Raw genomic sequence first — 144,179 nt, forward strand, 5'->3', positions numbered from 1 at the left:
GAAAGTAAACGAGTTCACAACCAGGGTTTGAAAATTAGCGCGGTCCTAAGTAAGGTGTTAAAAAAATTGTGCTATATTAACACCCTCAAATGCACTACATATAGCCAAAGTCCTTTTAAGAATGGTAAAATGGTAAGATTCTATAGTCTTTGTCTGATATAGCCTAGCGTCAGAAGATTTTTTTATGAAAGTACAATGTTGCCAGATATTGCTACGAAAAACAAGCAATTACAAAAAGAGAGAAAAAGATATCCGAAATAAGTTCAAAGCTTGTGTTTTTTAAACAAGATTAATATATCAGTAACACTATAACGTTCAACTTCCCACTTTATAAACGTCCCAAAGTGTCACACTAAATTGGAAAAATACACGTATAATACGTGGATCTGGCAACAAACGGAGGCTGCACACGCGCTCTCACTCAACGCGCTCTCAAGCCCCGTTCACTGCGCTAGCTTCTCGCATCAACATGAATTGCAAACACTCGTGTGATATGAGGTGGTTTAAACGGCTTAATAATCATTCAGAGAGCTTGGCATTTTATTTTTGAATATACAAAAATGACCAATGGCCGGACCTCGGTGACCTCAGCTGGCTACGGCCGTGCCTGGAAACGCGTTACAAATGAGCAAATCATTTTTTTAAAACAATTTTCTTGTTTGATAATACTATAGCGAAATAAGCCCCTTCAAGACCATCCGCTTCACATTCTGACCACACGGCTTAATCTGCGATAAAAACCTGTTGATTTAATTATTCCTTACCTAATATACATAGCCTATTATAGGCTATTTTCACTCAAACAAAAGAGAACTTAAAACAATAGACAATTTTAACTACAAGTTTTAATTAGGCTACAATAACTTAAACCTAAACATACCTTTGCACATGAAACAGTCAGGTGCTTGGTAACCTTAAGCTCGTCGCATCAGAAAGGGCTCTGCTTATGACGTCTGCTTCGCGGGCATTTCACGGTGTATGTATGCGTCACCGTCGCATTTGCGCACACAATTTGAATTCATGTTTTTGGTCTGCCAAATTGATATAATAAAGAGAACGATAAAAATACCGTTATTAACCGGTTAATTTGGAATTTCTGTTTCTGTTTCTGTTCAGAACGATTAAAATTGATTTTGTTTTCGTTTTTGTTCCTGTTCCTGTTTAATGTCATTTGTTTTCGTTTTTCGTTTTCGTTCCTTAAACCGGTTCAGAGCCCTGGTCAGCACTGCTTATTTTCTCATGGCTTGCCTGTGCTGGTAGATTATATGCCAAGAAATCTTACTAACACATTTTCCTTCCACGTATGCCAGTCTCTACTGAAACAAGTTTAAATGAAGATCATATTTAGCTGTTTCGTGTTAGATGAGATCTGCATCAACACATTGGCACTGTGTTTTGTTGTTGTGGGAGTATTCTAAAGAATTGTCATCTTGTTTATATGTACACACACACATTTACACAAGCACTGAGATGAAAATAAGGGACTGCTGCAGGAAAGGGAGGCTCATTTTCCATTTATAGTCTCCGAACTATAAAGTTTTAGCTGAAGACAGCAAATATATTACTGTCACCAGTCTCCACCCACAATCATTTAAAGTTGTTAAACTAGTTAAACCAATCTTCGCTCTAAAACTGATTTATTGTCTTAAGAATTGTTTAGATTCCTTCAAGAGTAAAGTGTGCATCTGCACTTCGCATTTATAAAATATTATTTAACAGCAAACTAGACTGTACTTAGTAGGCTGGTATTGGCAAAACTTGCAGAACATTCTTAAAATCAGTCCAAGAGTGAAGGAGTTATTTCCTGGCAGTGTGGAAACTATGTGCTTCTCAAAAGCTCATTCAACAAAGCTCTAGACTGACCGTGTTCCTGCATTTTTCATGTTAATATTTCATAAATATATAGTCTGCAGGAATATCTACTCAATAAATCCTCTAATTTAAGGAGCTCTTTCTTTGCAATTATATTCAAGCAGTTCTCATGCCAATAAGGAATCACCACATTATTTACTAACTTGAAAGCAATTTAGTCGCAATGTTTAGTCATCATTTGTGTGATTTGTGTGCTTTTATGTGTAACAAGCTGATTAAAAGCATAATAATTACCTCTGCTTCCCTATTAGTGTTTGTTTTTTAGGTGATTTTGCTTTCTTTTTACCCTGAATATGTCACTAAATTGGCATTTGTGTGTCTAAATTTTTAACTAAAGACTGCATGTTTGTGCATGTGTGCTAGAAAAGCTAGTTTGCATTCTTGTTTGTTATATATATATATACAGCATCCAATGTAAACTGCTTTGCAAATTTTGCATTGTGTACAAATTAGACTGTTTAAAATGAATGTTGGTGATCTTTTCACTTGGAATGGCTTTATCATACACTCAAGTAGTGTGTCAAGAAGGGTCAGAGAATGGTTGGGACTCTTATTAGAAATGTTTGTAGATTTGCATGAGAAAAGACCTGAAAATATCAATATTGGCTGAAATATCCACTTGTATTAAGCAATATTGTACAGGTCTTGTGTGGTATTGCTTACATGACTAAATATATAGTTTTATAAAAAAAAATATGTATTACAAAAGTAAAAGTATGCATTACACAGTAAAAATGCATATTATTTAAAGTTGTAAATAAAAACGTAGATTATTGGACTATGTTTTACATGTAATTATCTTTTGATTGTAAATACACCTGCAATAGTGGATGTGAGTCTGTAAAAACAGTGCCTAAAGGTTTTTTTTTTTTTTTCTCTCTCTCCTTTGGTTAACATTTGCAAGTGTGGCCAATATGAAGTGGAAAAGCCATTTTACAGGAAGGGCAAATTATTATGTTTTGATTAATCATTAAGAATGAAATGCACAGATGAATAGTTTACAGTAAGACCAGGAATGTGCTTTTTTTTAACTAAATGGGTCCATTTTGATTTCATGTTTACTAAAATTAAGTTATGTTTGAGACCAAATTTGGCCAATTGTATATTTCTTCTGCAGCAACTTAATTCTGCGAAGGGATGAGGCAGAATGTCTGCAGTTTCCTCTATATAATTATAGAATCAATTCTGAATTAAAAGAAAACATATACACTACAGATTTTTTTTCAGGCAAAATCACACACATTCACTTCTCAACATGCCCACATATTTTAGAATGCCGTGAGCACAGACAAGCAGAGCGACATAAACAGGGAAAAGTTTTACTCTTGGAACGCTGCGGGGCAATCAGATTAAAGGCCTAACTGTTACACAGTAATAGCAACTTTGAATTTTAAACCTTGTGTAAAGAGCTTAATTGTATTTAATATGTACTTGTAGTGTACATTAATTCTTAAAAGATCTTTTTTATTTTTTTTTTTACTGTGGTAGAACTTTATTTTACAGTCACATTCTACATGTGTATACTATTATACTGATCACAATAACAGGGTAAATATTAGGTAATATCCCTGAACCTACCACAACATTTTACCCATGTAGTTACGTTATATTACCATTACTTTCATACTTCAAGTGCATTGTAAGTACACATAGGTACAATGATACTTGTAGATATTAATATTAATGAAATAAAATGATACTTAAAGGGATAGCTCACCCAAAAATGAAATTTGATGTTTATCTGCTTAACCCCCAGGGCATCCAAGATGTAGGTGACTTTGTTTCTTCAGTAGAACACAAACGCAGATTTTTAACTCAAACTGTTGCAGTCTGTTAGTCATATAATGGCATTGGATGGGCACCAAACCTTTAAAAGTAAAAAAAAAAAAACATGCACAGACAAATCCAAATTACACCCTGCGGCTTGTGACGATACATTGATGTCCTAAGACACAAACCGATTGAACAGTATTTATATAATTTTTAACCTCTGATATGTCCAACTGTCCTGAGTGTGTGCTCAGCATCCGTTACCTGTGTATGAGCACTGGCGTAGTAAACACAAATTTGTCTGTGCATGTTTTTTTTTTACTTTCAAATGTTTAGTGCCCATCCACTGCCATTATACAGACTACAACGGTTTGAGTTAAAAATCTTTGTTTGTGTTCTACTGAAGAAACAAAGTCACCTACATCTTGGATGCCCTAGGGGTAAGCAGATAAACATCACATTTTTATTTTTGGGTGAACTATTCCTTTAAGTTTACTTAAGAAAGTAGACTTTCTTGAGACACTTACGTAGACTTTTATTATGTTAAACTTAAAGTTTTTCTTTAAAGTACATTCTAAATCATTAAGTCTTAATATTTTTGTGCTCTAAAGAAATCCATTTATTTTGATGTTATTCAATTTCACATTTAAAAGTTAAGATACATTAAATGTACTAAATTGCAACTTTATCATTACAAATTATTTTTTAAAACATGACATACAGGTTTCAATAAAAATGGCATTAAGGTATATTTTAGTTTCCCATAAATCCTTGTCAGTCAGCAGTACACGTTTACCATATTTCAAAGACAAACAAATTTTCAAATATATAAACATGTACTGAAGTCCTATTTAAGTGAGTCAAACTACTTGCATTAAACATAAACTTACACTATAATACATTTTTATGCATTTTCATACCACAAATATAATAGAATTAAGTGTCCGAAAATATTACATTCAGGCCACACTTTTGTAAATTCTTTTAAAGTTTATTTACATTATAAGTACCCTTTTAAACAAGGGCTGATTTCAAGAGTTATTCATAGCAATTGTTATTCCAGAAATATTTACATAAGAGAAACTGCTCTGTTACACCTGAGTGCACGAGTGTGTACAGTTTATGTACCGAGGAAATTCAAGAACTTCAGGGCGGCTTTCTATCTAAGATGACAGTACAAACAGGAGATATCATATCCAGGAGGTCAGAACCATCCATCTTTGTTAAGAATATACTGACATCCTTAGTCTTGGTCAAAGTCAGTCATTGTAGCCTAAACTTAGCTCACTTCAGTGAGGGACAATACATTCTGTATTATAGTAATACATTTGACAATGGTGTACAATGAGAGTGATTCATGTCTAAAATCGTAATATGTTTACAAACACATAAACTCACAAAATCTACCAAATATCAAGAGACTGGTTTGTTAATCATGCACAGTATTGGTAGCACTTTATTTTACACTCCTGTTCCTCATTTACATACTTGTACTTATTATAGCAATTACAATAACTGAGTAATAACTTAAGTACTAACCCTGAACCTACCCCTTACATTACCAGAACTTTCTTAGCACTGTAAGTACAAGTACAACCACTAAGTGCAACCACATATCACTGACATATTTAGAGCAGTTTTGTCATGTGGAGGACTGATCTACAGAGAGAGAAAGTATTAAGTCACTGCGGCTGTGTTGTAGGAGGTTAAAGAACTAAACTTAAACACTGGGTTACCACCAACATGAATGTTCTTACTGTCATTATCATCAATAACAAAAGACATGAATAACATATATCAAGTGTCGTTGTTATTCATACTTTGTTTAAACAAAATAATAACACATTCAATCTCGCCCCAATGCCACAAGTCTCAAGGCCTCACGGGAATCTCCACCCTTCATGCCACAGGTCTCTTAGGAACTTCATGTGTGTGCTATCAGGCACGTAAATGCAACAAGATATATATTTATTTAAGAATTGGTCCTAAGTCTATAAAAAGAGCCATAAATTGACATAAATCTTTTATAATCTTCCAGATGCATTTAAACAATACATCAACAATACTAAATCAGTGATATGGAGAGACTTTGACCAGCAGGGGAGAGTGGGGGCGGTTGCAACACTTTTTGCATTTCCTTTAGTTTCTCAGAAACTGTTTGTATTAGAAAGCCGAAATTTTAATACAATAAAGCCACATCTGTCAGCTACTCACCCATATTGCTAAAACATGTGTACATATGATTTACATTTACATTTACATTTATTCATTTAGCAGACGCTTTTATCCAAAGCGACTTACAATTGGGAATACAACAAATGATTCATCCTAAGGAGGCAGATCGACATAGGAAGTGCTCAAAAATACCATCTGTCAGGCGTTGTTAGATGAGTACGGGCTAGAAAGGGAAGATCAGGAAAGAGAGGAGAAGAATTTTTTTTTTTTTTTTTTTTATTGAGTCAAATAGTGTCGAAAAAGATGGGTTTTCAGCAGTCGCTTGAAGACAGTAATGGAGTCAGCGTTTCGGATGGGGGTGGGAAGATCATTCCACCAGGCAGGGACATTGAAGGAGAATGTTTTGGAAAGTGATTTCGTGCCTCTCTGTGGTGGTACAATAAGGCGTCTTTCACTAGAGGATCTCAGACTTCTGGAGGGAGTGTAGATGCGTAGTAGTGAATGGAGGTAGGCCGGTGATGAGCCGGTGGCTGTCCTATAGGCCAGCATCAGTGTCTTGAATTTGATGCGTGCTGTAACCGGTAGCCAGTGCAGGGATATGAAGAGAGGCGTGACATGGGCCTTCTTGGGCTCATTGAAGACGAGCCGTGCTGCTGCATTCTGAATCATTTGTAGAGGCCTGATTGTACATGCTGGAAGACCAGCTAAAAGAGCATTGCAATAGTCCAGCCTGGAAATGACCAGGGCCTGGACGAGGAGTTGTGCAGCATGCTCTGTTAGGAAGGGCCTGAACTTTCTGATGTTGTGCAATGCAAACCTGCAGGATCGAGCAGTTTTAGCTATGTGTTCTTTAAAAGTCAATTGGTCATCAAAGATTACACCAAGATTTCTGGCTGAAGTCGATGGGGTAATTGTTGATGAACCTAACTGGATGGAGAAGTCATGTTGTAAAGTTGGAGTGGCGGGAAAGACAAGGAGCTCAGTTTTAGCTAGATTGAGCTGAAGATGGTGTTCCTTCATCCATGCAGAGATATCCGCCAGGCAGCCAGAGATCCTTGCAGCTACTGATGGATCATCTGGTTTGAAAGAAAGATAGAGCTGTGTGTCATCAGCATAGCAATGGTAGGAGAAGCCATGTGCCTGTATGATGGGGCCCAGAGATGTGGTATATATGGAGAAGAGGAGGGGTCCAAGAACTGATCCCTGAGGAACCCCAGTGACCAGTTGATGAGTTTTGGAAACCTCCCCTCCCCAGGCCACTCTGAAAGACCTGCCAGAGAGATAGGATTTGAACCAGCGAAGTGAAGTCCCTGTGATGCCCAACGATGAGAGGGTAGACAGAAGGATCTGGTGATTTACCGTGTCAAATGCTGCAGAAAGGTCCAGTAAGATGAGTACTGATGATTTGGAATCAGCTTTTGCAATCCGCAGGGCTTCAGTGACAGACAGTAGTGCCGTCTCAGTTGAATGGCCACTCTTGAACCCTGACTGGTGAGCATCCAATAGGTTGTTCTGTGAGAGAAATAAAGATAGCTGGTTGAAAACAGCTCGTTCCAATGTTTTTGCTATGAACGGAAGGAGAGAGACAGGTCTATAGTTGTCTATGAGTGAAGTGTTAAGTGTAGGTTTTTTGAGCAGTGGGGTTACCCGGGCCTGCTTAAATGTAGTGGGGAAAGTGCCTGTGAGAAGAGATGTGTTGATGATGTGTGTGAGCGCTGGTAGGATTGTAGGGGAGATTGCTTGGATAAGGTGTGAGGGGATGGGGTCTAAAGGACATGTCGTCGGATGGCTGGAGAGGAGAAGTTTGGTTACTTCTGCCTCAGAATGGGGATGGAAGGAGAAGAGGGGAGTTTTAGTTCCTGTATGTGTGGAGCTGAGAACTTATTACTGATAGATGTAGATTTGTCTGTAAAAAATGTGGCAAAATCATCAGCTGTTATAGAAGTGGTGGGAGGTGGTGGAGGGGGACAGAGCAGTGAATTAAAAGTTTTGAAAAGGTTGCGTGTGTCTGGAGCATTGTTGATCTTGTTGTGGAAGTATGAAGATTTGGCAGTATGGACTTGGGTAGAGAAAGATGACAGCAGAGACTGATACATACTCAAGTCAGATGGATCCTTAGATTTGTGCCATTTTCTCTCAGCTGCCCTAAGTTTGGACCGATGCTCACGAAGAACATCGGATAGCCAAGGGTTGGAAGGAGCAGCCCGTGCTGGCCTGGAGGAGAGAGGGCATATATCATCTAGGCAAGAAGTAAGAGTGGAACATAACGTGTCGGTTGCTGCATTAGTATCCAGAGATGTGAAGTGGGTAGGAGAGGGAACAGAGGAGGATATTGATGAAGAAAGATGGGAGGGTGAGAGAGAGCGTAGGTTTCGTCTAAAAGTAACAGGTAGGGGGGATGGGGGTGCACAAGTAGCAAGATGTAGGTTTAGTGTAATGAAGAAATGGTCAGAGATGTGAAGGGGTTTGACCACAATGTCGTCTGAAGTACAATTTCGTGTGTAGATGAGATCAAGTTGGTTGCCGGATTTATGAGTGTATGCAGTGGTAGTACGTTTTAGGTCAAATGAAGCAAGGAGTGAATGGAAGTCTGCAGCATAGGGTTTGTCCAGATGCATGTTAAAATCTCCAAAGACTAGAAGTGGGCTGCCATCTTCTGGAAAAGAGGATAGCAGCCCATCCAGCTCTTCTAAGAAGATGCCAAGTTGACTAGGAGGGCGGTAAATGACCACAACATGGAGTTTGATAGGAGATGTTATAGTGATTGTATGAGATTCAAATGAGTTATAATTGCATAGAGGAGAATGGGTTGAGTATTTCCAGTTGTTGGAAATCAGAAGTCCCGTACCCCCACCCCCACATATGATAATATACATACAATTTACACTTAAATAGACAAAGTGAAATGTTGCAACTGTCCCCACAATAGGGGACAGTTGCAACTTTCAATAAAATGTAATTAAATCATTCTTAAATGTAATTTTGCAATTTCTTTATTTTATTTGTGCACAGTCAGGGTCTTTAATAAGGTAAATTGGCTGTAAAAAAACAAAGAATAGTAAATGAAAAACATTGTTAAGTAACAAGTAGATTTTTTACCTATTTACTTAGTAAAAAAAAGTAGAGATACCTAACTATTAAAGGGGTTCATTAGTATTATCATTATAAAATTACAATTATGTAATTTTATGGCAAGCTTTTAAATCAATATTGTGGTAAGGGACAGCATTTTGGGACGGTTTCAACAGTGTGTTGCAACTGTCCCTGCAGTGATAGCCATGATAAAAATTGGTATATTAGCTTGACAACATATCATTGACACATGCTAGCTATGCCTATTAGAAGCTAAGAACGCACTGATTAAAATGTTATGTTTTTACAATGCGTCACACAAACAACTTAGACACTATGACCAAAAATCTAATCTTTAAAAAAATTACTTTTTTACCAAGAAAATGATTTTGGGTAGAAGGAATGATCACATGTGACTGATTTCTTCCAGGAAGTATGAGGGGCCAATAAAGCATGTGCAGTATGAATATTATCACTGTATCTTATTCCTGCTTGAAGAAATAAGTAATGTTGCAACTGCCACACGTTGCAACTGTCCCCACTCTCCCCCACTCCATGAGTGTCTTCAAACCGGTTTTGCTCGCAGAATGTAAGACGAACACCATAATGAATGTAAAAAGATATCCAACAGTTTTTCAGGATGTTTGGAAAACTGATCCCATAGAATCCTGCAGAAGAAGTTGGGTGATACTAAGTAAACTAATGCTATGGTATGCTAACTATAAGGTCATATTTTAATTATCTACTATTTCCTGTTGTGTTAAAGGTGTTTTTTATATATATATATGAATAGTTCCCTTTCGATACTTTCACTCGTACTGCGTCTGTAAAGACGCTTATGGGAAAAGCTCCTTTTCTCCTGAGACTGAAGCATTTCAATAACGCAGTGTAACTGCACGGCCATTGGTTCGTGCAGTGTTAAAGAAACGAACCAATGGCTCGGCAGCGGAGATGCACAAACCTATGGCGATGATTCGCGCCCGATCGCGCCAAAAGGGGCGGAGCATCTGGCTATATAAGCGAGCATTTCGCCATAGGGAACTCAGATCCTTCTTCTTCAGCGACGACTTCTGATCTTCGCAGAGACTGACTACGCAGACTTCGCTCAAGCAAGCCTCTTCTTCGCCGTTGACGAGCCTCGCAACGGATCTTCACTGCTCGGCGGATTGACGCTCCGGAGCTGATTCCCTGCTGCTATCCGGCGAACATCTAAAAGAGCAAATTAAGAGCAAATTTCTACGGCGTTGTTTCAAATGCCACGGCGTTTTTGTCGCTCGTGCAGAGCCCCTCTGCACGCCGCTGACACTCACGCTGAGTGCGTCTCGTGCCTGGGTCACGCCCACGCTGAGGCTGCGCTCAATGAGACGGAATGTTCCCACTGCGGGAATATGAGTCTCACTTCCCTCCGCTCGCGGCTAGCTTTCTTTTCAGAGAGCGACGCCGCTTCTCGCGCCCTCCCGCTTACTTCCTCGCAAGAGCCTGCTAGGAAGAAGCAGCGGGGCAAGAGATCTAAGAGCGTGGTGACAGGCGAGCTCACGCCGGCTCAGACCCCGTGTGCCTCGCCTTCACCACATGGAGAGGAATCGCCAGTTCTCTTCCTGCATCCTGACCAGCGTCCCTCTGCGGCTGCGAGCGATCTGGTCTCCTTCGGAGGAAGTGAATGCGAGGATGACAGCATGTCATTGGCCGCATCTGACGCAGAGGAGTTGTCGGGCTCTTCCCATGACCCCGCCCCCTTGCCGTCTGCGCAATCCAGCACCGCCAGCGCCGGTATGGACGCCGAACTGTTCCGCGTCCTATCTAAAGCTGTTGAGGAGCTGGATCTTCAATGGTCTCCTCCCGAGGAGCCCTCTAGGAGCCGGTTGGACGAATGGTTTCTGCCGGGGCGCCGCCAGGCCCCTCGTCAGCGAGCTTCACCATTCTTCCCCGAAGTCCACGACGAAATCTCTAAGTCCTGGCGTGCTCCATACTCCGCCCGCCTTCATACTTCCTCTTCTGCTGCCCTCACCACGGTCGATGGCGCTGAGGAAAAGGGCTACGAGAAGCTGCCCCCGCTGGACGAGTCAGTTGCTGCGCACCTTTGCCCGCCCACCGCTATCGGTTGGAAGGCGAGGGCGTCACACCCGTCTAAGCCTTGCAGAACGACCTCTAACCTCGCTGGACGAGCGTATTCGTCTGCTGGACAGGCAGCTTCAGCGCTTCACTCTATGGCGGTACTCCAGGTGTACCAAGCAAAGCTCCTCCGCGGTCTGGACGAGTTGAACCTGGACGATTCCCCGCTCAGAGAGATACGTAGCGCTACGGATTTGGCGTTACGCGCCACGAAGATGACGGCTCAGGCGATCGGGCGATCGATGGCCAGTTTAGTGGTGCTGGAGCGCCACTTGTGGCTTAACTTGACGGAGATCAAGGACGCGGATAAGGTCGCCTTCCTTGACTCCCCCATCTCGCCGACCGGCCTGTTCGGCCCAGCTGTCGAGGGTTTCGCGGAGCGCTTCACCGCGGCACAGAAATCGTCCCAAGCCATGCGACATTTCCTGCCCAAACGCTCGAGCTCTGCAACGGCTCCTAGTCGCCCCAAGCCGGCGCCGACTCAGCAGCCTGCGAAAGCCACGCCCCCAGCTGCGCAACCAGCGCCTCAGACGGAGCTCCGTCCTCGGTCACGCCCAGCCAAGCGCTTTCCCTTCCCTAAGCGTCAGGGACCTCGGCCAAGAGTGGTGCTGGACCAGGCGCCGCCAGCGTCTTCCTGATCTCAACAGCAGGAAGAGGGAGGGGCCAAGTCTCGCAGCAGCCGGACCAGCCCCCAAAGTGCCTCTTTTAAGCCCTTCTACACTCCGTTCTGTTCCGGGTGTAAGGGAACTTATGTTTGTAAAAAATGTAGCTGTAACTCACGGGCCCTTTATATCAGCGCCCTTACAGCAAACCGCTGTGATAGCGGGAAAAATAGAAAACAAACATTTTCAAGAAAAGAGCAAATTTCCTCTTCCAATGCTTTCAGACAGCATACAGCTGTGCGAACCATTGCAGCCCCTAGCGACACGATCCGCGGCATGGCAAGCCATCCCCGGAGTGTCAAAATGGGTTTTGGGTATAATAGAACGAGGCTATGTACTCCAGTTCGCTCGAAGACCTCCTCGCTTTCATGGTGTGATCACCACCTCAGTTCGCAGCAAAGACGCAGACGTCTTGCGATTAGAGGTAAAGAATCTGTTGGCCAAGGGCGCCGTGGAAACGGTCCCCCCAACACAGAGCGAGTCAGGTTTTTACAGCCGTTACTTCCTCGTTCCAAAGAAGGATGGCGGTCTACGCCCCATCCTCGACCTCAGACAGCTGAATCGCGCCCTCATGAGACGGCCGTTCAGAATGCTTACACTAAAACAGATCCTCTCGCAGATACGCAAAGGGGACTGGTTTTGTTCACTGGATCTGAAGGATGCATACTTCCACATTCAGATCGCCCCCCATCACAGGCAATTCTTGAGATTCGCCTTCGAGGGAGTGGCATATCAATATACAGTCCTTCCGTTCGGACTGTCGTTAGCCCCTCGCACGTTTACAAAGTGCATGGACGCAGCACTTTCCCCTCTGAGACAGATGGGAATCCGCGTCCTGAACTATCTGGACGACTGGCTCATCCTAGCCCAGTCAGAGAGCGAGCTAACACACCACAGAGCCTTAATCCTCAGCCACTTAGAGTGCCTAGGACTCAAGGTCAATTTTGCCAAGAGCGTGCTGTCTCCCAGCCAACGCATTGCGTTCCTGGGAGCAGTTTTCGACTCACGTCAAATGAAGGCAGCAGTTGCGCCGCAGAGAGCCCAAGCCATTCGCAGGCTCGCGGCTTCCTTCAAAATAGGAGCCCTTCACCCTTGGCGTTTGGGACGCCAGCGCATCAAGGTAGATCGGGCCTGTATAGCAGCCCTGGCTCCTTGGAGGTGCGCTCAATGGATGGAACAGGGCGTTCCCCTGGACTTGGTGGTCAGAAGGAAAGCGGTCTCGACAGACGCCTCCAACTTAGGTTGGGGGCGCTGTGCGACGGCCAGCCTGCTTTCGGCCTATGGTCGAAAGCAGAGAGTCGCCTTCACATCAACTGCTTGGAAATGCTAGCAGTATGTTTAGGCCTTCACACCCTTCTACCTGCGCTGAAGGGTCACCATGTCTTAGTCCGTTCGGACAGCATGACAGTGGTGTCCTTCATAAATCACCAAGGGGGCCTCTCGTCGAGACGTCTATTTACGATGGTAGAACGTCTCCTGAAATGGGCTCAGCTGCACTTCCGCTCTCTAAGAGCGACGCATGTGCCAGGCAAACTGAATCAGGGAGCAGACATGTTGTCTCGGAGCAACGTCTCCTCAGACGAATGGACGCTTCACCCTCACACGGTTCAGCAAATATGGGCTGTCTTTGGTAGGGCGCGAGTAGATCTTTTCGCCTCAAAAGACAATCATCACTGCCCAATTTATTTTTCGAAGGAACAGGACGCATTGACCCAAGAATGGCCCAATCTCCTGTTATACGCATTCCCTCCTATCGCTCTGCTGCCACAGGTCATCAGGCGAGTGAGGGAACAGAAACTCAAGGTCCTGTTAGTGGCTCCATTCTGGCAGAACCAGCATTGGTTTCCAGATCTTCCCAGGCTGCTCTCAAGAGCACCATGGGCCGTGCCACTGAGACGAGATCTCTTAACACAGGCGAACAGAACGATATGGCACCCCCAACCGGAATTGTGGGCGCTACACGTTTGGGCTCTAGACGGGAGCCTTTAAGTCTCCCTGAGTCGGTTTTGAGTACTATTTCACAGGCTAGAGCACCCTCTACGAGGCGGCTCTACGATCTCAAGTGGTCTGTCTTTTCCGCCTGGTGTTCCACCCGCGGTACGGACCCAATTTTATGTGACATATCTGTGATATTGTCCTTCTTGCAAGAGCTGTTGGATAAGGGGAGATCCCCTTCCACGCTCAAGGTCTATGTTGCAGCTATAGCGGTATTCCATGACCTTGTAAACGGTCAATCTGTGGGAAGGAACGACTTGGTCGTTCGTTTCTTAAAGGGGTCAAGGCGGATTAATCCCCCTCGCTCCATTACGGTTCCGTCTTGGGACTTACCCACAGTGTTGAGGGCCCTGAAGGGCCCTCCCTTCGAACCGCTTCAGTCCATAGGCCTTCGCCCCCTGACGTTGAAGACTGCCCTGCTATTGGCATTAGCATCAGTCAAACGCATGGGTGATTTACAGGCGCTCTCTGTGAGCCCCGTTTGCTTGGAATTCGGGCAAAATGACTCTAAGGTCATCCTGAAGCCAAAGCATGGGTATGTTCCCAAAAGTCTCTCTACACCCTTTAGAGACCAGATTATTTCCCTTTTGGCTCTTCCTCCTACGGAGCAGGACCAGGGATTTAACCCTCTCTGCCCTGTCAGGGCTCTGAGATGTTATATAGAGCGTTCTGCCCCTTTTAGGCAGTCAGAACAGCTGTTTGTATGTTTTGGTGGCCGCACCAAGGGGTGTTCGGTCACAAAACAGAGATTATCCAAATGGATTGTGGAAGCCATCACGCTGGCTTACTCCTCTTTGGGCCTACAATGTCCCATGGGAGTAAGGGCCCATTCGACGAGGGGCATCGCCTCGTCTTGGGCGTGGTCTAGTGGGGTTTCCATTGCAGAGATTTGTGCGGCGGCAGGCTGGGCCTCACCGTCCACATTTGCTAGATTCTATAACTTGGACGTTCCAGTCTTACAGACTCGGGTCCTTTCCGCATAGTGGTATGTTTTACCAGTATGTTATATATAGTGCGTCTTGGCCTCTGTGGAGCTCCAAGTGTACTTATTCCTTGGAACGGATGTTTATCAGGCTATCTGATCGAACAAATTGGCCCTTATTAGCCCTTTAGTGCTAGGGTCATGTCAGTCGTTCCTCTACCTTAGCAACGGCGGGATTGTACTGGTTCCCCATAAGCGTCTTTACAGACGCAGTACGAGTGAAAGTATCGAAAGGGAACGTACTCGGTTACTTTCGTAACCTCGGTTCCCTGAGATACGGGAACGAGTACTGCGTTGCTGGCCGTGCTAGGTAGCTGCACGACTCAGTCGTCGCTTCAGTCGAAGTACCTGAGTTCCCTATGGCGAAATGCTCGCTTATATAGCCAGATGCTCCGCCCCTTTTGGCGCGATCGGCGCGAATCATCGCCATAGGTTTGTGCATCTCCGCTGCCGAGCCATTGGTTCGTTTCTTTAACACTGCACGAACCAATGGCCGTGCAGTTACACTGCGTTATTGAAATGCTTCAGTCTCAGGAGAAAAGGAGCTTTTCCCATAAGCGTCTTTACAGACGCAGTACTCGTTCCCGTATCTCAGGGAACCGAGGTTACGAAAGTAACCGAGTACGTTTTCTGTTCCAGTTTAAAATGCACACACAGCTAAGTAAGCCAAATGTAGGTTAATTCCCATGAAAATTGTGACCATTCCCTGCTGAAAAAACCAGCATATGCTGGTTTTTTCAGCAGGGTTGTTAGACTATCTAAACTTTGTTGTTTTAGCATCCTGAATAGGCTAACAAAAGCAACACTGATGCTGTCACACCAGGCCAGCAGAGGGAGCCTTGCCCCTCTCTGACTGTTGCTGCTCCCTCTGCTGCTTCGCTGGTTACTTCCTGTCTGTCAGCCATAAAAGCAAGTTCAGCACACACACACACCGCAAAGTATTGAGTTTTGCTCCTAGCTGACCATACCAAGCGTTTCCCAGTTTCCTAGTCTAGTCCTGGTTTTGTTTTCTAGTTTCTGTCTTAGTCTTAGTTTAGCCTTGTTTTGTTTTGAGTGTTAGTTTAATCATAGTTTTGCCTTGTTTGTTTTGGTTTGTTTGTTTGTTACTTTGGACTGCCCCTCTGGATTTCGACCCACGCCTGTTTTACGGATTACTCTTTGGATTGTCTTCATTGTTGCTGTTTGCTGGTATTTTGACCCTGACTGTTCGACCACGATCTGTTTTAATAAAGCCTGCATTTGGATCCACACGTCAGTCTCCAGTCTCCCATCGTGACAGAATACTCCCATCGTAATCGCCATACCCTGGATCCAGTGGCTTTATTCGTCAGCAGAACGACCACCCAAGAATGGATCTATCAGGAAGTCTGTCCAATCCCGTAAGTCTACTCTGCTCCATTTTTCAAAATGGCCGTCCCATCGAGAATTATGTGGAGGAATTCATTGCTTATAGTTACCTGGCACCTTGCGATGAAACCATGCTTAAGGAATGTTTTTGGAGCGGATTAGACACTGATATCAGTTTGAACTTACCTGAGGAAGACCCCAGTTGGACCCTGACACAGTATATAGACTTTGTTTTGCTGTTTTGTGAATCTCCGTTTACTGTGGGTGAGGTTGAGCCACAGCACAAGATGTCTGCTAGCCCAGAGCCTCAGCGCAAGATGTCAGCGAACCCAGAGCCACTGAACAAGATGGCCACCCTTCCAGAGACTGTTCACAAGATGGCCGCCCTTCCAGAGACTGTTCACAAGATGGCCACCATTCCTGAGACTGTTCACAAGATGGCCGCCATTCCTGAGCCTGTTCACAAGATGGCCGCCTTTCCTGAGCCTGTTCACAAGATGGCCGCCCTTCCAGACCCCGTTCACAAGATGGCGGCCGCCACACCCGAGTCTGTCGCCAAGATGGTGGCTGCAGCATCACACCCTCACATCTTCTTGGCTTATCAGAGGCTAATATCAAGCTTGGAGGACCCACCACTGCTGTCAGCACAAACAGCCAAGCCTGTGATTGTTAAAGTTACATCAGTCAAGCCAGCATCAGCTAACACCACATCAGCCAAGCCAGCGACTGCTAATGCTATGCTAGCCAAGCCAGCATCCGCTAACACCATGTCAGCCAAGCCTGTGATTGTTAAAGTTACATCAGCCAAGCCAGCATCAGCTAACACCACATCAGCCGAGCCAGCGACTGCTAATGCTATGTCAGCTAAGCCAGCATGTGCTAACACCACATCAGCCAAGCCAGCGCCTGCTAATGCTATGTCAGCCAAGCCAGCATCAGCTAAAGCCACGTCAGCCAACCCAGCGACTGCTAATGCTAAATCAGCCAAGCCAGCGCCCGCTAAAGTCACGTCTGCCACGCCTGAGCCCGCTCACGTCTCGTCATTCAAACCACAGCCTGTGAACATCAGGTCTGCTTCTCCTGACCCTGCACCAGCTGTTGCCCCTGCTCTGTCAAGTCAAGTCACAGCCGCCGTTCATGCACAGTCAAGTCACGTCACAGCCACTGTACCTGCTAAGCCAAATCGCGTCACAGCTGCTGTCCCTGCCAAGTCAGATCACACCTCGGATGCTCTTCCTACAAGATCAAGTTATGTCACAGTTGGCGTTCCTGCAAAGTCAAGTCAGGTCGTGACCCCTAATCCCTCTGGGACAAGTAAAGACACTACAGCATCCCCAGAGACACATCAAGACACAGCAGTACCTCCTGAGTCACACCAAGCTACTACTGTTCCTGTTAAGTCAAACCAAGTTGTAACTGCTCCAGCAAAGTCAAGCCAAACCACAGCTGTTCCATTAAAGCCAAGCTCAGTCACAGCTGTTCCACGAAAGCCAAGTGCAATCACAGCTGTTCCATTAAAGCCAAGTCCAGTCACAGCTGTTCCATTAAAGCCAAGCCCAGTCACAGCTGTTCCACTAAAGCCAAGTCCAGCTGTTCCACTAACACCAAGCCCAGTTACGGCTATTCCACTAAAGCCTAGTCAAGTCACAACGGTCCCAGCCACACCAAGTCAAGCCACGACTGCTCCAGCCATGCCAAGTCCTGTCATAGTTGTGCTAGCCAAGACTCCTTGCTCTGCCTGCGCTGACAAGATTCCCTGCTCTGCCTGCTCCGCCTAGACTCCTTTCTCTGCCTGCTCCGCCAAGACTCCTTGTTCTGCCTGCTCCGCCCTGGAGGGCTCCTAAGCCACCTGCTCCACCCCGGAGGGCTGCTCCGCCTCCAGCTCCGCCCTGGTGGGCTCCTGCTCCGTCTGCTCCGCCCTGGTGGGCTCCTGTGCCGGCTGCCCCGCCCTGGTGGGCTCCTGCTCCACTCTGGAGGATTACGGTCTGGTTCTGGTGGTCGTCCGCTCCGCCGTGGGTACCCTCGCTCCCACATGTCCCGCTGTGGGGGTCCTCAGCTCCTCCTGATCTGCCGGCCCTGCCTCAGCTCCTAGATCCTCCACCGCCACATGGACCTGGCCCCCCTTTGTTCCCTTGCTCCCCCCCCCCCACCGCTCCCCTGGACTGTTTTTTCTGTTGTTTTTGTTGGAGCGTCTGGAAGCCGCTCCTTGGGGGGGGGGGGGCTATGTCACACCAGGCCAGCAGAGGGAGCATTGCCCCTCTCTGACTGTTGCTGCTCCCTCTGCTGCTTCGCTGGTTACTTCCTGTCTGTCAGCCATAAAAGCAAGTTCAGCACACACACACACCGCGAAGTATTGAGTTTTGCTCCTAGCTGACCATACCAAGCGTTTCCCAGTTTCCGTGTTTCATAGTTTCCTAGTCTAGTCCTGGTTTTGTTTTCTAGTTTCTGTCTTAGTCTTAGTTTAGACTTGTTTTGTTTTGAGTGTTAGTTTAATCATAGTTTTGCCTTGTTTGTTTGTTTGTTACTTTGGACTGCCCCTCTGGATTTCGACCCACGCCTGTTTTACGGATTACTCTTTGGATTGTCTTCATTGTTGCTGTTTGCTGGTATTTTGACCCTGACTGTTCGACCACGATCTGTTTTAATAAAGCCTGCATTTGGATCCACACGTCAGTCTCCAGTCTCCCATCGTGACAGATGCCCTGTCCAAATACCCACACTTGCGGTCTTTGCATATGACCACTTGTCTTCTTCCATGACGTATTTCCTGCATTTGGCCCAAGTGTTCAAGTGAGCATGAAGACCACAACTATGTGTAGAACTTTTCATCACCTAATGGGAACACACAGTGTTGTAAAAATGCAAGTGTTAACAGAGCTTTAATTCTATTTTCAATACTTTGCATTTTAAAATAAAATTATAAATGTATGTTCAGTAGTCCCTATAACAGATTACAATTTAATTTCTGGTGCTTCTAATTAAGTGATAAAAAGCAGTTGCAAATGCTGTACAAAATAAATATACTTTGCACTAATAAAAGGTGCAACACTTGCGTAATCAAATTACTTTTTTCAAGTAACTAGTAAAGTAACACATTACTTTTTAATTTACAAGAAAACTATATAAATAGTTACTTTTTCAAATAAGTAATGCTAGTTTTCCCATTTACGGTTCTCCTGTCACCATGTTGAGAAAAATCAGGAGTAAAGGCAGAGGGGTTGACATGATCGTTACTGTAGTTCTTGACTAAATGTGATTTTACTCAACGCATTTGCACAAAAACAGATTCAGTATTTCTCAAAATGAACAAAATCAGTTAAATGCAAACTCAAAATATGACGCAAAGCTGCAATAATTAAATACAGTATGTCACAAAAGTGAGTACACCCCTCACATTTCAGTAACCATTTTAGTATATCTTTTCAAGAGACAATACTATAGAAATGAAACTTGGATGTAGTCAATGTGCAGCTTATATAGCAGTATAGATTCATGTCCCCTGAAAATTACTCAACATACAGCCATTATTGTCAAAATAGCTGGCAACAAAAGTGAGTACACCATAAGTGAACTTGTTCAAAGTGTCAATATATTGTGTTAGCACCATCATCCTTGGCATGGAATTGACCAAAGCTGCAAAGGTTGTTGCTGGGATCCTCTTCCACTCCTCACGGAGCTGCTGGACGTTAGACACATGGTGCTTCTCCACCTTACTCTCGAGGATGCCTCACAGTTGCTTAATAGAGTTCAGGTCTGGAGACATACTTGGCCACCCCATCATCGTCAGCATACTCAGCAAGGCAGTTGTCATCTTAGTGGTGTGTTTAGGATCGTTGTCATGTTGGAAAACTGCCGTTTGGCCTAGTTTCTGGAGGGAAGGCATGATGTTCTGCTTCAGAATGTACAGTACATAATGGAATCCATGTTTCCCTCAATGAACTGCAGCTCCCCAGTACCAGCAGCACTCATGCAGCCACAGACCATGATGCTACAACCACAATGCTTAACTGTAGGCAAGACACAGTTTTCTTGGTACTCCTCACCAGGGCATCATCACACATGCTGGACACCATCTGAGCCAAACAAGTTAATCTTATAGTCTCATTAGACCACAGGACATAGTAACATAGTAATTCATGCTCTTGGAGAGGTTGTCTTCAGCAAACTGTTTGTGGGCTTTCTTGTGAGTCAGCTTTAGATGATACTTCCTTCTGGGACGACGCCTATGCAAACTGACATGTTACAGTGTGCGACCTATTGTCTGAGCACTGACAAGGTGACCACCTACTTCTGCAACCTTTAAAGCAATGCTGACGGCACTCATGCATCTGTTTTTTGAAGCAAGGTTCTGCACCTAACGCACAGAATGAGTACTCAACTTCGTTAATTTGACCCTTGCAAGGCCTGTTTCGAATAGAGCTCATCTTGGAAAACCTCTGTATGACCCTGACCACTGTAGTGTAACTTGGTTTCAGGGTGTTACGAAACCTCTAATAGCCTTGGCCGCCTTTGTGGAGAGCAACCATTCTAATTCTCAAATCCTCAGAGAATTCTTTGCCATGAGATGCCATGTTGAACATCTAGTGGTCAGTATGAGAGAATTGTACTTAAAGCACCTAACTTTGTATGATCCTGTCAAGCAGACAAAAACATAAACATAATGAATAGGACATGTGGCTTTGCATGGTTAAACAACATACTGCTGTTATCACTTAGGGTGTGCTCACTTTTGTTGCCAACTATTTTGACAATAATGGCCATATGTTGAGTTATTTTCAGAGGAAAATAAATCTATACTGCTATATAAGCTGCACATTGACTACTCTAAAATATATCCAAGTTTCATTTCTATAGCATTGTCCCTTAAGAAGATATACTAAAACGGTTGGTGAAATGTGAGGGATGTACGCACTTTTGTGAGATACTGTATACTTTACGTATTTAATTCCATTTCATTAACCAGTATCTTTGCTGCTGACCTACGACGATCCTATTTAACCACATGAATAAGCAAAAATGGCTTTAGTTAAACATCACATTTGTGTTTTATTGCTGAAGAAAGTTTGAAAGTACTGTACAGACATAAATTTACATTTCTGTCAGCCTGAGGCTTATTTATTTTACTTTTGGTGTGAAAGAACTTTTACATTTGCCAAAAATAGATTGTTTTATAATACAAACATACAAGCAAGCCCAGATTAGAAAAATGAATGGAAAAGTAACTGAATTATTTACTTCTTTAGGGAGTAGTGCAATATTGTAATGCATTATATTTAAAATAAATTTTCCCCAACAGTGTTCGAGTGTAGATTTAGTGTGCGTTAAGAGCACTGCTCTTTGGCGTTTTTAAGACCTGGGGCAGTCTTGCGCACTTACAGTACTTCCTGTCACGTACATGCACTCTTAAGTGGCCAGGACCGCAAGTGTGGGTATTTTGACAAATGGAGTGTTCAGGAAAAGTGCAATAGAAATTGCGCACTTCACTTCAAGATCAACTTAAATGAAAATATAACCAGACAGATTATCATTCTTTCTATTAGTCCTATTGTAAATGGAGCATAATAAAAATAAAAAAACTGGTGTTCATAGAATATAGAAAGAGAGAAAGGGCTTCATTTGCCATAGTTTTTGTTATTGACTCTATTCCTTCAAAGGAATCATGCTAAATCAGTTAAAGACAAACAGATCAGTGACCTTAAACAACATACAATTTATTTAATTTCTTCACTGATGCACAGTAAAGTCTTTACAACATTACATACAGTATGTTTTAAAGCAATACAATATCAAAGTAAACAAAAATGTGCGTAAAACCAAACACTGTAATTTAGTAGTATAACATGAACTCCAGTTGCAATATGCAAAATTAACATGACAGGCTGAATAGGAAAAGGACCATTCCCTTCCGGAGGGAACTCTACGCTGCGTCCTTATTCAGGACACTATGGGAACTGCCTTCAGCGTGACCGGTTCTGAAGCTCTAGTAAAACAACGACAATGAACTTGACATTGACCGCGGTTGGTCGCGCTATGTCTGCTTTGGTGGCCACAGAGAGACATCTGTGGGTGAACCTCACAGACATCGGGGAGAAAGACAAACGCTTTCTCCTCGATGCCCCGGTTTCGCCTTCCGAATTGTTCGGCACGTCTATAGAGACGGTGGTCAAAAAATTCAGGGAGGCGAAGGCGCGCTCAGCGGTGTTTAAGTCCTTTATCCCTCGCCGGTCCACGCCCGCACCCAAACGCCGTGGACAGCCTGGCACATCTCGGTCCGAGGGCCAGAGACAGGGCCAGGTGGCTAGTGTGGCCACTCGAGGCCCTCCTCCTCCAAGGAGTAGGTCTCAGAGGAGACGTGATGCGCGGCATAGGAAGCAGGATCTCAGGGAAACGATCCAGCGCAGGCGTAGAGGCAGGCTGGAATCGGCTACCTGAGGTCCCCTCTCCCTGTTCCCCTCACGATCATTCGGCCGCCTGCCTTCCCCGTCCTAGACTCCGGGGCCGGGCCTATGATGAAGTTACTAACGCAGTCTGACGGCCCGGTATACGAAACGACATATTGGGTGTTATATGTGTATGTATGTATTTGTCTACCAGCTCTGCTTGGGTGAGACTTAGTTAGGACTCCATAATCTGAGTCCTACTGCCCCTGAGTATTAAGTGTAGCCAGGTCTCCCCTCGTTCATGAGATAGTGTCTAGACCTCCACTTGCTGTTAACTCCTGTGGGGTTAAAAGCGTTGTTAGGCTTCCTCTCACGTATGAGAGTTCTTTCCTGAAGCCTCCGCTGTTTGAGCTCGACTTGGCAACCTGCATATGCATGTTCACCCACCCGCTGGGTGTGGCAGACTAACCCCGTCCCGTGGTAAGAGTTTCTTCAGAGACTCCGCTCCTCTGAGTGTGAAGACCGGGAGGTGTGGGTAGGTCCCCCACCCTTTTTTCTTAATAGAAGCAACCTAGGGTTGAGCGCTGGGCTGCCTCTCTCTTTGAGTCAGTGCATTGAAGGCCCCCGCTCTCCAGGGCCCTGTTAAAATATAAGGTTTCCTTAGGGAGAAAGGGAAGTTTAGTAAACCCCCATAGGATTTTCAGGCCTCCTCTCTCTGAGAGTTGCTACGACGGGCCCCTCTCTGGAGGTTCCTGTCTAGGCTGATTTCTCACAGTTCTATCAGATTTGGGCAGTTCTAGTAGCTGGTAGGCTCCCTGAGCCTCGCTTTTTCACTGGAGTGTATCGTGGTAGGTCTTCCCTTGGCGAAAGCCCTGGTTTGGACCTCCAGAGTTCACTTCTGAACCCTGTATAGGCGCTTAGAGCTATGTCCAGATAGTAATTTAGTGTGTAGGCTTTCTGAGCCTAGAATATTGGGGTTGAGTGTAGTGGGTCTCCCCTCATCGTTTCTGAGTTGTGTTGTTTAAGACCTCCACTCCTAGATTTTCCTGCCACGGTGAGCGTTGTCAGGGTGTTGTAGGCTTCCTCTCGATATGAGAGTCTTTCTGTAGAGGCCTCCGCTCTTGGCTGCTGATAATTAGACCTCCTTTTGCCTAAACAGCGTTATGATGTTGGTCGTACTTTGGTCTTCCCTATGGTTTAGACTTACAGCTGTTAGATGTGTTCTCTCTTCGTTAGAACCGTCCAGCGACAGCCTTCGCTCCCCTTAGTGCTCTGCTTATAGTACATCCTCACGGTACATAGCTGGTAGGCCTGTCTAGGCCTCGCTAACTACTCTGTTCCATGCTTTGAGCCCCGTGGCCAAAGCTGAGTGTCGTAAGGCTCTCTCCTGCAGAGACTTGAAGCCTCCACTCTAAAGAATCCTGTGTGTGGGTTCTAGGGTGAGTTTATGTACTCGTAGCATTGAGTGTAGCCAGGTCTCCCCTCAGTAGGATCTCTATTTGAGACCTCCACTCTCGAGCACCTCTCGCTAAGGACTATTAGACTACCGCTCACCGAGACTGAGTGTTGTCAGGCTTTTTCTCTCTTTAGAGATTCGTTTCAAAGCCTCTACTCTACAGAGCCCTGCTTTCAGCATTTGGGCCCTGCTGTGAGTCCTGGGGCCTCATTTATAAAGACTTGCGTAGAAACCATCCTTGATTTTATCTAAGAACTTTTCTGATTTGAACGTAAGAGCGATTCAGAGAAACGAACGTACACACGAAATCCATGCGTACGCCAGTCATTCGGTTATAAATCACAAATGATCGTGGAATTGTGTGCAGCTGAATGTTCCGCCGTCGAAACGCCCCTGCTTAATTAATTAACATATAAAATGAGCTCATTCCTAAAGCAAAAACTCTGTGACAATGGCAAGTAAAAAGGAGCGCAAGAAATCAAATTATAGTGAGGCTGAACTATCTGCAATACCAGGCATTACCACAAGGAAACGGTCGTACGCCAAGCTGGAATCTGACGTGGAGATAAGTACTTTTCCACGTCAAAGACGTTTTTTATAAATCTGTACTTTGACGTGGATTTGATCGTACGAACACTCTAAGATCAAATCAGTGCGTAAGAAAGTTTTATAAATGAGGCCCCTGGTATTCTCTAAAGCGTTGAGTGTAGCCAGGTCTCCCCTCACTGAGAGCATGTTGGGTGAGATCTCCACTCTTATGAGCTTCGGTTAGGTTCGAGCGCTGTTAGGGTTCCTCTCTTATATGAGTCTTGGTAAGCTTCCGTTCCCCAGAAGCTCCGCTTCCAGTGCTTTGGAGTGTGAGTGTAGCTAGGTCTCCCTTCATCGATATGTACGGGTGTGAAGACCTCCCTTCCTAGAGCTAGGGTTGTGAACATTATCAATCTGTTCCCCGGAAGCTCCGCTTCCAGCCCTTTTTCCAAGCGTGAGTGTAGCTAGGTCTCCCCTCACTGAAATATTTTGGGTGAGATCTCCACTCCTTAGAGCTAGGAAATTGAGCGTTGCTAGGCTTCCTCTCATTTTGAGGGTCTCTGTGAAGCCTCCGTTCCCCTGAAGCTCCGCTTCTAGTACTTCCAGACGTGAGTGTAGCTAGATCTCCCCTCACTGAATATTTTGGTGTGAAATCTCCACTCTTCAGAGCTGGGAGAGTAAGCGTTGTCAGGCTTTCCTCTCTTCTGGAGAGTCTCTGTGGAGGCCTCCGTTCCCCGGAAGCTCCGTTTTTAGTACTTCCAAGTGTGAGTGTAGTTAGGTCTCCCCTCACTAAGGTAATTTGGGTGAGCTAGGAGATTGAGCGTTGTTAGGCTTCCTCTCATTTAAGGGTCTCTGTGAAGCCTCCGTTCCCCTTAAGCTTCGCTTCTAGTACTTCCAGACGTGAGTGTAGCTAGATCTCCCCTCACTGAAATATATTGGTGTGAGATCTCCACTCGTTAGAGCTTGGAGGTAGAGCATTGTCAGGCTTTCCTCTCATTCCTGAGAGTCTCTGTGAAGGCCTCCGTTCCCTGGAAGCTCCGTCTTTAGTACCTCCAAGCGTGAGTGTAGCCAGGTCTCTCCTCACTTTAGAGCTGTTTGGAGACCTCCACTCGTAAAGAGCTGGCGGGTTGAGCATTGTTGGGCCTCCTCCTTGCTGAGGCCTCCGTTCTCCGAAGCTCCGCTTCCAGTACTCCCAAGCGTGAGTGTAGCCAGGTCTCCCCTCACCGAAAGCTTTTGTGTGAGACCTCCACTCCTAGGAGCTAGTGGATCGAACGTTGTAAGGTTTCCTCTCATTTCAGAGGGTCTTCTGTAATGCCTCCGTTCTCCAGAAGCTCCGCTTCCAGTACTTCCAGGCGTGAGTGTAGCCAGGTCTCCCCTCACCGAAAGGTTTTTGTGTGAGACCTCCACTCCTAAGAGCTAGTGGATTGAACGTTGTAAGGTTTCCTCTCATCTTAGAAGGTCTTCTGCAAAGCCTCCGTTCTCCAGAAGCTCCGCTTCCAGCACTTTCTAAGCGTGAGTGTAGCCAGGTCTCCCCTCACCGAAAGGTTTTGTGTGAGACCTCCACTCCTAAGAGCTAGTGGATTGGACGTTGTCAGGTTCCCTCTCATTTTAGAGAGTCTTCTGCGAAGCCTCCGTTCTCCAGAAGCTCCGCTTCTGCATTTGCACCGTGAGTGTAGTTAGGTCTCCCCTCACAATTAGAGGTTATGTCTAAGACCTCCACTCTTAGGAGCTGATGGACTAGGAAAAGCGTTGTCAGGTTTCCTCTCATTCGAGAGTCTTCTTGAAACCTCCGTTCTCCGAAAGAGCTCCATTTCCAGGCTTCGCTGCCGCCTGTTATGATCTACGGTGTTTCCCTCGCTATGCTCTGGGCACCTTCTCAAGTCCGCAATAGTGGCGAGTGCTCACAGGAAGCTCTGAGCACTCCCTAAAGTCCATGTAGGGTGGTAAGTGCACACACGAGTCTTTGGGCACTTCAGGAATCCACCTGGAATGGTAAAGATCCCCCTCTAAGAGTAGGGCTCTTTGCTAAAAGCCTGTGAGGTATGGGTTACGCAGTATTTCTCCTGGGGTTTTTCCAACTCCACTCCAGACAGCACTATTATAGCATCGAGTGTCGCTAGGCTTCCTCTCTTCGGAGAGTCTTCTTGTAGAAGCCTCCACTCTCCTGAGGATCTCCACTTAGGTGGTTCTATTGCTTAGGTTCTTGGGTGTAGTTGGGTCTCTGACCTCCACTCCCAGAGTTCCCCGCAAGCACAGAGTGTTGCTAGGCTTCCTCTCACCTAGAGGGTCTTTCTGAGCCTCCGCTCTTCAGAACCCCCGCTCAGTATGAAGGCTTAATGGCAAGCTTCACTACTTTCTGTAGCGGTAAGTGTAGTTAGGCCTACTCTCGCTTAGAAGTATCAGGCCTCCACTCCTAGGAGTTCCGTGCTTGGGTAGCCGAGCTAGCTGTGACGTCGGCCCAAGCGATTCTCGCTGGTAGTGGGGAGTGATGTTCCTTCTTGACTCCTTAATCAGTCAGTTGTTCACTTACTCCTCAGCATGGCAGAGTTGGTATATCGTTCCCATAGTGTCCTGAATAAGGACGCAGCATAGAGTTCCCTCCGGAAGGGAACGTCTAGGTTACGTATATGTAACCCCTGTTCCCTGAGGACAGGGAACGTGACGCTGCGTCTCGTAGCCATGCTTCGGGCCCCACTTACGTCTCCGTCAGACAAAAAGATGGTTGATGTATTCACAAGCGCGTCTTTTATACTGGTAGGCGCCTTGTTAATGACGTCATGGCCTGGTGAATGTCAAGTTCATTGTCGTTGTTTTACTAGAGCTTCACGCTGAAGGCAGTTCCCATAGTGTCCTGAATAAGGATGCAGCATCTCGTTCCCTGTCCTCAGGGAACAGGGGTTACATACGTAACCTAGACGTTTTTCTAAATGTCTCTTTGTAGTTTCACTGCTCTTGGCAGTCAACAGTTTACTGCACATAGCACTCATGTTTATACTCCCTAAACCTGTATTTAATGTAGTCTGGTCATATTTGCAAAGTTTTTATTCCTATGTTCCTTTTGACAGCAATGGGAAACATTTTCTCCTCTTTTAAAAAGTATATGCATTTGTATTGTTTGCATTTTGTGTTGTTTTCCTCTATCAGAACAAACTTGTGAAACAGTGAATCAAATGTAGGAAATATGATCAAATTAATAAGATATCAGTCTTTTGTTCTTTCTATATTCTTCTCCGTGTCTGCAGTGAAACAAAAACATCCTAAAATAAATCTGAATAAATTAGCTGTCTCTGTTAAACTCGCAAATGTTGTTTGTGTTAAACATGCTCCACAAGAAGTCATTCAGGTGTGACTCACACCTCTTTTCTAAACGCCACCCCTCCCCTAACACAGGTTTCCTCGCTCACTCCCACAAAGCTAATAGCCCTTCAGACACAATCCAAATAGATTTCTCACCCTTGTGATCACTCCTATTCTATGAGATGGAAGTTGAATCATTAGTGGTCCTTACCAGCAAACATATTCAATGCATTCACGTGGACAGTAGTTTGCACATGAAAGTCATCAATCATAATGCAATACCTGGCTGATTTTAACTTTATTGTCTGGCAACAATAACAATACACACTTGGTCGTTACAAACTATGTTTGCGCTCATAACAATGAACCCATATTTAACTTAGTCTGGGTTGTATTTTTTTTTTTACCTTGCAAAGTTTTGTTCATGGTTTTAGAAGATGTGGGTATGTTGCATAACATAACCATGTTGGCATTTGACTTCCTAATATAATATTATATTCAGATGGGACCCTAAGCCTATTGAATTGACTGTATGTCAATCCCAGTTTTTCTCTGGCAAATTAATTATAGTGTCCTCATTAAGGCTGGGATATATAGTTAAAGTCAAAAGTTTACGTTCACCTTGCAGAATCTTCAAAATGTTAATTATTTGACCAAAATAAGAGGGATCATACAAAATAGATGTTATTTTTTATTTAGTACTAACATGAATAGGATATTTCACTTAAAAGATGTTTACATAATTTATTTACAGAATAATTACAGAATTTATAGAATAATTTACTAAATTAATTACAGAAATTAATTTAATTTAATTAAATAGTTTTTGAATTTGAAGATCAGGGTAAATTTTACTTTTTTGTCTTCTGGGGATCTTCTGTAGCTTCTGAAGGGCAGTACTAAATTAAAAAAAATCTAATATTTAGGCAAAATAAGAAAATTGTACACATCCTCATTCCGTTCAAAAGTTTACACCCCTAGATCTTACTGCATCGTTTTTTCTCATAGAGCATCAGAGAGCATTTGAACCTTCTGTAATAGTTGCATATGAGTCCCTCAATTGTCCTCAGTGTGAAAATATGGCACTAAAAATCATACAGTCATTGTTGGAAAGGGTTCAAATACACAAAAATGCTGAAAAACCAAATAATCTGTGGGAATGAAGGACTTTTCTGAAGAACAGCGGGCGATTTAACGGTTCAGGACAAACAAGGGGCTCATGAACAACTATCACTAAACAAAAGAAACATAGCTGTGGATCATTCAGGTAACAGTATTACAGTATTAAGTATCACAGTATTTAGAATCAAGTATTTTTGTTATAAATATTATAAACTATTATTTTCTTTTGTGGACTATATGTAAATGTCTTTATGTTAAATATCTTATTCAGGTCAGTACTAAATAAAAAATAACATGCATTTTGTTTGATCCATCTTAATTTGGTAAAATTATTTACATTTTGCAGATTCTGAAAGGTGTATGTAAACTTTTGACTTCAACTGTACATGACTTTCTGTATTGTAACCAATTTTAAAACACCAGCCATCATACACTTCCTGACTTTATACATGCTTGCAGAGGAAAAACTGGGCATTATACACTTAACAATTGAGGATTGCACACTACTGTAGAATATATGTGTTCTGTTACTTTAAATTCTCAGTTCCTAAGTGCGCCTCTAGATGTTATTGTAAAAAGTCTCATGGGTGTAAACTAACTCTGGCACTTAAGTAAAGAGACACTTGTTAAAAAGGTTCCCTTGTCTCTCAGTTCGTCATCCAACAACTACCAAACCAATGTACCTTGTTGCTAGGAGAAGTATGACAAATAAAAACAATATTATAAAAAACTAACAATTCTGAAATTTGCTCAAAATATGAAATATTGAAAGAATCATAGTCTGAAGATAAGAAATCAGAGTCTGTGCTTATTATACATAACACTTTTTACTGTGAAATCTGTCAGCTCCAACTGATCAAAACCTGCAGACAGGCACAGACTTCCAGCAACAAGCATTGTATGCAGACTGCAAATCGGGGGAAAAATCTGCAAAAGTTGCATGTATTCCAGCCTTTAAGTTTGTTTCAACGACCTTTAGAGCTCAACACATCAGCAATGTCAATTTGCTTTACTGAGTCTGAGTACAGAATCTTCAACATAATGCCGTGGGTTGTACATACATAATTCAATATGATTGGACCAGGTATGTTGACCTAGAACACAAAATATCACATTACATTTGTTTATTCTTGTAAGTAGTCATTTAGCAGACGATTATATCCAGAGGAACGTATAGTATATCCATTGCAGGGATAATTCCCCTGGGGCCAATCTGGTGTCATGTGGCTTTATCAAGGTCACAATAGTGATAGTCCATGCCTCACTTGGGGCAAACAATCTTTTCAACAACCTAATGCACTGTGCACATGATTCTCATAAATCACGTTCTTTAATTTTTATGTAAAACTAATTTTTGGCACTATGTGTATTGTGAAAGCGGTGATTATTAGGAAAACTAAATCTGAGTGATTGTTACCTCATAACAACCAAATTCACCATATTTGACTTGTTATCATGACAGACTTTGAATCCCCCAAAATAAATACATTCCAACTTTCTTTGACAGGCTCACATGAGTTAAATTTATAGTAGTTAGGGGGATAGTAACTAGTCATGCACCCTCATGTTGTTGAAAACGTTCCATATACAATGTAAGTGAATGGTAACTAGGAGCAGTCAGGCTCCAAAAATAAACCATTAAAGATAATCATTAAAGTGCGCATACCCCTGCACTATTTTCCAAGTCTTCTGCAGTCCATACATACCCACAATACAATTGTCTGAAGAACAAATTTGATTTACTAAAAGTATTTCTCCTGCTGTCATCTGAATGTATACACAAATATGAAAGACATTTGAGAGCGGTTTCTCACACAAAGCTATCGCATGGATTCAGAAGACAAATGTAACTTGAGCCATATGGACTACTTTAACTGTGCATTTGAAAGCACCTGGTCACATTCACTTTCATTGTTTCTCAAGAACGCAACACGAACACCATGGACATTCTGTTAATCTTCTTCACAGAAGAATAAAGTCATTCAGGTTTAGAATGACATGAGGGTAAACAAATGATGGCTAAATTTACATTTTTGGGTGAGCTGCCTGTTTAATAAAAGAAAAGGAAAGGATGTGACGTGTGGCCAAGTATGGTGCCCCATACTTGGAATTTGCTCTCACTACTCACTGTGTTGTGCACACACACAGCAGTGGGTAGTGAACAAACACAAACACACACACTGTGAACATTAGGCAACAACTGCCCCCAAAAATAATAGAAAGTTACAGTCAAATCCTATAAAATATTTGCAGATTCCAGTCCCCCAGTTTTCAAAAACTCATTAGTCCACAGTTATTATTCTCTGACCATGGATTTCATTATTCAGAAAGATACAAAAACAATTGAATGATCAATTGTGCCAACCCCTACCCCCCAAGGCTCAAATGATGATAGGATTAAGAAGTGTTTTCTGGTCGTTGTTATCTTGTATCTGATGAACTGGGGAGTCATGGTGTCTCTCTTTCTGACAAATACTAAAATCACTTAAATGAAACAAACTTTTACACCACATCCTCTTTCTATATTAAGCAGACCACTTACAGTGCCTTCTGTCTTGAGAAGAAAACACCTGTTACATGTGTCATTTGAGGGGTTAGAATGTTTAAACATTTACTTAGATAATCAGGGGCCTATATTGATATTAAAAAATATATTTACACACCTGAAAATACCTCAAAAAAACCTTATCCCTATCTATCGTGATACAATATGTATAAGTTTATTATATATTGTTAACTTTTTATCCATAATCCAATAAATTACAGGTGGAATACATTTATAAGTAGTGGGACATCTGGGGTTGTTGCAACATTTTCTGTCTGTATATTGGAGTTTAAACAGAAAATGCATAGTTTCAAACACGAGGTGAGATGTATCATTATGCAATAAAGATTATGACAAAAAATGGATTTGGATAGCTTATTCAACACTGGATTTTCAACATATTTGCGGTACGTTATTATGGATACAAAAAGTCTTTACAAAGATGGCAATATCCAAAATCCTTGTTCTTATGGGGACATTTTTTAGATCCCCATGAGGAAACAAGCTTATAAGTCATACAGAATGTTTTTTTTTTTTTATCTAAAAATGCTTTCCTGTGAGGGCTAGTGTATAGGGTTGGTATAGAGCAATAGAAAATACGGTTTACATTTACATTTTACATTTATTCATTTAGCCGACGCTTTTATCCAAAGCGACTTACAATTGGGAATACAACAAGTGATTCATCCTAAGGAGGCAGATCAACATAGGAAGTGCTCAAAAATACCATATATCAGGCGTTGTTAAAAGAGTGCAGGCTAGAAGGAGAAGATCAAGAAAGAGAGGAAAAACAGGCTAGAAGGGAGGATCAAGAAGAGAGGAGAATTTTATTTTATTTTTATTTTTATTTTTATTTATTATTTTTTTTTTTTATTTTTTTTTTTTATTGAGTCACATAGTGTCGAAAAAGATGGGTTTTCAGCAGTCGTTTGAAAGCTGTTAAGGAGTCTGCATTCCGGATAGGGGTGGGAAGATCATTCCACCAGGCAGGGACCAGGCAGGGTTTGTACAGTATAAAAACCATTACGTATGGAATGTCCTTATTGAACATGGAAATTTAATGTGTGTGTGTGTGTGTGTGTGTGTGTGTTACATTAGCATCATAATAAAACTGAACAATGTGCATGTGTGTGTGTTTAAGCATTTTTGTTAATGTCAGTCATATAATTGACCATAAGAAATTTGAACTTGAACACTTGATTGTTGAGAGACACCCCTTGGTTTGTCTTTCTCTTCCAAGACCCAGGCATACTGAAATTCAGAGAAAACAAATAAATAAAACGAAAACTTTTCTTGGAATGTTAACCCTGAGACTTGCTGTTACAACTAACCCACATTCTTTTAGAAATGAACTAGCTCATCTTACAGCTAGCAGCCAAAACATTAGCAGGGCCGCTGCTGGCCAAATGGGTGCCCTAAGCAGAAATTTACTTTTGTGCCCCCTCCCCCAAATATTACGGAAGTTATTTTTGGTCAAAAAGGTAAATAAAGAGCGAAATAGCAAGATCAAGAGCAAGAGTTTTATCAACAAAAAAAGAGTTACCTCCAATGGCTATGATTTTATTAATACAGTTGTCTGATTGATTTAATAATCTCAGAATCATAAAAAAGGAAATTAAGTAGTTTTACTATGATAAAAACCATGGTTATCTGCCTTTTTATCTATCTTTCTATCATATCCATGCTTGTAAATTGTGTTTTATAGAATATATAATATTTGTATTTGTCTGTATTTTTTTAAATATATTTTTATTCTGTGTTTTCACCTGTACATGCACTGTACATGTGGCAGTTTTGACAATAAAGCAGACAAGGGTTATGATGTCTACATATTTTTGTTGAGGAAATGATAGGAAAGATTATGTGGACATTTTAATTAAATGTTTGGTCAATATTAAACAAGGAATTCGATCATCATGTAAGTGTAACAACTGCATTTACCAGGCCTTTGGTGCTCTTTTCAGGCATTTCTATTAAAATTGTAATGTAAACTGTTAATTTTGTATTAGATTATGTATTTTAACACTTTAATGGCACCATATGGTCATTATTAATCAATAATCATTATTGCCTCAGTGTTTTAATATAATGCATTTTAAGTCATTTTGTTTACTTAGATCTGCTTGTATTCATATTAAGAAAGATGCGTTAGTCGTGAAATTATTACCGACATTAAAACACTATTAACGTCGACAGAATAAAATAAAGTTTCACAGGATTATGAACGTACCTAAGTGATGCACGGGCTTCATCTTGGGCTTTTTTTCTTTCGTTTCTCGGTGCCGGACTGTTGATGTCTCTTTCCAGGACCAGGCATATTGTTCATCAATTATTATCATCATTTTTGGCCAAATAGGCAGCCGTAAACAGAGGTAAAGGCGCGTCGCTGCGCGTAATCACGTGTGCTTACTAGCCTACTCTGCATTCACAGAAAATGCAATATTTACGTTTATATTTTTGTTTATTTGTATATGTATATTATTAATATTAATTTATTATTATAATAGGCTATATAAAAACTAAAATAAATAATAATAAAAATAATAAAATAATAAAAATATTTTTTTGAGCAGCTGGGATGGTGCCCCCCTGGGAGTTGGTGCCCTACGCAGACTGCGTACTCTGCGTATAGGGAGCGGCGGTACTGAACATTAGCACTAACATCCTGCATGAAAAATATCTATTTAACTTTGTTTTATTATTCAACAAAGTTTATTACATTTAACTTTGATGAGTTTAACTTCAAAGCAGGGATTGTAATCACAAAAATAAATGAAGTAGGCCTCTAAAAAGGTACTTTCTTTCCTCAGAATTTGTTTTTCTCCTCTGTCACAGGGCTCTACTTCATCACATAAGGACTGAACTAAGAATGTGTTAAGTTGAATTAGGTGATTTGTAACTTGTTCCTTTTTTGAGAAATTGGAAGTGTTACAACTGACCCCTTTTACAACCATCCATTGGAAAGATACCTTTCAATGGTATTTCCAACATAAAGGCCTAAAACATCTGTAGAGCTGCTCCAAACAATGGGCAAACTAAAATGCTGCTCAACTGCATATAAAAGCCAAACCGGACCCATCATGTGCGCACAATTGCAAAGATATAATGCATTAGCTGACGACGAGAGACTGTCACATGAGAAACAGAAAGACAAAACGCCTATGAAAAGATGCATTCATTGTCATGAAACTGCCAGATAACACTACATATATTCAAAGCACTCGACATGTGATATTTGCTGGAGGCACTACAAAATGAGGTATTTCGGTTAGTTGTTGCGAAGTCCGACTGGTTTCTGCGAATCGGTTCTTTTGAAAAGTACGTTTCAAAGTATCATTTCATTTCGATTATTCTACATTATACATGACATATTACATGCTTTAGTCTGAAAAGTTACAGTTTCATTTACTTTTCATTTTATGTAGGATATTGAAGCGATTGATCACTCTTAAATAACGCCATTTAGAAACGAAATAGTATTTTTTTATTTGTAGCATTTGTATAAACATATTTGTTCCTAAAACCCTTTATTCAATCTATATATTTTTTATTTATTTAATCCGGTTTAGTCGATTCATTATAAAGAAAAAAAAAAAAGAAGAAGACACATTAAGCTGGAATGCAAGTTTTTAGGGAATTGTAGACACTTCAATTCGAACAAATAGTAGGCAATGTCCTAAAACTTCAAATTTTTAACCAGTCTACAATGCTGTCTAGGTAGTCGACTCACTAGAATTTGAGACACGACCGTGCTGAGGACTATGTCTGTAGACCTCCCACTTAAAACGGTGGGGAGAGAGCGAGAGGGTGATTCCCAAATAAACCAACACGCAGCTTCACTCTCGTTGCTTTGAGGAGGTTATAAAGTATCCTCGCAATTTTTTACCGAAAAGGGATGGACGATAACAGCGGAGGAACAGAAAAATGTGGTCGATAACATTGTAACCGGAGGGTTTTGAAGACTGGTGGAGACAGGTAATGTAAAAGTATACCGATAGAAGAAGGGGGGATTTATATGGACATTTATATGCGTTATACCGGACGTTTGTTTTACCACAGAGCTACTGTTCAATCTCTGCGCATCAAACTATCTCGGCGACGTGTAAAGCGTTGAATGTATCAATTTATGAATGCTTTTGAAAGAGTACCATATGCTGTGTGCTTGTGAATGAGTTTTAGCCCGTCTGGGCTGTATTTGTGTGTGGCTGGCTAGCTGAATGAGCGCAGATAGGCTGCTTTGCTTTAGGCCCCTAAGCGCATATAATCCATCGCGCTCCCTTCATATTTTCCACCATATGTATTTTAGTCATATTTTCTAACCCTGTTCTGCTTCGACAGTCGGATGTTTGTGGTCTAAATATATCGATTATGTTGTGTTTATCTTAAGAGCTGACCGTTGGTTTGTGTGTGAAGTAAAGGGGAGGGTAAACCGTTAGCCTGCCTGCGCTCTCAGTCTGAGAAATGCAAACATACAGTAACGGGACATCACAGTACCATTATCACACAACAGTCTGCATACTTTTAAGACAGATAAAACATCAATGTGCTCTTCTGTTGTTGTTGCTGCTGTAAGTCACGTGTGCTTTTGAACAGAATAGACAGATACAACAGATGTGTGACCACCGTATGGATCTGGAGTTTTTTAAAACGCCACGTTACATTAGTCTAATGGAGTGATTTTTTTTAGATACTCTGGCCACACACAAAGTATATGAACAGTTAATAAGCCATGTTTCTATGTCATTGCTTTGACAGATTGTCTAACCAAGTGGTATTAATACTTTTAATGCAGATCTTTTCACAAAATAATCTCGGTTTAAATTATTTAACAGTTGATATACTCAACAAAATAAAGATAAAATGTATAGTGAGACTTTTTAGTTAATGGAATTGGAACATGTTAATAGTTCACTTGTGGTTAGGCTACTCTGCTGGGACACCTGTGTCAACTTGAGAGGAAAGGTGTATATTTATTTGCATGCTTTCTCTGTTGTCTTGCATTAAGATCGTACAGAGGAACAATCTATGTAGCAGTTAATGCTGTTTTAAATGATGGTTATGCTCATGTGTGATCAAAATTCAGAGGATTTGATCTGTTTATCCTGACAGACTTTGATCTTTTTTGAGGTGCTGCATTTTTTTCCCACACACAATAAATTGTTCCCATTCCCTTTGATTGGCTGCCATGCGTTAGATTTATAGTGGTTATGCGAATAGTCATCATTCAAGCATCCTGTGTAGTTGAAAATCTGTATAATGCTCAATCATGTCATAAAGCAGGTGTTTAGCAGAACGTTAATGCTGCTCTTATATACAGTGTATATGGTGGTGATCAGAAGCAGTTAAGCTCCAAAAATTAATCATAAAAGATTGTCGTAAAAGTGGTTCATACTATTTATGCACTATTTTCCAAGTCATATGATAATTTTGTGTGGAAAAACTGGGACATATTTGCCCTGCTGTTATATTTGAATGTGTACACAGGCTGAATGATAACTTGAGTCATGACTACTTTTATGATGGATGTAAAAGCAGCAGGTTATCATTTACTTTCAGCGTCTAAAAAGACAGCATTGTAACCTTTGTGGTAAACTGCTAAAACCATCCAGGTTTAGGAAAAGGGGAATATATGATGACAGAATGACTGAACTGTTCTTTTACTAAGTCTACCGTCAAACCCTAGCAGACAAAATACTTGCAGGCCCTTACTTTTCACAAACTTATTAGTCCAGAGTTTTTACTCTCTGATGTCGACTTTGATTTTTTGAATCAAATGAACAGTTGTGCTTTTGCCTTGATGATTAATGGAATAATAACTGTTTTTTGGTAGCTGTTGGTCATCTCAGCATGTATATGATAATTTGATGAGTTGTCTTGTCTCTTTTCTTTTTCTTTCCTAACCAACACACCCTCAAGGGTCATTCCATGTCAACTCAACCAAAGGTCGGCTCAGATTTGTAATTTTGTTTGTTTGTTTTTTTTCTGGTGGAAGAAACACAAAAATTAAGAAGAAAGCCAAATATTAAATGTCATGTATTTATATTTACAAAGTTACAAATTGTAGCTCTTCACAGAAGTTTCCTTTAGTATGTGTCAATACAGATGTTTTATTTAAGGAAAAATCTCTTTCTTAAGTATTGCTGTAAATTATACAGGGAACCCTCTCATTTGGTTTATTACTATAATATAAGAGGTTATAATTAACAACATTAACCATTATATCCAACTGCTATTTCTTTTCAGATGTAATAATAATAACAATAACACTTAAAACTAAAATGTTTGTATACAACTCAATTGCACATAAGATAAAAAAACAACTTTAAGATTTATACAACTATGCATGTAAATAACAGTAAATAAGCTCCCTCTAGAATTGTTTTTATAGTTAACTGGGTAACGTTACTGAGGTAAATGAAACGTTAAGTGACATCGATCGCAAGCTGTTTTATTGGCATCTTTCCACGGTTGAGACACTGAGTGATTTTATGAGACATGATACATTTCAGTAAGTTAATTATTGTTAACCGTATTGTTAAACATACCTTTTGATTAGGGTTTGGTGATATGGCCAACAAATTCTCACAATGAAATGTCATATCAGTCGGTAGCAATAATTATTACAATAAATGTCAAAAATGTATTTCCTTCAATTTTCAAGGCAGATTTCTTCTCTTTAGTGAAAGTTGTAGAAACCAGTTAAATGGTAAATATTTTTTTCTACATCAAAATATGCACAAGTACAATCCTGCACATCCTTTTTCGTTAACAAAATATCTTAATATAAAAATCAATTTCTTAGATTCTGATCACATGTTCTAACATGTGATATTGTTTGAAATCATGAAACAGGTTTGTGTCCTCTGACGTTGATGGGACGGTGCAGATGAAAATTTATGTTCATTAACAAAAACAGTAACTGATGTAAAAATTGTAACAACCTCATATTTGGGGTGTACAAGACCCCGAGTAACCGCATCTCATGCTGCGATGCTGTTTGTGCCGCACTGATAATTGGTCTGCATGGTGCTGTAAACACTGTTTTGTTATGTGGCACATAAACATATTGAGTGTTTATCAAACATCGTTAAAAAAATTACAGTTATTGTTTTATCACCCAGACCTTCCTTTTGATGTTCAAAGTTTGCATGCCTGTACCTGTAGAAGTTATTAGGGATGCTCATTTCGGTTAATTTTCCTGACCGACAACCGCTGCTCGTTATCCGATCATTAACCGTTAACTGATAAAATTAGAATAATAAATTCGTTTAAAATAAAAATAGAATGCACGAGTATCTGTGATGATACATAAAAATACAAGCAAATGTTTTATTTTAACGTGCAAACAGCAGCATACAGAGCAACTACAAAAACTGCATTCATATACTCAAATTATCACGCATGAGCAGCGCTTCTGAGAACAGAGAAAATCAGAATGAAAAAAAAAGCAATAATATAAATAGGCCTACACTAAATATGTATAAATTAAATAACTACCTAATTAAGATGACAAAACTAAAACACACTGAATCCTTCTATGCGCTTTGAAGAACTGTACCGGTCTTGTTCTTCTCGTCGGACATAAAAACATATAGCAGGCCAGCCTATACCTCAGTTTTTAACATGTGGACATGCTGTACGGATAGACTGGGACGCTGTCTGTTAACGCTTAGATCCATGATAAAAACACTTAACAAAAATCCTTTCAATTTGCGGTTCGGGTCTTTTCATCCACTAGTTATATCTGGAGAAACGTGTTTTCACAGCGTTCAATAGCCAATCAGAGACATTTCTGTTGATTACATTATCGCAATGGCCAATCAGAGGCGGCTATGTTACGATCCTCTCACCACTCAAAGTGCCGGTTTCAGTTCTGCTGAATTCTATACCTCCACGAACTCTCTCATTAAAACAAAGAAAGTGTAGACATGATGTAAATAAGAGATTCATTGTACAGAGTAAAGGTTATTTTATTACTTTTTATTAACTTTGTGAGATTGCGATTAACTACAGTAATGTATGAGTGACAGCTTTCCAGTGATTGTAAGGGGAGCGCGCACTTTTCAGACTATAATTCATTCAGAATTTGAATACATTTATTCATGGATTCACTCTCTGATAACCCAATATCGCCATTGCCATCATGTTGCATAGGCTACTTACATGAGTTACACAAACTAAGAGAAGGTAAAGCAGGTGCTTACTCAACGAAATATGTCTGGACAGCCGCACTTTTACACGCGCCCGCGAGTAAACATAATTTTTTCTTTCACCATGCAGCAAACTATATCAATATATATAACTTTTTTTTATTATTATTATTATTATTTTTTTAACCGTTTAACTGATAGTAATAATCGGTTAAAATTCTTACTGACGGTTAACGGTTAAACGGTCAATATGAGCATCCCTATTAAAGATATCTTAATGTCCCTCCAGATTCTGCTTTTTAATAAGCTTCTCTTCTGTAATCTTCATTTTTACGACCCTGTATGGTTCAATCCCAGAGATTTGGGGATCCCAGTGTGACTTGATGGTTTCAAATGGTTGAAAATCAAATGTGGTCAAATGTGAAAACCATTTATTTCAACTAAAAAGACAAATAAATAAACAACAAGCAGTAGCACAAATAAATACAATAACAAGATAGAAATTAAATAAACAGTACTTAGATTTTTTTTCAGGTAGGTCTAAGATTAATATTAAGGTACAGAAGTACAACAGAAGTGTAATGATCTGTTCTACTTTAAAGTATCACTGGATTGTCTGCACTGTATAAATGAATATTAATAGGGATGGGACGATACACCTACCTCCTGATTCAATACTATCACAATACTTGGGTGCCGATTTGTATTGCAAATTATTATTATTATATTATTTTTTGTTTTTTTAGGATATTGATTCTAGCTATTAGAGCTGAGGCGATACGCTAGTCTGCCGATTCAAATGTTTAACAAAATGAGTAGAAAATATACTTTCTGAAATAAAATAAAGTGCTATGTTACTTTACAAACAATTTTAGTCATGTTTAGTCATGTTTTCCCGGCAAATTTTACTTTGTTTATTGCAAAGTATATTTCGGTCATCCCATTAAAAATAACATTCAAATTGGATCATTTTAGAGCTCTAAAGTGCTGGAAATAGTTATGTTAAATGCTGGAAAGTCATTAAAAAGGTGCTTGAATTTCTCTCTCAAAGGTTGTACAAACCCTGAAATTAATTTATTATTATTTCTACCACAACACCATGGTTATAGTTCGCATTAAAGGAGTAGTTCACTTTCAGAACAAAAATGTACAGATAATGTACTCACCCCCTTGTCATCCAAGATGTTCATGTCTTTCTTTCTTCAGTTGTAAAGAAATCATGTTTTTTGAGTAAAACATTTCAGGATTTCTCTCTATTTAATGGACTTCTATGGTGCCCCCGAGTTTGAACTTCCAAAATGCAGCTTCAAAGGGCTCTAAACGATCACAGGGTCTTATCTAGCAAAATGATGGTTTATTTTATAAACAAAAATTACTATTTATATACATTTTAAAATCAAATGCTTGTCTTGTCTAGCTCTGCAAGATGAGTGTTTGAGATTAAAAAGTATATAAGTTGTAAATGTCTTTAGAAAATAACTGATCGTTTCGCTAGATAAGACCCTTCTTCGTCGGCTGGAATAATTTAGAGCCCTTTGTAGCTGCATTTAAACTGCATTTTGGAAGTTTAAACTCTGAGCACCATACAAGTCCATTAAATGGAGTAAAATTCTAGAAAATTTTTTTGCCTCCAAAAACACCATTTATTTACGGCTGAAGAAAGAAAGACATGAACATCTTGGATGACAAGGGGGTGAGTACATTATCTGAAAATTCTTGTTCTAAAAGTGAACTACTCCTTTAATACTTCTGGTTTTCTGATGTAAGTCAGCGCTATTTATAACAGAGAATTCTGGGAAGCAACTGTTTTCATTGTTTGGCGAATTTAAGCACTTCTTACTGGATCTCACAGCACTGTGCAGTAACAGTGTCGCAAAATCAACTTAGCTCCCGAGTTAAACTGTTTTGAGCTTGGCCAAGTTTGTTTGCTTTGCGGTTCGAGCTGATAAACGGTCCGTGCAGCGCAGCTAAAACGTAGCATGATTTAGTTTCGCTTTTGTTTCATTTATCATTGTCGATGTTTCCCATATGCAACAGAAATGGCAGTGCTTATGAGTTGAACTCACAAAAATTAGTCCCACCGGCAGAAAAATGGTTGCAAAATGTCTGGAGCCCTGAGAGAGCAGATGGCTCTGCATGCTTTCAAATCACTCTCACAGTACTTTGATGTCATACGCCGATCGTCTGCGCAGTGCTGCTCGAAGTACAACACATTTCGCCCTCTCCCCACCACTTCTTAGAAAAAGTAAATAAATATAAATTGATTCTGCGGTAAACCAATTGATTTTTAAATAGTTTCAAAAAGAATTGTGATAGTTTGGCGAATCGATTTTTTTCTCCCATCCCTAAATAGTAATGACACAGACAGCAGCAGGATTGTTTAGACTGTCTCTTTAAGACCTCATGCACGAATCAGTGTACTGTTACATGTGTGTTTTGTTTCACAGCTATTTACACTTAATATAACCAACTGTGTTTACGTGAATACTCGCCAGATGGGCATTTTGATAAAATATTCGATGTATTTGGCTGTTTAGGTGCAATAAAATAACTAAATTCTGTAGTTGCGTGCTGTTTCAGATGCGTCTTAATGTTTATGTTTGGCTCTAAATCTCAGGTGAAAATTATACATCCATGACACTTTTTTACTTTTATCACTATTAATGTTTGCCTTTCTATTAGGGCTGCTCGATTTGGGCAAAAATCATGATTATTTTGGTCAATATTGTAATCACGGTTATTTAACACAATTATGACTGGGTCCAAAGCTTTATATTAGTGGTTAATTTAAAGATAGTAATACAGCAGAAAAAAAGATACAAAAAAGTGCTTTAGGAAACAAAAATACTGAATACCTTTATACAAGTCTAAAGTAGTCTAATAATACTGCAGAAATTGAATGTAATTATTTGAATGTAAAATAAAACAGCATTTTCACTGTAATATTTAAACATGCTTTTTCTTATTAAAAGACAAAAGTCCTTCATTCAAGAGCAGTGAGTGATTTTTCTCTTTGTATTTTTATGTTTTATTAATATTAAGCACAGAGACGGCAGAAGGAATATTATTTGTTGCCGCTTTAAGTGTCACGGGTCCAATATACTGTTACACACACATTTTCATTCTCAACCGTTGAATTTCTCTCTCAAAGGTTGTACAAACCCTGAAATGAATAATGTATTATTATTTCTACCACAACACCATGGTTATAGTTTAGTATTGATACTTCTGGTTTTCTGGCGTAAGTCAGCGCTGTTTATAACAGAGAATTCTGGGGAGAATTCAAATGATTCTCACTAGATCTTGTAGCAATCGTTTTCATTGTGCAGTGAATTCAAACACTTCTTACTGGATCTTACTGGATCTTGCAGCACTGTGTCACAAAATCAACTTGGCTCCCGAGTAAAGCTGTTTTCATCTCGATTACTGCATTTTCATGATCGTTTGAAGCAGAAATCGAATTTTGATTAATTGCACAGCCCTAGTTTCTATAATATTAACAAAATCAAAAATTTGAGCTGAGGAATTTTCAGAAAATTGGTTGTAGATTTTTGACCCCATTCTTCAGAAATAGACAAACTATTGAACTATATGAACAATGGTGATGATGAATGGATTAATAACGGTTCTGTAGTAGTTATTGATGAACACAACATGAATATGATAAGTTGCGAAGTAAAACTGTTTTACATTTTAACAAATTGGTGGCTAATTTGTTTGAATTTGTACAATCTGCTGTGGTTAGGTTTTGAAGTAGCTTATGTGTGAACCTTCATGCTTACATTTTTCCTAAAATTGTACAGTTTTATACAAATTACATTGTACAAATTCATATGAAATTGCTGTCTTGTAATATTCTAACCCCATTCTCCTTCAAGACTAGGAGAGTGTAGTTTGATGTGTTTGCCTTGAGAGCTGAACGTTGGTTTGTGTGTGAATTGGGGAGAGTTTTTAAATGTTAGTGGAACACGTTCATTGGGATTTCTACGTTGCGGGAAATGTGGACATAACATTTACTCTTTTATTTTCTGGTATCAACACTACCAAAAATAGCAGCATAATAACAACAGGACACAGATCTGTAGAACAAAGGTTATGGAATAAAATATGCCAAATATGCAGACCCTTGAGCTGAAGAAGGCTATGCTATTTCATTCAGTTTTAGTAGTTAACCTTTTACAGTCATGCACATTCATAAGAATGCTAGACAAAAATTGTGTAGTATTGTTTACTAAGGAAAACTATTACAGTAATTAATATTGTTCTAAAGTAATAAAGTATTATTGCATGAACAATGAACAAATAAAAAAATGATCCACCACAACGTATAGTAAATTATTAACAAATTTTAAAGCAATAAATAAGGTCTAATTTAAAATGTGTAGTGTATTTGTAGGTGTGATTATAGTACAGTTCTTTACACCCCAACCCAGACCTCATTAATTTTCAAACCCTTGTTACGGCCATGCTTGTTCAACCTTAATAAAATGCAGTAGGCCCAGCAGCAACACAACATTGCATGAACATGCAGGCATGCATGCATGAACCGCCCAGGGCTGCCAACGTTAAGCATTAGAATCACACAATTGACACTGTTCTCACGCTCACTCCGCATGTCTGTTTTCCCACGCAGACAGTGTGCAGACTTTTGTATGTATAACTTTAAACATTTAGTTTAGTTAATATCAGAGGTAAGAAAAGAGCTGTTTTCGGAATCTGAGATTTTAATGTGATATTGATTTTATACATTTCAGAAACAAGAAGTTAATATTAACTGACTTACATTTTAGATACAATATTGTTGGAAATCATTTCAAATAAATACACAGCACCGAGTAACTCTGAGTAGTGTTCGGTTCCTAAATGTATCCGCGTTTTGATTGAGCAAATAATTCAATTTAATCAGCTATTCATAAAATCATCCGTCACTTTGTTACTGAATAAATCAGTCTTTGGCTCAGTCAAATGATTCCATGCCTTATTTAAGACATTGCCTCTTTAAATGCAAATGAGCTGCTTTAGATGCAGAAACTTGTTCCTTGGCTACTCCAGCAACAACAAACAAAACATCTGCATGTGTTTTAAAGCCTTGTAAGTTTAAATGTGACCCTGGACCACAAAACCAGTCTTAAGTCGCTGGGGTATATTTGTAGCAATAGCCAAAAATACATTGCATGGGTCAAAATTTTTGATTTTTCTTTTATGCAAAAAATCATTAGGAAATTAAGTAAAGATCATATTCCATGATGATTCTTTGTAAAATTCCTACTCTAAATATATCAAAATGTAATTTTTGATTAGTAATATGCATTGTTAAGAACCTAATTTGGACAACTTTAAAGGTGATTTTCTCAGTATTTTGATTTTTTTGCACCCTCAGATTCCGGCTTTTTAAATAGATGTATCTCGAACAAATATTGTCCTATCATAACAAACCATACATCAATAGAAAGCTTATTTATTGAGTATTCATATGATGTATACATCTCAGTTTTGTAAAATTTAACCTTATGACTGGTTTTGTGGTCCAGGGTCACAAATTCCTTATATTGGCCATTCTACAGAAATTTAAAAAGCATTTAACCCATTTTTTCCCACATTTTTCTGAATGGTCTCATGAATATAGTCGTGTTAATAGGTTTTAATTTTTTTTCTTAAAAAATTGTATTTGAATGTGCGACAACTATAGTTGCAAGTGGGCAAATATGTTGTATGCAATCCTTTAATGTCAAATTTTAATATAAAGAAAACATTTGGCATCAAACTCGAAATAACCTCTTTCAGCACCCTGCTGAAAAAACAGCTAAAACCAGCCTAAGCTGGTTGGCTGGTCTTAGCTGGTTTAAGATGGCTAGGCTGGTCAGACTGGTTTTAGCTGGTTGTTCCAGCTGGTTTCCCAACCAGACCAGCTAAGGAAGTGGCCAGAACCCCTCTAAAACCAGCCTGCTGACCAGCTAAGACCAGGCTGGATGACCAGCTAAAACCAGTCTAAACTGGTTGGCTGGTTTTAGCTGGTTTAATCTGTAACACGTTGTTGCATGATCAGAATGTTGCTAGCATGATGCTACCATGTTTTTAACAAGAAGGTAACATGAGTAGCATGATGCTAGCAACAGTATACCCCATTTCCCCATGATATATGTTATATGTACTTACAAGTCATTTGCCCCACCGGCAACTATAGGTGCTACTTGGACTTTTGACTTTTTATGTATACAAAAAACTATAGATCTCTTGTAAGATTTGCTTTGTTTGGATGATTCCAAACATGATAAATGAAAATCATCGACAACAATTCTCATTATCGGTTATCGGTTCAAATGCGGACAAAATGCATCTACAAATAGTGGAGGAAACAGAATGAGATGCTGCAGGAGAGTTACGTGATCCAAGCTGCCAAAAACATGATAATTCTTTATTTTAAACTTTTAGCTAATAGCGTAATGGCTTGCCCTGTGAGGCGCTTTGACAGATTCGTTTGCATCCTCAGCATGAAAACTTTCAGTTTACGGTCATATCCTTATCTGTAAATGTCACAAATTCACGCAAGCATTTCCAGTTTTGCATAAAAGTCCGTGCTTAATACGTTCATTGAATAAATGTTAAATTTAGGTTTAAAAGACAACATGTAGTGCACATATTTATGGAGCGTAGGAACTGTAAAAGGATAACAGCGTGTAATTATGTTATATATAAATATCAGACGCTTCATAACCATAACCAGACGCTTTCTAATGCTATAATTATTGTGGTTATCTATGAAAAAAATAGTCAAGCGCTTTATAGTGTTTTTCTTCAGATATTTGTCTTTTCTATTTATTACGACAGGTGGTCTAATAAGTTAAGAACTGTGTTTTCATAGCTTTCAGTTGGCACATTTGTTTGAGGGACATTGGGCAGAATGTGGCATAGTGTGATTTTTGTCAGTAAAATAAAAAAATTTGTAAGCCGATTAATCGAAAAAATAATCGACCAACTAATCGAATATCAAAATAATCATTAGTTGCAGCCCTAGAAGGGTTTGCCTTCGCAATGCTTCCTGGAAGTAGGGGGTAGGAAGTTGACAGCCTCATGTGACAGGAAGGAAGTCAATGCCTTTTTTTTTTTTTTTCTTCTTGAAATCCTTTAATTTCGTGTTTGCTTGCATGTCATTGAGACATTAAACATGGATAACATCTAGAAAAATTCTTGGTGGGCTTAAATGGGTTAAGAATTCAAATCTTAGATGTTTAATAATATCCATCTATTATCTATTGAAACCTACAATAATGTTTAAAATATCAGTAAGCTTAATATATATAAAATAATCATTTATTACTTTCAGTTGGGAGGTGGCTTTCCTGAACCTTAACCCCTAAATTTGTGAAAAACCTATGAAAACAATATTGAACAAAACAAATGTGTATTTTGATTCATCGTTTGATAAGAATATATATATCAAACAATGAATCAAAATACACATTTGTTTTGTTCAATGTTGTTTCAATACATGTAACTATGTGGTAATTAGTATCTTTGAGATGACAAAATGAAAACCCATAATCTTTTGTTTGTGGGAAATAAACACAATTTTAGTACGGTTACGCAATTTTTAGTATTTTAGTGTTTTAGTAGTGTTTTAGTGTGTGGGTTAAAATTCTGTAATATAATGTAGCTGCTACCAAAACATTAACGTCACTACCAAAAATGTGTTGTCACTACCGAAACATAGGATGTTTTGTCAAAAATAAAGTATGCTGAATTATCAACTAAGATATTATGGTAGTGTTTAGTGAAATATTTAAACTAATTAATCCTTAACTTTGAATTATCAGCTATTTACCTTTTGTGAAGAGAAATTGGATTTAAAATACAATAAATTGCATAAATTGCATACATACAATATTTTTTCCAACTCTGATTACGTACCAATTCTGTAGAATGGCCCATTTACAATTTTCTAAAAGCAAACTGTCAGACAGTTCATCCCTGGTCGCCCTTTGGATTGCACTTTGTGCTTTGTAATAGGGCTGCAACTAACGATTATTTTAATAATCGATTAATCTGTCGATTATTTATTCGATTAATCGATGAATCGGATAAAAAAAAAACAAGGGATTTGCAACCCTTTATTCAAAAACAGAACTAAAATCTTTAGAAAGTGCACGAACATGTTGCTCCTTGAACTGTTATAATAATAATAATAAAATAAAAATGGACTAACACAAAAAACATACACATGTATGCTTTACATCTGCCAAATATATAGACTAAATAAACTAAAATTACTATCCGTCAAGACAGCAGATTGCTGTGGTGTACATGCTGCATTTCCCATCAAGAAGCCTCTCAAATTAAATTCCTCAGTGCGCATTAAAAAAGTCATGTGACTTTGCACGCTGGAACGGGATAACTTGACTAACTTTCTGCTACATTCATTCTGCCATGGCGGTGTTTAGTGTCCTGCCATCAGCAGCAACCTGGAAGAGTTCCGCATTCAAATGCACGCAAAACTGGCCTCAAAGCCCCAGCAAAAGTAATTACCATGAATGTGTCAAGGCAAAAATTAAGAAAATATTCGAATTACTTAATAAACTAGTATTTTCTGATTCAGTGTTGCAAAGATGAAATTGACGATCCTGCCATCTGCTCATTAATGCCTAATGCATCTTTATGGATTAGCTAATGAAAGAGTTTTGTTTTCGATTTTAATTATTTCGTTTTATATTAAAATAATAATTTAAAGCTTTCTATAGATATTGTGTTTGTGAGGCAATTACCTGGGTTTCGGTTAATTATTGTGAAGCGCTCCTGTTTAAACCAAAGATATCAAGCGTATTCTGTTTGTTTTCTTTAAGAGCACATTTTGTTGATACTGTTAGTACACACAAACTAAGGTAGACCCTTTACAGTTCCGGCCCGGGTGGTAAATTACTCTTACCTTTATGAGCAAAAAAGAAATTCCACATCGCACTGGTGTCTCCATGTCCTGCAAAGCGCGCTTCTGTCCGCACAAACTTTGGAATTATCTTGATTGAATGATTAAACTAATATTGTGATATGTTTTAAGTTTTTTATATCAATGGATTTTAATTTAAATCGCGATGAATTAAGCAGGCTTTTGATCTGTCTGCCGCTGTTTGCTAGGTATAACTTTAAAAAACAAAAACTTGAATTTAACAAACAAAAAGTGTTCCAAATATATCTATAAATTAACTTTATAAACTAAAGGAACGAAAATAAATGTAATCACTTTGCTATTAAAAACAGCAGCTGTGTAATGAGGAAGAGAAAGAGAAAAAAAGACAGTCGGACTGGAAATTCAGTCGGCCAAAAATTGATGAGCTGTCGGACATTTTTACAAGGAATGTTTGTTTAATAGCCTATTTAATACTCTTAGGCTACTTTCTTAATTAAATATATTATTTCTTTGATTTATTTTAGCGTTTTTAGGCTGCTTGTTCGCTGACTGAAGTGTAGGCTATATATAAAAAAAACAACGTGCCAGCACCGTCACAGCCCTATTCAAAACTGAGACGATTTCACCTCAGCAGAGCTCCTCTTTCTCCTTACGGTTGTGGTATGTTTTCGACACATTATACAGACAGACAGTGTTACAAAAACTATAGAAGTAGTTTTCTCCATCTCCACTATCCAACGACCCGTACAGCAGCTGTTTTGCGATCGAGCATTGGCTGCTGTGAAAGTACGCTAGCCAAAGTAGGCTTAAATATCAAACATGTTTGATATAAATCGGGGCAGCATATATATATATATATATATATAATGTAGAAACGGTGCTTTATGCTCAAATGTTCCAGTTTTGCGCATAAGTTAAATTCGCATTTTTGGATGGAAACACAGCTTATGAGGTGCCGAACTCTGCTGGCATCAGTGCGGGAGAGAGACCGAATGTGTCCACTCCGCTCTGCACTCAATTTTTTTTTAATATATATAATAACAACCAAATGTCTCTGCGTCGCGCGACACAACGAATCGATTATGAAATTCGTTGCCAACGCTTTTAGTAATCGATTTTTATCGATTCGTTGTTGCAGCCCTACTTTGTAACTTGATCAAACAGCAACATTACACACCAAAGGAAGTTGAAAATAAATAAAAGCGTAATAAGACCCCTTTAATAATGAAAGTCTGTCTGCTTCACTGCGTGCTGTGAACATGTGATTCAGCTTCTGTGGATTTTTCTATCCTGTTCTTAGGTGAAATAAAAACACGGTACCATGTGAATGGTTGAGGAACATGAAGCCTGCACACAAACTACTGTTCGTCCTGTGTCCCATGCTGGTCTTGGGGTTCATCTACTACTCTTCTGGGAAGCTCCATTTGCACGTATGGGGCCAGAAGCCACGTGAGTATTGCCTCCCGTTGCCATCTATCTGTTAATGTGCATCAGGTTGTGACCTCTCCATACGTGGGTGCCTTTTGCTCTGTCAATATGTATGTTTGCCACAGTTTGTTTGTTAGACCCTCTGTCAGTTAAATTATTAATCTTAACCGTCCGCTTGCGTGCTTGCCTTACAGCTGGATGTTTAGGTCAGATCAGTCTTGTGTGGGTTCACAGGTTTTGCATAACTGTTTTCAAGTTCACGTTTTGTCATTTTGCTCAAAGTGGACACTTCTGAAATAATTAGAAAACTGCTACTTGCAGGATTTTTAATATTCTCCTTTTCAAGTCTATGTAAACGGTTTTGGAGGTGTGGTAGGGATTCGCATGGCTAAATATTTGTTGTTCAAATGTTTGTTCAGGTATTAGTTTGTGGACCTCAGTAGCTGGTCTGAAAGATTATTACTCTCAGTCTGGAACAATGCATTGTATCGAGGGAAAATGGACTTAAGTTTAATGTGGCTTCATTTCATTGCTTCTATTTTAGATTGGTTAGGTGGGAGATTTTATAATGGTTGACTTATTTTTTGGCAGGTGAAAAGCTCTATATTTGCATTTTCATGTCAGTTTAGAGTGTCCTTCAGTAGAGTCTCTTTATTTCACACTACTTCAACCACACAACAGAGCGTTGTCTTGTGTACAACAGTAGCTCTACTTTACCAAACACATTTCCATTGTTTGGAAATGGCTGCAGACACAGTCATTGAGAATGCTGTGTCTACGCTGATATCACCAGCCGTACATGTGAAGTATGAAAGCAACACATGGGTAACTGAAAAGACGATATGTGAGTTATGTAAAAACTACTGTACAAAAATGTCTTAGCAATGTCATCTTTTACATGCAGGAAATGATCAAACCATTCTCAGAGAAATTTATCTGATATTATGGCATTAGTTGCATGCTAGTGTTTCCTGCACCAAAAAAACAACAGCCCAAACCATGATTTTTGCTGAAAAATTGCTCTTGTGCACCAGTTCTTTTTAGTGAGTTAGTTATTGTAGAGCCATGTTGTTTCACCCCAACTGATTTGGCTAAGTCAATTATCCATTACCAAAAATTGTATATTTATATAATATAATTATAGGAATAATTGGTTTAGCCAAATCAGGAAATATTAAGTAAATATTAAATTTACACTGCTGTTCAAAAGTTTGTGATCTGTAATGTTTTGTTTTGTTTGTTTAATTTTTACCGAAAAAACTGTAATATTGTGAAATATTATTGCAAATTAATATAGCATTTTTCTATTTTATTATATTTTAAAATATATTTTTCTTGTGATGCAAAGCGAAATTTTCAGCATCATTACTCCAGTCTTCAGTGCCACATGATCCTTCAGAAATCATTATAATATGGTAAATTACATTATTTATTTATTTATTCATCTATTTATTTTTCAGAATTTGTAAAAAAATAATAAAAAGAGCAGTATTTATGCAAAATAGCTTTTCAGAGAGAGAGAGAGAATGTTTTTTTATATTAATGATATTAAAGACTTGTTAAAAATTGTTAAGAAATATTTCTATTTTGAAATAATGCTGTTCTTTTGATCTTTTTTATTCTTCAAAGAATCAGCATATTGGAATTATTTCTGTAAAAAAAAAAGTGACACTAAAGACTGGAGAAATGGTTGGTGTAGTGGCTGCTGAAAATTTTGCATTTTTTCAGAAGAGTTAATTATATTTTAAGTTTTTTTTTGTTTTGTTTTTTTTAAGATAAAAATCTTTTACACTAACAATAAACAATGTGTCATCAATGTGAATCAGCATGACCAAAGTGCATTAAAAGAAAAAAAAACTGGATAAATCAAATCCAAAACAGCCTCCTCATGAACTTTGATCTCAAAAGTACTTTTCAAAAACATTTTGTATTTTCAAAATAATAATGTCTGTGTGTTTGTTTTCGTGTTTAAGCATAGCTAACACTAATACATGACTCTTTTAAAATTATTTATATTATTAAATACTTGTTTTTGCATGTTTTAGACTTGACACGCAACCTGGAAAAACAAAATGAGTAAAAAATAAATATTTGTACATGTTGTAGACCAGATGAAGACAAGGGACTATTTTAAAACAGATGTGCATAAAACAGTATAAAGTCAAACCATTTCATACGATGTTTAACGTTTGGTATTAGAGTTGTGTTTTAAAATAAGGTACCTTTGGAGTTTTTTCATCTTTTTTGTAACCATGTTTTGAGAATGACTCAAATACATTATGTTTCATCATCAACAGGAGAATATGGTATGTTTAAGCAAGCATTTAGCTAAACTTACTTAACCACCCTTTGCACAAACAGTGTTACAGCAGCTAAAAGTTCAATGCCCATAAAGACACTAAATGATTAGTAAACGTTTCCAAATATTTACAAATGATGAATAGTCTCAACTTTAGATTAGGTACTGGAAAAACATGAACAAATGGTTAGTAAATGATTGTAAAGATAATTCAGAATTTCAGGTCATTTGTGACACGTTTCGCCATTGAGATGACTGCTCATAAATGATAATGATTAATAAATTAATAATGGATAATAGGTTAATAATGATTAGTAAATGCTTATAAAAATTTACAATTGATGAATAGTTTTCGCTTTAGATCAGGTACTGCAAAACATGAACAAATAATTAATAAATGATTTAAGAAAAAAATTCTGAACAATAAACGATTATTAAATATATGACTTTTATGGACTGTAATTATGAGTTAATATTTTTGAAGTGCACATTTGTAAATGTAAAAATGAGCATTAGGTAATATGTAAACTGAAGTTTAATGACATTTGTGAGTACATTAACAAATAAACTTTCAAATAATCATTGTATAATAATTTCTGTTAAAATCATTCCTAGATTTTTAAAAAGTGCATGAGCATATTGAAAGTTTAATGACATTTGTAAACATTAGCTAATGATCTGTTAAACATTGTTTGTTAATGATTTATTAATGACCCTTTCATTTGAAGATTTTTAGAAAGTGCATATGTGAATAAACTAAGTGTATCACATTAATTGAAAATCTAATGACATCTATATTTACATTAAATATTGATTAGTAAATTAAGTACATTAGTAAACATCAACAAACATATTATCTCTTATTTCTGGCTATGTGAATATGTTAACCAATGATCTGTTAAGCATTATATAATGTTTGGTAATGATTTATTAATGAAAGTTATTATAAATTGTAAATTAGTCAAATCTAATTGTGAAGTGTGTGAACTGAAATCCTGATACAGAGTCTGTCCTGTTTATTGAGGGGATTCATTTAGGAGATGAATCAGGCTTGTGGAAAAACAAGCATATTTTTAGCAGTTTTCTAGCAGGGTATGTTTTTATTAGATCTGTAGTGTCAGCAAATATTTTAGATGTAAAACTGGACTATATCAAGTTTTAAATGAGACGAATATGCCTTATGAAATGAGTTTCAAGAGAAAATACAATACTTGTTATCTAGAGAATCCTTTATTGTGCCAAATGATTGTTTGGGCTTTTTAGATAAGCTGAGGATGTTGTGTGTCTAAAAAAAATAATGAAACATTATAAAGTGTGTACTGCATCTTGTGTTATTGATTTGAAGATATAAACTTGTGACATTTATTTATCTTTACCTTTATACTACTTGTTTTTATTTTGGAAATAAGTGCCTTTATAGACATCAAGAATAGGGACATACTCTGTAGACAAAGACACATAATTTGTACTTGTCTAATGAAAGGTTGCAGAGAAAAGAATGTTAAAAGGCTCTTCCATTACAGTGCTCACTTAAGCCACTAGAGGGAGGGAGAACACCACAGAATACAGTACAGGGTCAGATTCAGTGTGGGCGTTAGAGGCACACAATGCGGCACATCCAAATGGGTGAGCATTTGTCTCACTTGTCAAAGGAAGCTAAATCTATTTTTCATTCCTGAAAGACAGAATTGTTAATGCTTCAATGACCATTTTTGTTTCTAAAACCTTTTTCTTAGCAACACTAGTGTATTAACAATTTGGGGCAGCCATGGCCTAATGGTTAGAGAGTCGGACTTGTAACCCGACTTGTAACCCGAAGGTAACAGCAGTATGGCTGCCCACTGCTCCGGGTGTGGGTTTACGGTGTGTGTGCGCACTTGGATGGGTTAAATGCAGAACACAAATTCAAGTATGGGTCACCATACTTGGCCACACGTCACATCCTTTTCTATTCCTTGAAAAACAGCACTGAGATAATAAAACATCACTGGAAGTTTAAGCATAGTTCAATGCATGTTAGTCAGATGGCAGGTTATATTAGATATTAGACATTATTGGACATTGCAAGCCTAGAAAGCCTACTGTGTTTTACTGGTAGTTTGTTTTTTAAGGATATATTCACAGTCTTTATTTATTTTACTATGGTGAATGTAAGCTAAGAGTATCAGCTGCTTCACTACCAATTTGAATATTCCATTCAACTGCCACTAGAGGGCGAAAAAAGACAATCTAATGGTAAAGTCGGAGATGGTGGAAAAGTTCCTTCAGTCCACACACACAGCACAGCAGGAGGATGTTTATCATGTACAACACTAACACTAAAGTACTTTAGCATGCTTTTGGAAAATAGGTCGGTCCTGGTGCAGACAGAACGGTCCCCTTGTTTCTGATCTGCAAAGGGGCCTGAAATGTGTAAATACGTCCTTTCCTTTCCTTGAAAAGCAGCACTGAGATAATAAAACCTCACTGGAAGTTTAAGCATAGTTTGTTGCATGTTAGGCAGATGGCAGGCTATATTAGATATTATACATTATTGGACATTGCAACAGTGCCAGTGAACTTTTTCAGCAACCTTCGTTCCAGGAATAAGAATTAACCAAAAAAAAAAAGTCTTTAAGAGTTATAAGAACCAAACCAGCTGACTACGAAGTGAAACATTATGAACTTTGATTGGAGGAAAAGAAAAATAATAATCAGACATAAAAGGTAGGCTGTGAACTTAACACAAGATTTAAACCCAGTTTGAGTTTTGACCTTTAACTAGAGTGTATGTGACCGCCAGGATATACCCACTGGATATAATTTGTTGAGACTGGTGAGGATCTAAATGAGATGACTAATATTTTTAAACGTTTTTCTTTGAACTTCTGTAAAATTGACTGTTATGAATAATTACGTTAGATTTGTTAAATAATTATTTACATAGATTAACCCTAGAAAGCCTACTGTGTTTTACTGGTAGTTTGTTTTTTAAGGATATATTCACAATCTTTATTTATTTATTTTACTATGGTGAATGTAAGCTAAGAGTATCAGCTGCTTCACTACCAATTTGAATATTCCATTCAACTGCCACTAGAGGGCGAAAAAGACAATCTAATGGTAAAGTCGGAGATGGTGGAAAAGTTCCTTCAGTCCACACACACACACCACAGCAGGAGGATGTTTATCGTGTACAACACTAACACTAAAGTACTTTAGCATGCTTTTGGAAAACGGGTCGGTCCTGGTGCAGACAAGTCAGAACGGTCCCCATGTTTCTGATCTGCAAGGGGGCCTGAAATGTGTAAATAGTGTAAATATGATTGATGTTCTACTTGATAAGACAGAAGAACATTCTTTTCTTCATTCCTTGTGGAAAAGAGTCTGACCAATGATGAAGCAAATAACTATTTGGTTGCTGCAATTATTTAGAAGTTTTATTGATTAATGATTTCTTATTGGCCTTCAGAAACGCAGCTGAGGAAATGGATTTGGCAGGTTTCGTCATTTATTCCCCTCCCCATGTACAGTCTCTGAGATTATTTAGTGTTCAGCAGGCAAGTTATTCTCAGTTTGTTCAATTCATGTTTGCATTCGCTGACTTCGGTATCTTGAACCTCTGTGGAAAAAGTTAGATTAATTATAAACGGCACATTTCGACAGCTGCGCCCAGTTTATTTTGGAAAATTTTGTGAACCTGGGATGGGTTTCTTTGAACCTAACCCCTGTTATGAAAGGCACTTTAGGACACATTGTAATGACAAATCACATTAAATGGCTCTGTAAAGGGTATGAGGAAAGGAGAAACAACACTATTTTGATGATAAATGGCAAAGAGTGGGCAAGAACCCAGCGCTCTGTTGGTCTGATTGCTGCAGGGTTGCCTAAACATAAATGCCATGTATGGCAGTGTGATAGCATTAGTAAAGTTAGCAAATGTATTAAAAATAAAAGATGCTATGACACTGCTTACAAAGCTCCACTAGTGGTAAATACATTGGGCTTTATTTAGAAAGGTGTATGGCAGAAGGTCTCACAGCTCACATAGGGAGTTTGACTTCAGTTTTGAAGAATCTGAAGAATCATAGAGAATCTGTACGAATGACTGAAGACTTGTTTTATTTTACAGAAGCTTCTTATGTATCATGTGTTATAAAGCTGCAGAGAGTCTAAATAAATAAGAGAGAAGGAATAACAAAACCTTTCAGATTCAGGTTCATAGCAGAGCTATTACACCACTTTTATGCCTGACATGAGCCTCATGTTGCATGAATGAATGAATGAATGAATGATGCATTTGTATAGCGCTTTCATGTGTATTTCCGTACACCCAAAGCGCTTTACAATCATATGGGGGATCTCTCCTCAACCACCACCAGTGTGCAGCATCCACTTGGATGATGCGTCGGCAGCCACAGTACAACGGCGCCGTTGCGCTCACCACACACCAGCTACAGGTGGAGAGGAGAGAGTAATATAGCCAATTTAATGGAAGGGGATTATTAGGAGGCCATGATTGACTAGGGCCAGAGGAGGGAATTTGGCCAGGACACCGGGGTTACACCCCTACTCTTTACGAGAAGTGCCATGGGATTTTTTGTGACCACAGAGAGTCAGGACCTCGGTTTAACGTCTCATCCGAAGGACGGTGCTTTTTACAGTATAGTGTCCCCATCACTATACTGGGGCATTAGGACCCACATAGACCACAGGGTGAGCACCCCCTGCTGGCCTCACTAACACCTCTTCGAAAAACTAGTAAGAATCCCATTACTTTCTTCTGAAAGTTCAGTTAGTTATACCAAATACTGTGTTGACGCTTTTGCTACTAAGTGTATCCTTAAATAATATATATTATCTTTTTATAGTTGGCTTGTGATTTTTCTAATTTCGTCTTGGCTTTGAGCTCTAAATGCAGTTGTAGCGAAACAAAAATTGTTTTTATCAATAACTAATATCAAAATGTTTGAGACTTGCTCTCATCATTGTCAAATTGGTCTTACAAATGACGGAAAACCTGTCTGTAAATCTGTTTTGTCCGTTTTGGAAAAATGTTCTGTCTCATGAAAACTGAAAACTTTCTGAAAGCACTGTACACTGATGTGTGTTTCTGGTTTGCACATGTTGAAAAAGCTTTCCCTCATTATCATATGCTGTTTAACTTTCATATATATTTTAGCAGGTCTGCTGATTTATAACTCTCTTGTTTCACAGATAAAGATGTGGAGCCCCCAGTAAAAGTCAGTAAAGTCACTAATGTTTCTGTCAAATCCGCTGTGACCAAAGGTAGAATCTCTCCACCGTTCCTTCCGTTTTGGCAGTTATTGGGGATTGGTGAAATAATCAATGGGCTCGCTGGTGGACACTAACATCTTTAACACCCATTCCATCTGGGCTTTTTTTTTTTTTTTTAATAATAATCAAAATTTTACTGCACAGACAGCCAGTGGTATCAGCTGGAAATTACGGTGATGGGCGTCCTAAAATTTCTTCAACCTCATGTAATTCCTGGAACTAATGCAGCTTCTAGTTCATACTGTTTGGATTAGGTTGGGCATTAAGGGTTTGGCCTGTGGGCCATTCAGCGTGACCTTAAAGTTTCCAGAATATTGTGTCAAGCACAGAACCACCGGGCCTAACTGATGGTCTTGTGTTTCAGAGCCGGTGGTGGAGGGCCCTGTCTCCGTGGGACGAATAGTAGGCTCAGGTACAGCCTCACTGCAAAGAGTGCACTCTGGTCAACATGAGAACCCCACCAGGCCTGGTAGTCCTGAGATAATGTCCTTTAATACATTACACACGAAAGACCCTTTCACACCAAATGCAGTATTTAAACTAACAAAAAAAACAAACCAATACTGCAGGAACTATTTTTTTAAGATAATAAAGCAAATTCATATTAGAACAACAGGTGAAGCTGAATGATAGCCAAGTTTACACCAGCCGGGATAGATACCTGAATGGTCCCTTCGCTGTATGCTTGACAAGTTTCTAAAATAACAATAACAGCAATGTTTTGTTTGTTCTACACATAGAAGTAGCTGCATAAATGCAGGCTTAGTGAGCATAAGAGACTCCTTTCAGAAACAAAATATTTCCGACACTAGACATGGTAAATGAAACCAACCAAGTGAAACAAGAAATATTCAACACACAACACAAAATTGACAGCAAAAGTTAATTCTAGGTGTGAATAGCTGCATAAGAATCAATTGTTTCTATTCCAAATTTTGTATGTCACCCTTGGTGTGAAAAGGTCTGAATATACTGTACATGGGTCATTTACAGGATGTTTTTCCCTCCCATCTTATTTAAAAAAATTACTACTGAAATTTCAAGAAATCACATTTTCAGGTCCAAAGCACCGGGGCCATAATCACCATAGACTGTGAATTCCATTTATTTACAATCAGTATTCTTGTGCTTTTTGCCAAAATAATTTTTTAACTGAACTGAATTTGAACCAGTGTAAGTGTAAACAGTGATAAAGTCTTCAAGAGAAACTTATTTAAAACGTGGCAAAAAAGTGGTTAAAAGTTTTTATATGACATAATAATGTACTTAATGTACATAACTCAGATTTAATGTCTCCATGCCTGTAGGGCAGAATGTGTTGCTTATAATTATATAATGTAAATGAGTTTTTAACCTTCGTTTTACAACGACTTGCAGAACATATAAATCACAGTGATTTGCAGGCTGTCAATGTCACACTACTAAACCAAATTCGACTTACTAGACCTTAAAAGAGACATTGGGCCTCATGCATTAAATGTGCACATTTTGAGTAATTTGCGTGTAAATTTGAATAACCCAAAAAACTCTCTTCCTCATTCACAAATGCATAGTATACCTCAGATTTGATCGTTAAAACGTGCAAATACTACTGGTGCTCATAATAGACTAATGGTAAAAAAAGCAATCAAGCAAACATGCTGTGCAGTTATCCTTTTTATTCAATGAAATTCTTTAATGTAGTTTTGGGAGGAGTGGAACCATGTGTTTCAGTTAACTGCAAGAGCACATAAGCAGTGCTCTCCTTGCTCTGGCATCAGCTGTTTTGGCATCCTTCCAATGGCATCTCCTCAAATCTACCAACATAATTTAAGTATCTTGCCATTCATACTTCCAAGCACTAGAAGACCCAGTGGGGTTTATCAGAGCTCGAGATCAGGAGAGCAGATAGCAAGCCAAATTTTAACCAAAGTTTAACCTTAATTAAACAGTTAATGGATTTGTAAAATATTATTACATATAGTGTTATCAAAATGCAGTGTCATCACTTTGCCTAAAAGAAAACAAAATGGATTGATGTTTTATGGACCATTTACATGTGGTTAGGAGCAAATGTAAAATTTTTGGGTACCAACTAACATTTTGAAAATACGAACATGTCAGTTTTTTCCCCTGTAGTCCCACTTTACATCTCCGTGAAATTGTAAACAAAGACTTGGGGCACCATGTGAAATGGTTCAGGTCTGACCTCAGCAGATATCTAAGAGTTTGCTTGCTGGTGGTGGGTTATTGAGATTCCACTTCTCTACTGCTTCAGTGCCCCTCAGCAAGACCGTTAAGACACACTTGGAGGGTCTGTCGTAGCGAATGGCCAACTGCAAGTTGCTGTGAATAATAGCATCTGCTAAACGTTCCTTTTGGTTTCAGCAGTGGTCACTTTCTAACCAGTTCCTCCTCTCCATTCTGCAGCATCTGTTTGGAGACTTGAGCATCAGTGGAGTTCTCAAACTCTCCCTTTCCATGTCTTAGTGACATATGATAAGCATTGCTGTCCTCGCTGATGCTAATGAGAATGTAGCAGCTGAATTAATGTCATATGTTTTGATTCACATTTACCTGTTCATCAGTCCTTTTACTGAGCCCATTATTTCAGTCTGCTTGGTAAATTGTTGGTCTTTTGTTACATGTCTGTTTGTTTCTAGCTGCACTGCTCTGGCTATCACCGTAAGCATGCTTAAAGTCAAACCTGTTACTTTTGAAGAAATGAAGTAGGCATACTTAAGTATGCATAGCAGTCTGTTTTGGTTTACTGCTTTTTTCCTATTTCTCCCCACTCACACTTTTGTTTTTCTCCTTTTTTAAAAAAAAAAAAGGCTTAGCTTCATTGACACCTCATAGACACCTATGGTCTAATGAAGCTCGCATAGGTGGACAGCTGCTTTTTAACACATTTTTCCAGCTGAACTGTGGAATGTTTTGGCTGGTTTAATCTAATATCGCTACTGCTTCTACATACATTAAAATCCTTTAGATGACGACCTAACTATGAGAGATCTGTATGAATGTTAACGTATTATTAACATCTTTAGCTGTCTCAAAATGCACTAGACATGCATTTTGACAGGATGAAGGCATAACAAGAGAGGATCTGCATTTCCTTTTGTTTGGCTGAAGATGTTCTGAGTTAATGCTAATTGTCGTATTTCTCTTCACAGTGTTTGATAAGCAAGGGTTCTTGCTGAATCTGGACACAAAGCTGTAAGTATATTGTATTATACAATTCAACAAAAAAAAAGAAAAAATCCAGCTTCAAAAGTTATTACACTGAAATCAAAAGCAAACTGTCTTTTTAATTCATTTTAATTAATCAGTATATTTTAAAAAATGATATAAATACATTTATGATTTTATAATTTAACCACTTTAACACATTACATTTATGCTTTCTCTAATTTATTTCAATCGCCCTTAAGTGCTTAAAATAATAATTAATAATAAAAAAGTTTTTTAAAGAAACAATATACAAATTTTATTGCTGTTTCAAAATATATAAAAAAATCACTTTTAAAAGCAGAGGTTAGTAAGATTTTTTTTTTTGTCCCCCTAATTGGTGAATTTGCCATTACTCCAGTCGTTAGTACTCCAGTCTCCAGTTATTTTTTCCATATTTACAGGAAGTGCACTAAAACTTCAGTCAGTAAGGTTTTCAGAGCTTTATTAATGAAAACCTTTTTTACAGTTACTATTGTGACCGGTGGGATTAAATGGGTTAAGGATTCTTAATGAATAGAAAGTTCTAAAGAACATAAATTATGTGAAACACTTTTGTAATAGTATAAATGTATTTGCTGTCACACTTAATCCATTTAATGTGACTTTACAAAGTACACATTTCTTTAAAAAAAAAACTGAACCCTACTAAACCCTAAATTTTCGAATGGTGGCGTATATATCAAATGGTTGTAACGGTTATAAAATATAAATAAAAAGAAAATCTAGGGTACTAAGTCTTAAAAGCAATGAAGGCTTTTGACCTCATTCAGTGGCATCAATGTCTTTGCGCAATCTATTCCATTGACCTTGTGCGAGGTGTTAAGGTATGATGTATTATAGGTCTGTGTGTGGTAGGTATATGTTTACATTTCATCTTTGAAGCAGCCAAACTCTCAGACTCTCACCTCGCCCTAATTTCTCAGTGTTAAGTATCAGAGAAGACATGTCTGTCCACACCATGCACACATACAATAAGCAAAGCCTTCGACAGGTTTAGATTTCATTGACGCTGTGAGCAAAAACTGTCTGTGTGGTGCACTTCATCATTCAGCTGGCCTCAATCCACCATCCTCTCTGCTGCTTAAAGACTCAGAGCTGTCACGACAACAAAATACGACATTGTCCCATTGGGCCAGCCACTTCATCAAAATGAAGGCTTCAGCAAATAAGTGTCTTGTGGCTTTTATTTTAACCGTTGAAAAGGCACTTAGTGTAGGACAATGTGATTTGCCGTCGAAACCTGGGTCTTCGGTTTTTTATTCAACAATGTAATCTCAAAGATTGTAGTTTTTTAATGTGTTACTGTCACTTCCGAAGAGCACACAAAGTTTTCTGCTAACGATTTTTAATCCAATATTGAGACTCTTCACAGTTGCTTCTTTAGATGCCAATTTTACAAGGTGGTCCAGCTAGAATGTGTCTATTCCCACCCACCTCCAGTCTCTCATAGTCTTCTTTCTCACACACACACACGCACACACTGCCCACTGGCCTTTCAGACCTGACCTGTTTCCTCATCACCTGTTTATTTGAACTGCTCACATTGTGAGTTGCAGGTTATTAATGACACAGTTCAGGTGGTAGGAGCATGTCATCTGTCCCCATCCATTTAGAGGAATTCTCAATATATCATTATTGTTACAACGTTTTGATAAATTATACACTACCATTCAAAAGTTTGGGGTTAGTAAGATTGTTTTTAAATGTCTTTGAAAGAAGTCACTTATGCTCACTGCAGATTGCATTTATTTAAAAAAAAAACAGTAATATTGTGATATTATTGTGAGTTAAAATAATATTTTTAAAATGTCATTTATTCATGTTATGTCAAAGCTGAATTTTTAGCAGCTAGTCTAAAGTGCTCAAAAACCTTTCTTTTTATTATCAATGTTGAAAACAAGTTAAGTTGCTTAATGTTTTTTGTGGAAACTGAGTTTTTTGAATAGAAAGTTTAAAAGAACAGCATGTATTATAGCATTTAAATAGAGTGCTGTAATTTTTTGTAACAATGCTAGTCTTTGTCTTTGTCACATTTGATCAATTGAATGTGTTCTTACTGAATAAAAGTATTATTTTTTTATAGGATATGTATTTTAAAGGCCTGTATCGTGCAGGTTTTGTACACATATAGTTTGACCTAATTAAAATAAATACATTTAAACAAAACTTAAGTAAAGAAACTGAATTATTACAGTAAGGCATCTATAATGGAGTCAATAAACATTACAATACACAGTTTTTAAAAGTATAACCACAAGATTCTAAACATTACACTATTTATAATGCATAACTCTCTCTGAGCATTGTTTACATGGAGCAAGCTTCTGTCACGCATAACCAGATGTTTATTCATCTAGAAAAGTAGGCAACTTCATAGCTTCATAGAATAATAAACAGTTTTTATGGAATAATTCGTCTAAGTACTTCACATTTCTGCTTTTAAACAGCCCAGAACGCTGGCCCTGTTTAGTTCCATTGTAAGCGTGTAACCACTTTTAGCCTTTTTCCTAAAAAACTGATGGGCAAGTCAAAATTGTTTTCCGTGATGTTAACATCATGCTGTCTTTTAGAGTGCTTTTTGAGTTTAGAACATTCTTTCAGAACAAAAGTATGACATAAACACGCTCACTGTTTGTGCAGCCAGCAAAATGCATTGCATTCCTATTGTTTGACTGTTTCATTTATTTAACACATCAGCGATAAACAAAGTTTCTCAAAAGTAATCCGTCACATTCCGCTTTAGATGTCATTCCTCATGTGCCAGGCTAGATAAAAACAGTATACCTCAGATTCCCCATTTATGCTGCGTAATATTTCTCTCAGGTTTAACATTTACAATCCTGTCTAATTCAAATTAATACCTTCTCTTTCTTCTCCTCTCTAACTGCTACAGGCCTCTGGAGTTGATGTACAAGTATGGAAACCTCAGTGAAGGAGCCTGCAAACCTGGCTATGCAGCTGCCAAAATGAGTGCTATCTATCCAAAGTATGAACAGATTTCTTTTTTAACTTAAATGAAGAGGGTTCAACAATAAGCCCAACTGTTTTGCAAACTGAAACATTTTGGTTTTTCTAAAATGCAGTAGGTGAGGTTGAATTTATTTGAATAAACGTAATGATTCTTGGTAACACTTTACAATAATTAATTAATTAAATACACATGAACTAAGAATGAACAATGCTTTTACAGCATTTAATAATCTTAGTTAATGTTAATTTCAGCATTTACTAATGCATTGTTAAAATCACAAGTTGTGTTTATTAAGCTTAGTTAATGCACTGTGAACTAACATGAACAAATGATGAATGGCTTTAATTTTATTAACTAACATTAACAGATGAATAATTACTGTAAATAATGTATTGTTCAGTGCTTGCTCATGTTAGTTAATACAATAACCAATGTTAACAAATGACACCTTATTGTAAAGTGTTGCCGTTTTCTCCACCACAAAAAAAAAAATTTATCAAAATGGTAAATTGCAGAAAAACATTCCTAATGTTGAGTCCTGATACTTTCATTGAAGTCTATTGCAGGTTCACTGCTAGATGTGGTTGTATTTTGAGAAAAGCTATTTCATATTTCAAAGGAAGGATATTTGAAGATGGCAGATGGGATGGAAGCTTGGTTGACAGAATACAAAGAGGCTTTGACTGAATTTTGTGCCTTTTTATATTCATCTGTTCAGCTTTTTTAAACCTGCTTTTGTCCTTCAAGGCTTTGCGATATTGAGCTCTGTCGCCTACAGAATGAAGTACAAACTCTGTGAATTGACTGCCGCTTTGTTAAAGATTTACTGCTTTAGCTCTGATTTACTAAGTTCCTCGTGTTCCACTCTCCCTGGTTTCGGCCAAAACCATTCAAGAGACACTATGTCACTTCTCAGCTACGAAGCCCCTGAGGCCATTCTCATAATATCTCTGACTGAACAGAAAGCTGCTCCTCTGATCCTTTAAGTCCTTGTTAATTTGTGACCTACCACAACAAACAACCACTTCCGCATACTCGCCAGCTCCACAATGCGCCTGTTGTAACTCTTTTTGGATGTGGACAGTGATTCTGTCATTCTGTCATCCCTGTAAAGCAGCCACTGTAAAGGACTGAATGAGTCAACGTCTTCAGTTAGACTAAATCCTCAGAGCGCTTCGCGACCCTCAATGATGTCACACAACACTCAGCGACCCTCGGTGACGTCACAGGCTTTTGATGGAACTTTCCATCTTTGTTGGCATCCATATTCCAGCAAACACAGAACGTTCCCTGTAGGTTCTCTTTTTAATAACCTATAAAAAACGTTCTCAGAACGTTCCCTGCAGGTTATTTTTTGTTTTCATTTTCTAACCTAAAAAGAACCTTCCCAGAACGTTCCCTGCAGGTTATTTTTAGGTTTTAATTTTATAACCTACAGAGAACGTTCCCAGAACGTTCCCTGCAGGTTATTTTTTGTAGCCATTACCATGTAAACGAATTAAAACTTTGCAGATGACTCTGATTTTTCTAATGCTTATTTTTTTTTTCATCATAAACAAACTAGAATCTCATGTCCAAAATAAGCTTTTAATAAATTACATCAAAGTGGTCAAACCGCATTATAATGATAATATAATTTAAATTTTATAGCTAAAATAAGCCAAGGTTAAGTGTCTGAAAATCATATTATAAACACTGTTTATTTCTTTACTCCAGCACGCGCTTTCTCCATCACTCGCTTTCTCCTGTCCTCAACATAAAGCGGCGCGCTTGCATAATTTATAAAACTTATAATAACTTATAACTAATAAATATACGAGTGTAAATATTGTTATTTTAGGGAGATTTGACACGTCTTATTGAAGAAAACATAATGTTAACCAAGACGTTTTCGTTTAGTGACCAAAAGAGGGAAGCACATCATCGTTAATTCAGTGGTAAGAAACGAATGTAATGTTATCCTAGTTAAAGTCAAATAAATGTTATTCGTTTTTAATGTCTGTAAAAACTTAAAAACATTTTTAAAATCTAATATTTTGTTGAAGTCATGTAATTTGGTGCTTTAATAAACATAAAATCTGGGTTGTTTTATGACATGGTACATACATCTTACATTAACGAAATCTAAGATAGTATAGAATAATTTAGTCTCATTTAATGCTCCTTAAGATGGTTAAATGTGCTCTGATTATCTGTAATGATTAGACAATTGTTTAAAACAAGACATGGTGTGTAGTAGTGATTATTGAGATTCACACCCGTCCGCCTTCCATGCCGCTTACTCCGGGACATGGGAGTGCAGACGTGCAGAAGCGGTACTGGAGTGAAGAGGTTAGGAGAACCTTCTGGGAACCATCAGAGAACTTTCAGGGAGCCTTCTAGGAACATAAACTGGGAACGTTCTTAGAACGTTGCGGGAACGTTCCCCTAACCTAAAAAGAACGTTCTAGTTACGTAAAAAAAACTTTCCTGGCTAACCAATAGGGAACGTTCTTGGGAACGTTCAGGAAACGTTCTGGGAACCAAAAACTAACGTTCCCAGAACGTTCTGGGAACCAAAAATTGTTAGCTGGGTTGTTTCCTTCTCTTTAGGATAATTCTTCTGCTGGCTATTGTTAGCATTAGGGTTGCACGGTATACCGGTACTACGGTAGTATCGCGATACTGAAGCTTAAAAATACCCGCAGTGCCTTTGCATTTTTGAAATGGTAGTGTCGTCCATACGGTACCACCATATGATATGTTGTATGCACTGTTTAAAACGTTCGTTTGAACATGCACGCCAGCAGAAACATTACAAGTTGATTGCCAACATGTATTTCTGCTGTGCTTTGTGTAGTACAGGCTGTGTATACGCTTTATATGGTATTCAGTGTTTCCCGACGCTTCAGTTCAGTTTGAAATGAGAAGGTGCACGCGCACGTCGTTGTTCACGCTGCAGTTTATCAGAAGAGAGGGTCTGATTCAGAACGTCTGGCGTTACTTAAAAAAAATGGCAGCCCAAGAATCAATTATTAAACATCAAAACATTTTACTAGAAAGAATTTTCGTATTTTTATTCATTTGCCCACTTTTAGAACAGGTGTAATAATTCGTTTCTGGAAGCATCTTTGCAATCATAAATTCATTAACGTAGTGGTTTTGCAATTGGTTCTTATCAATCATTATATTTTTATATATATATATATATATATATATATATATATATATATATATATATATATATATATGTATGTATTTTTTAACATTATAAAGGAATACGTTTTAATATACAAGCTGCTAACTTGGAAATTTTAAGATATGGCTGCAAAAATGCTTGTGACAGTTCAGCAATATGACACGAAAAAGATGTTATTGTTTTGTTTCTGTGTTCAAATCCGAATCGACGTTGGTTTGGGCGAATCACTGATTCACTATGCCATTCATAAAAACGAGTCATTTGATTCACTCCTGAATGATTCAGCCGTTTTGAAATAATCGTTTGAACGACTCAGTGATTCAATCATGAACACTGCTGCCACCTGCTGGCGGTTTTAAGTTTCCCGTCATGTTCCATTCTTTTCCAACATATTTCTATATTCAGAGTTTTGTATTTAAAACATTAATCTTATAACATTACTTATGTAATTATAAGTACAGTCTAAATATATAAATACCACATTTAAATGTCACTCCATGAAGCTTCTGTGCAGTGCTAGATGAGTTTTGTTTACATGATTTCATTGATAACAATATCCAGCCATAATTCACATTAATGGAGTATTCAGAGAAAAATATTGCCTGTTTTCATTTACATCTTTTTATTTATGAAATTTTTATTCATTTTGTAGAATTGAATTTTAAATGAACAGAATACTGCACGGTATCGTGATACTTCAACTGGTATAGTATCGTAAGTCATTTTTATGGTATCGTGACAACCCTAGTTAGCATAAGTCATTTTTCCACTACAGCATGCCCGGTGATGATAAACATTAAGCATCACGGTTTGGTTTGTTCATGGATATTTCTCTCATCGCCATACGATTGTTTAGAAATAGCTTTTCCACCAATCAAGCAAGATTATTTTGGAAAGGATTTGAGCAGCTATCACAAAGCAGCAACTATCACACAATAGCAACAGCAATATGTAGTCCAAGTCAGATGGTTGCCCTGGATTGGTTTAAACAAAAGCTGACTAAACAAAAATATTAATTTCATGAAACAACTTTTTAAAGAAGAGAGAAAAAAGACATTTTGACAACATTCTTGATAAGTTCATGTTGCAGATGATGTGGTGTTGGTGGGTCCTTATCTCTCTTGAATCAACACAAGCATCGAAAGTCCCATAAAGCAGAGCAATGACTGAATTGGTGCCTGAAACTTTTTAACAGACCCCCCAATAAACGGCATATGTGTTAACAGTGTCTACAATGTGCCTCTAATTAACATGTGTGATGGATCAAGGTTCTCAGGGACTTTGTTTATATTTTGGGGTCAAAAGGCACTTCTGTCACATCATTACAACACAAATATTTAAGCGTTTTTATTCTGTGATAAATTATTTATAATGATGTTTAGGATTCATTGATTCAGTGTAGATATTTCCAGAATCATGAACTAAATAACAGTTGAAACATTTTATGTAATTTTTGAATGTATAAAACAGAGATAGGTATTGTACATGTTATAGGAATTTAAAAATTGCAGTCAGTAACTCTTAAGTATGTAGTAGTTTGTTTAGTATACTTAAGTTTCAATGTACAACAAATTATGATCAATTAATTTATAATTATAATATTTATATTATTATAATTATACATTTGATTAAAAACTTGAAAGTATATGTGGAAATTAACATGAGATTATTAAATGCTGTAAAAAAAAATGCTGTCATTTATTGCTTACCCTCATTCTCTCAGGACCTTGTTTCATCTTCAGAACACAAAATAAAATGTTTTTGATGAAATCTGAGAGCTTTGTTACCCTGTATACAGCAATGCAACTGACACGTTCAAGGCCCAGAAAGGTAGTAAGGACATTGTTAAAATAGTCTATGTGACATCAGTGGTTTAATCGGAATGTTATGAATCTATGAGAATACTTTTTGTGTGTGAAGAAAACAAAAATAACGACTTTATTATACAATTTCTTCTCTGCTATGTCAGAGTGTACCCCAATGCATGGTGTTTTAACGATGTCCTTACTACCATTTTCAGCCTTTACCACGTCTTAAAATGTCTTAGAAATATCTTAATTTGCGTTCCAAAGATGAATGAAGGTCTTACAGGTTTGTAATGAAATCAGGGTGAGTAATTATTGACAGAATTGTAATTTTTGGGTGAACTATCCCTTTAAGACTTTAAATGTGTCACACAGTATAATTTTACTTTCATCCGTGAATTTTCGTAGTAAATAATTTAATTGAATAGACAAATATAGATTTGAAAGTTTAATGTGCAAAACAACATTAAATTAGTGTTTAAATTTTTTTTAAAGGGATAGTTCAAAAATGAAATGAAAAATGTGTTTATCTGCTTACCCCCAGGGCATCCAAGATGTAGGTGACTTTGCTTCTTCAGTAGAACACAAACAAAAATTTTTAACTAGAACCAAATTAAAACGTGTGGCTCGTGACGATACATTGAGGTCTTAATACACAAAATGATCAATCTGCAAAAAACTGAACAGTATTGCGCGCCGGCTGATGTGAACATGCTCCATACAGCTGAACATTCCGTCGGATCAGAGGTAAATAATGATATAAATACTGTTCAGTTTCTTGCTCAGACCGATCGTTATGTGTCTCAAGACCTCAATGTATCGTCACGAGCCGCAGGGTTTAATTTGGTTTTGTCTGTGTATGTTTTTTTTTTTTTTAAGATTTGGTAACCATTGACTGCCATTATAAGACTGACAGACTGCAACAGTTTAAGTTAAAAAATTTGTTTGTGTTCTACTGAAGTCACCTACATCTTGGATGCCCTGGGGGTAAGCAGATAAACATCAAATTTTCATTTTTGGGTGAACTATCCCTTTAAGTGCACCACCACACATTTGGCGGAACCTTGTCTACCTCAGTAATCATTTGTTGCATAAAAAAGGGATGGTCCTATTAGTTAATGCCGACTTGGCATGTTCATCACATCTCTCTCCTTTTAGGAGTTACATTTTATTTGGGGATCCCTACAAGTGTAGGAAACCACCTGAAGCCATGTGAATCCCACCCTCTGTTAGTTCACCCCTGGAATCCACTTTATTTTCAACACCTCCACTCCTTTCCCAAAATTGTTTGTATTGGACTCTTAAATCAAATGTCTTGGTTGAACTTGAGCGGGCGGTTATGAAAATACAGCCCCCAGTGAGAGATAGCCATGAGGAAATGAGCACAATGTGCACAGGCCTCCTGTTCAGGACCCTTTATGACAAGCAGACGCCTGTCTGTCTTAAGGCCTGAAGCTCTCACCCAGTTATTTATAATGTGAGTAAGTCCGCACCCCACAAGCCACAAGTTAATTTATCACAGTTTGTTTTGGCAAGGTCTTGCTTTGTCTGCTTTTATCAGGTGATATAAAGAGAGGATCCGATGCAACGTTTTTTCCTTTCTTCTTGACATTGTCGGACATCCTCTGGCCTTAAGCAATTAGTGCATGAAATAGACACACTTTTATCAGAGTTTGTTAAACAGTTGCCAATAGCGAATCCCATTCATTTCCAAAACTTACTTCCTGCCGCTGCTCTTTGACATTTTCTTCAATTGACATCATCTTTGTCCTCACTTTCCCCCATATCAGACATTGTTGTCGATTTACGTGGTTTAAAAGCAAATGGAGTCCATCGTTACTAAAAACTTGTGCCACTTTCTGCTTTGGAATAAATTGTTGGGAAAGGGGTTTTGCTGCTTTTTTTCCCTGAAAAGCAGGACCTGTATTTTAAATGACCCATGTGTTCTCTTTACTGACCCATGATTAGTCTTTTAAGTTTTCTTAAGGGGGCCTAATTTTTTTCAAACCCTCTGTACCTCTCGACAAGCTCTCCTTGTTAGTCATCCCCCCAACCCAAACCAATCTACTGCAATTTTCTAGCTTAATCGTAAAAGACCTGCGAAAGAAGAAAAAAACTGAAAAATGATCCAATATCCTCATGTTTGTATATGAGTAATGAGCCTGTTGAGTTGGGAGGGTCATAAAAACAGACGTCCATCGTGTGGCCACACTTACAGAAGCAGAAAATAGGCAAGTTGGTGGAAAATGCATCTGCTGTCTGAGACTTACTTGATTCTTATTAAATTGAATCATTAAATGACCCCTGAAAGGGATGTAGTTTTTGAAAAATGTGGCTTCTGAAGGTTTACACTGCCTACCGGCACCGTTGAGCGGCTCAGTGTTCCACTTCCTGGATATTTCCCATTTGTAATGCTTTAAACGTTGTAGAAATGCCCTTTGGTAGCAGGCGGAGTAGATAAGCAATGACAGTGAGGATCTGCGGGTCAGAGGCACAGGCATTCATCGTTGAGTTTGCACATCTAGCCTTAAGAGAGGAGTGTGCTGGGAAATGGCCTCCGGGTAGGGTATCCCCTGACTCCTCTTGAGGAGGGGTGAACAGAGGCCTGGGTTTGTGATTGATTGGTGCTGGTTCAGCCACACTGTTTTAAACTTTAACCACAGGTCAAAGCAGAGACGAAGTCAGACCTCACAGACAAAAGCCCCTTTTGACTTCCTACGTCCTGATGTCCGGGAAGTAAATGTGTTGTTTGGCTATATGTTATTAGCCTGTTTGATATGGAATTGACACAAAATGTGCAAAATTTGCTGAGTTTAAAAATTTAATTTAAATTAGAAAAAAATACTGTTATTGATTTGAATGTTAGTTGTTCTTGGTAGTATTTATTATATTATGTTTATCATTCTTTCGCAGGTTTAGTAAGCCAGCTTCCATGTTTCTGGACCGAAACTTCAAGCGGCTTGCAAAAGTTACAAACTATTTACCTCCATTTGGATTCAAAACACAAGGTATGTATCCATTTTAAAATTAATTTGTCATAGACTTTCATAGACAATGTTGTCCAAATGCTTCCTTGTTTCCTGAAACAAATGGACTGGTTATTTTAATGAATACTAAAATTTAATGAAAAATTTTTTGAATCAATCTGTTGCATTTCAGAGGACTACATGGTATTTATTTTTAGTCCTGCTCTCACAGTTTTCTGAAAGAAAGAAAAATATATATATATTTTGTCCATAGCTTTTGCATTTTGGCCTGTTCCCACCCCTGAACGCATGTAATGTAGAGGACTATGTGGATTTTTTCCCCCCTCTTCTTTCATCTTTTATCCTTATAATAACCTCCAAATGTCATGGACATTTCATACATAAAATAATGGAATTTTATGTCCCGAACTAGGGCCCCCCCCCCCAGTCAGGGTTGCCAGGTTTCCACAACAAAACCTGCCCAATTCCTACTCAAAACTAACCTAATCGCGTCTTCAAGTTCACAATTAGATAATACCAATTTAGGTCAACCAATTACCAAGCAATGCTTAATTTTGTTCAGTCTGTGGTGTAAAAAGGTCACATTAGCAATTAAAGAAAAAAAACATGGTCAGGTCAAAGTGTATACTTGTATAATCCAAGTGGATAATTTTTGGTTCCAAATTTTTATCAGTTTTACTCGTAGTCCACTGTATGAAGAAGTTTGGGGTAAAATATGTCACTGTTTACTTTATGTTGCTCTTCTCACTTACATAAATGAACTATAGTGTCCTGCACCCACTGGTGAAAAATATGAGATATAATCTGAATAATTCTTGGTTTGACTGTGTGCATACAATTTCCAGTTGACTGTGGGCAATTTAGTCATGCTGCATGTCACATTTGTATAGACTGTGCTATTTCAGTTCACACTTTGTTGACCGTCAAATTATAATATCAAAGGAAACCATATGAAACAATTAAACATGATTTAGTTTCCATTTTTTATGTTTCTATTAATTTCATTCATTTCTGTTTTTGTTCCTTTAACTAGTTCAGAGCCCTGGTTTAATTATTATACAATAATACACTGGTCCAACAGTTATTTTCATCATAAATTCTATATGCTGTAAACTGTTGCTGTCTATTTTTCTTAATAGCTGTAGGATGCCACACTCATACCACAGGTTCAGGAGAGACTTATATCGCAGTATATTGAGCCAAACCTCTGTAATGTGTATGTGGCCAAATGCATTGCACAGTATGCAGACATTTATGTACTTCAGTGATGTGGGGGTTTTATTCCATTCAACAGAGAACAAGAACTTCATTCTACTGAGCTTTGTGAATGTATCAAAGAGAATGAGACCTTTGGAAAAGACCTGTAGATAAGGCAACGGTTCCTTGAAACCATTTGGTTGTTAATGTAATCCACCGTTGTCTGTTTGAAGCCTTTTTTTTCTCCCTCCATCTGAAAAGATGATTACATCTTAGATTTCAGCACGTTGTAAAATGTTCCAGTACTTGAGGGCAGCGGGCACATAAGGGTACCTTGAATGTAACCTTTGTGTTCAGTTAAGGGCACACGCATGAAGACTTTGAAAAGAGCAGGTCCCATGTTTACATTACACCTGGTGTTTGTTTGCTGCATGGATCGTTAGCCTAGCGTGACTTCACTTTTAACTTTATTCATTTGGAAAGGTTGATACGTGTGGTTCTTGAATAGAGCTTGACAAAGGTTCCCAAGTTGTGGGCCAGAAAGGCATAAAAATAGATGTCTTATTTCTGCACTACCAATTCCAATATAAGCGATCACTGTGGCCACCTATGACTTTGTGATTTCTACTCTTGATTACGTCGTCCTTAGTGGAAAACATTCAGTAGAAGCATTGCAGATGGTTGTGTGGACTGTAGGGTAATCCCGACAAACTTTACAGGCGGGAGAACTAAATACCTCAAAGGAGAATAAACCATTAGGGCTGTTTTGACCGTGAGTTTGGCCTTTTTAAGTGCCTTACAGTATTAAGTAGCCTCTTAAATGTCTCCAGTGACTCAGGATGAAGTGTCACTCTCAGCTACTTTGGTGAAGCTCCTAATACTCTCGATGAATTATGTTAAAATAGTTTATGACCGTGTTTGATCGTTTTTTTTAAACAAAAACATTACATGAAAGAAATGTGTCATAACTTGACTCGCACTCTCAGAAGTCATGTGCCATATGGTTTTGTGATATAGCCTTGATATAGCTTTATTTCAGAGCGTGATTTCCCCTTGCCAAAACAGTGTATGTTAAAGATGAGGGTCTCGTTTGTTTAAACTGCCAAGAGTGATACATAGCTGAAATCTTTATGCCGTTTATCTTAAAACAATTTGAACCTATTGCTCTTCCTATTTCTTTGCGAAACCGTGAGATACATATATTATATTTGTTTCTTATTCTAGTGTGGTCCCACCACTGTTTATGCAGTCTGTGGTGATGCTTGATGTGAGCCGTCACTACTCCCTAATGCTTTTTAATCATTAAGGTTAGAGTTTAGGGTCAATACAAATTTCAAGCTCTTACGTTATCTTTTGCGTTACACCAACTGTTGAGTTTATGGAGGGCAAATCAATTTACAGAAGGTTCTCACATGCGGTATTGTTGAAATCACAACCATTCGCTTCAAACCACAGAACTGCGTCGGTACATCCTATTATGTTTTCCTCTCAATAACATAGCGTCTATGCCAATAAAAAAGATAATCTCACATGTGAGCTCTTTGTTGTCAGAAACAGTAATGGTAGTCATTAGGGTAGATGCTTTCAAACCACCGGATGAGGAAAAAAAGAAAGAATTATGTACAGATGTAGATTTGGCGCCTCACACGTACTGCAAAGTGCCTAGCAGACCTCCCAAAGTGTTTCCCTACATGTTATGCCTTCTTGACTTTTGTTCATTGGAATATAGTTATAGTCAAAAAGGTATGATGGGAAAATGGGCAAGGCTGTACACATTTGTCCTCATTAAATTAGCTCTTTTCCAAACTGTTTGCCTGCCTTTGGACATTTATAGTATGCATACTGATGCTTTTAGGTAATCCAGTGGGTCACACTTAAGCACCCTTACTAGGAAATCCGGTGTCTTCACTGAAATCAGGTGACATAATGTGTGGCAGCCATAAATGTCTTCGAGGGTATGGGAGGAATGATCGCTATGACCAAACAGCTTTGTGAATTTACTGAGAGCATTAATTGAAGTCTTTGGCACAGGAATTTTACTTGTTTGCAAATGACATTCCACTTTTACAGACTGTTTTTTTTCAAAGTGTCAGTAACCTATTTTCAGTTGCTAATACAACTTCCAGGAGTGAATAACACAATCACACTCCTTCATCAGACCACCAGGAGTGTAGATGATTGATGAAGAAAATCATTTGAATCAGATCAGAGCCATAACCATCCCTTTGTTCTTTATTGTTATTTCTCTCTACAGAAAGAATCATAGATGTTATATTAACTGCCACAAAGACTTATGGACTGGGTCCAGATTTAGATAGGTAAGAATGTTGAAATGCCTCACTACAAATTAATTTGCTAAATAAAATAAAAATTGCATGTCCTAACCAGCTGTGATGCCATAAAAGTTATGCTCATTTTTATATAGAGTATTGTACAAAAGTTTGGGGTTATTACAATTATTACAAAAGTATCTTGTGCTCATCAAGGTTACATTTATTTGATTAGAAATAGTGTGCAATATTGTGAAATGGTATTCCAATGTAAGATAACTGATTTCCACAGTATATGTTAATGTCATTTATTTCTGTGATACCAGAGCTGAATTTTCAACATCCATTATTCAAGTCTTTAGTGTCACATTATCCTTCAGACATCATTGTAGTATTCTGATTTGGTTCCCAAGAAACATTTCTTAATTTTTTAATGCTTTACTGTTTAATACTATTTGTTGAACAGTTTTGCTGCTTCATATATTTATGGAAACTTATGTTTTTTTTTTCAGGATTCTTTAGTTAATTGAAAGTTCACAAGAACAGCATTTATTGAAATAGCAATATACAGTGGCATGCAAAAGTTTGGGAACCCCTTGCAGAATCTGTGACTGAAAATGTGAATAATTTTAACAAAATAAGAGAGATCATTCAAAGTGCATGTTATTTTTATTTAGTACTTTCCTGAGTAATATATTTTACTTAAAATATGTTTACCTATAATCCACAAGACAAAAAAAATAGCTGAAATCATTCAAATAACCCCCTTCACGAGTTTGGAAACCCTTGGTTCTTAATACTGTGGTTACCTCGATCTACGCCTTTTTTGTTTTTTGTTTTTTTGTGATGGTTGTTTATGAGTACCTTGTTTGTTCTGAACAGTTAAACTGAGCACTGTTCTTCAGAAAAATCCTCCAGGTCCTGCAGATTTTCAGTTTTCTAGCATTCTTTGCATATTTGAACCCTTTTTCCAGCAGTGGCTGTATGATTTAGAGACCCATCTTTTCACATTGACAATTGAGGGACTCAAACACAACTATTAAAAAGGGTTCAAACATTCACTGTTGCTCCACAAGGAAACACGATGCATTAAGAGCCAGGGAATGTGAACTTTTTGAATTTGAAGGTAAATTGTACTAATTTTGTCTTCCGGGAAACATGCATGTATCTTCTGTTGCTTCCGAAGGGCAGTACTAAATGGGGGTAAAAAAAGTTTATTTATTTAAAAATAAGAAAAATCTTCATCCTGTTCAAAAGTTTTCACCCCCCAGCTCTTAATGCATAATGTTTCCTTCTGGAGCATCAGTGATTGTTTGAACCTTTTTAACAGTCACTGCTGGAAAGGGTTCAAATATGCAAAAGAATTTGCAGGACACTGGAGGATTTTTCTGAAGAACAGGGCTCAGTTTAATTGCTCAGAAAAAACAAGGGACTCATGAACAACCATGACAAAACAAAAACAAAAAACATCTTTTAAAGTATGTTATTTTATTAAATCAGCTGGTTGTTTGAATTTTTTTTTTCGTCTTGTGGACTATATGTAAACATCTTTTATGTAAAATATCTTACTCAGGACAGTACTTAAAAAAACATGCATTTTGTACGTTCTCTCTTATTTTGTTAGAATTATTCAAATTTTCATAGATTTTGCAAGGGGTTCCCAAACTTTTACATACCACTGTAGTTACTTAATGCCGTGGCCTAACAATACGTCTGTTTGACATTTCAACAAAGGTGATGTCAGAATCAGATATAAATTTCATAAAATAAATTTAATTTGATGCCTGAGCTGACTGTCCAGTGTCTGCAATATCAGGTTAAGCTTGTCATTTTGTTTGCTGAATGTGGTTGTAAAGATGTATGCATTTTTTGTAAGTAATACTCTAAGTCTTCTCATATGTTCTCTTTGCAGTTTGAGTTGTAAAAGATGTATAATAGTAGGTAATGGCGGTATCCTTAGCAACAAGTCTTTAGGATCCCGCATCGATGAATATGACGTTGTGATAAGGTGAGTGTCCACAAAGTCACCTTGTTCTGCCTTTGTAATGACCAAATCAATAAACTAAACAAACAAAAGGATTTTAGACACAAATGAAGGTGATTTGCACTGATTTTCAATCTATATGTTTTTTAGACTCAACGAGGCCCCAGTGACTGGTTACTCCAGAGATGTAGGTACTAAGACCACCTTAAGGATAACCTATCCCGAAGGGGCCATCCAGAAGCCTGAGCGCTATGAGAAAGATTCCCTCTTTGTCTTCTCTGCTTTCAAACCTCTCGACTTTAAATGGTTGAGACAGATGGTCTTCAGAGAGAAACTGGTATGTATGTGACTATACCGTCTTATTCCTCTCATTAAAATCTGTTGGTATTTTTTTCTGTTTTTAAGGTCTTCTTCTTCAATTAAGTTTGAGGCAGAATGATTGCAGTTTAGCACTACCTGCTTATGTCCAAATTTTTAGAACTTTTTTTTTTAAACCATTCATGAATTTATAGTAGAGTTAATATTACCCTCTAACAAAATGTATTGCATTGGAATTTTTATGGTTAAAGGATTTTGATTAGGAATAGTTTTTGAAGAAAAGGCTTTTATTGTTCAAGGACTTTGTCTCATTTTTAGCGAGTGGTAAAACATTCTCCTTCCAGGTTTGACTGACATCTAGTGAATTAGCCTCTTAATCAGAAGGGTCGGCCCGTCTGAATGAGCTCTCTCTTATCTCACACAGTTTTAATGACTCTGCCTCCATCCCATTCCTTATCACACAAAGAGCAAGCATAAGCACTCTGTTCTGACTCGGCTACTCAAGGACGTTTTTTTTTTCTTTTCCAGTCGTATGTCATGTAATTGTGGTCAAGGCGTTTGGTCGGCGTGTGTGGCTTCTCCCATAACCTTCCTTTTTGAATATACTTGTCTTCCTCAGCTGCACACCTGCTTGTTTCCCCCCGTTGTCAAGTGGGAATCTGGCGGCAACGTGCCTCAGGAGTTCCCAGCCAGCACAGCTGCTGGGCTTTCAGGGGACCAGTGCTGGATTTTTTTTTTACAGGGTGACATTTGTCAATGTGCAAGAGACTCTGCATAGGAAGAAAAATAGGGAGCTATTTGATTACCCACCCTCCACTCTGGCCCCTGAAAAGAGCCAGTTTTGTCTGAACATCTGATCGTAACAAGCTGGACAGTGGAAAGTGCTCAGATAATTGATCTGCCCTCTGGCTTCTGATATATTGGCTTTGATCTCATGGAAGGAAGAATTTCCTTCACCAAATGAGGGGTCAAGAAAGCTCCAATGTGTCTGCCATAATGTTAGAATGATGTTAGGATGATGACTGATGAAAACCGCAGTATTAGATAACAAAATGGCTTTTTTCGTATCAGAAAGTGGAAAATTGAACGCTTATGCTGTACTGGAATCTAATAGGCAGGTTCTTGGTTGTAAAAATGGTTGTAAATGGGCAATGTTTAGACATCCAAGTTAATGGAGGGATATTCCAGATACTTGACATAGCTACTTGCTAATAAAAAAAGATAAGCTTGACTCTTACTATTGGTCGTATTAATTTTTGGTATGTAACTCATCCCAGACTGCGTTTACATTCACAACCAGAAAATGTGCTACACTACATGCACAGTGTTAGTTACATATAATCTTAACCCACATACTGCGTATATATGCAGTGTTGGGGAGTAACTAGTTACATGTAATGGAATTATGTAATTTGATTACAAAATAAATGTAACTGTAATCAGTTACAGTTACTGAGGAAAAAAATGTGTAATTAATTACAGTTACTTAAAATGAAAATGTTAGGGATTACAAAGGGGGTTACATCTGAATTTTTACACACGCGCGCACACACACACACACACACACACACACACACACACACACACACACATTTACTTATCTAAATAGGCAAATTCCACTGGCATAATGTGTTTTTTTTTTTTTTTTTTTTTTTTTTTTGCAATTTGAAAAAACTTTGTTTACTTTATTTTTAACAAATGAGGACATCCCCAAAGGGAGGTTTTTTGGAGATTATTTGTCAGGTTTAGCTCACTTTTGGATACAAATTTGTCTCTAAGTAGGCACACACACACACACACATACAGATTTAATTTCTTTCTTAAATTGCATTGTCTGCTGAGACAGGGTTTTAGTCATTTATAGAATAAGACACATGCTTATTCTTAAACTCTTTTTTTTTTCCTATTTAGATTTATTTATATGCTTTATTTAAGATTAACAGGGTTTTTTCCAATGTTTTTTTTAACTGGGTTGTTTCCTGTCATAACTAAGCAAAGATTTGATTTCAAAAACAGTATCATAGTTATTAAAATATTTCTTGTTGTGAATTATGAATTTAACCCTTAGAATGATCTCAAAGTAAGAAGAGATGTTAAAGTCAGATTTTTTGGTGGCTGTATTATAACCTTAATTAAAATGATGACAGACTTTGAACGTCTAACAGTAATGAGTGTTAAGTCCTACTGTAAGGTTAACCTTGCCTTGTTTACATGTTTCAAAATTATTAACAGTTTAGAAAAATTGAAAATTTAATTTAGAAAAGTAATCAAATGTAATCAGTTACATTACTTATATATGCGTGTCTCTTACAGAATGCTTTTTCTCCACACCGCTTTCCATGACGTCTCTGTCACACATGCATACTCTTCAAAATCCTGTAATAACGGCGCTTATACATTTACATGATAACATATTTTGCATTTTTCAGCAGACACCCATATGTGTTGATCTACTTTCTCTCACTTTCAGAATAACACTATTTACTTTTACATGATGTATCAGGAATTTTTTGGCATTTACATGATGTATCAGAACGTTTTACTGTTTGCTACAGAAATGAAAAGCTATTCACACAGTGCTTGTTTCTGGAACATTGTGTGTGAGTAAAATTGTTGGAGAGCCTTTTGTGTGAATGCATGCTGAAATCTTGAAAGATTCAGTCCTTGTATCAGAGCCTGGTAGCCTAATATTCAGAATTTTTTCAAGATTTTTTTGAATTTATTTTGGAATCTGTATGTGGCTTATGATGCCTCCTAAATCTTATGGCTTTTTGTATAAAAAGCAATCACACTTGTAAGTTTTTTTGCCTGATGGACAATAAAAAAGGCGAAACCAAGAAAGCTCTTAGTCTTACGATGAAGGAGGGACTCAAGCCATATCTAGAAACTGAATATCACAGAGACCACCCAGAATACCTTAGCGACCACAGCAATTCGCATAAACCACTAAGAGCACCTTAGCAACCGCATAAAAACCCCTGGCAGTGATTTTGGTTTTAGACAAGCAGCACTCAGATTTTCTTCAGAAAATGTAAAAATGCAGTTCCTGATTGTTTTTCTTCCTCCGGCAGACAGCCACAGCTGTAAAAGATGTTTATATCTGGCTAGTCTACGTGACCTCCCGTGTATGTATTAAGTTGTAAGAGTATCATGTTTAAAGTGGCTTTTAACCGATTGTCACTTGACAAATGAAGCCTATCACTATTGTGAATTCTTACGGATGAAAAACGACTGACTTCTATTCTTCTCGCTTGATCAACGTCAGGCTTCGAGAGCCCCTCGCCTTCCCTCGCTCCCTTCTCAAACAGTTTAACTTTGGTTTTGTTTATTTTTAACTGGCAAGTCAAAGGGATGGTATTTTAGGGCCCGATGAAAATCTGACTAAGCGTTTATCTAGTTTGCGCGCTCTATACGTACCACAGATGTTTCTTTGAGTAATTTGAGTAATCTCTAAACAATAACAGGCATTCGTCGCCATGCTTAATCACACATAATCTTATCAAACACTGTGTCCCTAACAACAGTATACAGTTCATCTCATGTTTGAAAACAAATACATTCCCTACAGTCCGCTTCCAAGTCTTATTTAGATCTTACAACATATCTTCGAAAATATCATTGATGCAGTGAAACTCCTGTTGAGTGACTTGTGGGGAAGTTGCTGCTGCTTTGCCAAAATACAAATGCTTCCCTTTAATGGGAGAAACCTGGTGGCGAAATGGAAAACGCTTTGTTTTTGCAAGCGGTGACAGCGATTGAGATCCATTGTGTGGTGACATCTTTCATTAGGAGATGAACGCATAAAAGCATGTGCGACTGTGTGGGCAGTTGGCTTTAGAAAGGCACGTAGCTTTAGACGTCAGTGTAATCCTCAACTAGCACTGACTCCTCACTCTCTTCATCTCAAACAGTCACACTGATGTAACTTTGAACAGTGGCTGCTTGCCGCTTTGAAGTATTTTTCTCTCAGCTGCTCTTTTGTATGCTGTGGATGCTCATGGGTGGAAGGAACGCCAGCCTTTTCAGTTTGTATTGACAGAACAGTAGACGAATGCGTTCCCAGCATTGAAGAGCCGTGCTGGGGTTCACCTGAATATGCTGTGATGAGACTTAAGTGCTCTTCACAAATACACATTGGAAAGCAGTCAAATGTCATTCATATTGTATTTTGATGAGAGATTATGAAGACACTTTTTTTTTTTTTTGGAATAACATCTTTTACAGTACATGACATAAAATCAAAATTGCCACTATTTATTTTCTTAATGCATGTTATTGGTCTTATAGAGCGCTGCAGGGATTATGTATTTTTGTAGGCCAAAACCCAGAAACAAATTAGCATTTTAGCACTGTCTTGAAATCATTGTCTGAAATAAAGACTGCAGTGTTTGACATACAGTGCATCTGGAAAGTATTCACTTTTACCCACATTTTGTAATGTTACAGCCTTATTCCAAAATGGATTAAATTCATTGTTTTCCTCAAAATTCTACAAACAATACCCCATAATGACAACATGAAAGAAGTTTGTTTGAAATATTTCCAAATTTTACAATCTTGCAAAAAATTACACAAGTATTGACAATACTTTGTTGAAGCACCTTTGGCACCAATTACAGCCTCAAGTCTTTTTGGGTATGATGCTACAAGCTTGGCACACCTATTTTTGGGCAATTTTCTCCCATTCTTCTTCACAGTACTAAGCTTCATCAGGTTGGATGGGGAGCGCTGGTGCACAGCCATTTTCAGATCTCTCCAGAGATGTTCAATCGGGTTCAAGTCTGGGCTCTGGCTGGGCCACTCAAGGACATTCACACAGTTGTCCCGTAGCCACTCCTTTGTTATCTTCGCTGTGCTCTTAGAGTCATTGTCCTGTTGAAAGATGAACAGTCTACTCATTCTGAGGTGCAGAGAGCAGGATTTCATCAAGGATGTCTCTGTACATTACTGCATTCATCTATCCCTCGATCCTGACTAGTCTCCCAGTTCCTGTCACTGAATAACATCCCCACAGCATGATGCTACCACCACCATGCTTCACTGTAGGGATGGGACTACTGAGGAGTGGTTTCCGTTTGGTCACTCTACCATACAGGCCTGGTTGGTGGAGTGCTGCAGAGATAGTGGTTCTTCTGGAAGGTTCTCCTTTCTCCACAGAGAAAAGCTAGAGCTCTTTAAGAGTGACCATCGGCTTCTTGGTGTTTTGCATGGCGGTCCACTCTTGGAAGCGTCTTGGTGGTTCCAAACTTCTATTTACGGATGATGGAGGCCACTGTACTCAGTATTCAATGCTACAGAATTTTCTCTGTACCCTTCCCCAGATCTGTGCCTCAGTACAATCCTATCTCAGAGGTCTACAGACAATTCCTTAGACTTCATGGCTTGGCTTGTACTCTGACATGCACTGTTAACTGTGAGACCTTATATAGTTAGGTGTGTGCCTTTCCAAATTATGTCCAATCAACTAAATTTACCACAGGTGGACTCCAATCAAGTTGTAGAAACATCTCAAGGATGATCAGTGGAAACTTGATGCACCTGAGCTAAATTTTGAGTGTCATGGCAAAGGCTGTGAATATTTATGTACATGTGATTTTTTTTTTTTTTTTTTTTCTATAAATTTGCCAAGATTTTAAACTAACTTCTTTCATGTTGCCATTATGGGGTATTTTACGTAGAATTTTGAGGAAGATAATGAATTTTAATCCATTTTGAAATAAGACTGTAACATAACAAAATTTGGAAAAAGCGCTGTTAATACTTTCTGGATGCACCGAATGTCTATGACATAAAATACAGCATAATATTGTCAATATTGTAACATAATCACAGTATTGGTCTTGGGTGTCCTCAGAATGTAAATGTCTGTAAAGTTTCAGCTCAAAATACTCCGCAAATCATTTATTATTACATGTGGAAAATGTCATTTTGGGGGTGTCTAAAAAAAAAAGAGCTGTTTTGGTGTATAATACTTGAAATGCAAATGAGCTTCATATCCCCACCCCGTCTTTAGAGAAGGGTGTAGCATATAAATCTCTGTTTCACAGCAACAAACAGTCAGTAGAGAAACTTGAGAGCGAGAGAACCCGGTGTTTAGCTGTACATATGGGGAGCCAAACACAGAAAGTGGGCTGAAACAGCGCAATGTTACGAAGCTCGGCCACCAAATGCACAGCACATTGTGAACTAATCTCACAAGTACACAGCTGATCAATTAAAATCTTAAGTAAAAATACTTAAAGGAGTTGTTCACTTTCAGAACAAAAATTGACAGATAATGTACTCATCCCCTTGTCATCCAAGATGTTCATGTCTTTCTTTTTTCAGTCGTAAGAAAATTATGTTTTTTGAGGAAAACATTTCAGAATTTATCTCCATATAATGGACTTCTATGGTGCCCCCGAGTTTAAACTTCCAAAATACAGTTTAAATGCAGCTTCAAATGGCTCTAAACGATCACAGCCAAGGAAAGAAGGGTCTTATCTAGCAAAAAAAAAGGAAAAAAAGAAATACAATTTATAAACTTTTTAACCTCAAATGCTCGTCTGGTCTAGCTCTGTGTACTCTGTGTAGAGATTAAAAAGTACATAAATTGTAAATGTTTTTAGAAAATAACCGATTGCTTCGCTAGATAAGACCCTTCTTCCTCAGCTGGGATCATTTAGAGCCCTTTGAAGCTGCATTTAAACAGCATTTTGGAAGTTTATACTCGGGGGCACCATAGAAGTCCATTATATGGAGAGAAATCTTGAAATGTTTTCCTTAAAAAAAACATAATTTCTTTATGACTGAAGAAAGAAAGACATGAACATCTTGGATGACAAGGGGGTGAGTATATTATCTGTACATTTTTGTTTTGAAAGTGAACTATTCCTTTAAGTACACAGCTGCTCGAGCACGGAGAAAATGGAAGACAGCGTACAACCAAAGACAAGTCGCTGAGAGCAGAAACTATGACAATGCAGGACTGTCAGTCAGCAGTTGTGGGTGGGGTTAAACAATGTGATGTCACACTGCTTTGAGAATCAAAACCAGATGCCTAATGTGACTGGTTTAATGGGGATATGGTTGATTTTTATCATTGTAGCGTGGTTGTGTTCACAAACTGTTAACCCACATTAATGTAAAAGTGGATTTTGGATAATAGGTGACATTTAATTTTGCTCATTTGTGAAGATATTGATGAATGAAACGTGTAGGAATCTAAACTTTTGTTAGTCACAGAGCTTATTTTCTGCAATAATAGAAAAAAACATTTTTATTTTTATTTTTATTTTATGTAAAACATTTTCCCCAATATTTCATGTTCTGGAACATTCCTTCCACACTAACCACTCAACACAACCCATATTTGTAAAAACTCCAGGCTTCTTAAGAAACATGTCACGCGTTTCTCTTGATTTCACCTATTTAAGTAATTCAAAATGGGTTAACGCCTCAGAGGTCACTGATGTAAAAACATATGAAGGAGCCTTTGAAAATAGGCAATGGGCCAGCAGTCATGTGCGATAAGAGCATACTGAATTAACGAGTCCTGGAGGTCGCTGAGGAGCATGTGGCTCCCACGATAATTATTTTCATTCAGAATACCATTGACTAGGTAATCCTCTGGCTTCTGTCTGAATGTATTTACCCATCACTTCCTTCTCCCATATGTCTTAATCCCTTATTATTTCAGCCTTACATGGTAAGAGTGAGGCAAAAGTGTGTCACTTATCAGACACTCCTGGAAATTATCATTATCATTATCATATTATCAGGCTCCTGCTGTTGGCATTTATTGAAGGTACTTTCCATGTGTTAGCGTGTTGCACAGCATTGGCTTTTGTAATCGTTATATTTTGTGGTTTAGTCTGTAGTAGCTTTATTTGTATGCCAAAATGCAACAACTGGAGTACACACTGTTGTGTGCATGACTTTTATCTCTGTTAATGCCTGTGGAGAGTGTGCCTTTGTTTACTCAAGAAAACTTCAGGAAAGGTGACTCATGGCACATTTGCGAAATCTTGTAGTTCACCCAAAAATTTTGTTTGTCGTTTGCTTATCCTGGGGAGTTTAAAAAGAGTTTATTTGTTCAATATAATGAAATGAAAGAGGGCCAAAAATAGCAAAGAGCAACACAGAAGAATCACTAATAGTAAGTACTAATACTAACAGTAGTATTTGCTTACTATATTCCAAGTCTTCTGAAGCCATTTCAGGTTGCTATTAACTGAAAATGTTGCAATTCGCCCTTCCTGGCATTCATTAGACAAATAGCAGTGACTGATTCATGAATGAGTCATTCTTTGCGATGAATCAGTCGATCCAGTTCACAAAACTTCTCTAAATAATGATGCTTAATAAAGAATAATCAGTGAAATAATAGTACCTTTTTTTCGAAGCCTGAAACAGGTTTTGTGAAACATTTCATTATTTGTCAGTTTTCTTTTCTAACTTTTGATTATTGAGAGTCAGCACTTTAGATCTCTTTGTAGCTTGATTGAGAGTCAGTGTTTTCAAGCCCTTTGTAGTGGTGTTTCTGTAGAAACCTGTCTGTTTTTAGAGTTTGATGCAGGTGTCGTCTCTCCCTTTGACCCAATGGGGCAGCAAGCCAAGGGTTGACAAGGGGACATGTGGATGTTTGCCTCTGAACATGCCAACAGCCAGGCTTTCATCCTATAAAGCAGCCTACACTCTTAAAAATAAAGGTGCTTCATGATGCCATAGAATAACCTTTTTTTGTTTAAATGGTTCCATAAAGAACCTTTAACATCTGAAGAACCTTTCTGTTTCACAAAAGGTTCTTTGTGGCGAAAGAAGTTTCTTCAGATTATAAAAAGGAAAGAAAGAGATGGTTCTTTAAAGAATCTTTGACTGAATGCTTTTTTTGTGGAACCAAAAATGGTTCTTCTAAGGCATTACTGTGAAGAATCTTTTAAAGCACCTTTATTATTAAGAGTGTAAAAGCCACTTGTGTGTTTCTGTTGTACACACAGTCAAACCAAAAATTATTCAGACACCAGGTATAATTTTTGATTTTTTTTTTTTTTAATAGTGGGTGCTGGACACTATAATTCATTTATGTAAGTGAGCATAGCAAAATAAAGTAAACTGTGACATATTATACCCAAAAGTTCTTCATGCAGTGGACTACCAGTAGAACAAAAATTATTCAGACACATTGACCATGTTTTGGTTGAGTGTTTTTTATTTAATTGCTAATGCAACATTTTGACACTTAAGCATTGCTTGGTAATTGGTCAGCAAAGTATTGATAGTTGTGTAAATATTGTCATAGTAAGTCTGAATAATTTGTTTGATAGTAATCAATTACATACCTTTCTATCAAAGTTATCTGACATCATCAAGATAAATTTGTTCTGACACAGTTTAACTCTTAAGCTCTTGTCATATTTTATTACCATTTTCTAAACCGTAGCAAGTAAACTGCACTGTAAAAAAAAAAAAAAAAAACGGTAAAATTTCCGGTAAAAAACGGCAGCTGTGGTTGCCGCAATTTTACTGTAAAAAATACGGTAGCAGCGTTTTAGGTTTTATGGTTTTAACTTTTAATTTACATTTAAATACCATCATTTCATTAACTGATATAATGTTAATGTACCAACCTACTGAAGTACTGAAATCTGTTTTGTACCTTTGTAATACACTGATAACCACCAAAAGTAGGTGGTGATGAGTAAGTCACATGATGAACCAAAGCCCATCACAAGCAGCTTTTAAATAATAACATGTATAGATGGTGCACAGTGTCATTCACACAAACATCAAACACCATCATGGTAACACATTTCAGAATTTATCTCCATATAATGGACTTCTATGGTGCCCCCGAGTTTAAACTTCCAAAATACAGTTTAAATGCAGCTTCAAATGGCTCTAAACGATCACAGCCAAGGAAAGAAGGGTCTTATCTAGCAAAAAAAAAAGGAAAAAAAAAAATACAATTTATAAACTTTTTAACCTCAAATGCTCATCTGGTCTAGCTCTGTGTACTCTGTGTAGAGATTAAAAAGTACCTTTGTAATACACTGATAACCACCAAAAGTAGGTGGTGATGAGTAAGTCACATGATGAACCAAAGCCCATTACAAGCAGCTTTTAAATAATAACATGTATAGATGGTGCACAGTGTCATTCACACAAACATCATCACCATCATGGTAACACACATCAAACTGAAATGTAATAGACATCAGTTTACCAACATTAGATGTAACGTACAACCCCAATGTAGCACAGGGAATTCTGGGGAGTTCAATTTACGGTTATTGACTGTAAATTTGATGTTCTTTTACACTTTAGAAAACGGTACTACCGTAAAATTACATGCTGTGTCCAATACAGTTTTTCACCCTATATAGTAGGGGAACTTACCAATAACCATTTAACAGCTTTTTTCTGTAGCATTTTGCCGTTTTTAATGTTTTACCGCATTTTTATGTAGTCTTTTACCGTTAAATAAAAATGAAAATAAACAGTGTTAGATGTGAGAAATGTTGAAGGTGTCTGAATAAATTTTGGGTTGACTGTATAAGGTAATATATATTAAAAAAAACTAGGTCAAACCTTTAACCAGTCCACTGATGCTTAGGGTAGTCTATTTGCCCCTATTTGCTTTTTGGTTGCCTACTACTAACATACTTTTTCCAAAGCCTGATTGATGTCAATTGACCCTGTTGTCCTGTTTGCTGCCTTATGAGGTGTAAAGATGCAAATCTCATACACAGGATGACCCAAGTGAATCTAGAAAGCAGAAACCCATGGCTCTCAATGCAAAGAAAAGTCAGAACTGAGACAAAAAGACAACAAAAACGAGCAAATAGCTCAGATTCATGCTAACAAAAGGAACGTCATCTGAGTATCCTATTGAGTTTGGATTCCTGACCCGGTCAAGAGCAACGGGATTTAGATTTCATGAACCTGACCTGCACTGGATGAGTGCTTTGTGAAATGTGCACATTTCTTCTAGGGCGCTCATAAACCTTCAGTGCTTTATATACAAACTGAAGTTCATATGAATCATACAAGGCCTGGGGTGAAATGCTTTGCCAGTGCAGGTTTACACTTCTTATCAGGCTTCGGTACTGACTGTGGTGATATAAATTTGCATGTTGATATGTCACAGCCTAGCTACAGTTGCAAATTTGTCATCTGGCCTGATATGTTTATAGGCATTCAGAGCATGGCAACTAGAGCAGCAGAAACAACATCTGTCTGACAGCGTGCCTGAGCCTCTAGAAGACAGGCTTTGATTGCAGCTCTGTCGGCTAGAGCACACACCATAAAAACAGATCATTTCACTTTAACAGTGTACCTCCCAAGTTTATTGACCTTTTAAATATAAACCTAAAGATAAACAGGAAACTTTTTCAAAATAGCCTGTGTTTTCCTTCGCTTGAAACATGCATGCAGTATCTTGAGAGACGGAGAGAAAAGATTGTGATTATTTTGAGGAGAACAGCTACATTCTTTACATAATACAAAGGAGCCCTTGCTTTTTTTTTCTGCTGGTGAGCACCTGTGGAATGGTCCAGTGACAACCTGTTGCCCCTCTGTGACCAGATAAGATTTCCTTGCGCATCTTTTTGAATGGAACTCCCGGTTCAGAAGTTTTTCATCGAATCTGCACATGTCAGGTATAAACCTGATCAAAGCAAAACCAATGTGTTTAAGTCTATGGGCAGCTTTTCTGCATGGCATCTTTCACTGTGACAGTTTTGCTGGTAAAAAAAATCTTTTGCTGGTTGTGTGCCTCTTATACATTACAACCTAATCTAGATACTTCCCATGCAATGTTTTTATTATTAACTTAAACTTCAAATTATTTCAGTTATTTGACAAAGCAAGATTTCCAGATTTTAAGTTTGAGGATTTTTTTCAGGATTATTTCAATTTTTGAAGTACTAAAATTACTAAAACTGAAATATGTAATATATATAGGCTTTATACATTATTATCTTTAAAAACAAAGCTAAATTTAAAGCAAATAAACTGAGCACTTGACAAAATAATTAAATAAACACTTAAACTAAAGATAATTCTAAATATTAATAAATACTGTACGTCATTTTAACATTTTTATACTAAAGTAAGACTTTCCATGGTAGTCTACCATCTACCAGTTTTATCCTCTCTCATTGCGCATAAACCTTTTGGCTTGCAGGTTCTTTAAAATGAAGTTTGGCTCTTATATTTGTTGCCTTTTTCTTGCTATCTAAGCCATACATTTGCATAACATATGGAAGAAATCAGAAGTGTTTACACCGATGTCAAAGGAGAACAAATCAAATACCTTTCACACTGCGTTTCACACTTCACTGCAAATAACATCAACTATTTCATACTCCTCCCCAAACTTGACCTCTTAAATGCAAGTTTGTCAAGCACTAAATGTAATTTTTTGTTTAAATGTAAATTCAATGTATTTTCCAAGTTTCTGTTCAATCAGGAAAAATGTTTTAAATCCTGTAAACTTGAAAAGACTATATACAGTATATAACTTTTTAGAAACCAATGGCAAGATCCACATTAAATTTTTTTTTTTTTTTTTTTTTTTTTTGCCAGAGTTAGATTTAAAGTTGTTCTCATTGTTATCGATCTGATTGTGAATACATGTTTCCTTTTTTATATGTTATAATATGTTATCTGTTAGTCTTCTGGTGAAATTATAGACTTCTTTCTGGTGATGTATCCCATCTTCTCAGTCATTTAGTTAATTTCAATCTTTGAATCTGCCCCTGAAATCAACTGCAAGCTTGCATATAGATCTGCCTGAATCAGCTTCCAGAAGAGATCAGATGTGCTAATACATTAGACACATTTAAATGCAGACTCAAAACTCATCTGTTTAGTTGTGCATTTATTGAATGAGCACTGTGCTACGTCCGAACAGACTGCATTATTTTATGTATAATCATTTTACTGTGCAAATTAATTTTAAAATCATTTTTTTAAATCATCTTAAATGTTCCTAAATTCTCTGTTTTTATTGTTGTTAGTGTGATTATTATTTTAAATTTTTATGATTTGCTTGCTGTTGTGATTTTAATTCCTTTTTATGTACAGCACTTTGAATTACCATTGTGTATGAAATGTGCTATATAAATAAACTTGCCTTGCCTTGCCTTGCCTGCCACTTTTTTATGATCAGTTTTATTCAGATGTATGTAGCGATGGAAGAAATGATCATGACGGCTGGTTTTCCCACGTCAAAATTCTAATATTTTAGTTCAGGCTCTGCTTTCCTGGTTTGTCAGTGCTAGTATTTTTTGTTAATAAAGAAAAACTCTCTTCAAGTGTTCCTGGGAAGATTCTTCCCACCACACATCTGCAGTCAGAAGCAGGTTTTCCCAGCCACCGCTGAACATTCACCCTGACCTCTCGTTTCCAGCGGCTGATGGAGAGAGAGGCCGGCGATGTGGCCTGTGATTTTTATGGAGTGATTTAACACTCGGCAGCCATGCTGGAAGCTTGTTAAGGGCGTGCTGGAGCTGCATTCGGGAATTGAGAGGCCTCTCTCACCTGCTGCTTTATTAGATGGATCAGTTTCAGGGGCCGTCCTGTTTGACAAAAGTGTGGCGGTTGTTAAAGTTCCTGCACTGCAGACGACTTGTGGTTTCGAGGGCTCGGAGAGGTGATCAGTCAGGGTATCTCTCACTCACTTTTTCTTTCTCGTCACTCCTGGCTGTGATTCCCTGGAATGCCGATGAGAGCTCTGGAGTAAAGCCAGGCGGAACCAATGTAGAAGATGTCAACAATAGAGCTATGTTTAGAATGGCCTTGTCTAACTTTGGTGGGATTGTAATGCAAACCAGAATCAGGCTGGTCCAGTGTTCTGAAAACAAAAAATCTAGAAGGGCAACTTTTTTTAAAATTTCACACTTTATACATTCCACAATAATGCTAAATAATTTCTTAAAATTTACAGTGGTTCTGTTGGAGATATGACCTGGTGTGTAGCGTTGAATTTTTTTTTTTTCTCATGTCACTCTTTTTACGAAAAGAGATCTGTCACTAACAAATTTTATGCATCCTTGCTAAATAAAAAATAATGATTACTTAAGTAAATAAATAAATAAATAAAGTCTTATCCCATACTTTTGAATGGTAGTGCAGTGGTCTACTGTTTGAGCTACAGGAATGCTATACCATACTACTATTTTCTATTTAACCTGTTTAACTAGTCTGTCTCTGTCACCAGAATAGCTGTTGGGCTGAGCTTGTTCAAATGTTTTAATATGTCATTGTGTTCTTTGCATTTTTCAACTGTACAGATATATGTGAGTATGGAAATATAAATAACTGTACTTGAATATTCTTTGATTCTTTTTTCAATTTATCTTTTTATGCATTTTTTAATCTTTACTATAACTTGTTGAAATATTGTAAAATACATTTAGAAGATAGTTTATTTTATAATTTAGCATTGACAACAGCGATCGTTTCCTTGGCTAACCGTAAATCTTCAAGCCACTGTATGTCCAGTAAACATTTAGTGTTTTATTGTCCCACTGAACACAAGAGTGTTTGCCTGGGATATTTAATAACTGCTTATAAAAGTCACCACAGTCCTTAACACGCCTGTGCGAGGCTATTAGTTCTGGCAGCCTTTAGTGCTTAATATCTAATGAATATGTGAATAGTGAATGAATAGACAAACAAATTGATACAATATTCAGTGTTGCTTGAACGGATTTGGAGTAAGCTGAAACTAAGCTTCTGTAGACACTCAATAATTTTGATGAAAGATTGAATCTTAACTTCGTTACTTACGGTCTAGCCAGCAATGTTTTCGTTTTTTTTCCATAGCAACTCGGTTATGTAAGTCACAAGAGCAAGTCCTGTACAGTATTAAACCTGTCCTTCAAGAAGGAAATGATCTTACCATTTCTGTGAGACGCCCAGTCCACTGGAAGGAATGTCAGAGCTTACAGAGACATCCTCACTTGTGCTAAGTGATTTTAAGAAAAATCAATCAGGGACTTCCTGTTTTATTTCTTCTTCAAACAACCTATCACTCTTATACCAAACACTACTGGCGTCGGATGCCAGCGCATTTCCCTTGTGTTTACTCGCACTCTGTTTTAGATCCTGTTACGCTCTGGAAAGAGGCATACTTTAGTTTGGCAAGATGTACTGTATCCAGTGTATACTTCACGCTACGCTGGATACGGTGTCTCTGTGGTTTGGTAGATATGCGCCATAATTTTTATTGTTGTTGTCAAGTTTTTCCCTGTTTACACCTGCTTGTGGTTGCAGCATTCCACAGAATTTCTGCTTCTGTTCAGCAAAACCCTACTGTTGACAGAAGAGATGATGTTTTCTTGCCATGGCTTGTTGTGGGCGCGGGGCCCTCCAAAACTGCTTCAAAGCCGTTCGCCGGGCTCAATAGCTGCTCCTATTGTTGGGTTATATCAAAGGCACAGTCTGCTTATTTGAACAGGTGACTCCCATTAAGTCCGATGACCCGGCTGGCTGTTTGCCAGCAGTGCTGCCGTGGCTTCGCAGAGCTCGTCTAGTCGGGACGCTAATACCTGATGATCTCAGTGCCAGGTCGCAGATTGAATAATTGCTGAGCTATGGCACTCTGTAGGTCTCCTGAGTAATTGTTATGGGAGAAGCTGGGGGCCACTGCTCCCCGAACGCTCGTGGAGGTCAGGATTTCATTTGTCCACTTCCTTTGGGCTTGTCCGACCTGGATGGCCTGCTTCACTTTTAATGAAAGCTGTCTACACTACCACCATCAGTATGCAGTGATGGCACATTATACGTATTGGGTCTGAACTCATGATTATGGAAGAGATTATTTCTTCACATCTGCTGTAAGATGATATAAAAAATTTTCCATGCATTTTTCATGATGCAAACTTGGATGTGCAGAGTCATTTGTCCATATCATAATGCCTCTCTCTCTCTTTTTTTCCTTTAGCAAGGAACAGAGGGCTTCTGGAAGTCTGTAGCGCACTTTGTGCCCCGACAACCCTCAGAGATACGGATCCTCAACCCCTACTTCATACAAGAGGCTGCCTTCCAGTTTATTGGCCTTCCACAGAACAATGGCCTCATGGGTAAAGGGGTAAGCTTGTGTAGATTCAGTACTTTTCATAACATTGCTTACATTAAGCACATTAAGTGCAAAAAAACTTGACTCTACTAGAACTGGTAACTCTTCGAGAATAACTGTTGGACTGCCCAGTTTATTGAACAAAAATGGCAGGCAATGCCTTTAGTCAACCTTATGTTAATAGGGGTCACAGGAAGCCTTAGACACGTGTTTCCTCAATTAGTCTGTAATTACCATAAAGATCACCATAGGTCAAAGGTAGCTTGACTAATCCAATGGATAGGAAGAGTTTATGCCATGGATTTTGTCCAAACCTGGACAAAGCAGTGTTTTAAAACCTTGTTATCCAGTGTCTAACATTTAAAATTTACAACAGTGTTTTAGTGCCACGTTAAAAAATATAACAAATCTAAGATTCCGAAAAAAAAAAATCAAAATATTTTGAGAATAAAGTCGAAATGTTTTGAGAATGAATTTGTAGCATTTATGAGTATATTCTAGCCTATTCCAAAGATATTCCAAAGTCTTAGCTTTCGAAATCTCTTGATAGCGAAATACAAACAGTATGTCTTAGTGCGTTTTTCACGCTCTTTATTGTGGCATGACAGGTCGCTGTAATCGCCTCAGTTTAAGCAGCATGAGTCAGACATTTATTTTATTAAATTACTGTTTTTTCCCCCGTTCCTTCTGATGTTCCTTCACTTTTATATCTTGCTATAAACTTGAAATAAAGAGGAAAAACACATTTATAATTTGTATTTTGTAATAAAATTTACAGAATTTAAAAGCTGAGCTTTGTTATATTAAAAGCAACAAAGCACAACATTTTTTGCAATTACTGTGTGGTTGGCGTGCTGCAAATAATGAATGGAAGACTGTAAATATTATGTAAAATCATTTACTGTATTATACCATGAATAAAACAGCTTGTGAATAGTCACCTAACTTTATATACTCCATAAAAGACAACAATATAACCTATGTTATATATAACAAGCCCACTTCAACCTTAAGAATGTTTTATTGTTGTTTGAGGAATGAAAGGTTGGATGCCACAGACGTTTTTGTGGAGTAGGTGGTGGAATTTTCACAAAGAAAACAGTATAACTTAATGAACTGATTCACATGAATACAGCGATCTATCACGTCACATTAAAGAGCTTGAAAAACACATCATTGTAAGGCACATTGTTTGTATCTCGCTATAAAACTGATTTTGAAAGTGGAGTCTTACATTACAAATAACGAATACAATCGAAGACATTAAATATTATTTCCAAGCATACTGCCCCCGCAAGCATGCAATGATATTCAGATAAATTCCAGTGACCTGGCAAATTCTCCTGGTGCTCTCAATCGGGGCTTTTGCATGCGCAATATAGGCTATAATCTCAAAATATTATAACTTCTACTAAATTAAATTCTCAAAACATTTCGACTTTTTTCTCGAAATACTATGATTTTAATCTAAAAATCGTGAATTTTATGCAATAAATAGTAAAAAGTTCTCAAAACAATGCTTGTGTTTAGTTGATTTAATTTTTTTTTAAACTTCCCGTATTTATTTATTTTTTATTTTTATTTTATAACTCGCATGTACAGTAAAAGTTGTTCAAGGTATAGTGATCAGGATGGTGCCATTCAGAATTAAATTAAGAATACCTTTAAAATTCAGTTCAATTCCTGAATTCCTAAATATAATTTAACATGCTAAATTCTACTATTAAAATGCGTTAATGTTTTGGCCGCACTAAGAACCCACCCCCACCCCATTTTCAAACACATTTTATTTAGAGATGGGTGTTGGGTGTGCCATAGCCTACGGGGAGGACTGGGAATCAGCACTGTCATAAAAGAACTGTGTGACATGCCTCAAACCTCAAACACAGGCTTTAACAAAGAGTACTCACTTACTAAGAGCTCATAAACAACACACTTTCCTTTCAGTCTCAGGAAATTGGACCTGAGAAAGTAGATAAATGCAACTAGCGTCACAGCTTGATGAAGCTCTCAGCCATCCCATCATGGCATGAGTAAAGACAAGAGTCTGTGTGTGAGCTTGGCCACCTCTTGAAAACTCAGACCTCCTCTGAATGGGGGAACATGTGCAGTGCACGTGGAGCATAGCCCAGGCCCCTAAGGTTTGCGTAGGTAGGGGGGCAGCGCAGGAGGGAAGCTGTCCCATACGGGACTGATCAAGGTGGGATACATTTTGACAGCCTCCTCCTTTGAGCGCTCCAAACACCCACCTGCTTAAGGCAGCGTACACTGACACAATCTTAATACTAATCGTGTGTGTGTGTATGTGTGTCTGTGAATCAGACCCCAGGCCACTACAAGCTAATGATTTCGAATGGTTGACTCCTCCAGGGAGATGAGGAAGTGAAGTTCTGCCTCCTGAAATTGGTGCGTCAGGGGTGGGGGTCTGTTTAAGCAAATTGTTAATCACATGCAGCTCAAGATGAGTTAACAACTGCGGAGCAGAACTAAGCCAGAACTCCTTCAGGCACAATGCCATCTCGACCTCAAGGAAGAGCTGGACCAAATCAAACCACAGACAGCGATGTTAAATAAATTCAAATATAGCACACCAAGCAGTTATTCATGCTTCATTTGTGGTTTTACTCATGCTGACATTAATGACATGTTTAATATCTTTAATTTTTACAGAATCATTTGTGACTCAATTGATTTTAATTGTGTATTTACATTTTGTATAAAATATATTTTTTATTTTATAAAAATATATCTTTAAATATAAATCCTTTTTTTTAAATGCTTTTGAGAGTGTGTGTATATATACTATTCACAAAGACATAGATTTACACATATAGATCCATTCATTCATCAATCCAGTTAGTGGTCAGCATGAATGTTTTTGTATGCTAGAGTTTAGAGCAAATACAGCCTGTGTTTGTGATGAAATTCTGTTGTTGTATACATAGTCCAAACTCACAATTTAAAATATTAAAATAATTTGTATGTGGTGTGACACTGTAGATTTTAATGTTATGAATATAGTGCTTATGTACCACGTAAAAAAGAAAACTAAAATTACGAGATTAAAGTTGTAATATTTTGAGAATAAAGTCTAAATATTTCCAGAATTAAATCGAAATTATGAGAATAAAGTCTAAATTACGAGAATAAAGTCGAAATGTTTCAAGAGTAAAAACAAAATGCTTCGAGAATAAAGACGAAATGTTTCCAGAATAAAGTCGAAATGTTTTGAGAATAAAGACTAAATGTTTTGAGAATAAAGACGAAATGTTTCGAGAATAAAGACGAAATGTTTTAAGAATAAAGACAAAATGTTTCGAGAATAAAGACGAAATATTTCCAGAATAAAGTGGAAATGTTTCGAGAATTAAACTGTAGCAATTAAAGTTATACCATTTTGAGAGTACAGTCTGCGCATTATTAGCAGAAATCATGCCATGTGTTATACTCGCAGGGACAGTATGCTTAATATTTCACGTTTTCAATTGCATTCATTAGGCCTATTTGTAGTCCACTAGCCACCCAATAATAGCAATAAGCTTTGTGCTTTTGATACTTTTAATATAAAACAAAGTCTCAGCTTTCAAAATCTGTCAGATTTATAGCGAAATACAAACAATGTGTCTTGCAAAAATGTGTTTTTCATGCTCTTTAATGTGACGGGATAGATCGCTGTATTCATGTGAATCAGTCGTCTTTTTAAATACATAAATGAAATACTTAAATACTTGAATAATTTTATTTACGGTGTAATAGAGTAAATAATTGGAAATAATATTTAACGTCTTCCATTCGTTATTTGTAGTCCGCCAGCCACCCAATAATCACAATCATTTTGTTCTTTGTTGCTTTTAATGTAACACAGCTCAGCTTTCAAATTCTGTCAGTTTTGTCATGAAATACAAATTATAAATGTGTTTTTCTTCTTTACTTTAAGTTTATAGCATGATATAAACGTGAAGGAACATCAGAAGGAATAAAAAACAGTATAGCCTAATTTAATGAAACGAATGTCTCACTGTAATTGGAAAGATGACTGATTCACATGCCGCATAAACTGTGATCTGTCATGCCACATTAAAGAGTGTGAAAAACACATTATTGTAATAGACATTGTTTGTATTTCACTATAAAACTGACAGATTTTTAAAGCTGATACTTTGTAATATCTCACAGTGCACCCAATCCAGGCTATTTGCATACGCAATAGGCTAATATACTTTCAAAATATTATAACTTTAATCACGTAATTGCTACAAAATAATTCTCATAATTTTGACTTTATTTTTCAAAATAGTTCAACTTTATTCTCGAAATATTTTGACTTTATTCTTGTAATTTTCAACTTTATTCTCGAAATATTTTGACTTTATTCTCAGAATTTTGACTTGTTGAAATATTTCAACTTTATTCTCAAAATTTCGACTTTATTCTTGAAATAATTAGACTTTAAATGTTATGACTTTAATCTCCTAATCTTAGATTTTTTTTTTTACTTTTTAACGTGGCACTGAAACGCTGTTGTACTTATGGCATGTTAGCATTTTATGCATTATTAAACAAGCAATAAATTATTTTCTTGTCTTTTATCAGGTCTAGCATGATTTGCATCGATATTTGGTCATTATAATTCACAAAACAAGCATACAAGATATTGTATTGTGGTTTAGGGTAAAACTCTGTAAAGCAGTGCAGCTCAATGGACGTTTATATAGTTTTTTACCAGAAAACAGCTTGCATGTCAAGAATCTGATGGTTAAAAGTCAATGCTGCATCTTTTTTTAATCTGAAAATTTGATAGATAATGCACTTGTACTTATTTCCATAGAACATTCCAACGTTGGGCACCGTCGCCATTACGATGGCCCTTCATAACTGCGATGAGGTTGCTGTTGCTGGATTTGGCTATGACATGAACACCCCTCATGCACCCTTGCACTACTACGAAACAGTCAAAATGTCTGCCATAAAAGAGGTAACAGTTTCATGTTGTTGTTGTTTTCGTTCAACAAAAAGTCAAATACAATTTTAGGTATAGGTGTTTTCATGCATAGATGAAACATTTTATACAATACCTCACACCTTTGTTTTTATCCGTGTTTATCTGTTCAACTTTATGGAAAATTACAATGATGATGATGTCATTAGCACAATTTCCTGGGCTACTTGCTGGTTTATTTTTTTTACCTCAGGTCAGTCCATATGAAGATAACTTTGTTGTCGTGTTTTATAAATTCCTCTCTGCCCACATTTGCCATGGCTGTAAAAGCGCACTCATAAAACTGCTGTTAACGCATAGTTAGCTCCAGACTGCTCTGGCACCCATCCTTGTCAAATCACAGTCAGGTACCATTCATCCAGAACTCACTCTCTTCCTGCTACCTATATTCTGTCAGTGTAAGACTTCTGCGCTATGTGAGTTAGTCTTGAACAAATGGGATTTAAGCTGTTGGCCTTGTATAGTAAGTACTTCATACATACAATAACAGTATAGCGTATTTGTCTTTGTAGGTCTTGACAGGAGTCTTCATCCTAGCTGTGATGTAAGGGATTCATTCCAACACTAGATTGACTATGGCTTTCAGTGGTAATGCCAGGATTAGAGTAATAGGTTGTTTCACCACCTAGTGGAAAATGTAACATTTATATAAAAGTTTTAATTTTCTCTCTTTTAATGGTTAAATTAAATTGTATTAATCAAAAAGCATGTCTAATTAATTAAAATAATGAAACGTACAGTATTAAACCGCAATTTATTAAAAGTTAAACAAAAATAAAATTTTTAAGGCCCTATGAAATGTGTTTTATTTTTCTACCAAAATTCTGATATTTTTTTTTACTGGTAAATATTCATTTAAAAATAATGTTTTAGTAATAACTTCATTATTAGCAGTAATACTAGTAGTAGTTGTAGTATCTGCACATTAAGTAATATTTCTGTCACGATTTCTTAAAGTTAAGCCAATTCTGCGACATTCCGCGCTATACAGTAAATTCCCGTTTTATTGCTGTATTCTGCAATTCCTGTCTGCGTTTTCCACATTCCAGAAATCATAGGGCCCTATATTTCAAAATCCTGTTAGAGAAGACTCTCTAGAAATTATTTAGAGACCCTTTAAAGAAAATAAATCATTTTATTTAGCAAGGATGCTCTATTGATCAAAAGTGACAGTGAATACTGTTACAAAAGATTTAATTTTTTTAATAAATGTTTTTGTGCATTCTATTCATCAAAGAATCCTGAAAAATATGTTTCCACAAAAATATCTATAAAATTTTACAGTACAATTTATTTTTTTAATGTATGTTACCATTTTTACTGTATTTTTAATCAAATAAATGCAGCCTTGGTTAGAGGCTCCTTTCAAAAATATCAAAACTCTTTACTGATCCCAACGTAGAGAGCTATTTCTCTAACTATAGAGGCATAAGGAAGAGATTGTTTCAGATCCTCTCTCCCTAAGGCAGTTTGGCCTAAGGAGGCTCTTAACCCAGCATTCATTTTGGCCTGTGCCCTTTTCTCTCTTATGGAGAGTGAAACTTTACTCTTGGATCTGCTGTTTTTTTGTGAATTTGATCCTTCACGAGGGCTGACCAGGCTGAAACAGACAGCCCCGAGACTCTGACGAGATGCTTTTGGCTTAGTATCACAGCCCCAGCAGGCCCAGAATATCCTGTCAGGGGCAGTTGTGGGGTCCACCCGTTCGGACCAAGAGCCTCTCAGAGGAACCCAAAGCTCTGCTTTCATTCAGCAATATCAGGGCTGTAGGTCCCCTGCTGTAGCGTTCTGTTTTTGAAAATCACGTTGAAGAACAATAGGATATTAAAAGAAAACTGGAGAAGATGGTTTTCACAGGAGTCAGTACAGCTCCAGGTCTCTGATCCCAGAACACACTCAATCCCTCTCATGTGACTCAGAGATCTGTTGTTGTTGTAATAAAAGACAGTAGTAGAAGTGAGGTGTTGTGGATTTAAGAATTAATGTTGCTTTTTTTGGTAGATACTGACCTCCACAAAACCACAAATCCACACAAAACAGAATTAAATAATGGTACTGACCAACACTTAGCAACTCTTCATTACAACTCTATATTACAAAAATCGTTTGTAATATAAATCTATGAAGGATCTGTGTGGTTGGTGGATTTAAATGCAACTTTACAGCATATATTCATAGATTAAATGTTTCCAGGGCAGCAGTAATGGTGACACAAGACACCCTGAGCAGTATTTTTTCCAATCTTTAATCCACAACATGAATTTCTCAAGATGTATTTAAACTATCACCCTCAGCAGAGTAAATGGTTTCAGGTCATTGTCGTGTGTTTAGAAACTAAATAGTTTCTGTTTAACACTGTTTATCCCTGTAAAGCTGCATTGGCACAATCTGTATTGTATAAAGCGCTATACAAAAGAAGGTGACTTGACTTGATCTGACTTAAAGGGTTCACAGTATTATAGTGAAACATTAGCAACAGTTCAGTTCACTTACATCAGCTGTAATCACTTTCAAATTGGGCTTTTGTCTTGTCACCTGATCCACAGTCTCTGCCATTTTAATCGTGTTTTAGCATTATGTAAAAAAAAAAAAAAAAAGAAAATGTTTTAAATTGTCACATTAATGCACATTAACACACTATCAAGGCAGTCTGTAACTATTTTGGCAAATTAGTGGCTAATTTATACCTCTTTCTGCTTATACCCCAATAATAAAAAAAAACAGTTGGCAAACAACAAGAAAAAACTGAACGGGTTGCATGTCTGTCAGTCTCATTGGTTATACATTCCATCAGTCGCACAACATTGCAAATATGCAAAGATAACGTGATTTCTGAATGATAACATTTTATATGCCCTTGCATATTTTAGGATTAGTTCACTTTCAGAACAAAAATTTACAGATAATTTGCTTACCCCCTTGTCATCCAAGATGTTCATGTCTTTCTTTCTTCATTTGTAAAGACATTGTTTTTGAGGAAAACATTTTAGGATTTCTCTCCATATAGTGGACTTCAATGGCGCCCCCGAGTTTGAACTTCCAAAATGCAGTTTAAATGCAGATTTAAAGGGCTCTAAACAATCCCAGCCACGGAGGTAGGCTCTTATCAAGCGAAACAATCTGTTATTTTCTAAAATAATGTACAATTTTGACACTTTTTAACCACAAATGCTCATCTTCTCTAGCTCTGCGGTGCGCAAGCGTACTCTGTGCACTCTGGTTCAAGACAGTTAGGGTATGTTGAAAAACTCCCATCTCATTTTCTCCTCCAACTTCAAAATTGCCCTACATCGCTGTTTTACCTTTTTTTGTAAAAGACGTTTGACCTTTTTTGCACATTCACTTTGTAAAAACTGGGTTGGTACTACTGTGGCAATGAAGGCGATTTTGAAGTTGGAGGAAAAAATGAGATTGGAGTTTTTCAACATACCCTAACTGTATTGAACCGGAGTGCACAGAGTACGCATGCATATTGCAGAGCTAGACAAGACGAGCATTTGTGGTTAAAAAGTATATAAATTGCATTTTGTTTTTAGAAAATAACCAATCGTTTCACTAGATAAGACCCTTCTTCCTCGGCCTCTTCCTGGCCGGTTTAGAGCCGTTTGAAGCTGCATTTAAACTGCATTTTGGAAGTTCAAACTCACGGGCACCATAGAAATCCATTATATGGAGAAAATTCCTGAAATTTTTTCCTTAAAAAAACTCGGATGACAAGGGGGTGAGTAAATTATATGTAAATTTTTGTTCTGGAAGTGAACTAATCATTTAACGGATGATGCTCGTCCAATTTAAGATGCTGTATTCATTGCTGATAGGCAAAATCTCTGCTTATAAGACTAATATTCTTGGCTAATAAGAATAAATGGGCATGTTGAGAAAGTCTGCTAAGAAATTACACTCTTCTGTTTATGTCTCCCCTACAGTCATGGACTCACAACATCGCAAAAGAAAAAGAGTTTCTCCGCAAGTTGGTGAAGGCCAACATTATCACAGACTTAACCAATGGGATTTGAACTTCCCAAGATGGGTGCCTTTCTAGGAGGACTCAAAACGCAGAGTCCTGGGAAACCCTGGACCAGAAAACACTGAGGAGCATGATTTTAGAGGTGGGAGCGATGGCTGAGTTAAGATGCACATGTGCCTTCTAACCGACAGGCTTCCTCTGAGCGGGACGTTGAAGGTTTCTTGAATGTCTCAGGAGACAATCCTTGTTCGAGTACAGATGGAAGATAACAGAGACTTTGAGGTGACCAACAGCGCTTGAGGAACGAGTCGCAACATTAACTGATTGTGCCAAATGTACCTCTATCGGAGGAGATGCCCCTCCTCTCCTGCCTGAATGTATTAACGGTGTAAATATCAAAGATTTTTACAGTGCATTTTAATGAACTGCTACAGCCCCTGGGGTTCTGCCTTCACACGTGATTCTCCGTCCAGGGCAATCAGTGCATATCCTGCCCTAGTGTGAGGAAGGGCAGAGGCAGGTCTTTGATTCAGCCCTTCTTCTGAGCACAGGAGGCTCTTTATCTCCTGAATGTGAGCTTACTATGTTAAAGCTTCTTTTGTCTAAGAAAGGAGCTCAATCTCTAAGTTATTTATTTTGCTGCACAGATGAAGGCCTTTGATTTTTGAAAGCTCTCTTTCCAAAATTAATTATGAATACCACAATTTTCTTTTGGTGGGAAACTGAGTACCTATTAGGGGTGCACCGATACCATTTTTTCCAATCTGATACCTGAATTGTTGAAACTTGCTAAACACACACTACTTCATTATGAATAAGCAGAAAACAGACAAATACATATTCCATGCTACTGTTCAAAAGTGTTTATTTTATTTTATTTTATTTTATTTTTTGAAATAATACATTTTATAATTAATAAATGAAATAAATGTTTCCTTTTTTTATAACGGAGCATAAGAGACTTTTTTTAAAAGAAAAAAAAAACATCCAGTGCACAAATCTAACAATAAGCAAGAACCACAACATTTAGAAACTGCAAATTTCAGCAAAACACAGGCATTTTATGTATAGATTATGCATAATAATGGGAACATCAAGACAGAGAGAGGGTTTTACCATTCTGACTGTCGTAATCAAAAATGCTAAAATAAATAATGACAATTGACCCTTTGCAAAAACCCGCCCTCCTTAGTTACTGTTGCTATGTCCAACAAACAATGCCGTTCGCACGCTACACATCATGTTCTCACACAGTGGAGAATACATCGCGACAACAAGACAAGACAGAGCAGGTTACTTCTGTTACTCAGCTTTAAAATATTGAAATTCAAACAATAAATACCGTTTGGTGTGGCTCATTAATGTGTTTTGACAGATCACTGCATAGCCTTATTAGATCAGTCAGCACGTGAACCTGCCGTCTTTTCTTTTATTTAAAGCATGAAATAAACATGAGTGAACATCAGAACATATTTTATTTCAACCGCAGAAAGATGTCAGTATACAAAATTTTTCAAGTTTAAGTCTGCCAGATTTGTTTGTTTGCGCGAATCTAACAAAAAAAAAACCAAGAAGCAAGAACCACAACATTAAGAAACTGCTAATTTCAGCAAAACACAACCATTTTTATACAGATTATGCATAATAATGGGAACACTGAGACATCTCAGACAGGTTTTACCATTCGAACTGTCGTAATCAAAAATGCAAAAATGAATAATCACAATCGACCCTTCGTAAAAACGTGAGCCGGTCGTCTTTACTTATACTTAAAGCACGAAATAAACTTGAATGAGCATCAGAACATATTTTATTTAAACCGTGGAAGGACGTCAATACACACAACTGGTTTGTTTGTTGGATAAAATGACTTATTCATAGAAAAAAGAAAAAGTAATATGCTACCGTTCAACAGTTTGGGGGCATTTTCCATTATTAAATAAGACATTTTATTTCAAATAAATGTTGTTTAAAATTTCATAATATTATTGTTTTTACTGTATTTTTGATCAAATAAGAGCGTAAGAGACTACTTTCAAAAACTAAACCATCCAGTGTGCTAATCTAACAAACACCCTGAATCAAGCATTACAATATTAAAAAAACACAATAAACCTCAGTCCTTTTAAACAAAACCATTTTAAATACAGATTATGTGTGACACTGTACCGTCTCAGACAATGTTTCTACTTTTTTTTTTTTTAACCTAAATTTATTGACTTAAATGCTCATCCCAGTAAACATGGATAATGCACAGTTTCTGATTTAGATTTCTGATTCCTATGTCATCCATATCTTATCTGACAAAACATGCTTTTATCAATGCCAATACGATCCAGGTATTAGACTGGTGCATCCCTAGTAACTATTCAAGACAGACCTCAAAATCAACTGATGTTATGGTACACTGCCATCCTGAAATCTGCCTCTTTACTTTCGAAAGGCAGCAGTTTAAGACCAATACACCAAGGAGGACTATTTTTAATTTATTTTTATTTTTATTTTTTTGCAGTACAAGCCATTTTAAGGAGTACTTGTTCCAGTGCGTTATAGTTTTTGAGCTGTGAGCTTTCAGAGGAAAGCTGCAACATAGAGTCCCGGAGACATACCATTGCACTAACCAACAGCGTTCATCATTTTGTGCTACAAAACTACACAATCATAGATATTCACTACAGCTGGTACTCATCAAGCAAGGCGCAGTCATCATCCTGACGAACCGAAACACATTTGAAAGAGCTCTTTGCCCTCGTAGAATGGTGCATTCATATTGTGCATTATACCACCAATCAGCATTATTATAATGATCCTTTGGAGTTAGAAAGGCAAAGTATTATTGTTTATATATAAATAAAATATATAAAATATCTCCTTAAGTTGTAATAAAATGTGTTGGGCAGTTTGGCCCTAAATTGAATTTTCCGCCTACGTGTCTAATCTTTATCTTTCTGTCATTTTCAAAGATTCTCAGGAAACCGTTGATCATTTCATTCTTACACAAGTCAAATCTAGGACTATCTCAAATATCTGGTGTGCCTTGCAATAAATCAAATTATAATAAATCAAGAACAACCTTTTGTATTTCTCTTTCAAAGACTAACCTTTATCTGTTATAGCAAATATCATTGACACAAAACATTATTCAATACTAACATTGCTGGTAGATGTAAATGAGTATGAATGTGTTTTTCCTGTGATGAACTGGCCATCCGTCCGGGGTGTTTCCCCAAGGCGCTGGGATGGGTTCCAGCATCCTCGTGACCTTACATACTGCAAGCGGTTTGAAAAATGGATGAACGATGTCATTTACAGATAATAGTTTTGAATTTGTGCCATTTGTTGAACTGATTTTTTAACTGCTCTTTTTAGATTATTTGGTCTATAACAAAAAACAACAACATTGTAGGTATATTACATTACCTTTCAAAAGTATCAATAAAAATCAGTAAATTATAATAATAGCAATAATGTTTATTCAGGAAGGACACATTAAATTGATCAAAAGTGAACAGTGATATTTAGAATTTTACAGCAGATTTTGGTTTCAAATAATAGTTTGTTCATCAAGAAACATTTTTCGTCCTGAAAAATGTATCAGTTTCCACAAAAGTATTAAGCGGCAGAACTGTTTTCAACATTGATAATAATAAATGTTTCTTGAGCAGCAAATTAGCATATTAGAATGATTACAATGAGTTATTTTAAATTGTAATATTTCACAACATTACTGTTTGACTATTTTCTGTCAAATGCAGTCTTAAGCATAAATAATTTCTTTTTAAGTACCATTGATTTTATTTTTCTATTTAATGTATTTCAAATGTTATGGTGATAAATGGGGACATCATATTTTTTTGTTTTAACTTTGTTTAGTGTGTAATGTAAAAATAACTTAGCAATTAATATTGTTGGATGTTGTCAACGACTTCAGTAAATTACCTTACAGTATCATAATTTGACCATGAGTGGATCTGCTAGTCATAGAAGCTTGTTGCACCTCATAGAAATAGCTCTGCCAGTGCTGGAAAAACAACAATATAATTGTTCTTTGAATATATTTATAGTCTACTGATTGATTACTGCTGTGATGCAGAGCCTAAACAGAAGTGATTAATCACTGTATTATTTAGAGTAGACCTTCCTATGATGATGGATTGGGATTTTCCAGGGGGGAAGTAGATGGCCACGACTCAACAGAGCATCCTGAAGCAACTGCACTCAGAATGACCTGCTGTCAAAACCGCAGCCAGATCACAAGTCAACCAGGACATATACAGCGCTATCTAACCTGCAGGCTTGTTTTTAAAGCTTAGTACTGAAAACAAAAAAAGAAGCTTCTGGAGAAAATCCTGGTTCCATGTTACTCTCTTAGTGTTGTGTAAGAAAAATAATTTATAACAGTAGTTTATAGGAATCAAACAGTAAAGCACAATCTTTTAGCTATTATTTGATTTCAAAATAGATAACATATAGAGTCATTATAGCTATTATAATGCCTTTTTGGTAGTGTCCTCCCTGCAGTATGACTATTATTCCTAACATCTCTTTTTGTGTTCCACAGAGGAAAGACAGACATGCATGTTTTGGAATGACATGAGGGTGAGTAAATGATGACAGATTTTTTTGTTGTCGTTGTTGTTGTTTTTCACCTGAACACTTAAAAGATGTATTGGCAATGGGGAAGAACAAGTTAAATGCAAGGAGACTGTGAAGATTTACTCCTTCCATCTTACCATGAAAGGGTTTTTAAGCTTGGAAAGTTCCTGTTTTATTTTATAAAATGTACTGTGATTGTATTGCAGCAATTTTTTTGTAGATAAACAACAGCAGAAAATGTGATTATGAAATATAAGCATATGGAATCAGTGTGCAATGACGTATGATTGGCCACTCTAAGGCCCATGCAAGTCAGTCTGCAACATGATATACACTGATCATCCACAACATTAAAATCACCTCCCTAATATCACGTAATATCACTTGTGCTGCCAAAACATCTCTGTGTCGAGGCATGGACTCCACATAATATCTGAACATGCCCTGTAGTGTCAGGCATCAAGACATTAGCAGCAGGTTCTTTCAGAGTACAGGTGGGACTTCCATGGATCACAACATCCCATTGATGCTCAATCAGATTGAAATCTGGGGAATTTGAAGCCTAAGGCAACACCTTGAACTCTTTGTCATGTTCCTTTAACCATTCCTGAACAATTTTTGCAATGTGGCAGAGTGCATTATCCTAATGTAAGAAGCTACTTGAAGAGCTATATGTGGTTTTCAAAAATCTTTAGGTAGGTGGTATGTGTCAAAGTAACATCCACATGAATGGCAGAAACCAAGGTTTCTCAGCAGAACCTTATTCCCATAGCGCATCCTTCTACCATCTCTTCCCCAGGTTAAAGACGCACAGGCACGCAGCCACCTGATCTAAAAGAAAACATGATTCATTCGACCGTGGACAGAGGTCATCATGGGCACTATGTAGCTCCATACGCAGAAAACTGCTATGCATTAAGAGTTCCGACACCTTTCTCTCATGGCCTGCATTAATTGTTTTAGCAGTTTGAGCACTAGTAGCTCTTCTGTGTGATTTGGAGCACAGTGAGCCTTGGGCAAACATAACCCTGATGCCAGTTCACCGGATGTCCTTCCTTGCAACACTTTTTGTAGGTCCAACCACTGCATACCAGGAACAGCCTACAAAACTTGCCGTATTAGAGATGCTCTGACTCAGTTGTCTAGCCATCACTTTTGACCCTTGTCAAAGTCACTTAGATCTTTTCGCTTGATTTTTTTTCTTGCTTCCAACAGATGAAATTCAAGAACTGACTGTTCACTTGCTGCCTGACGTGTCTCATCCCTTGACAGATGCCATTGTAATGATATAATCAGCATTATTCATTTCATCTGTTAGTGGTTGTAATGTTGTGGCTGATCAGTGTAAAACAAATGTGCAACCTTAAGTTAACTCTTCTTTTAAATAATATTTTCAGTTGTTCTTTTATGGTGGTTGGTGAATGTTTAAGCAAATATAGCTTTGTTTACAATTTGGATCCATCAGGACCTTCTGAAAATAACTGTCAACCTGGGAGAAAAGCCTTCCCTTACTCTACCAGAGAGAGACTGTGTGAAAGTGAAGTGAAGGATAATATTGCCTTATTTTATTCTCTCCTTCTCTCTATTTATTTTAATGCTCAAGTGCATTTTGGACAAGGATCTTATTTCATCTGTGGCTCTGGAAGATCCCCTCTAACAGTGGGACATGCTCTCAGCTGAGCTTGAGGCAGGAAGAGCGAAGTGGTACAGCTGCTGGATGTTATAACTGTATTCTGATAGGGTGACACTCAGGCCCTTTAAAGTGACTGCGGTAATGTATTTCATGCTGTAAATACAGGCCAGTAATATAACCTTCAACGTTTTGGCACGAAAACTCTCCTCTGTATTCTGGCAGTTCGTTTTGAGGTGTCTGAACAGTCCCTTTGCAACCACAAAATCCAGACTACAATACAAGCTCTCACACATTACTGATGGAGTTCAATAGCTCTCAAGGAGCCACCCTAGAAAACGAACTTCCATCATTTGATGCTTTTGCACTTAAGACGTAAATTCAGCTGTGTTTGCTTCTAGATAAGCAATCCAACTCATGATTCTCTAGCTGATACCTCATAAAAGGTGAGCGAAACAGTCTATAAATTGTCAATCAACCACAGAATGTCTCACTTTTGGGAAATTACATTGACTGAGGGGTCTGTTCGCTTAACGTGACACGTGAGATATTGTATGTTAGTTTGGAAGCTTTAGCCTGAACATGTTCAGAGTCAAGTGAATACTAGTTGGAGTTACAGTATCATGATCTCTTTCTAAACACCACCACATTTCTTCATTTTCATGCAATGGTTGAGGTCCACGCCTTCCAAAAGCAAGTTCTTTCAGCCTGTCAGACAAAACTAGTCATCTAGAGCTGTTCTAACCTTCTCACATGACTTTATTGGCTTTTATTGAAAATTGTTAAAGTTCTTAGTCTGTCTTGGTAGCAGAGTCGCAGAAGGTTTTTCTGAGCAACTGTGGAGAAAATGTGAATGTAAAACAAGCCGCTTGTGAAAGACTTTTAACTGACCTACACATCTGGAACCATGTTCCTTGTACCCTGCTCTTGAGAATTAGCTAAATAACTTTTGGGATAACTTGGCATAAGCTTGATGGTTCATGCCGAAGGAAGGTTTCACTGCCGGTATAATAACTTAAAGATACCCAGACGTGCACGTGATGATAAGCATTTTGTGAACCGGCGGATTAGCTGAGCTTATGTGTCTCCCACATTTTATGTGAATCTTCGAAGAAAAAAAATGATCTTGATTTTACAGCATAATTAGAATAATCATGTGCGGTTAAGAAAATATGGGTTTTATTGCAGTTTTATAGTAAAAAATGTTATAGGAAGAAATGCCCATGTGTGCGCCACTGTTGTGCTGCTCCATTTGTTTTGTTTTGTGAGAGCTTGTTCTGTTAGATGTGGCTGCAAACAGCTTAGTTTTCTACCCTTACTCTCTTCATGACATTTACAACCTCCAATTGGGTACAGCATGTTCTTACAATGCTTTGAGGGCTTAACACAAATGTACATAAACAAACAATTGAAGACCAGGGGAGGAGCAGCCCATCCTGACAGTAACTGTAGTAGACATACATTACAAAACACGTTTTGTATTACATAGTTCATGTGTGGAGGAACTCTTTTTGTATTGTATTACTTTTTACTTATAGCAATAAGTATTGTTCACTCTTAAAAATAAAGGTGTTTCACAATGCCATTGAACCTTTTTTTGTGTAAATTGTTCTTATAAAGAACCTTTAACATCTGAAGAACTTTTCTGTTTCACAAAAGGTTCTTTGTGGCGAAAGAAGGTTCTTCAGATTATAAAAAAGGTAAGAAAGAGATGGTTCTTTAAAGAATCTTTGACTGAATGGTTCTTTGTGGAACCAAAAATGGTTCTTCTATATAGCATCGCTTGAAGAACCTTTTAAAGCACCTTTATTTTTAAGTGTATGTTAATCTCTGAAAACCTAATTCTCAAAAAGAATATTAACTGTGCATTTCAAATCTCTCAAATTTTGTTTTTACACTTGTAAAATATATTTTACCATTGTGACTACATGTCTACTGATTTTATAACTAAAAATGTGCCTTTATGTATCCATTTGGGGCTTTTTTTAAATATATGATTTTAGATATCAACTGAGACTCAAACTAATAGCATGGTTTTAGCATGTAGTTGTCATTTTAAAATGTTGCAGTTGCACCTTTATAACTAAAAATGTGACTATATGTGACCCTGGACCACAAATCCAGTCATAAGGGTCAACTTGTTTAAACTGAGATTTATACATCATCTGAAAGCTGAATAAATAAGCTTTCCATTGATGTATGGTTTGTTTGTTATAGCACAATAATTGGCCAAGATACAACTATTTGAAAATCTGGAATCTGAGGGTGCAAAAAAAATCCAAATACTGAGAAAATCGCCTTTAAAGTTGTCCAAATGAAGTACTTAGCAATGCATATTACTAATCAGAAATTACATTTTGATTTATTTATGGTATAAATGTACAAAATATCTTCATGGAACATGATCTTTACTTAATATCCTAATGATTTTTGGCATAAAAGAAAAATCAATAATTTTAATGCATACAATGTATTTTTGGCTATTGCTACAAATATACCTGTGCTACTTGGTCCAGGGTCGCATATCTCACAATATAACTCATATTTAAGATTTCACAAAATGACTGTATCTTGCAATTGAGACTTTAGAAATAATGTGACTTTAATAAATCTTAAGATGCTCATATAGTTAAAATTTCAACTTTGTAATTTTTTTCTACTCTGAGGCATAAACAGGCTTCCACAGGAAACTAAGTGGTGTCTGATTTTTTTTGTTGGAAGTTTGCAAGTTCAAAAGAGAATGTTCAGAAGCGAAACCTTTCAGTATGGTGTTGTGACAATGCTGAACATAGAGCTAAAAACTGCAGTTGTGAGGGTAAACCGACTGCATGGCTTATTCGCTGAGAGTAATGCTGTTGGGAGGGAATCCATGACAAGTGTCAGATGTGTTTGTCATAGCTCAGTCACCCTTGATGGTGTTTGAGCGGTTTGTTTACTGGGTGCCTGTATCTGTTGTTCATGTGCTCATCGGCTTAGCCATGAGTACACACAGGACGTGTTCTTCAACCTACACAATAGTGCACGTTTGCATTCATCACTCATGCAGACAGCCACATATTATATCAGAGAAGGTGTGTGCTCAGGGCTTCATTTTCATGCCCAGTTGACAGTTTTTTATTTTGATGCACTGAAGGGATCTGTGATGTATTTTGTTTTCTTTCATCAAGATAATTTTGACATTTGGTGTCCTCCAGCTGTTTAATAGCCAGTAATCAGCTATTAAAAACATTGTAAGTAATAAATCTTTGTACTATAAAGAGCACAAATGAAACTGCAGCTGAGCACCGCCTCAGGACATTAAAAAAACTGAAATGTTCTAGCTTGGAAAATACCTAGAGTGCACCTGGTGAAACCCTGTGAGGGACATGCTGTGGTGCTCCTGAAAAGGAACTTCGGGAAATCACGACGGCTACATACTCAGCGACGTTATCTGTTTAAATCACATTGCCATCCATTGTGGCTCAAGCAATGTTCGCCTGAGGGGAAAATGAGAGGTTTCCCAATCAATCTTTTTGAACTTGAACTTTACGCTGTTTATGGATCATCTGTAGGACCAGCGGTGATTCACACTCCTCCATCCCTTACTCTGTTGCGTGTATTGTTGGTTTGGTCTATAAATAGAGCTCAGGAGAGCCTCCCAGAATTTGTTTTAGTGTTTTGTGAAAGCCTAAAACGAGTAAGGCCCTGTTTGGCCAGTCTTTGTGCTTTGAGCCTGGTGTTTGTAGTGGAAGGAGTGCCAAAGTTAGCGCATGTCTGCAGGTGGAGAAAACTTTACTGAAGATTAGATGGGCATGTGGGGTTGAGAGGGCGAGCAAAAGGGTTTCAAAGAGCAAAGGCTGAGGAGTTCCTCATATGTCTGCCATCTATGCATATTAACTGTGAAAAGCAGCAGTGTCTGCTCTTTGAAGCATCATTTTGTTTAAGCATTGCTTGAATTTCACTGCATGGAATATGATGAAAATCATTATACGTAGAGATTTCCAACATTCAAATGTAACATAAAAGTTTGTGACATTCATTTTAAGTAAAGATCATGTTTGGAGATACATTATTTTTGATTATACTTATTAAACAGTTCATGCAGGAACTCAAAAATAACTGACTAACCAAAAAATGAGCATTCTGTCATCATTTACTTACTCTCAATGTTAGGCAGGAGTCTAAGTGAGGGACTGACAGTCTCAGTCACCATTTACTTACACTGCATTTTTTTCCATACTGTGAACTTAAATGGTGACTGAGGCTGTCATTCTGCCTAACATATCCTTTTGTGTTCGACAGAAGAAAGTATATCTGGACGAAAGAAGGGTGAGTAAATGATGACAGAATTTTCCTTTACCTAGCTATTTCGGTACCCATGTCTTTTTTTTTTTTTACGTATGTTTATGAATCAATAAGTCGACAAAAAGCAATTATAATTTAACAAATACAAACATTATACCGTTTTGCGATTGCTTGTGTTTTGTCTGATCTCATTCGCAACGAGGAAACGTTTTAAACGAGTTTCTAACGATTTATATATATATATATAAAATAGAGGAGGGAAAAGAAGACTTCGTATAAACTGTCACAAAGCAAGGCAAGTGTCCAGTCGATCCTCACCTCTGGCAACGGGTGAAAAACGTGTTTGTTTGTTTTTTAAGTTTACTTTTCACCTGAAATGTTTTATGATCATCATGTTCATCTGTTGTCGTGAAATGTGGAAAATAGCAGATATCTTTCGAGTGAATTTTAATGCTCGGTATTAGACGTTTGGACTCGGTAGCATTTTACAATATGTAATTTTTATACATTTCATATGGCCTATTTACAAGGCTACTGACAATAAATGTGTGAGGAAATAATTACATATTATAATCGTGTTTATCAGCATTAGCCTACTTGTTTAATAAAACTATAATGTAAAGAAATTGCTAAGGCTATTAAATATGCACTATTAGCCTAATTCATAATTTGCATTATTTGTTTTATTGAAAATAAATGCATAATGGTGTTAGCTGAAAATGTAGCATGCAGTAGCCTAGACAAAGTAAATATATCGTGCTTGAATTCGATGTCGAAATGTCCAGTCTAGTTCGTCCTACAGAAATTATTAACGTTTCATGAACTTTGACATTATTAACATTTTTTTCATGACTAAGCATTGTTTGTTTGTAAAGTTTCGCATCTCGTTACTGATGAAGTTAATGAAAGGATGGATGCGTCCGCTCACAGCTCAGATTTACCCTCGAAGTCTCTCTGTGGGACCATGAATCACAGAGCAAGAGCAACTGTGATTAAATTCACATTAAGGCTGTTGATTCAAACCAAAGCGGCGTATGGAGTGGTTTTATTTCCATTATTATAAGTCTGAGACATTCTCATTAACAAAGGTTCAAATTTGTTAACATGGTAAGTAGGAGTTGAATTTTGGACGGTATTGTATAATAAAACCTTTTATTCACTTGGGAAAATGAAAAGTTACTTTGTTTTGACACAAATCAATATCTACGTAATAACTTAGCTGTTATTGTTGCTGTTATTATTTTCATAATTAATATGATTATTACTGTAACTGCTAAGCCCGTCATGGTCAATGGCTTTAATTTTCATTTCTCTCAGGATCATCTAATGAGGTGCTCACAACAAGAAGAGAGAGAGGCTTGGCCACGGAGGGAGGCGCCTCTCCGTCTTCCTCGCCTTTGAAGAGTTTGTTCTCTTGCATTTAGAAGAGGACATACCCGTGAGAAAGTCAGTTGCTCGAGAATTATGTTGCTTTAAAAAAAGCGCGTGTGGATTTTACCAGAGAAGATACGCTTAGTTGCCTAGGAGAAGAGCGAGGCTGTACGGATTTGGCACGTTTGCGCTCAAGCAGTCCATCAGGAAACTCACGGTAATGCGCAAAATTTAAACTTCCTAGCATATCAGCTGCCTTTTAATTGATGGGCTTTGGATCTTCTTCAGACCTCTGTAATATGTCCCCTTGGGCAATAAACATTAGACGGCTGGTGTGTAATTGAAACTTTTACTAGGCGGGTGTCATCAGGTGTGGTCTGAGAGGCATTGTAACCTACCTGTCATTCTGTCCTCACAGGCTGCTGAGCGTGTTCTGGCAAATGGTTTAGTTTATCGATTTTTCATTTAGAGAGATTAACAATAGCAGCAATGGATGAAAGGGGGAAAAAGCTGTCAGTTAAAGTCTCTTGGAGGAAAAAAATGATGTTTTCCTCAACACCATTATAGCATAAATAGTGAAAGTTGGCATTAAATCATTCTGGTTAAAGTGAAAGTCGTCTCGACTTTAAATGGATGTTTATGTTTTAGTTCGGCAAAAGGGTCTTTTTGCATACTAATTTAAATGTTGTTCATCTTTTATTATATGCTTTAAATAAAAGAGACAACGTTTTACATTAAACAGAAAATTATTAACATTTGTCTCTAACAAAATTATCAAACTTAAAGAAAAAAAATCTTGTTGCTTTTGGGTTGACTTCATGGACTTAAATTACCTAGAGGTAATGTATGTTATTTTATGTTTAACATCCATTTCAGAAAAGCATGAAGAGTCTAAGTTTTTCCTATGTGAACTTGGGGTCGATTTATTCAAATTATTTCAAATTCAGATTCCACTGAAGGCTTGGATTTCATTTCTTTGGGCGCTGATTTCCATTTTCAGGACTGTCATTCTGGAATCTTTGCTTTCAGACCAGACCTGGACTCCTGCCGCACCTACCTCAATGACATGTCCATGTGTGTTTTTGCATAACTTACATGCTTTGTATTTAATTTTGCCTCACTGTAACTAGAGCAGTGGTTTTCAGTTTGGGGTCCTGGTGGAGCCCAGCACTGCACATATTCATTATCTGACACACCCAATTCAGCTATTGTAGCTTCAACTGATGAGCTGATGATAAAAATCAGGTGTTTTCAATAAAAGACAAGTCCCAAATAAGCAGTGCTGGGGTCCTCCAGCACCATGATTGAGAACCACTGACATAGAGATGCAAAAAATCAACACACTTTCCTATATTCTCACAATTTTTTTTCTTTCTTTCTTTTCAATTCTTCGGTCACTCTTGTGTTAGTTGACCTAGCTCTCACCTCACTTCTTCATGTCATGTAATGATCTCTCAAACCCCCGGCATAGATGTGTGCACATGTGTTTCCATGTGCACATTCCCAAACCTCGGAGCAGTGAAGGTTTAAATGATGACACATTGATACGCAGGACAATAATGTTGGCCTCTAGAGGCAACAAGATGCAGAGATTTGGCATGGACGATAAATAAGATGGTTTCAAAAAGTCTTGTGCGTGAGGAAGAGATTACACTAGAGCTTTTGAGCAGAACTTTGATATCTCACAGTGTCCTGCAAGTCCACTGCAGGGTCCACATCTTTTGGCCTTAGCTGACCTGAGCTCATTCTCTCTAAGGGTCAGTGCAACTGTCTGAATGGGCTCTGTGTGAGTTACTAGAAAATTCATGATGGTGCCAAACACTGTGCAAATAATTCAGTGGCTTTTAGGGGTTGGCTATTGAAAAGGAATTTTATGACATTTTCAGGGACGCAATCTGTTTTGCCAGTTTCCGTCCGGTTATGATCTTAACTATATAAAGTGAATGAGTACTGTTGTCAGACCCCTCAAATGCTCTATAATTGACACTCTTGTGCCAACATGTTCTTTACTGCACTACTCTGAAGTGTCACTGATATGAATATGCTTACCTAACATTCTAGATCGTCTACAGTTTCCCCTTTACAAAGTGGACTGAATGTCCTCCCCCTTGTGGTTACCAAAAACAATTAGCAAAAGCCATTTAGTTTGATATATAGCTCCATTGTTGCATTCCTCATACTCTGCAGCACTCTTTTCATAAACAAATTGTTCATTTTCGTCCTGATTGTGGCACGAAGAATATCAGATCTTGTAACTGTTTATATCTTGACCCTCGAATCAGTCACTCAGATTATTGCTTATAGAATAAAACCAAATTTAGAAACGCACACAAAAGTTTTACCAAGCCTGACCCCTGGTTTTTGCTTAATTGTTAGTGTTTTTGCCAGATGAAATGCATGTACACTCAAGACTTCATTCATGACACTGATGAGGGATATTACCTTTTTCTCTTTATCTGAACATCTCTTACCAAACTTTTGATAGCGAAGAATGTTAAGTGGACTTATTGTACACCCATGTTTGTGGCTGGAAGCAGTCTTTAATACAATAAGCTGTATTCTTCCAAAATTGCCAGGTCAGATGCATTAATCATGGTGGCGTCGGTGCCTTTGAAAGAGCGGGCCAGGTCATTACTCGAAGCCTGTCTGGGGCTCAACTGGGCGACATGGAAACGCTTTGGATGTCGTTAGTTCATCCAGACACACTAATAGCTGGTTTTCCCCCCTCCCTGAGCTTAATTTGAACAAATGAGATGTAAGCTACAGTGTAAAGGCCTGTGAGGATGGGCTGGCCTCTGTGCCTGAGCGCTGCCCCGGTTCAAATAATTACCTGTAGATTAATTTAGAAACTAAGAGGCTGCAAGAGCAGGGTTAAGATTGTCTTTAACCTAGGCCAGTGGTTTAAGAGAGTTGACTGAGTGTGTAGAGTAGATGAAGGCTCTGGTTTGTAGATGATACGTGATTTCAATGATGAAGCTTCTCTTTTTCCAGCCACCAACTCTTATCTCAAGGGTAACTGTTCTGTTTTCCTTTTATAGAGTATTTAGTTGCTTAGTCTGTCTCGTTCTTTCTCTCTTCCTCTTTAGAGGTCGCTGTGACTGCTCAGGCTAAGCCTCAGGAGTGAAATACTATCTTCACCATTACCCTCTCTTCCCTAATTTATTCCCATTTAAGGACTTGCTCATCCAAGTGTTCTCGCTCTGTCGGTCCTTTTTAAATGTATTTAATCTGGCTGTATTTGGTTATCAAAGCAAAAGGCAAGACATTTTAATGAAGAGAAGGTAAAGCTGTTGTCTAGGATGGCTTTCAGACAGGAAAGGACATTAGCTACTGCCTCTGAACTACTCGGTACAGAGTTTACGAATTATAGACTGTTAAGTTCTTACAGCTCAAATCTATTACTTGGTGCCACTGCTAACTGTCAGCTCTAAATGTCTTCTCAAATTTGCAAATCCCAATGCTGACCCACTTTATAATGTTTCTTTGTATAAAATCAGCCTGTTAACAGTGTTTTGCCAAGTGAATTATTTTATTTATATCTAGAGAACATGACTAATGTAACTTTTTGTTTGGAAAATCTATAAGGGGAGTAAAGTGATAACAAATAAAGAAAGACAGATTTTACTGCTAAACATCAAAATAGAAAGACTTATGATAATGGGGATAAATCTGTTATTACTGATTAATAATGAAGACATTTATCACTGATCATCAGTGAGTACTCATTTATTATGCTGTAAAGAGAAAACACATTAATAAACATGTTTGATTTGCTGTTCAGATTTAGAAAAATAGGCTTTAAAGTATGGATGTACTGATATTGAAAATTCTGGCTGATACTAATGATACAAGGCCAATATTAAATTTTGAAACTTTATATTTAGTGTCTTTAATTACTATGGACTCATTTTAATTAATAATTTAATACAGTGCACTTATTGCATACATACATGTTTTAATGTTATATTTTAAAATATATCTGCATGTAATTACTTCTTATGTAATTTCTTCTGTAGTTACATCTATAATTACACTGTTGACCCTACTCCTTAAACCTAACCATACCACAAAACCTGTCTTTAATCTAAACCCATATCCCATCTCATTAGCAGCAAATATGTTACAATACAACATTAACACAATAAGTACACTGTATCAAACCTAGTACACATTTTTTGTACTAAGTTTAATAGATGAAGATGAAGTGGGACAAAATTCTGTACCATTTTGTCTAAAATAAATCATTTTAATGCTAGAAGTGAATTTAGGCATCGGAACATTATAATGTAAAGTATGAAAATGGATATTCATTTGTTTATTACATTTAAGAGAGTTATTAACTTGTTGTTGTTTAAAAAAATTAAGTGAGTGTTTGATGACAGTGAAGGAAATCTAAATGTAAAAACAGAGGATGAGCACGGTTGGGTTTCCAATGCCAGCAAATCTCTACTTCAAAGAATGAATGCTCAATTAATGAAATCATTTTCAAGAACAAATCTATTTGGATGGGTTTGAAATGCATTAATTGGTAGGATGCATAAGATAGTTTTTAGTAATAGACTTTAATAGACTAGACTTATTTTAGCAGATGTATTTGGAGGCATGATAGTTATATAAATCCCTATCAAAAAGCTTTTCAAACTGTTTTGATGTAAGGCAGTAAAGACATCCGAATGGAATTAAATCATGATAATAATAATAGCAGTAAAATAATGAGCTTAATCTGAGTAATTTATTTTATGATATATGTGCGCATTCATGAATGTTTGTAAGTGCTTGAGCGAGCTGTTTGTGTGGTCCACGCCTGTGCCTCAGTTGAGGATCTGGTAGAGAAGGGACGCGCTTTCGTGCTCTGTCCGACAAGATCGTGATGCAGCCGCGTGGTGTGGAATGCAAACAGTGGCCACTGCATTTGCGTAGCAAAAATAAAGCCTCCCAACCAACCTGCTTCTTTTGTCAAGGCTCACAGCCTCTAGCTTGAACACTGCTGATTTCATTGCTGATGTACCGTGAATTCAGGAATTTAGTGCCGTAAGAAGTCAAAAGGGAACGACCCAGGACGTGCGCACATCACTGATGTTGATTTGACTGCGTCATTACTGTGTTGACAAATTGTACTCATTAAAAGTTCTTTTCAGATCAAATATTACAAGCGATGCAATAAACAATATCTGACCTTCTGATTCAATACTTTAAAAAAAAAAGAGAGTTTTCACGGCAGTCTCATTAAAGAACCATTTTGGGTTCTACAAAGAACAGTTTTTAGTATAAAGAAAAAAAAAATTCCACTATAAAGAACCTTTTGTGGCAAGGAAGTGCTTATTTTGAGTCACCCATGTTAGCTTTGCTGTATCTTGTGCATGTTTGCTGTTCAAATTTTTATGGTTATGAGAATACACTGCTAATAAGAAGAAGAGTCTTTTTGAAAAGTTTAACTCAACAAAGGTTTCTTCTAACAGAGAACCTGAATGTAGCAGAAACGTGAATGATGGATCTTTGCAATTAATGGAAGTTGTTTTTGCTATCATGTACACTCAATGACATGAATGGTGGTCTGAAAACCACATGTGTTCACAATCCAATAATCAGCGTGTTTTTTTCCTTTGGATCCTGGAACAAAAGAGTAAAGCGTTTCAAACAGGTAATGCTGGTTTTCTTGGCAAGGTACACTCTCTCTTCACCTCTCCAGTGGCTGGACTCTGACAGTAATGAGAACTTACCTTTTGCCAGAGAAGGATTATTGAATTATACGCTTGGATGTCACGCACTCAGACATGCAGCGATTGAACTCGAGTTCTGGAGCATGAGCACATTAAAATGTCATAAAACCAGTGTCTCGGATATCTGCAAATAGCCAAAATGCAGTATTTTGTAACAGGTCCAAAACATTATTTACATGGGGCGTATGTAATAAGTACTGTTCGAAGGAAAGACCTATGAACTTGAAAGGGCCTGCACGCTGCTTGCTCTTTGCATGTGCCAATACTGAATTGAAGATTGAGGCCTATGGAGTTTAGCGAGCCGGAGGGAACATGTATAGATATATTACATGCACCTCATGGCTGAAGTTCACACCCCCAGATAAAAGCGTGTCTGGCAATGATCAAGCAGGCCAGGTTGGTGAAGTGTACTTTGCATCTCTGCTTTCACCAGGTGTCTTTTATTGGCTGGCTGATTTAGTGTGGCCTATCCCACACCACTGCTCCTCATCATTAATGACAGGTAGACCTGGCACATCAAACACCTCTAATGGTTCTGTCCGAGGGGGGACAACCAAGGAGGAGCAGGCAGTGAAATAACACAGGGGTCTCTCTTGAGACTTGAGACTCTACGTTGAGTCCAGTCTAGACAGTTTACAGCTAAACTTTGAGCTTGGTATTGACACATTTCATGACTTGATTCGCTTGACTTGATTAACCTAATGCTGTCTGTACATTATACAAGGAACCCTGTCAGTTACATTACATTGCTATGGTCGCTATTATGTGACATATTGTTGCATTTCTGCAGATCTGATACATTTTGTTGTACTGTACCGTATCAGCATGCCTTCTGATTATTATTAGTGATTGTTTATTTCGTGCTATAACTAGCAAAAAAGAGGAAGAGATGATCAGTTCGTGACGGTTCTGCCACTTGATCTGTCATGCCACATTAAAGAAAGCCAAAACCGTATTGTTTAAATTGCATACTTTGTTTCACATCAAAAGTAACAAAACACAAAGCTTATCATTTATTAGATGTGATGCACGCTATAAGTAATTTTCCGTTAAGTTTTGTTCACATTTTTCCTTGGTATTTAGGAACTGATATTGACTCATCAAAAAGGAATATTTTTTGGTATTTTTAATCCACCACTACTAAACATCCAAGAAAACAAAATGTTTACTTAATTCACTTAACACGTCAAGATAACTGTTTAAACATCATAATTAACAAGTCATGTACCTTATGGTATATATTTCCATCACACATCACAGTAGTCAACACACACCAACTCTGAAATGACAGCCCCTCATTTGCATTTGCCGTCTGGACTGAGTAGTTTGCATCCATGTTAGTCACAATGACGCCACTGTGATCCTCTCGTATTCTTTAACGGTGGCATGTATGTGCCTGAGGGCAGGTTGTTGTGCATTTGAAGCATGCCTTTAATCAATGAGTCCCAGCACGGAGGCCGTCAGCACCGCTCTGCAGTTCTTCAAGAGTCCCGTCCCTCAGGCACCCTCAGCTCGCATGTTAACAGCCATGGTGCAGGAGACACAGAGCGACTGGCCTACAAAGACACTGCTCAGGGCACTTAAACACAACCAGGTGCACCTCTAAAGGTGGATGTGAGAGACTGTGGGAGACGCTTCTTCCCTCGTAGGAAGATTTGTACGTCGGAGAGTTTGTATCAGTGGCGGTTTCCACTTCAAATGCGCTTTCTTTCCCGGAACGAGTTTTGCTAATTTGAGGCAAATCTAAAATCAAATCAAGAAGGTTCTTATTCCTCATTTGTATTGATGGAAATTAGTTGCCTTTAGGTAAATCTGATTGCCTTTTAAGAGCATTGTATATGGAAATTAGAGCTACTAATTATATTAACTGATTTGCCATTCATGAAAGAGCTTTGTACAAGCTCAAAAAACAGTCAGTCTTAAAGGGGTCATCGGATGCCCTTTTTCCTCTAGTTGTTATGATTCTTTAGGGTCTATAACATACTTTGGTTAAAATTTCTCAATGGTAGTGTAAAAAACACTCTTTTTACTTTGTCAACATCAGCCTGTCTTCAGCTCTGCTTCCGACAAGAAGCTGAGAATGTCCTGATTCTAAAAAGGGGATATTACTTTTAAAGATTAACAAAATACCACTGGGTGGATTTTTATCATTGTAGGGTGGTTGTGTACACAAACTGCCAACACACATTAATGTTCAAACAACATGTAAAAGTAAGTTTTGCACCCAATGTCCCCTTTAAGAATGATCTCTTAACCTTTATTCGGGAGTTTTAAATGTGCTTGTTAAATAGTCAACCTGGTCTCATGACGGAAACGTACCTGTGGAAACGTTTTCGCAAGACAAAAAATAGGTACCGCCATGTATGTTTCGTGACACATTCGATGTGAAATGTCCACTGAGTTTTTTTTTTTTTTTTTTAGTTTTTCCGTTTTTTTTATTCCCCGGAACAGATGAACAGATGGTACATTTTATGCGATGTTGGCAGTTCTGACTTGAAATGTCGGTTGAGTGGCGCTATAGTTTCTACAATCTGCCCTACACCTAAACCTACCCAATAGTATGAACAAAAGTGAATATTTCGATCTCTCATCTTTCAGCTCTTTAATCTTGAGTCATGTTTTTCACGGGATGCGTACCCAAGGATTCCACATTCTAAGGCAAATTCTGTGCTGGCTGAGTTACCGAGCAAGCTTGTTACGTCCGGAAAACAAAACATATAGACCTGTAATCATAATTGTGTACAAAAATTATTTAAAAAATTAGAAAATGAAGTTCTCGCTGTTTTACTGCCTCTAGTGTTCCTTTCTATTGGAAACTGTAGTGATATGTACTTTTGCGCCTTGCGAAAAAGTTCCCTCAGGTACGTTTTCGTCATGAGATCAGGTCCCAACTATTACTGTTGGGCCTAATTAAAGAAACACCGCTACTGAATCTACACTTTGAAACAGTGAGAACAGTGTAATGCAACAGAACGAAAAACTCTTTGATTGACAAAGTGTGAGAGGTGAGTTGTAAGTAGTAGTCAGTTCATTTTAGTGAATATAATGCACACAGCACAGCCAGTGTAGCCTGAGCTAATGACTCTAATGATTCGTTCTTTTTAATTGAATCAAAGTGCGAATGCTAAATTGTGTCAGTGGTATTAAAAAAAAAAAAAAAAAAACTTATTTTATAAAATTTTTACTTTGCTGTTTGGTATAGTTATTTAATACGTTAAAAGTTAAATTCAATAAATTCTTTACAATCCCCATCTCTTTCTCATGCACTTTGCAATGCTAAGGTGTTCTTGGTGATTGCCAGGGCATTGCTAGGTGGAGAGTAGGTCAAAAGAGCCTGCTATGATATTCTCTTTTCTATATATGACCTAGTCTTTCAATGAATTTACAGTTATTGGATTTTCACCTATTTGCTTAGAACAGTTTTGATATGCTTGATTTGAAGTGTCATTCGTATCTGTGGCGTAAGCAATGTGAGACAAGTTATGCACTGAAGATGAGCAATAGTAATAGTGATGCCTTCCTTAACAAGAGCCACTAACTAAATTTGCATAATAGGTATGAATTTGTTGTGTCATGAACCATTTTCATTGCTTATCTGGCTGTAACAGCCTGCTGTGTGTTTGAGAGGCAGGTAGTGCTCTTATCATAACCTCTGGCCTGTGCCCCCAGCATGCCATCTCAGCTTACAGGAAGCAGTGAGGTGGGGGGTCGCCAGGGAACGAGAGGCCAAGGGGCTTATTTAGAAACTGACAGCACGAAATGAGGCGCACAGACCCTGAATGCTGGCCAACCTATTAGCCAGATTGCACTTCCAATAGTCTACAATGGATAGATTTCCGAATTCTTGTGGTGGAGCAGGTCTTGTTTCTCTGTAGGTGTCTGATATTGATTTGCTTGTTACAGGTCAGCCTGTTTTTTCTGCACTAGGTTTATACGTTCAGCTGGATAGAAGCTGAAGAGTGAAGGAGGAAAGCCAGCCAGACTGTAAGAATGATTGTTGTGGTCAGGAACACAGATGTGTACGCTCACAGAGTCACAGCCATAACACTCATACACACGCACGCAAACCATTTATAAACAAACAATCACATATGCAGCTCAGGGCGTGTGCTTTTATGTCGCTTATGATCAAAGCAATTATGGCAGTTTAGATGAAGTGCCACATATTTAAGGAGATTCAGATATGTATACAATTACAATTAGAAAATCATCAGAATACAATAAATCTTCATGCATAAACAACGCTTCGATTTTAATGCAACAGATGCAGGAGTTAGAATGAGGGTAGAAGTCACATTTCATGCTGTAAAACCTCTTGACAGCATATCCACATTCATCTCTGGTCATATGTGGTCTTTCTCTGCTGAAGCCGGCCTCAGGAGATGCCATAAATATGTCCTGAAGCTGTTGAAACCGGGTTCATATTTATTTGGCTGGATTTAGAAGACATAAATTCTGCATTTGCCTTAAGCAGCCAATAAACCAAGATGACTGAGGATCTTAAGATACAGCATTAGACATCTTTAATGCTCCTGAGGAGCACATGAGATAAAACTTTTATTTTTCATCTTTAAAGATTTATTCAGTAAATCATCCAAGAGTACTTAAGTCCAAAGGATGGCTTGTGAGTAGATCAAGAGTCTGGATAATTTGACTCAAATGGCTTCCTACTGAATGAGAAAAGCTTAGCAAAAGATCCACTGACACTTAAAACTTTACGATGACCTTTCTTTAACATTATGAGAGTCATCAGAAATAGGTCCAGAATGAATAGAGCAGGTACAGTGACTGTCCAACCCCCTTTAATGTGATGTGAAATTAGAGTAGACCTTACATTTCCTAGCTACTTTCATTATGCAGGCTTATATGGAGAGTTTCCCTCAGAAAATCTGTCATCACATACCCTCATGCCAATCCCAACCCGTATGGCTTGCTGTCTTCCATTTAACACCAAATGAGATAAAGTGAAAGTGGACTGGGGGCAGGGACAACCGTATTTAGCATCCAATTTCACTGTATGGAAAAGAGCAGCTTTGGATATTTTGCTTTAGGTATAAATAGATATCGGAACCAAACTGGTTATTGACCATTGTTTTTTTTTGTGTGTGTGTGTGTGTGTGTGTGTGTGTGTGTGTGTGTGTGTGTGTGTGTGTGTGTGTGTGTGTGTATTTTTTCAGCCAATATTACATTTTTAATCGATACTTGATGTATGTCATCTAATGCACACTTAAACTTAATCTTTAAAGATGCTCATAATTTAAAAACAGTTAAATGTAATCTTAAGCAAATTCTTTACTTTTTTTGTATTTTATTTTAAATGTATTTTTCCAAAATAGTAGAATATTATTTTATCTGCAGTTTATTTTAATATTACATTTTTGGTTAATAATTCAATAATTGTCAAAGTATGAAAAATAATATTAAAAAATACTTACCGGCTTATCAATATCACCCTAAAACTTATATCAGTGCATCCCAATTCTGCTACAAGCTTGGTTTGCATAATAATGTCATACAGATTAAAAAAAGATATTCCAAAAGAATTGATTTTTCCTTGAATAACATATTGTTAAAACTATACAATAATCACTCAAAATAGTGAGTTATGTGCATTTATTATAAATAGGCTCTTCATAAGCAGTACTAGCCACTTCATAACGTAAGCATGAACATGTTGTGTCTAACAACCGCCTGTAACCATGCTAAAATTAAGGCACATCCTCCTGTGGCTAAAAGCTTTATTGCTAGTTAATTCTTGAAAATTGGTCTTAAGTGTGCCATCAGTTCAGATCCTCTTGAAGCGGAGAAAGGAATCCAGCCTCAGTCAACTCCACACAACTGGAACATTATAAAACTATGCCAAAATATAAGCACAGCACTCTCTGCTGTTTTGCCTGCCATCCCTTTTCCCCTAGCAAATAATTGGTCTGTCCTCATCAATCATTTTCGGGTTGCCGTGTTTGACTGAATCCTGCTGTTTGAATGGTGTTAACTGAGACACTGTGCCCTGTTCCTGACCCTGATATAAATCAGAGCCCCCAGCACAGGTTACACAGTCACACACTGCAATGAGTCAATAAACATCTGCATTGCTCAGAGCTCTTATCAACCTTTCTGTATCTCTGTGGCTTGTAGGACCCCCTGAGAGCATGAGGCTCCTTCTAAACGCTGCAATCTAACCACGTCAAGAATGCTTTTGACAGCGTTTGCTTCAAGGCTGTTTATTTGATGGACAACATCTCTTTTTAACACTGTAGCTTTGTCCGCAGGCAAGTCAGCACCGGCCGCGCTCAGAGATCACACTGGTCTCTCTCTATAACAACAATGAGCATGGTTTCTAAAGGCATTATGACCGTGATGAATGGGACACCTTTGAATATACATTTGTGTACATGTGTCACCCGCATGTTGCTCTCTCGAGTTTACGTTACCTGACTTGGTATGTACATGTACAACTGTAGGTTGCTGTATAATAAAGCCATTCCTTGTTCTTTCCATGCAGGTGGGAGTTTGGTGGAGGCCGAGAAGTCAGATCACAGCAATGCCTGCCATGCCATCAGTCACCGATGCATCATGTCACAGGAAGCGCTGGCAGGTGTGTATAAATGAGCAAATTCTTTGCTCGGACATCCATTGATTTGAGTACCCAGGAGATGCTCTAATTACTTTGAAAAACTGTCCTTTCATTTTCCATTCACCTTTGCTTTGTTTGCTCAGGTGCTTGTATGGGTTGTGATGTCTCTGCTGCCCCTAGTGGCAGGAGGCAGGTCACGTTTTCAAACAGAATCCGAAGCTGTGGTAGGATTTCCTGGGATGGAGGAGCTGCCGTTAGAGGCTTTTCCAGACACTGAGGAAGAGTTTGAGGAGGGCAGTGACTCCCCATGGCATGGTTTGTTTGGTGAGTTTGCTGTCTGGGAATGATTTCTACAAAGAATGAATCAACAATGAATTGTTTAGTCTTGAACATGTGATAAACTTGTCTTTCTTTTCATCTCCATCCTCTGTCTCTTCCGCAGAGCCATCTGTGCTGGTCGAGGACGACCAACAACCAGCGAGATGGGAACGTTCCCCCCGCTCACCGGACACTTCTGACATACAGACCAAAGGTGCACGCAAGAAAAAGAAGAAAAAAGAGAAGGAGGAAAAGAAAAAGAAAGAGAAGAGCAGCAGGGGACGGCATAGCAGTCGGGATTGTCGTGTAGAGAAACAGGAGATGCATGTACGCGACCTGGGCATGGGCTTCGACTCAGACGAGATTGTCGTTTTCAAGTTCTGCGTCGGCTCCTGCCAGAGATCTCATGGGAACTACGACTTGGCTCTGCGCGCTCTGCTGGCCAACGGTAGTCTGCCTAAGCGCACCGCCAGGAAGATTAGCGCACACCCTTGCTGCCGGCCCACAGGCTACGAACCGGTCTCCTTCATGGATGCTACCACAACCTGGAGAACCATCAAGTCCCTCTCTGCAGCAGACTGTGAGTGCGTTGGATGATGCAAGCTGAATAAGGGGAGGGGGAACGTGACCTGAAGAAATGGTGCAAAAAGAAAAAAAAGGAGGAATCGGGAAGCCTCCTGGGCCATGGCTACAGAACAAGGTCGGGCGGGTTGGCCATGGTGAAGCGCTGTGAGGGAATTTGGTTTTGCTGTGAGTGATTCACAACAACAGCCTATGCCTAAAAACTTTCATCACACCAAACCTCGACAGGAAAACTTGAATGAGGTTAGAATGTGATTTGACCAAGTCAGAGATGACGAGAGACTCTTTGGGCTCAATATGGAGAGAGTTTGAGGATGGAAGAACAGCAACTTTGGATCGTCCATCTGAATGGCTCTATAAACAAGCTACATGTTATAACTCGACGAGCATTTGCTTACCAGGAGTTTCATCAGACTTGGATACAGCACGGAACCCTGTTTCATTTGTCAGACTCATTTGTTGATCCTGGATGTCAGTGCCCATTTTCCTGGCCTACAGTCTGGCATGTAATTTTTCAGCCAGATTAGCAACATTTGGATCATTCATTATTAACAGCACATTATTGTTGTAATTACAATGTAATTGCACAAACATATGTGGAGTATTATTAAAAGTTTAGCCCGATCGAAAACACACAGGCCAGTTAGTATTACCCTTTCAGCTGGAAGCGCTGAAGGTTGATTGTATTTGCAGTAGGGTTTTCATTTCTCAGGATTTTTACAGGAATGACATTAACTGTTTTTCTATCTTACATTTTTAATCCTTTTTAATACCATTAATAAAGTAATAAAGGTATTAAGAGGTTCATGTTCCACAAGGCCAGTTTTTATATAGTAAGTTGATAAAAGATACACAGTAGTAAAGTGAATAAAATCTACAAAGATAAATATTTCATGCTTAACCACAGGGGCTCTGCAGCCCAATTGTTTTTTTTTTTTTTTTTTTTTTTTTTTCAATTTATTTTAATCTGGTACATTAAACATTAATGTACAAAGTCCATATTATATAAAAATATCATTAACACATGCTAGGCTAGGTCTAAATTGTCAAACTATGGGAAACGATAGTTGGATTTGTGGCTACATGCCACACTTAAGCTCAGTTTTTAATTAATCTTGGTTGACATTTTTAGCATTTATATATTGATTTAGTTGCACCATAGTTATTTGGCCTTACAGGAAATGAATGTGCATAATGTGATGTCTACCAGACTGTGCTTCAGCAGGGTCATTAGCGTTCTCTTTTATCAAGACAGATGATGACCACAATGCATTTGCCATTGTTTATTTTACTGTTACCAAATGGATGCCATGCATCCCTTAACATTTACTGTACACTTAACAGATATCATATTTATTTTTTCATTTAAGTTATTTATTTATTACCATGTCTACACATGTGTCTTGTGGATGTTTATATTTATTGTTTATACCTTGGCCTGTGTTCTTCAACCCCTGTCATCTCACGATGAACCAGCGTGGGTAACAACAAGGCTTTGAAGAAGGTCAGCTGCAAGTTATCAGTTGCAGAAAAACTGCGCTATTTAACCCAAAGGTTTTCATGGAGTAAGAAGGACTTTGCCGTGATCTGACTAGGGATTTCATTGGGTGCTTTTATAAAACTCTGAGAGCACTTACTGGGAAGTCTCAGATTCAATTTATGAAAAGGAAATTAAAATAGTTGTCTCCCAAAACACTAAAGGAAGAGGGGGAGATGGATTGTGTTCTGGCTAGTCCATCTGTCTGCCCAATCTGCTGACCTTAAAAGTCCTGATGTTTCAATATTAAAAGCTGCTCCGAACAGACATCTAAAAATATTGTTTTAAAAAGCTGACAACAATAAATTGCTTCGCTTCAGTATTTTACATGTTTTATTTATCAATTATAATTGTTGTTGTTGACAAAGTTACTCTTTATTTTTGTACTTCATATTTTCTGTATAGGAATAAAGCTGTTTATACATAATGTGAATTAAGATACTCATCCTTTCATTTAGTAGCTCATATGTCATCTTTCTACAAACTCTTTCAGTTTGGGTTACATAACATGCCATTTTACTTTAGCAATGCTGCTACTAATGATATAGGATAACTAAATGTGCATTAAACACCTTAAAATCATCAAAAAGTTCATCTGCACCAGAGTGCTTTTCCCTCCATTGACCTCTTGTCTCAGTTCAGCTAATGGCAATCATCAGGTAGTCAGGTAGACTGCTTGGAGACATGTATGTACATTATAGCACCATTAGGCCCTAGGTGAACCTCTCATCTGCTAAAGTGCAAAGAACGTTTCCATCTGTTGTCGGGCTGCTAATGAGCGCACCCCTCACAGACCAGCCTGGCTGTGGCTCAGGGGCCTCTGTGCGGTGAGTCTGCACCTCTCACACCGTGGGTGAACTTAATTAACGGGAGATTGGAGCCTCTTCTGCATTTTTAAGGGATAGCTGCACTACTAGGACCAGATGCCTGCAACAATATGATCACAATGGGTTAGTACTCTCTGGCGATTCAGTAGTTGAAAGTATAGCTCAAGTCAGAAGTTGTTGTTTTTTTACTCTCATATCATTATAAATACATACTACTTTCTTAAATGGAACACTGATATTTTCTATATTGTCTCAGCTGCTTATGTTAATAGTGAAAGTTTGGAAACTCTTTGCAGAATCTGTGAAAATTCTTAACTTAATTTTTAACCAATTAAGAGATATACAAAATGCATGTTATTTTTTTTATTTAGTATATTCTGCCATATTCCAAGTGTTTTAATGATTTTTATGCACAACCTTGTCAACTCACTGATACAATCACTTAAGGATCCAGTCTCTGTCCAGTGCAATGAAGGTAAGTGAATAATGATACTAATATTTTGTTGCGTTTAAAATTGTTTAAAATTGTTTAAAATTTCATGACAGGTGTTACGACTAAAGAGCTTTGACAGATTAAGTGAAGTAACTGAAGTTGTCTGTTTACCACTTCAGCAGGTAATGTAATATTTGATTCATTTAGTCATGCTGGTCAACATTTTAGGGTTCGTTTTTAAGAACTGTTCAATATTGACATCTGCTGGTCAGTATAAGCTATGACAATGCTTTATGGTCAACAGTTGTATGTATGTTCAAACAAACTGCATCACAGGCTTTTGATGGTAGATAAACAAAACCAGGCCTATATGCTCTACACATATGTTTTCCTCCGCTAGGCACTTTCATTAACACATTGTAAAATTCAGTGATAGTCTTGATATCTGTTTTGATAAGCAGATTGTTTGTGTCATTGTGATGTAAATCTTCGGTAGAATCTTTGATCTTTTCCTTATGTGATATTGACAATAAGTCAGATATCCAACAAGACTACTAAATTACTTAATTCACAATAATACTTTCAGGACAATCTACATTTGCTTGAAAAAGTCAGTAGATTACAAGGCTGATGACAACAAGAAAAAATATCAGTGAACTCTGTAACATTCAGCAGTGAGTTTTCTTTATGTCTCATTCAATAAGACATAAATAAGTCATTTCACATCCTGTCACATACGGTCCGAATAAGAGACATATTTCACCCCACCGCAGTGCTGAAATCAATAGACATGTTGAGTACAACACTGTAAACCCTAATAAGTTCAGACTACTCAAATGATTTGAGGAAAGTGATTCCCTCAGTTCGTTTGAGTAATGGGAAAATGACAACTCGATTTATTGAGTTGAACGAATGTGGTCTCTTCATTGAATTAACTTAAATGTTTAAGTACAGATAACTTAAAAGGGCTAACAGACTAAACTTCCTAAATTTTCAGCTTATATATAAATATATATATTCTACTTGTATTAAATAATTTATAAATCATTAAAACAAGGTTTTTTTTTCCACATCAACCACTTTATTAGGCTTATACTGCATTTACATTACTTATAACAGTAAGCTCACATTTATAAAATTCATGAACAAAATCATGAGCTCCTTTTTTAACAGTAAACTCATATTTTTGTCTGTAAGCCCACACTGTCATATTTTTAAAAGACATATGTACAACAAAATAGCTAATTTTTAATTTTAACAGTAAGCTCACATTTCCAGAAAGACATGAACAACAGCATCATGAACTTACATTTTTTAAAGTACATTCACATTTTATAACAGTAAACTCCTATTTTTGACTGTAAACTCACATTTAATATCACATTTTTAAACAAAACAGCTCATTTTTAATAGTAAGCTTACATTTTTAAAAGACATGAACAACAACATAAGCATTTTTTTTAACAGTTAACTGTTTTAAATGTAAACCTATTATTTATTTATTTTTTCACATTTTTACAAGACAAATTTGAGATATACCAGTTCCTTGGAGTGTGTGTTATACAAAAAAAAAAAAAAAAGAAGGTGTTTCTTCTCTGTTGGTGAAAGTCTTACTGACTGTTAACATAAACATGTTTTTAATTTCCAATGTAAAGGTCATTTTCATTTTTTTCTCCTCCTGACAAGAAAAGCACAAAACCTGTAACATAAATTTGTCCAAACAGAAGGCACATTGATTCAGGAAGGTCACTTAGATTGTCCATCACCACTTTTCCAAGAGTTGAGAGGCTGAAGAGTAGTCCCATCTTCAACTATTACAATCCCCACTGACAACAGCAAGATTTGAGCTGTGATCATCAGACATCTATTAAAGATGAAAAAACATTATCAAATTAAAGTTAATTCACATGCATGCAAGCTCATGTAGATTTCAAACAGTGCAACTTAATCTTAAGGAACAGTTCACCCAAAAATGCAAATTCTGTCATTGCTCACTCTCATGTCATTCCACACCCCTAACACCTTTGTTCTTCTTCCAAACAAAAATTAAGATTTTTTTTAAGGAAACCCAAGAGATTTCTGTTTCTCCAGAGATCCAATGTAACATTTTCAAGGTCTAGAAAAAAAATCCATGAGACTTCAGTGGTTTAAACTCAATTTTATGAAGCAGCGCGAGTGTTTAGTGCAAAAACATGTAATTTACCACTTACAAAATAAAATTATTCAAGGCCTGTTCAGATTTCAGATCTTGCGTGAACACAAAACACATGCACTGTGATGCTCTCGTGAACATGCATTGGGGATCTGTATTTTTAATAGTTTTTATAGTTTGTTTCATGCAAACCTAAGCATGTGCGTTGTTTAATAAAATTGAGGTTAAATCACTGGAACCACATGTCTTTCTTACCTTTTCTTGTCCCTCTATGGAGAAATGGAAAACTCTTGAAAATTATTTTAAAAATCTTCATTTGTGTTCCAAAGAGGAACGGAAGTCTTACGAATATGGAATGACACGAGGGTAACTACTGACAAAATTCTAATTTTTGAGTGAAATAACACTTTAGATTCAAATTTATATAATGAGTGTGAGTGATCTAATGTGTGCTTGTCTTTTTGACATTATTTTCTACATGGAATACTTACCAAACATGTCGAAGAAATCCCCAAACATCTCCAAACACAAGAGGTGGTCCTTGGAGCACAAGAGTTCGGTCCTCAGTCGGCTCTGACAACTTATGTGTGAAAACAAAAAAACAATTATATTAAATCTAACCACTGGCTATTACTACTTTTTTTTTTATGAAATTCATAACAGCATTTAAATCAGGGGTGTCAATTCTTGGAGGGACAGAGCCCTGCAGAGTTTAGATGAAATCCTAATTAAACACACCTGATCCAACTACGTTAAGTTAACGTTGTTACAACATTTTTGCACGTCTTTCCCGACAGTAAAAAGTCAACAAATCGCTCACAGGGACATGTAAAACAGTCACAGCTCTGCTAATGGTAACTTGATTAAAAACAAAATGCAGATAGGATTGAATACATTTTATAAAATCTATTAAAAACGAATAATTAATATTATGCACCAAGAACACATTACATGAACAGAATTATTAATTAAAAACATAGGCCTATCTCTGTAAATGTGTCACAATTTCGTTAATTTTTAGCTTCGCATTGTTCTCCTCATGAAACCTTTAGTAAATCTGCATTAATAGCCACACGGATGCAATATACTGTTACAAACGTATTTTCATTCTCAACTGTTTATGACCATTTAAGACATAACTGACAAGGGTTTACGTGAATAATCACCAAGCGAGCGCCTCATTTTGAAATATTTTTGCGTGCATTTGACCGTTTATGCGCGCACCTTGAGGTAAAAGCGAACTAACGGTACATGTCCGTGTTCTGTTCCCTCATAAGCGCATACACAACAGCGCAAGTTCTCATTCTTGCTTTTAAAAACACAACATCAAAGAAACATTAATAAATTAAGCAAGTCACAACGTACAGGCGTGTTAAACATTAACTTACCAGCGTAATCCATGGGCCTTCGTCACGACCGACTCCATCCCTGTCCCTGCCTGCTTCACGACCGCCTGCCTGCAAGTGCCGCTGGGGGAGGAAAAAAAGTTAAGCGGGAAATTCAAATGTTCTTATAGAAATTTAGAAACTCCGGCATATTTATAAGTACAAAATACTCCAAAAATAAAACGGAACCAAGCAAAATTTACACTTATATTTTACCATTAACCTACCTGTGTAACTTCACTCTAATGAATCTTTCACGACGGCTTTCTTCCCGCCTGCTTTACCGCCAGCTTACTTGTGCTGCTACTGGAGCAAAACAAAAAATAGCATTGGAATAACGTGTAAATCAATTAAAAAAAATGTATATGAGCGTTTAAATCTCTACTTACTGATTTAACTTTTGTCTTTCTTGTGTCAGATGGTTTCTGCTAGTGCGTCTGTCCTGCTGGTTCTTCAGCAAAATTCAGCATGATGAGAAAAAATACCGCCTTGTGTCATATAACTTATATCGACCAATCAGCGCGGTTGTCAAAGCAGAATTTCAAGTGCGACCAATCATTTTAAATAGACATTGTGAATCTTTCAAATTAATTAAAATGTTGAGTTCAGATAACTTAAAATATCAATTAAAAAGTTTTTTGCTGCCAAATGAGTAAGTTAACCACACCTGTTTAAGTTTTGATGCCAAAACTTGGTATTTTAAGTAATGTCAAGTTATATTAACTTAATCTCTTTATTAATGACAACAGTGGGGTTTACAGTGAAGGCCTCCATTTGTGTGTTAATTAAAGGTCATACAATTATGCTGTCAAACACACGCACACACAAAATAAAAGTAGTCCACACATCAATATTCCAAGTCTTGTGCGAGAAACAGACTGACGTTTACATCATTCACAAAGCACAAATGAGCAAAAGACAAGATTATACTTTATGAAATTAATAGACGGTCCAAAAATGAAAGTTCTGTTATTATTTACTCACCTCCATGTCATTAAACCCCTTGTGACTTTCTTCTGTGGCAAAAAAAAAAGTAAGAATCCTTAAGTGAATATGAAAAAAAAACCCAGCTAAAACCAGCCTAGGCTGGTTGGCTGCTGCTCATAGTTGGTCAGTAGGCTGGTTTTAGAGGGGTTTTGGCCACTTTTTCAGCATAGGCTGGTATTAGCTGTTTTTTTTTTCAGCAGGGTAGGTATGCCATATAGTGAAAGTGAATGAAGTTGCCATGAGAGATGTATTTGTCCACGAAGCAGCACTGAAATCAATATAGACATGTTGAGTCCAAGACCTCCATTTGTGTGTTAATAAAGGAACTGTGACTGGTGTTATCTGTGAGGAATTATCTTTCAAAATCGTTGGGGTAAGATGACACATGTATTCTACAATGTCAAAATAATTTCACACGCCATTTATTGGCCACAGTATTACATGGGAATCAACAGTGGCACAAAAATGCAAAAATGTCATGATTGTTTTAGACTGCCACCTGCTGGCCTGTGGCACAACCTTATTGTAAAATCAGTCAAACAAAAAGTTAAGGTTTGGATGATTATCGTGGTCCATTTAGCCCGTAGATGCTGTAACCACACCGTCTTTCTCTTTGACAGCCATTAACAGGGATGGAAAACACTTGAGTTTTACTTGATTAATGTACTCGAGTATAATTTTGAGGGATTCGTACTCTGTACTATGGTACAATTTAAAATTACTTTTACTTGATTACATTTCTTAAGAAAAAACAGCACACAATTAATATGCGACCCTGGACCACAGTTGTAAGTAGCACGAGTATATTTGTAGCAATATTCAACGATACATTGTATAGGTCAAAATTATCGATTTTTCTTTTATGCCAAAAATCATTAAGATATTAAGTAAAGATCATGTTCCATTAAGATATTTTGTAAATTTCCTACTGTAAATATATCAAAACCTGATTTTTGATCAGTAATAAAATTGCTAAGAACTTAATTTGGACAACTTTAAAGGCAATTTTCTCAATCCAGGGGCCTCATTTATAAAACTTTCTTACGCACTGATTTGATCTTAGAGTGTTCGTACGATCAAATCCACGTCAAAGTACAGATTTATAAAAACCGTCTTTGACGTGGAAAAGTACTTAACTCCACGTCAGATTCCAGCTTGGCGTACGACCGTTTCCTTGTGGTAATGCCTGGTATTGCAGATAGTTCAGCCTCACTATAATTTGATTTCTTGCGCTCCTTTTTACTTGCCATTGTCACAGAGTTTTTGCTTTAGGAATGAGCTCATTTTAAATGTTAATTAATTAAGCAGGGGCGTTTCGACGGCGGAACATTCAGCTGCACACAATTCCACGATCATTTGTGATTTATAACCGAATGACTGGCGTACAAATGGATTTCGTGGTACGTTCGTTTCTCTGAATCGCTCTTACGATCAAATCAGAAAAGTTCTTAGATAAAATCAAGGATGGTTTCTACGCAAGTCTTTATAAATGAGGCCCCAGATTTTCAAATAGCTGTATCTCACCCAAATATTGTCTTATCTTAAAAAAAAAAAAAATACCCTAATGACTGGTTTTGTGGTCCACATATGTTAAATGGAAGCTCAAACGTACATGCTTGACATGAGAAAACCAATGATGTTTGTTTTTGGACAAGAATTTTAGCTTCATTTATTACTTTCATCAGCAAAATTTCTGGCTTCAAAAGTTTGACATCAAATCTAAGGAAACATATTGAGGTATTGCTTTTTTCTTCATTATTTTTGTCCTTTTTGGTATAGCTGTTAGCTGTCTATGTTGTATATTGACTGAATACACAAGATTGAGTACAAATAAAATCAATCAATCAATAAAAAATAAATAAAATTAGAAAAAAAGGAAAATGCTTGAAATAAACAATTATATGATGTATTATTTGTTGCGGACAGAGCATTGAACAAACAACACAAAAACTGGCTTTAAAAAGCAATAATTATGTTTAAAGATTATGTTTAAATTCTGTCGTTCATTATTCATTTAACACACAGTAATCTGTCTGAAGTTTCTGGCCTCTGCATCACACTTTGCCCTTTAAAGGGACAGTCCACCCCAAAAAAAATTTAAAATTCTGTCATCAATTGTTTACTGTCATGCCAGATGTCAGATGCATGACTTTCTTTCTTCAGATGAACACAAGCAAAGATCATATAATGCAAATGAACGGGAACTCTTTAAAAACCACATAACATGAACACGATGGAAGACATTGATTAATTAACTGCGGTTGTATGAATTTCCACCATGTTAATTTTTGTTAATTTTTTATGCATTCCATACACTTGCCTTATAATCAGAGAGAAGTATTATTTTCTAAAAATCTCATCAAAAACTCATCACCAAACACCAATACAGTTTTGGAAGTGCCTTTTTCTGTTCTAAAGAAGGGGTGTCCCAGTACTTTGTTCCATATAGTGTATGTACAAGTCATTGGTGTTTGGTGATGAGTTTTTGGCTAAAGGTCTGCATTTAAAGTCACACCACAGGTGTTAGGTGTTAGTAATGGGATTAGGACTTTGCTTTCTGCAGACCAAGTCAAGTTCTTCCATAATGACTGAATCAATCTTATTTTTTTTTTACCTTGTCATAAACACAGATGCATCATGTTAGAATAGAAAAGGGTCCTGTCCAAACTGTTGCTATAAAAGTAGAAGCACACAATCCCCTAGATTATCATTTTATGCTTAAACATTAAGATTTATACTCATGGAAATTACTAAAGTAGTCAAACCTGTTCATTAGAAGGGGGTGTCCCAAAACGTTTGGCAATATAGTGTTAGTCATATATACATGTGGGGTGGTATAAAGGTGTAAAGGACCTTTAAGGGTTATATTTTATTGTGTTCCACTGTGCTGCATTTCAGTTGTTGTTTTATGGACAAAATAGATGTTCTGTCTGGTCCCATTGTGTTTTATTTTCCCTCTTAAACCAAACCTTTGAATGTCTGTCTAACAAAACAATTTATGCAGTTTATTTCACTGTGAATTGAGAAGATCATTCAATATGGTCATTATGTACATTACCATGCCAGTCTCCACGAGAGTTGTCATGAGAGAACAGTGGTTCGACCGTAATTTTATGAAGCTACAAGAATACTTTTGTGTGAAAAAAAAAACAACAACTTCTGCTTCACACGTTTGGAGAATATCACGGCACATGCACATGCCATAGGCTACTCTGAACATAAACAAAGCATGGTGCATGCGTGTTCTACATCAACAGCACCACACACATACGTTGTTTACATGCAGAGGAAAGTGCACGCATGCATCATGACTCTCCAAAATGGTGCTAGGGTGATACAGAGGTGAAGAATTGTTAATTAAAGTCATTATTTGTGTTTTCATTGCGCACAAAATTATTCTTGTAGCTTCGTAAAATTACAGTTGAGCCACTGATGTCACATGAACTATTTTAACGACGTCCTTACCACGTTTCTGTGCCATGACTCCTTATTTTTTATCAAAAATACTTAATTTGTGTTCTGAAGATGAACAAAGGTGAGTAATTAATGACAGAATTTAAGTATAAGTCCCTTTAAGTATAGTTTTACACCCTTTTCAAAGGTAGATTAGCTATGTATTGTTGCATGTCCCCTGTCTGTGTTTTCTCACATGCACTTCCTCACACACACAGCCATCATGTTCACCCAATTATTGATCACCTGCACCTTGTCAGCACTCTCATCAGCTCCTGCATAAAAGCAAACATTTCTCCCAACTCTGGTCTACTTGGACTAGTCATCTGCCTACTTACCTCCTGTGATTCCCTCCAGTGTTTCCCCTGTGTCTCCATTGTGTGTTTATCATCCCAGTCTGTGCACTCCAGCGAATCCACAATCTCCCTCTCCATCTGCAGAGACAGTTGCTCATCATTCTCCAGTATTGCATCTGTGTATATTCAATCTGTGACTAAAGATCCTTGCGAGTATTGCCCACTAATCCTGTCTCTGATTCTTGTATTTCTATAACACATTTTTTTTTTTGGAACAACCTATAATTAACAAGTATTTGATTGTTATTGTAGATGTTTCATCTAATCTTCAGTAGTGAAGTGGACATGTTTTCCCTGTCCGATGGATTTCATGACAGGTCATGTGATTGGCTCAAAACAACCAGAACTAAGTACTTATGATGTAATACTTAGTGGAAATCGAACAAATAGCTTTTATGGCAAGCCGTTCAGGAAAAAAATCATGTGTATTGTGTGAATATGGATTGGTTCACTGGTTGAATGTATGGTTTAATCACAAACGCATTTGTTTATAATACATTGGTATAACCAGACATGTATTGGTTTAGATACATCGGTCTGATCACATGCACATGGGTTTGCTCCTGTATACGTTGGTTCGTTCAAGTAAACATTGGGCTTCTCAATAATGCAATGGTTTCCTCAACTATGTATTGGTTGAGATAAATCGGTTTCCTCAAGTATACATTGGTTTGTAAGTATATTGTTTTCTTCAGGTATATTATGGTTTAGATACATTGGTTAGCTCAAATATACATTGGTTTGTTCAGCTGTAGATTGGTCTAAACCGATGTATCTAAACCAATATATACTTGAATAAACCCATATATACTAACCAATACATAGTTAAGAAAACCAATGTATCTAGACCAATATATACTTGAACAAACCAATATATACTAACCAATACATAGTTCAGGAAACCAGTATATCTAAACCAATATATACTTGAATAAACCAATATATAAATACACAAACCAATATATTCCTGAAGAAACCAATATATACAGACCAATATATATACTTTCAATAAAGCAATATATATATATATATATATATATATATATACACAAACCAATATATACAGACCAATGTATACTTAAATAAACCAATATATAATAACCAATACACAGTTGAGGAAACCGATATATCTAAGCCAATATGTAACTGAAAATAACAATATAAGCTTAAGTAAACCAATGTATCTAAACCAATCTACAGCTGAAAAAAACAATGTATACTTGAGCTAACCAATGTATCTAAACCATAAAATACCTGAAGAAAATAATATACATACAAACCAATGTATACTTGAGGAAACCGATTTATCTCAACCAATACAGTTGAGGAAACTAATGCATTATTGAGAAGCCCAATGATTACTTGAACGAACCAATGTATACAGGAGCAAACCCATGTGCATGTGATCAGACCGATGTATCTAAACCAATACATGTCTGGTTATACCAATGTATTATGAACAAATGCGTTTGTAATTAAACCATACATTCAACCAGTGAACCAATCCATATTCACACAATACACATGATTTTTTTTCCTGAACGGCTTGCCATACTATGGGCCTAATGCTAGTGGAGCAGGAATTACAATCTTCACCTTTTCATCAGCTTTTGCTCAAATTGAATGTATTCAGGTTTATGTGGACTCATTATCATTATGATTAATGGTCTTGAAATGTAAGCATCCTACAATGATCAATACATTAATACTAAATACAACATAATGTATGCTGGGTACTTTCATAATATCAGTGCTGTTAGTCGCTAATTCAGATGAATCAGAGTACTTGGATATTGTAAATATTTATATATTAAGCACCGAAACATCACTGTGTTATCATCAGAGCTGGGTAGATTACTTACAAATTGTAATCCGTTACAAATTACATGAAAAAAATTGTAGTTAGTAACGTAATCCATTACATTACACATTTTAGGTAATGTAATCAGACTACTTTTGACCTATCTCGGATATTGCATTGATTTAAATAGAATAATGTTGTACCATATTGATATAAATTTACTAATATTAAATATATTCCATTCATTGTTATTAACAACATAAAGTGCATTAAACATTATATTATGTTAAGGTTTCCCAAACTAGGGTTTATGAAAGAACTGCAGGGCCTTTTTAAGTTTAATGAAAAGCTAATAGTTCATTAAATCATAAAAATGTTAAATTAAAGTAAGTAATTATAAAATAAATCTAAATAAAACACTTAATAAAAAATGTAATATTTTATTGCATGTCATGATGTGACTATAAACAATGTCAGAGAACCATGAACATGCAAATGTGATACTTAATAATTAAAATATTTATTTAAAAATCTCAGGGGTACTTTAAGTAAATATATTAGGTGAAAGAGGATTAGATGACAAAACAGTTTGTGCATTTGTATGTCTTGATGTACAAAAAGTTTTTTTTAAAGATATAGAAGCACACTGTAAAATTACCTACAGACTAATAATTTAATAAAATAATAAATACAATAATAAAATAACAAAAATTGTGTTCATCAGTAGTTGATGCAATATTGAAACACGTCTTATACCTGAAATTATTTTTGTAAATCAGTGGTCTGAATAATGACTGGTCTTTGTGTGAATGTCCACAAAAAAAATGGAAGACTTTCTGAGTATATATAAGCAGAAAAGAACATTTAAAAGATGAAAAAGAGGATTTAGGAATAGTCAATAAATTATGAATTTATAGCTATTGTGTGAATAATATGTAATCATGTAATCCATTAAAAGTAATTGTAGTCTGATTATTAATATTTTAAAATGCAATTTAATCTAATTACAAGTACTTATTTTTGGGAATCTGATAACAAAATCCACATTACTACCCAGCTCAGTTACAACCCATCATTACTTGCTATTGTTTCAGTCAGTTGTACTCTTGCATTGATGAAAATAAATTGCACTTTTAATAAATTATTCACAGTTTTACAAGTCACAGTCAAGTACAACCCAGCATGCAGCATGGCACAGCACGGTAGAAGGAAGCAACATATACATATCCACACATTAAACACATCCATGTTATCTGACAAAACATAGACATACATATGTCTCCTCTTTTTAGTTTAATCCTAAAATTGGATCATTCCACATCAAAATAAAGCAAATTCACAGAATTATTTGTGAATGTAAACTAATGCAGAAAAGACAAGGTCGTCTTTTTTTTCCACAGTGCTTTACAGAATCAATCTAGACTGGCCTCTAGGTCATTGTCTCAAGCACTTTTCTGATACACATGAACTTGGTGTACTGAAAGTGCAGGTTACTATTTCAACCTTATTTTCTAATATTTGAGCGGCTGGTAGCGCCACAACAGTCTTGGCGAGGAGTTTGGGACTTGATGCTCCTTCATCTTCATCAAACCCCATGACACCGTGCTGCTCGATGCTGAAAGGATGAAACTCAGCCAGAGCTGTATCAAAGTCCCATGCCTGGCGAAGGGTTAAGTCCACATAAGATTTAGTGTTCGTTCTGGTCTGTTTACCCACGTCGTTTCTACAGATGGCCGTACGCAACGATGCGTAGCTTGTGCAATTGCTTTGAGCAAATGACTGAGGTGAGTGCTGACCATCCATCCAACCCAAAACACGACTACGGTCCCCTTTCCTCAGTCTGATAGTACGCTTGAGTCGTGTGCAGCCTTTGGTTAATAAGTTTTTCCTGCACAGAATATAAACCCATGGATCCAGGATAGGGTTGAAGGAGGCGAATCTAATGGCCAGGAGATCACTGCGATAGTCTGGACTTCTGCCTGATGATATGTAAGCCGGATCATACAGCTGGTTGATGAAAATGCGCACCTGTTGAGTTGAAGAAAAAAAATTCAAGCAAATTATAATTAGAAAGGATCACAGCTCTTTGAAATAAATGATGATTTACACATTAGTTATTATTGTAATGATTGTGAAAGCACTCAAGTATTTTTACACAATAATTATTAGATTTTTTTTACAATCATAATTTCTTTTTAGTTAGCAAAAAGCCAATTTTCTTCAGATTAAGTTGTTTTTTAATAATATATAGATCCAGATCTAAATAAATAAATAAGTCATTTACAAAGTCACGCCATTTACCGACTTTAAACATCTGTCAAACAACAAGAGTTCACCTGCTCATATAATTCTTGATGTAATCAAGTATGATTTGGCTTGCTTGGAGACTCCACTGGAGCTTTAACTAATGAACTAATGATGAGGAGACTAATTAAGTCGGTAATTAATTACTAGATATAAAATTAGAGCTGATATGATGCTTTGATGCCGAAATAATTGTCACGGTTGTGAGGTAAGCAGCTGTTTATGTTGACAGGCAGAATTATGAACTCCATTGGCATAGCGCTTATTCACAAATGTGACCCTAGACCACAAAAACAGAAGGTTCAATCAACGCTTATGAAAGCTAAATAGATAAGCTTTCCTTTGATGTATGGTTTGTTAGGATAGGACAATATTTGGTCGAAATACAACTATTTGAACATCTGGAATCTGAGGGTGCAAAAAATTAAAATATTGAGAAAATCGCCTTTAATGTTGTCCATGTTGCTCAATGTTTCCTAATAAAAAATTAAGTTTTTATATATTTACGGTAGGAAATTTACAAAAAAAAAAAATGAACATTTGAATCTTTACTTCCTAATGATTTTGGTATAAAAGAAACGTCGGTAATTTTGACCCATACAATGTATTTTTGGCTGTTGTTACAAATATACCCGTGCTACTTAAGAATGGTTTTGTGGTACAGGGTCACAATAATATGAATTACACAAGAACAAATAATATAAACGCTGGAATGACACTAGGAACACAAGGATAACTTACCACTAAAGGGATGGAGCATATCAGGAACACGATGGTCATGAAGATTAACAGCCAGAACATCTGGATTTCCGCTGCAGATGTTAATTTGAATCTGCGCCTGGAGCCTGTGTGTCCGGATACCTCAGCCCTCACAATGCGACTCATTTTACTCATCCCGACCAGTGAACGACACACAGCGAAATTGCACAGTACGGTAACGGCGATTAACAGCAGCATGAAACCTCCGTACAGAAACGTGTATGAGGCGCCAACAGAGTCCATGGCGCGCCAGTCCAAGAAGCACCAAGTTCCGGGGAAGTGTCTCGTGTGCTTTCCAAAACCAAAACTGGGCATGATGCACAGCACGATATTGGCCAAGTACGTCGCCATCAGCGCGAACCGAGCCATGGCTCGGTCCACATGCTGCGAGTAGAAGTACGCGTGGTTTATGGCTAGATATCTCTCCACTGACATTGCGCACAGTATGGACATGCCAGCCGAACCGAAGAACAGCATTGAGAAGGAGAAGAAATGGCACAGGAGCGCTCCGCCCGGCCACCTGCGCGCGATGTATGTGGCGATGACCACCGGACTGGTGAAACAGGTGCCCAACAGGTCCGTGATGGCCATCCCACACACCAGAGTGTAAAAGGTGGTCTCCTTCTGCTCCTTTTTGGAAATGCAAAGCACCACGATTGCCACGAGGTTTCCGAGGACCCCGACGCCAAACATAGTGGCCGAAGTGATGAGAGAGCGATAGTCCAAACTCAAACACGAGCTGTTGGCGAAAGGTACGAGAACTTCTGACATATTCAAACCCACGTTC

General features: G+C 37.6%; 3 protein-coding genes and 1 long non-coding RNA gene across 7 annotated transcripts in view; 2 read left to right on the plus strand and 2 right to left on the minus strand.

The window, feature by feature from the left end:
- Positions 1 to 35,122: 35,122 nt before the first annotated feature.
- On the plus strand, positions 35,123 to 105,240 carry st3gal3b (ST3 beta-galactoside alpha-2,3-sialyltransferase 3b). 4 transcript variants are annotated; one of them, XM_073848801.1, is made up of 13 exons: positions 35,123 to 35,290; positions 49,665 to 49,813; positions 57,288 to 57,359; positions 57,733 to 57,837; positions 60,524 to 60,566; positions 63,475 to 63,567; positions 71,449 to 71,543; positions 74,974 to 75,037; positions 76,902 to 76,997; positions 77,124 to 77,310; positions 93,223 to 93,369; positions 98,186 to 98,332; positions 102,283 to 105,240. In XM_073848801.1, exons 2-13 carry the CDS (start codon positions 49,705 to 49,707, stop codon positions 102,370 to 102,372), a joined length of 1,248 nt encoding a protein of 415 aa, XP_073704902.1. In that variant the 5' UTR covers positions 35,123 to 35,290; positions 49,665 to 49,704; the 3' UTR covers positions 102,373 to 105,240. The 4 variants fall into 4 exon arrangements, with proteins under 4 accessions (XP_073704902.1, XP_073704903.1, XP_073704904.1 ...); XM_073848802.1 differs by having other exon boundaries at positions 57,733 to 57,780; XM_073848803.1 differs by lacking the exon at positions 57,288 to 57,359 and having other exon boundaries at positions 57,733 to 57,780.
- A 21,192-nt stretch (positions 105,241 to 126,432) lies between these two features.
- Positions 126,433 to 128,289, plus strand: artnb (artemin b). The gene is made up of 3 exons (XM_073849890.1): positions 126,433 to 126,519; positions 126,642 to 126,822; positions 126,941 to 128,289. Exons 1-3 carry the CDS (start codon positions 126,466 to 126,468, stop codon positions 127,411 to 127,413), a joined length of 708 nt encoding a protein of 235 aa, XP_073705991.1. The 5' UTR covers positions 126,433 to 126,465; the 3' UTR covers positions 127,414 to 128,289.
- Positions 128,290 to 131,865: 3,576 nt separating this feature from the next.
- Positions 131,866 to 134,178, minus strand: LOC141343477 (uncharacterized). The gene is made up of 4 exons (XR_012356764.1): positions 133,960 to 134,178; positions 133,736 to 133,816; positions 132,839 to 132,927; positions 131,866 to 132,059 (listed from the first exon to the last, which is right to left on the minus strand). It is a non-coding gene; the product is annotated as an uncharacterized lncRNA (long non-coding RNA).
- A 7,467-nt stretch (positions 134,179 to 141,645) lies between these two features.
- Positions 141,646 to 144,179, minus strand: part of ptger4c (prostaglandin E receptor 4 (subtype EP4) c) — a 2,614-nt gene continuing 80 nt past the window's right edge. The window contains exons 1-2 of the mRNA XM_073849178.1: positions 143,375 to 144,179; positions 141,646 to 142,357 (exon numbers count right to left, since the gene is read on the minus strand). The exon at positions 143,375 to 144,179 is cut by the window's right edge and continues 80 nt beyond it. Of these exons, the coding sequence (XP_073705279.1) occupies positions 141,764 to 142,357; positions 143,375 to 144,179 (1,399 nt within the window). The 3' untranslated portion in view covers positions 141,646 to 141,763. The remainder of the gene's footprint in view (positions 142,358 to 143,374) is intronic.

Source organism: Garra rufa, chromosome 10, assembly GCF_049309525.1.
Source record: "Garra rufa chromosome 10, GarRuf1.0, whole genome shotgun sequence".
Lineage (NCBI taxonomy): Eukaryota > Metazoa > Chordata > Actinopteri > Cypriniformes > Cyprinidae > Garra > Garra rufa.

What these genes read in the sequence shown, in the direction of transcription:
- st3gal3b (XM_073848801.1), top strand. Translation starts at nt 49,705, where the DNA reads ATGAAGCCTGCACACAAACTACTGTTCGTCCTGTGTCCCATGCTGGTC. An exon ending in CAAATCCGCTGTGACCAAAG is followed by an intron (nt 57,360 to 57,732) that starts GTAGAATCTCTC and finishes CTTGTGTTTCAG; the next exon opens with AGCCGGTGGTGGAGGGCCCT. An exon ending in ATTTGGATTCAAAACACAAG is followed by an intron (nt 71,544 to 74,973) that starts GTATGTATCCAT and finishes TTCTCTCTACAG; the next exon opens with AAAGAATCATAGATGTTATA.
- artnb (XM_073849890.1), top strand. Translation starts at nt 126,466, where the DNA reads ATGCCTGCCATGCCATCAGTCACCGATGCATCATGTCACAGGAAGCGC. An exon ending in GTCACAGGAAGCGCTGGCAG is followed by an intron (nt 126,520 to 126,641) that starts GTGTGTATAAAT and finishes TTGTTTGCTCAG; the next exon opens with GTGCTTGTATGGGTTGTGAT. An exon ending in CCCATGGCATGGTTTGTTTG is followed by an intron (nt 126,823 to 126,940) that starts GTGAGTTTGCTG and finishes TCTCTTCCGCAG; the next exon opens with AGCCATCTGTGCTGGTCGAG.